Source organism: Prunus dulcis, chromosome 5 (genome assembly GCF_902201215.1).
Source record: "Prunus dulcis chromosome 5, ALMONDv2, whole genome shotgun sequence".
NCBI classification, from domain to species: domain Eukaryota; kingdom Viridiplantae; phylum Streptophyta; class Magnoliopsida; order Rosales; family Rosaceae; genus Prunus; species Prunus dulcis.
This window is the reverse complement of record NC_047654.1, coordinates 16429412-16564169: the sequence shown is the minus strand read 5'-3', so window position 1 is coordinate 16564169 and position 134758 is coordinate 16429412. Positions and strand designations below refer to the sequence as shown.

The 134758-nt window shown below is 38.1% G+C and overlaps 25 protein-coding genes, 1 non-coding gene and 2 pseudogenes across 36 annotated transcripts in view; 14 read left to right on the top strand and 14 right to left on the bottom strand.

The window, feature by feature from the left end:
* Positions 1-3267, bottom strand: part of LOC117628587 (phenylalanine--tRNA ligase beta subunit, cytoplasmic-like) — a 5652-nt gene extending 2385 nt beyond the window's left edge. Inside the window, exons 1-11 of the mRNA XM_034361072.1 lie at positions 3149-3267; positions 2990-3045; positions 2802-2899; positions 2375-2504; positions 2174-2289; positions 1519-1585; positions 1183-1224; positions 1006-1047; positions 668-744; positions 459-585; positions 201-368 (exon numbers count right to left, since the gene is read on the bottom strand). Coding sequence (XP_034216963.1) covers positions 201-368; positions 459-585; positions 668-744; positions 1006-1047; positions 1183-1224; positions 1519-1585; positions 2174-2289; positions 2375-2504; positions 2802-2899; positions 2990-3045; positions 3149-3206 — 981 coding nt within the window. The 5' untranslated portion in view covers positions 3207-3267. The remainder of the gene's footprint in view (positions 1-200; positions 369-458; positions 586-667; positions 745-1005; positions 1048-1182; positions 1225-1518; positions 1586-2173; positions 2290-2374; positions 2505-2801; positions 2900-2989; positions 3046-3148) is intronic.
* A 159-nt stretch (positions 3268-3426) lies between these two features.
* Positions 3427-4868, top strand: LOC117627252 (H/ACA ribonucleoprotein complex subunit 2-like protein). The gene is made up of 4 exons (XM_034359231.1): positions 3427-3641; positions 3754-3823; positions 4268-4373; positions 4517-4868. Exons 1-4 carry the CDS (start codon positions 3506-3508, stop codon positions 4676-4678), a joined length of 474 nt encoding a protein of 157 aa, XP_034215122.1. The 5' UTR covers positions 3427-3505; the 3' UTR covers positions 4679-4868.
* A 70-nt stretch (positions 4869-4938) lies between these two features.
* LOC117627248 (inorganic pyrophosphatase TTM1) lies at positions 4939-10847 on the bottom strand. The gene is made up of 12 exons (XM_034359226.1): positions 10599-10847; positions 9852-10225; positions 8878-8992; positions 8417-8612; positions 8177-8290; positions 7889-8062; positions 6779-6973; positions 6343-6465; positions 6163-6275; positions 5844-5967; positions 5483-5755; positions 4939-5381 (listed from the first exon to the last, which is right to left on the bottom strand). The coding sequence occupies exons 2-12, from the start codon at positions 10189-10191 to the stop codon at positions 5166-5168; spliced, it is 1983 nt and encodes a 660-aa protein (XP_034215117.1). The 5' UTR covers positions 10192-10225; positions 10599-10847; the 3' UTR covers positions 4939-5165.
* A 3700-nt stretch (positions 10848-14547) lies between these two features.
* LOC117627249 (agmatine deiminase) lies at positions 14548-18961 on the top strand. Its single transcript, XM_034359227.1, has 10 exons — positions 14548-14817; positions 15462-15575; positions 15672-15761; positions 15894-15978; positions 16200-16255; positions 16357-16435; positions 16894-17028; positions 17231-17463; positions 18043-18204; positions 18559-18961. Exons 1-10 carry the CDS (start codon positions 14731-14733, stop codon positions 18664-18666), a joined length of 1149 nt encoding a protein of 382 aa, XP_034215118.1. The 5' UTR covers positions 14548-14730; the 3' UTR covers positions 18667-18961.
* Positions 18962-19339: 378 nt separating this feature from the next.
* On the top strand, positions 19340-22593 carry LOC117627250 (serine/threonine-protein kinase 16). The gene is made up of 6 exons (XM_034359228.1): positions 19340-19894; positions 20529-20671; positions 20845-20988; positions 21303-21488; positions 21780-21904; positions 22051-22593. Exons 1-6 carry the CDS (start codon positions 19681-19683, stop codon positions 22274-22276), a joined length of 1038 nt encoding a protein of 345 aa, XP_034215119.1. The 5' UTR covers positions 19340-19680; the 3' UTR covers positions 22277-22593.
* Positions 22594-23018: 425 nt separating this feature from the next.
* Positions 23019-25704, bottom strand: LOC117627251 (LAG1 longevity assurance homolog 3-like). Its single transcript, XM_034359230.1, has 6 exons — positions 25342-25704; positions 24449-24678; positions 24129-24284; positions 23822-24007; positions 23400-23584; positions 23019-23270 (listed from the first exon to the last, which is right to left on the bottom strand). The coding sequence occupies exons 1-6, from the start codon at positions 25498-25500 to the stop codon at positions 23239-23241; spliced, it is 948 nt and encodes a 315-aa protein (XP_034215121.1). The 5' UTR covers positions 25501-25704; the 3' UTR covers positions 23019-23238.
* Positions 25705-29846: 4142 nt separating this feature from the next.
* Positions 29847-30719, top strand: LOC117627253. Its single transcript, XM_034359232.1, has one exon. The coding sequence runs from the start codon at positions 30128-30130 to the stop codon at positions 30491-30493; it is 366 nt and encodes a 121-aa protein (XP_034215123.1). The 5' UTR covers positions 29847-30127; the 3' UTR covers positions 30494-30719.
* Positions 30720-31511: 792 nt separating this feature from the next.
* On the top strand, positions 31512-36114 carry LOC117627246 (serine protease SPPA, chloroplastic). Its single transcript, XM_034359225.1, has 13 exons — positions 31512-32043; positions 32139-32322; positions 32390-32527; positions 32779-32949; positions 33024-33127; positions 33558-33625; positions 33737-33903; positions 34027-34096; positions 34572-34726; positions 34958-35063; positions 35161-35248; positions 35348-35491; positions 35713-36114. Exons 1-13 carry the CDS (start codon positions 31591-31593, stop codon positions 35944-35946), a joined length of 2082 nt encoding a protein of 693 aa, XP_034215116.1. The 5' UTR covers positions 31512-31590; the 3' UTR covers positions 35947-36114.
* A 919-nt stretch (positions 36115-37033) lies between these two features.
* LOC117629412 (pentatricopeptide repeat-containing protein At1g18485) lies at positions 37034-41177 on the top strand. Its single transcript, XM_034361996.1, has one exon. The coding sequence runs from the start codon at positions 38091-38093 to the stop codon at positions 41028-41030; it is 2940 nt and encodes a 979-aa protein (XP_034217887.1). The 5' UTR covers positions 37034-38090; the 3' UTR covers positions 41031-41177.
* Positions 41178-41534: 357 nt separating this feature from the next.
* LOC117627936 lies at positions 41535-44764 on the top strand. Of its 2 annotated transcripts, none has more exons than XM_034360256.1 (5): positions 41535-41750; positions 41905-41975; positions 44085-44176; positions 44311-44365; positions 44457-44747. In XM_034360256.1, the coding sequence occupies exons 1-5, from the start codon at positions 41643-41645 to the stop codon at positions 44590-44592; spliced, it is 462 nt and encodes a 153-aa protein (XP_034216147.1). In that variant the 5' UTR covers positions 41535-41642; the 3' UTR covers positions 44593-44747. The 2 variants fall into 2 exon arrangements, with proteins under 2 accessions (XP_034216147.1, XP_034216146.1); XM_034360255.1 differs by having other exon boundaries at positions 41537-41750; positions 44073-44176; positions 44457-44764.
* Positions 44753-45867, bottom strand: LOC117627935 (basic leucine zipper 43). The gene has a single exon (XM_034360254.1). It carries the CDS (start codon positions 45609-45611, stop codon positions 45081-45083), a length of 531 nt encoding a protein of 176 aa, XP_034216145.1. The 5' UTR covers positions 45612-45867; the 3' UTR covers positions 44753-45080.
* Positions 45868-47019: 1152 nt separating this feature from the next.
* On the bottom strand, positions 47020-48858 carry LOC117628836. The gene has a single exon (XM_034361370.1). It carries the CDS (start codon positions 48733-48735, stop codon positions 47260-47262), a length of 1476 nt encoding a protein of 491 aa, XP_034217261.1. The 5' UTR covers positions 48736-48858; the 3' UTR covers positions 47020-47259.
* Positions 48859-49464: 606 nt separating this feature from the next.
* Positions 49465-54599, bottom strand: LOC117627870 (WD repeat and HMG-box DNA-binding protein 1). Its single transcript, XM_034360139.1, has 12 exons — positions 54262-54599; positions 52681-53792; positions 52307-52483; positions 52046-52159; positions 51749-51853; positions 51324-51458; positions 51175-51230; positions 50969-51068; positions 50776-50892; positions 50506-50629; positions 50272-50402; positions 49465-50150 (listed from the first exon to the last, which is right to left on the bottom strand). Exons 1-12 carry the CDS (start codon positions 54542-54544, stop codon positions 49707-49709), a joined length of 2898 nt encoding a protein of 965 aa, XP_034216030.1. The 5' UTR covers positions 54545-54599; the 3' UTR covers positions 49465-49706.
* Positions 54600-59882: 5283 nt separating this feature from the next.
* On the bottom strand, positions 59883-65701 carry LOC117629281 (UDP-glycosyltransferase 89B2). Its single transcript, XM_034361822.1, has 2 exons — positions 63905-65701; positions 59883-60248 (listed from the first exon to the last, which is right to left on the bottom strand). The coding sequence occupies exons 1-2, from the start codon at positions 65364-65366 to the stop codon at positions 60151-60153; spliced, it is 1560 nt and encodes a 519-aa protein (XP_034217713.1). The 5' UTR covers positions 65367-65701; the 3' UTR covers positions 59883-60150.
* On the bottom strand, positions 61026-62546 carry LOC117629282 (annotated as a pseudogene).
* Positions 65702-66365: 664 nt separating the features above from the next.
* LOC117629279 lies at positions 66366-69839 on the top strand. Its single transcript, XM_034361821.1, has 3 exons — positions 66366-66802; positions 67202-68846; positions 69258-69839. The coding sequence occupies exons 1-3, from the start codon at positions 66473-66475 to the stop codon at positions 69494-69496; spliced, it is 2214 nt and encodes a 737-aa protein (XP_034217712.1). The 5' UTR covers positions 66366-66472; the 3' UTR covers positions 69497-69839.
* A 196-nt stretch (positions 69840-70035) lies between these two features.
* LOC117629280 lies at positions 70036-73204 on the bottom strand (annotated as a pseudogene).
* Positions 73205-79380: 6176 nt separating this feature from the next.
* LOC117628304 (transcription factor BIM1) lies at positions 79381-84791 on the top strand. 3 transcript variants are annotated; one of them, XM_034360720.1, is made up of 13 exons: positions 79381-79525; positions 79636-79683; positions 79913-80293; positions 80450-80527; positions 81408-81827; positions 82086-82155; positions 82260-82411; positions 82513-82621; positions 82895-82964; positions 83074-83169; positions 83385-83851; positions 84033-84162; positions 84260-84791. In XM_034360720.1, the coding sequence occupies exons 3-13, from the start codon at positions 80257-80259 to the stop codon at positions 84362-84364; spliced, it is 1734 nt and encodes a 577-aa protein (XP_034216611.1). In that variant the 5' UTR covers positions 79381-79525; positions 79636-79683; positions 79913-80256; the 3' UTR covers positions 84365-84791. The 3 variants fall into 3 exon arrangements, with proteins under 3 accessions (XP_034216611.1, XP_034216613.1, XP_034216612.1); XM_034360722.1 differs by having other exon boundaries at positions 79382-79525; positions 80439-80527; XM_034360721.1 differs by having other exon boundaries at positions 79383-79525; positions 83388-83851.
* A 1959-nt stretch (positions 84792-86750) lies between these two features.
* LOC117627395 (rhamnogalacturonan I rhamnosyltransferase 1-like) lies at positions 86751-91179 on the bottom strand. Its single transcript, XM_034359470.1, has 8 exons — positions 90195-91179; positions 89504-89571; positions 89284-89372; positions 88981-89146; positions 88558-88847; positions 88272-88476; positions 88018-88175; positions 86751-87594 (listed from the first exon to the last, which is right to left on the bottom strand). The coding sequence occupies exons 1-8, from the start codon at positions 90517-90519 to the stop codon at positions 87348-87350; spliced, it is 1548 nt and encodes a 515-aa protein (XP_034215361.1). The 5' UTR covers positions 90520-91179; the 3' UTR covers positions 86751-87347.
* Positions 91180-95864: 4685 nt separating this feature from the next.
* On the bottom strand, positions 95865-97745 carry LOC117629145. The gene has a single exon (XM_034361651.1). It carries the CDS (start codon positions 97743-97745, stop codon positions 95865-95867), a length of 1881 nt encoding a protein of 626 aa, XP_034217542.1.
* A 6866-nt stretch (positions 97746-104611) lies between these two features.
* On the top strand, positions 104612-106338 carry LOC117628784 (dof zinc finger protein DOF5.4). Its single transcript, XM_034361307.1, has one exon. It carries the CDS (start codon positions 105000-105002, stop codon positions 105978-105980), a length of 981 nt encoding a protein of 326 aa, XP_034217198.1. The 5' UTR covers positions 104612-104999; the 3' UTR covers positions 105981-106338.
* A 2583-nt stretch (positions 106339-108921) lies between these two features.
* LOC117626965 lies at positions 108922-113137 on the bottom strand. Of its 8 annotated transcripts, none has more exons than XM_034358811.1 (6): positions 113105-113137; positions 112868-112921; positions 111374-111952; positions 110071-110775; positions 109260-109618; positions 108922-109168 (listed from the first exon to the last, which is right to left on the bottom strand). In XM_034358811.1, the coding sequence occupies exons 3-6, from the start codon at positions 111389-111391 to the stop codon at positions 109057-109059; spliced, it is 1194 nt and encodes a 397-aa protein (XP_034214702.1). In that variant the 5' UTR covers positions 111392-111952; positions 112868-112921; positions 113105-113137; the 3' UTR covers positions 108922-109056. The 8 variants fall into 8 exon arrangements, with proteins under 8 accessions (XP_034214702.1, XP_034214703.1, XP_034214701.1 ...); XM_034358812.1 differs by lacking the exon at positions 113105-113137 and having other exon boundaries at positions 111374-111493; positions 111715-111952; positions 112868-113098; XM_034358810.1 differs by lacking the exon at positions 113105-113137 and having other exon boundaries at positions 111374-111493; positions 111850-111952; positions 112868-113098.
* A 606-nt stretch (positions 113138-113743) lies between these two features.
* LOC117626900 (protein MICROTUBULE BINDING PROTEIN 2C) lies at positions 113744-116742 on the top strand. The gene is made up of 5 exons (XM_034358697.1): positions 113744-114080; positions 114328-114411; positions 115036-115383; positions 115741-115959; positions 116313-116742. Exons 1-5 carry the CDS (start codon positions 113871-113873, stop codon positions 116460-116462), a joined length of 1011 nt encoding a protein of 336 aa, XP_034214588.1. The 5' UTR covers positions 113744-113870; the 3' UTR covers positions 116463-116742.
* Positions 116743-117106: 364 nt separating this feature from the next.
* On the bottom strand, positions 117107-118504 carry LOC117626991 (protein BREAKING OF ASYMMETRY IN THE STOMATAL LINEAGE). The gene is made up of 5 exons (XM_034358852.1): positions 118414-118504; positions 117882-118243; positions 117628-117757; positions 117333-117462; positions 117107-117221 (listed from the first exon to the last, which is right to left on the bottom strand). The coding sequence occupies exons 1-5, from the start codon at positions 118502-118504 to the stop codon at positions 117107-117109; spliced, it is 828 nt and encodes a 275-aa protein (XP_034214743.1).
* Positions 118505-120318: 1814 nt separating this feature from the next.
* On the top strand, positions 120319-130596 carry LOC117628566 (uncharacterized ATP-dependent helicase YprA). The gene is made up of 27 exons (XM_034361051.1): positions 120319-120607; positions 120684-121433; positions 121541-121634; positions 121746-121843; positions 122343-122519; positions 123241-123309; positions 123538-123660; positions 123758-123907; positions 124017-124148; positions 124239-124318; positions 124537-124631; positions 124732-124799; positions 125259-125360; positions 125450-125523; positions 126028-126135; positions 126276-126351; positions 126795-126931; positions 127051-127210; positions 127313-127492; positions 127669-127785; positions 127939-128094; positions 128180-128347; positions 129008-129120; positions 129353-129476; positions 129752-129847; positions 129924-129986; positions 130072-130596. The coding sequence occupies exons 1-27, from the start codon at positions 120449-120451 to the stop codon at positions 130093-130095; spliced, it is 3693 nt and encodes a 1230-aa protein (XP_034216942.1). The 5' UTR covers positions 120319-120448; the 3' UTR covers positions 130096-130596.
* A 153-nt stretch (positions 130597-130749) lies between these two features.
* On the bottom strand, positions 130750-130823 carry TRNAI-AAU. Its single transcript has one exon. It is a non-coding gene; the product is annotated as a tRNA-Ile (tRNA).
* A 378-nt stretch (positions 130824-131201) lies between these two features.
* On the top strand, positions 131202-133015 carry LOC117627623 (isoaspartyl peptidase/L-asparaginase 1). Its single transcript, XM_034359786.1, has 4 exons — positions 131202-131632; positions 131791-132021; positions 132123-132209; positions 132339-133015. Exons 1-4 carry the CDS (start codon positions 131471-131473, stop codon positions 132819-132821), a joined length of 963 nt encoding a protein of 320 aa, XP_034215677.1. The 5' UTR covers positions 131202-131470; the 3' UTR covers positions 132822-133015.
* A 188-nt stretch (positions 133016-133203) lies between these two features.
* On the top strand, positions 133204-134214 carry LOC117629144 (flavonol 4'-sulfotransferase-like). The gene has a single exon (XM_034361650.1). It carries the CDS (start codon positions 133204-133206, stop codon positions 134212-134214), a length of 1011 nt encoding a protein of 336 aa, XP_034217541.1.
* Positions 134215-134758: the final 544 nt, after the last annotated feature.

Below are 134758 nucleotides of genomic sequence, written 5' to 3'. Positions count from 1 at the left end.
ATAGTTCCTAGTTTAGATCAGAAATCTTTTTGTAAAACTTGTACAACATAATATCAACCAACTCACATGCAATCAATAACAATACTAACCTTACAGCCTATCACTAAGCAAAATAATAACCTTATTCCAGACATCAGTAAGCAATATTAAAGAATAAAGTAGGAATAGGTAATATGCAGTTAACCTTATTCTTGACATACCTCTTCTGCTTCCAAAGAGACTCCAATTGTACCATTAACGTATGATAGGGAAACATCCATGTTGTAGATTGATAAATCAGGATAGACATATGATTTTCCATCTGAATATATCACTTCAACAGGTTCAATCTCAAACTTTCTTTCACAATATGCTGAAAATGCTGTCACCTAAAAGAATACAAGTTGATACCATCATCAACTGATAAGTGAGAACCAAAAACCAGCAAATAAATGCATCATAAACTTCCAGCTTCTCACTATTGTGTTCAGAACAATCTTGGCCTTTGTCAAATCAGTAGCCGTACATTCTATGAAAACATTCTTTGTCTTCAAATTTATTGCTGAATGTGCACCATTAATAATGGGGGGTAAAGACAAAACAATTCTGCCAAAATAAACTTAATGTCACTCATCGAGACAAAGCCATAATATAGTAATAAATGAATGAAAACAAAAATTTATCATACCTGTTGTGATCATATAAAACAGGAAACACCGGCGAGTTCTCTATTATGTGCAAAAACTTCTTCAGCTTCAAATCTGACTGCCAGAATACAGTGATAAAATATGGATCAAGATACTTTACTTTCCTAATGTCATTCAAGAGTCATAATTACTAGGTCATACAAAACTAAGGAGATTCTGAACAAGGATGTGCATGAAATAGCTATTATTGCAATGATTTCTAAATTGCTGATTCTAGTTTGGTCTAGACTAACTATAACACTTCCCCAGAAAGGGGAAAAAGAAAGAAAAAAGAAGGAAAGAAGAACAAAGATCAAAAACCACCCAGTTAAGAACTCACTCTGTAAAATTCAATGAGCTCATCGGCTCTAAAGCTCTTCACCTAATATAGAAATCAAAACGACAAGATATTAGTGCTAACAATAGCCATTAACAAGTATCTTCAACCTATTAAAGAGAGATATATATAGTCATATAAACTACTAAACTGAGAATAGCATAAAAATCATAAAATTACCTGTTTCAGAGGCACAAAATTTATACTTGAAGATGGCAAAGCCTGAACATGGAAAGAAAATGTGAGTCAACAGTAGTATTGTCTTAGATATATGAAGTAGGATTTAGCAATCAACGAAAAACATGAAAAATTATTTCATCGACATGCATGTTGTATCCGGGGATCTTTGCCAAAGACAGAAATTTCCACTTTTCATTCCTAGAACTGAATGTTTCAGCAAAGGATCTATACTGTTACCATAAATTAGTACAAAATTCAATATCACATGACCCCTTAAACAAAAAAGGAATGCAAAATACAAAACCATAGCAAAGGGAACATGTTACAAAAGCCCACCTCATATGTGAAAGGGGCTTGTAATGTATCCAAGTCATGAGTCCCAATGGCAACTAGGGTTCTTCGCCTATAAAATGAATATCAGATGTAAGCACTTCAATTGAATAACCACAGAAAATCTTTGGGCTCAAAGACAAGCAGTAGCTCTTATCATAACTTCATGCATTCATTCTGATTTGTCTTGCTATTCTTACCCTTCTAGCACTTAAACAAACTATTCTGATTGTTTTTTTATATTCTTACCTTTATCTACTTTAAATAACCATATAGATTACTTCAAATTTATTATAATACTGTAAGATCACATAACTATCGTCATGTCAAATAATTTCGTGTGATGCAAGTGATTAATATGAATCATTATTGTCATTAAGAATTAGTCATGAGATCATTATTTTCTTTTAGAACCAATGAGATAACGTTGCAAGTTAATGGTTTTCATTTCATCACTAAAATTAAAAGCCACACATCATCAATGACAAAGATCAGGGAACATAGAAATTGTCATGCAGTGTTCCCGACAAGAAGTGTCATTTCAATTTTGGAAATCTCATGTATGTGGCCTGCCAGTGCAACAAAATACAGATGAGGTAGGGGCAACTGGGAGCATGCCAAGCTAAATCGGGAATCAGCGCTATGAGTCAGAAAACATTACCGGCACATATTTTGATGAAGCTTGTCTTGGAGATCAATAAAGCTGTTATAACTTGCTTCAGTGAAGGTTACGCCTCTTAAAACAGCACAGACAACATGAGGGCGAATTGAAGATGTCTGCAAGTGGAAAAGGGGTCTAAATGAACTAAACAGTATCACCAGAAAATAAAAAACATCAACCCTTTTCATATCATATAACTACCTCTGGTTTTACATGCATTTTAATCATTGACTCCTTACTAATGTTCGCCAACTTATATGTAGGAATCTCCTCTTCCCTACTGAAAACACGGAGGGCTTGAGCAAGCCCTTCAAGGCAAAGTAAATCATATCTGCATATAAATCAAATAACAAAGTTGTTCAACTCATTTTATGTTATGTGAAAATCATACAACAATTATTCTCATTCCTATAGTTACTCCTTGACACTCTGAACACAGCCTACCCACTTAAGCAGACAAGAGCAGTCTGAGATTTAAAATATTTGGCCTCAAGGGTTATGTTAACATTAAAATTAGAAACCAACCCATGAAATGAAGTAGGATAAAACATCAAGTTCCAAAACATGCAATTAAATTAAGACAATTCTCCGTGCTAGTCAATTATAAGAAAAGAAAAAAAAAAGGTACCTATTCGCGGGAACTTCGATCTTGTAAATAACTTCTTCATCTTCCTCAACTTCAGCGTCCAAATGCTTTTCTTTTCTAATAATTGCTTTCTCAGTTGTCTACAAACACACATTAACCATTAGAAGTTTTGGCATCAGAGAAATACAAAAATAAAATGAAACACGTGAAGAATGAAAAAAAATGCTTACGACGTCGTCCAGCTCGATGCCGAAGCTGAAGCATACTTCTTCAAACTCTTCCTGAGCTGTCAGATTCAATTCAAAAACACAAACGAAAGTGAATTCCTTATTGATGATATAAGTACATCGATGAGATGAAGAGTCAGAAATGAAACACTGAGAGCTCACTGTAAGTTCTTCCTAGTGCTGCATACAGACGATCCCGTCCCACGCTGACGGTAGGCATGGCGGACTTTGACTACTCTCTCCGATAGCGCACGCAGAGACTGCCACCACAAGAGAGAAGCAAAACCCTACGCTCTGTTTGGACATCGGATGGTTATTTGTTTTTATTTTTAATTGGGCCCAAGGTTGGGTTTAGCCCAAATAAAGTGTGCACTTATGAAGCCCATCTAAGGCCCACAATTCCTTAAACCCTGGTGATAAAATGAAAAAACCCTAATGTGCAGAAGGTAGGTTTGTGCGAGACTTTTGAGAGAGAGTGTAAAATCCTAGTATCCAGAAAGAAAGAAGAGGAAGAGAGAGATGGGAAGCGATAGCGAAGTAGAGAAGACGGCGCAAAAGGAGAGGGAGAGGAAGAAGATGCAGGCTCTTGCTCCCATAGCCAAACCCCTTGCCGGCAAGAAGCTCTGCAAGCGAACCCTCAAGCTTGTCCGCAGAGGTATATACGCCTACATACATATATACATATTATACGTGTATATATATGTTATACATGTATGCATATGTGTGCAATCTGATGTTTTTTTTTTTTTTTTGTTGGTATCTTGTAGCTGCTGAGAACAAATGCTTGAAGAGAGGAGTGAAGGAGGTAGTCAAAAGCATAAGGCGAGGCCAAAAGGGGTCAGTTCTTCATCTAATTTATTTTTCTTTTGTAATTTGTATTATGCAATTCATTTGCTCGTCAAAAATACTGTATTGAACTGAGAGGACTCAACTTTGGTTATAGTAGATACTTTGTTTTTCCTTGTATTTCTTCCCTTGTGTTATATTGAGTAATATTAGTTCTGTTTAATCATTGAGTCCCAGATTAGGTCAGTCTATCTGAAATTATGGGTAGAGTTAGAAGAAAACATCGATTTAGTGAGACATTACTTGATAATTGCATTGATGGTTGACTCATATTAGAGGGCTACGTTATGAGTGTTGTGGGGAGAGTTTTGAAGTAGATTCAAATAGTGAAAAAGGGCCTTCATTTGTCAGTCTCTGTTCTGTTAGCTCTACTTCCTTACATTTCTTGGATCAGATGTGGCTGGATTTATTTGTATCATTTGTGCTGGAGTGCAGGTTATGTGTTATTGCTGGGAACATTTCTCCTATTGATGTGATCACTCATGTTCCAATCTTGTGTGAAGAGGCTGAAATTCCATATCTTTATGTGCCCTCAAAAGAAGTAAGCAGCTTTTAATTCAATCTTTCTTTATAAAATTATTTCACATTATACGATATATTATTCAATGCGCGAGCTTTCGCACATGTTAGCTGCTTCATTGATCAAAGTATTCACTGATATTGGTTTGTCAATGTCTTCTTCAGGATCTTGCAAATGCAGGGGCCACCAAGAGGCCAACTTGCTGTCTTCTGGTGATGACCAAGCCTTCCAAGGGGGAATTAGGCCAAGAGGAACAAGATAAACTAAAGGCAGATTATGACCAGGTTGTAGGAGATGTTTCTGAACTTCAATCCTCCCTTTTCTGAAGGCTGGAAACATTTTACTTGCCGTTGTCCTGATTATCTTATTTGAGGTTATTTTCCTTTTTTTAATCCCTCTGACTGATGGGCCTTGTACTTTGTTTTAGAAAAAATTAAAATGTGCTTGTTAGTGTAACTAACTATTGAAGTGTATGGCTTGGATGAATTAACTCAATTTAGACCATGTGTGTTATGACCCGTGGATTAAAAGTGGGGCATACCAAATGAAACTAAGAATTGCCAGAACTTCCATTTGTAAGCGGAAATTATGTAAAATAAAACAGGTATAAAACTGGCTCATTTGGAACACTTCGACTTGTACTACTGTGCTATTGCAACTGTCATTTTCAACATGTATACGGTATACAAACTATTTACAATACGGCCAGACCACACTAAATCAACCCTAGAAATCTATTTGGAGCACAGGGGTTTATAATAAAAACAAGGGTGTAGAAGATTTTATGCTGACAGTCAGCTGCTTGGCATGAAATTATTTTGGGGAAGTCAGACTCCTGATGAAGAAGAAACCTAATCCACCAATTGCCAAAGTAAGAATAACTGGGACAATTGAGTCAATATCAGTCACTCTTCCACTACTATCTGCTCTTCCTTGGCGAAGCCTTTCCCCTGAATATTCTCGCAGAAGATTGCTCAAATTGTCTATTTGGTGCATGATCTGGCGTTGGCTCCGTGTGATTGCTAGCATCTGTTGAGTACTCCAAATAACCAAATAAGCATATCAGAAGGGAACAGAAAAGAATAAATCAATCTGTCACCACAAAAGTTTAGTTTTTCACAAAATCCCACCTCTTCCATCAGTGGAGACTCCTTGACCAATTGTGATGACGACGAAGAATGGGGCAGTAGAGATCCTGCCAATGAGCCATTACTTAAGCCAGTTACAAAATGAGAAGTGGGTCCAGATCCAGTGCAGGCTTCAGCCTGCAAAGCCAAATTCTGCTGGCTAGCTGAAACTTTTCTGACTGAGAACTTGGAGTTGAGTTCTTCAACACGAGAAGTAAACTCATCCATCCTCTCATTCAGTGTAGAAATTTGTTCTGAAAGTTGAGTTATAACCCCCTGAAATAATACAAGACAATTATTGGTAAGCAAACCAATGCAGGATGTGGAGTTTCTGCACAGCAAGACCGAGGAATAGTTAACTCACCTGGTTTGAAAGTGCTTGAGGTGATTCCAGGGCTCTTCCATCAAACCTTCTACTGTTAACAGCAAGTCTTGTTAGCTTGGACATTGTATTGTCCCTTTGATTTGAGAAAGAGTGTGATGCACCGCTGCAGTGAAAATATGATGTTAAAAGAACCAATCAGTACATACAAGCATGATCAGCTGGATGAGAGTCTATTGGTTATGACAAACTAAACAAAATGGTTGACGATATTTGGTCACTTTTTATGGTTTAAGATCATTTTCTCTTCTAATTGTGATACCCTTTCAAGTCCAAGAAAATAGCTGAAAATGAGTAGTACCGGTTGAGATACTTGGTTCTCCTGTCTGCTGAGGCTCGAGAAAGGGCTTCCTTTGGGCTTGAAACAAAATCATCATCTATGCTGAGCTTTGTCTTCAAATCATCTGGCAAGGCCTGTAGATTGATCGCATCAGGACCATGCAAAAACAGGACAACCCATGATCAATTGAGGAAACCATACCATGACATCATTTACAAGTTTCTCCAGCTGAATTTGTTCAATGTAAGTACGAGGAACATATGAACCGTCCAGATCGAGCTGCTCTGCGACATATTTAACATATAACCGATCCTTTCCTTGCACCTTCATACCAGTCCAGCAAGTCAGTGTTAAGGAATTCAGTATTGAATAGCATTTTCAAATGACATAAGTCAAAGGAAATGTTCACCTAAAACAACTACAGTTAATCTACATTAAACCCAAATGTACAAATGTTACGAAAATTACAATTTGAGATCTTTACCAAAAAATACAGCAAAAAGGAAAATACAATGACAAATACATCTGAGATTCATTAAGTGATAAAAATATAGTCACCACACTGTTAGAAAAAAGAAAAATGTATCACAAATTCCAAAACAATCTGAAAAGGCGAATGGATAAAATGGCATGATACCTGAACATATTGGCGATTAATTTGCTCCAACCAATCAGTTTTCACGCAAATCTTATCATCACAGAAGATATGGCTGCTTCTTTTCAAGATGGATGCAATTGTATACCCCAAGGCCATGAGACCTCCAAGAAGGCGCACACTAACTTCAAAAGTTATTCGAGGTGATATTATGAAGGGACTATCCGTAACCCATTCCTGAGAGAGAGAGAGAGAGAGAGAGAGAGAGAGAGAGAGAGAAACTAGTCAGAGATCCTTCTCTGGGACAAGCTAAGATATTTAGACATAATGATCTGCCACCAAGCACATAATAGCAGAACCCTGTACAAAATCATATGGAAATTTTCACCTGCACCCACATGTAATTTAAATACAACCATGTATGCTGGATATGACTTTCCAGACATGTAGAATGTGCTCGCCGTCAAACTTCCCAAGTCACAATCATCAACTCTTCGCCTTAAAATGTCCATTATCCAAATGATGAGCAAGCATATTTCTAAATGGAATTAGAAATTCATTTCACTAAGTAAAATAGCAAGGTGCATGTTTGAAATGGAAAGACGCATTTAAACTGTTACTTTGATGGACTAAGGAATAATGGGTAGACCTCAAGACATCTAGAGCTCCAAACTACCCAAAAATTTTAACTCCTTAAGTACATAAAATCTTAGGGCAAGAAATAAAAAGAACTAAAATCAGTTCCATAGAGAAGAAATAAATAAAGGAAGAAAGTAGCTTTGGGTGAAGAAATATATATGTTTCCAAGAAGAGGACTAGCATGCACTCCAGCTCTCTCTTTTTAGGTCTATACCAGTTAGCCATACAACAACAGTGGCTGAGAAAGAAGAAGAGTCAAACACAAAGGGCAGGAAATTGGATAGTGATGATAATGACTATAACAAGGACAACAGGATCACACTAATGAAGAAAATGAGGTGTGGATGTCTCTCATATCTAAGCAAATCCTGAAAATAAACCTTTGTAGATTCCTTTCTTTACTATTGGCCAATGATGAAAATACCTCTGACATACATACAGGCAAGGACACTGGTAAGAACAACTCAAACGCATATATAAGCTTGAAGAATATTTAGTTTACAGATTTCAAACCTCAAACATGAGATTGTATTTGCCATCCCTGTTCCTCATCCTTAGATACGATTGACATGCTTCAGGATCTTCTCCTGGTGGTAAAAGATATATGTCATAAGTTTCTTCTTTGGTTTCTTTGTGATCATCAGAAAGAACAGCTTTGATCTGATCCACTGTCACTGCCTTAATTGACTGCAATCAGAAACAACGGCCCAGTGAAACAGTCAGAAAAAAAACAATTATGGATTACCTGAAACACAAACTGGGGAAAAAGAAAGACCAAAGCAAGGAAATTTAGTAGCCAACCTTTAAAATATATGTCGGGTTTTGAAAACCAGTGAAGGGATTGAACTTGTTGGTGATTTTTATATGTGCTGTCTGGAGATCTGGCTCAATAAAGGCCTTGTACATAGGATACACCTGTCTCAAAATTCTGGATGAGAACCACCATAAATCTTTTTATGCCCAATAATTACATGTTACAAAGGCTGCTCTGTAAAAGTTCCAAAGGCAAAAAAAAATTCTAACACAGGATAAAGGGTTAACCGTTTCAGAAATTTGATGGATAATTTCTGCAGGATCTTGGCCGGCACGTTGAATGTCCCGTAACACCCGTTTGACAAGGTCAAAGTGAACTCCACCAGTTATAGACACACGGAGATCTAACAAAGGCCGCAATCTCTCACTTAAGGCATATATACCCTCAATGAGCACAATACGGGAGCTAGGGACCTCTACCGTCCTGTTAGAAGCACCGAAATGACCATGAGTATACAACAGAATTAGAACACTATAAAAGCTATTATGTTATTTAAAAGGTATACCAAAGAAGGCCAGACATGATGAGCCTCCTTTGGTAATTACATTAAATCATCCCATCAAGAATCACAGAAACCAGTCAACACCAGAATTTTGGGCCTTTTTTTTTTTCTCAATTCAAATGGAATTAGGATTGATGGCAAGTTAATGTGGCAAAGGATTTTCCACATGATGCAGAGATGCAGTACCTGTAACCTGTGCGAGAGCTAGACTTGAAATCATATACTGGAACTTCAACAGGATTGCCTGCTTTTAAACCATGTATGTTTTCAAGCATTGTGTCATAATCTGTCAGGCGTGGATCTGTTTCAAGACATTACAACAATTAGAGTTCAACCGTGAGTGCTCTGATGTATAATCACTTATTGCAATGATTGAACAATAGATCCAGAGACGCCAGTGGAGGAAGACAACAGAAGTACATTTTCAGGAAAACTATAAACAAGGAAGTGAACAATCTTGGAAAAGGTAATAAACATAATGACTAAAAAAGAAAAAAAAATCACTGAAAAGATGTGAAATTAATAACATGTGAACTTAACAGTGGATCCAATCCAAGTGGGAGTGGTTACCTATTAGCATACTCTAGCAAAAAGGGGCTGCATGCTTATACAACTCAAAACAAAGGGATGCTTTATGTACTCAGACCTCCTAAATTCATTTATATCTATGACAATGGACTCAAAAGAGTGAAGATATTCTAATTGGGATATGGGAAAGACAAAAGTTTCAAAATAGGCTTCAATTAAGTCACCTCCGGGAATAAATTCAATAGGGACATTTTTATATTTTTGAACACCCCCACACTATGCTTAGCACAGCATGCTGGTATTCCACATCTGGCACTCCATGCACCAGCTAAAATTGGAATTTCACTAGGACTCAGGAAAACCTATACATTTATCTTCAATTTCTCACAAGTCTCTTTATACCATGTTCTCCGCCAAACCTCTATACTTAGATGGGATTCCCTAAGAGTGAATGGTAACTCTTACCCTAAATTCTTAAGCATGTACTATGCTGTAATATGCCAATGGTATCACTCCAAGGTATTTGAGAAAAAAGTAACAATAATCACAGAACAAAGAAAGAAGCTTAAGGCTGAATGCAAAAGGCAAACACTCTAGCATCATTGTAGTTAGAGGAAAATGAGATCCTTTACCGTCGAAGTTGCCATCAATGATACGACTAGCATCATTGTAGTTGTCCATTGAAATAACAGCAATGCTGGGCATAAAGTTGAGTACTTTCTCCGTGAAAACAGTCTTACCAGCTCCAGAGGGACCTGCTACTCCAACCAGTATTATCCCATCATTCTTTTGAGCCAACAGCTGACATGCCCGGATAACTATAAAGAAACCTTTTTCAAATGACAGTATATCTTGAATTGGGACAATCTCATATCGATCACAGTCCTTTCTTTTAACAAGTTGGACCTGATCTCGCAAAAGACCAGAGCGCGGCCTCGGTGATTCAGCATCAGAAGTTGTATCTTGAGCCATTTAGAGATTAAAAATCTATATTATTCCCAATTAGCTGCATAAACAAATAGCAATGGCAACACTTCATTGTGCTTATATAAAGAAGAATCAAACAGGAAAGAAATTGCAGAACTTTGAACTCTGTAATTCTTTATAATGCTAAGAGGCAAATGTCCATTCTTTATACCAATAAGTTAATAATTCACGATTCATTGATATTTACAAATTAACATTGATTCAAGAACTCCTTCCCAACCGCCAAAAGTAAAGAAATATAAAAAGGAAGTGAAAATTTAAGGACCAACAAGTACCACTCCGACAATCGTATATGAAATCATTAGGAAACAGTGACCCAGAAATTTAAATCACATAAAAGTTTAAGAATGCATGAAAAATTTGTCAGATTGATTGGTTCAGAGTGACCACACCTTTTCAAGACAGAAATGAAAATCACAGCTGCACTTGTTTCTCTGAATTCTTGGAGTTTCTTGGAGGCAAATTGGCTGGTAGTGGATTCTGGGAAATTTTGTCGCTTTCAATGTAATTCTTGTTATCTTGTGTGTAAGGTCGAAGAAACGAGATGACACTTGGTTAAGTTTGAGAGACACGAGTGAGAAAATATCGGATGCAAAAATTTATGGCATAAAACTGGGTGTAGTTGTGTAGTATATATTTCTTTTCTTCTCTTCTGACAATGCCGAGAGGAATTTAGGGGTCGTTTGGTACACAGATTTGGCTTGGTCTTATTTGGATTAAATTAAGTATCATATTTTTTTCATTTAATTCTAGTCTTAAATGGGATTGCTAATACCAGGCCCACCAAAAACATCTTCTTAAGAGGGGACTACTAAACCCATATAGAAAGGGATGATTAACTAGTCTAATGTTCACCAATATATAAGATGCACATATTATATTGTAATATTAGTAACATATATTACTAATAATAATAATAATAATAATAATAATATTATTATTATTATTATTATTATTATTATTATTATTATTATTATTATTATTATTATTATTACATACACACATACTATAATATACATATATGCACATATACATGTATATATATAAACACATATATACATATATAATATATATATATAAATATATATATAGATATATACACGTATATTATTATTATAATATACCCATATACACATACACATATTAATATTATAATAATAGCATACATATATATATATATATATGTAATATATATTATATTATATATTATAATACATATATATACGTATATATACATATATGTGTATATATATTATACCCATGTATGTATTATAATATACATATACACACGTATATACGCATATACATAATATATTTATACTATATGTATATATATTATAATATACATATATACACGTATATACATGTATATAATATATGTGTATATGGGTGTATCTATATATTACAATATATACATGGGTATAATGCATACATCTAGTCCTAGTCCAAGCATTCATCAAATGCAGGATAAGTGTTATCCAACTTAGATCAAGTCAAGACAGTCCCTAAGCATAGTCCATGCCAAGACAGTCCTGTGTAACAAACGAGCCCAGTCTTGGATTCGTTGAAAGATATAACTTTGTACTGGCCTGAAGGGGCCACCGTTGATTTGGACTCAACTAATACAAGTTGTTTTCCTTTTTTCACAAATATGGAATTTTCCTTTCTTTTTCTTGGCTAAAAATTATGTGGCAGTTGGTATAATAACTTTAGGGCCCCGTTTGGTTCACGGAATGGATTTGAGGGGAAATCACTTCCCATGTCATTTCCTAAGGAATGGGAATAGAATATTCCTTTCTCATGTTTAGTAATGTCAGGAAAGTAACCGAGAGATTTCACTTTATTTCATTTCCCATGTTTGTTTTAAGTAGAAATGGAAAACAAAGTTTGTATAATTTTTCAATTATACCCATATTAAATCAAATAAAAAAAGAATGCATTTAATGATACATTGTAATTCTAAATTGTTCATGGGGACAAAATAATCATGAAAATTGTGCACTGGATGTTGACTCATTTTCCCAAACTTTCCCATGATGAGGGAAAATAAAACTCAAGTTGAAAGGAGGGCTTCACTTTCCCCCTACTTTACCATGTGCCAGACAACCATTTTTCATGCCTAGTTTTACCAAATATAGAAAAGCAATTGAATTATCATTCCCAAGCCTCATTTCTCATGAACCAAACGGGGATGCTGAAACCGTTTGATCAAAAGCTCTAGTTTCCTCTTTAAGGAAGGTAGCATCTTCGAGGGAAGAGTAAACTTCATTTGCTTTGTCACATCAGCATTTTCATGCTTCAAAGGAAGATGTAAATGGATGGGCAAAATACACCTACTCTTCCCAAAAAGGTAATATTGCATACTTCAAAATGAAGAGGTATATTGAACCCACTCGCTTTTATAATAAAATATCATCTCCACTCTCTCATCTACTTTTTATAAAATATAATTGTAAATGTAAAAGATAAAATATGCAAGTAAATAATAATGATTTGTACACTTGCATTGTCTAATCATTTGGAGTGATTAACTTTTTTCATGAGGCAAATGAGTAGGCAACATGCCACCTAAGTTGTTATAGTACAATTTTGCCTATTTCATTTGCATACTTCCCTGAAGAGGCTCTTAGTTAAGCCAATGATACACCTTAAAATCACCAATTAATCGATGAAACAATATAGAAGTTAGTGTGTTATCATCGACCATTTGATTAAAGTCACATAAGGCAAGTTCCTTTTAAATAAATTAAAAAAATTAAAGGTATAGACGATGTTATGGCCATTTTCCGTTCACATTGAAAAGGTTTCAATTTTTTTTTAATGACAATGGTGTAAATAAATTTTGTTCATAGTGAAATGGATTGAAACATGTCGTATGTCTTTTATTTGGTAAATAGCCCCATCTTATATGTCTCGAGAAACTGAAAAAAATGTCTTTTAACCTTGGGCTTCATTAAGTACGAGTCTGCTCCCGTCTCCCTCTCAAGCTTGTTGCTAGATAATGAGCTAGGAAGAGCCCAAAGTAGGGCTTGCCTTGTTAGTTTTTTCTTTTTATTTTTCGGCCTGCCTTGTAACCAAAAAAAAATTTGTCTTTAACAAGAAATTCACATGGATTTATTTAGCCTTTTTTAGCTAGAGCCTGGACCAGTGCAGATCAAACAGTGACTCACCTAGGGTACATAAGTTGCGTAGAAAACCCAATTTGGTCATGGACTCATGGCAGCCTTGGAGTTGGGGTATCACCGCTCTCATCATGCTTTGTTCTGTGCTATAAACAGAAACAGAATAGCAGACTGAGATACCATTTCAAGTTTTCCTTTTAATATTGTTTCTAATTTTATAGAATTAATTTTTTTTTTCTTGTTTGATACATAGCGTGAAGATTGTATTAACATTGATAATATAATTAATATTTTTTTCTTGTTTAATCTTTATACAAAAATTACGGTATCAATTATGCGAAAAGCCTTGACAAACGCAGCCAACATACTTTATAGGCTTATTATCACAAAACGTCCCTCAGGTTTATGAAACTATCAAATTGCATCCTTAACCTTTTTTTTTGTCACTCATGGTCCTCAAGGTTAGTATGTGCAATCACAAATGGTCCATGCCGTTAGGTTCCGTCAAAAACTCCGTTAGTTTGCTGACGTGGTATACATATATATCACAAAACATTCCTGAGGTTCCCACACCTATCACAAATAGTCCATACGATTTTTTTTATTTTTTAATTTAAAATTCATAAAAATTTGATTTTCTTTTTAAAATTATTTATAAATGAAAAATCCATTTATAAAAGGATTTTAATTTTTAATCTTGAGGACCATTTATGAACACTAAAACCTTAGTTTTTTCATTTTTAAATTTTATAAATTTTAAATTATTTTTAAAAAACTTCATTAGTTTGTTGATGTAACATATATATGGAGCCCACATCTACAATAATATAGTGTCACATGTATTTAAAATATAATATATTTTTTAAAATAATTTAAATTCATAAAATTTTAAAAACAAAACAAAAATTTTATGAATTTTAAATTGAAAAATGAAAAATTTTCGTAAGGACCATTTGTGATAGGTGCGTGAACTTCAAGGATGTTTTGTGATATATATATATATGTCACGTCAGCAAAGTAACGGAATTTTTGACTGAATCTAACAGCAGGGACTATTTGTGATTATGCATACTAACATTGAAGACCACAAATGACACAAAAAAATATTAAGAATGCAATCTGATAGTTTCATAAACCTTAGGGACATTTTGTGATAACAAGCCTACTTTATATATATATATACGGAGAGTTTTAGCTCCCTCTTGTTTCTGAGTACCAACTGTTGAGGCAGAGTTCAGAGGATCAAGCCTACTTTATATATATGGAGAGTTTTAGCTCCCTCTTGTTTCTGAGTACCAACTGTTGAGGCAGAGTTCAGAGGATCTCAATTCATCTTCGACCAAACAAAATCTACCAAAGCTAGTTCTAACCTTCAAGTCTTAGTTATTTCTTGTCGCTAGCTATGAATATGGAAGGCACGCCGGCTCTCCATGGATACTACATGCCTGCAGAGTGGGAACCCCATTCACAGTGTTGGATTGGATGGCCTGTAAGTAACCCTTCTCTTCGATTTATCTCACGTCACGTGCCTTACTGGGTTTCAACATTTTTCATGTTTATGGGGAAGAATTCTGTTGTTCAGGCTGACGGGTCTTTGAGAATCTTGTGTTTTCAAATACCTTTTCTTTTTGTTATTGCTAAGTTTCATGTGGAGCCCTGCCAATTCGATTGATATGTCCTCTTGTTATTGCTAAGTTGATGCATTTGTAAAATTATGAGTTACAAGTTATTTGGACCAGTCAGGTTTTTAGTACAGATTTTGCCTGCTTTGACATCATATTAGATAACTGATGCCTGAAAGCTATTAGAGCATATTGACATATGTTTCTGCATTTTCTATGTAATTCTCAATTCTGCATCTTTCTGCAATTTAAAGTATTATACGTGCATCTAGTGATCTATGCTGTATATCAGGCGTCCTTACAATTTAATGCTAGTTTCTCTTATATTGGTGTCACTCTCATTATTTATGTAGTAGATCGATTAGTTTTATTTCAATCTTTTCTAGTCATCTCTTATCATCAATCTTAACATTCTCATTTCCTTGATGCATTGATCTTACTTTTGTTTTAATCCCAACATTCAATCTTAGTTGAGTCTATTATGACAATAAATCTTCATTTTGAGTTATAGGAACGCCCAGATAACTGGAGAGACAATGCAGTGCCTGCTCAACAGGTGTTTGCCAAGGTCGCATCTGCAATCTCAAAGTTTGAGCATGTGACTGTCTGCGCAAGTGCTGCTCAGGTTGGTATAATTTGTAAGAGATGAAAGTCTTTAGTATCTCTATTAGTCTTTTATATTATTCTCATATGAGATTTAATTTTGAATGTTTGCACTCAGTGGGCAAATGCACGAAGTCAGCTACCAGAAAATATCAGGGTAATCGAGATGAGCTTGAATGATTCTTGGTTCCGTGATACAGGGCCAACAGTGAGCTTCTTCCTTTGACTCATCTTAGAAATTCTGATCAGATATTCATTAGTAGGATACTAAGATTTTTATGTTAACCTTTAAAGCTGTTTTCTTTTCTTCTTACAATGCTAATATTTGTCTTCTGTTTAGTTTGTCATAGGAATAAGTGCATCCTCTTCTTCTACCCCAGAGCCAAAGGTTGCTGGTATTGATTGGAACTTTAACAGCTGGGGAGGTAGGGTTTATATTTATTCAAAGCTGGTGCCTTTTATTAAATGGTACTGTTTTCTATGGATCCCATTGTATAATCCATCTTTCACGCAATGGAACACTAGAATCTTTTTGTGAACAATACAAAATATTGTTAGAAACTTTGATGCTTTAAGAGTATAGTTTCATGATTTAAATGTTTACTCATCGGTGCATTTTACATGGACCCATTCTTGGAATTGATAGGCATTGATGATGGTTGTTACCGAGACTGGAGTCATGACCTTCTTGTGGCACGGAAGGTTAGAGTAACTGAATAGATCGTAGTTTGATTATACATGATCTGTAGCTTTGCTTTTTTGAAACGCTGCTTAATGGTTTTCCTAACACTCATAATCTGCAGATCCTGGCAGTTGAGAAGCTTCCAAGGTTTCCACACTCAATGATTCTCGAAGGTGGAAGCATCCATGTAGATGGAGAAGGTAACAACATTTTAGACTTATCATTTAGCATTAGGAAAGTTCTTACCTCTTTCTTTGAAGCAAATATTAAGTTAGAAATGGCTTTCACCAGCAACAGAATTCCTTCTGGATGCCAAACCAGTTCATGCCTTAAAATTGTTTTAAATCATAAACGTATGTGATACTCTGGTCGTGGTAGTGATCCGTTCTTTCTTGAATTATGTGCCAAAACCCGTGCTTTTGATACTATAGACTTTACCTTGTATCTCTTTCTTTTTCATGTTTCTTTCCTTTACGAAAGAATTGGCGATGCCTGGTTATGATGTATTGGAAGTTGCACTACCATGTGCCCCATCTTGTGCAAGTTCAGAACCTTGCATTTTTTTTTCAGCACAAAAATTACCATTAAAAAACTCATTCCCTCTGCAAGTATAGTAGTTATCTTTATGATTTAACCAGAACTTACTTACTTCCTTCAGGGACTTGCCTCACCACCGAGGAGTGCCTCTTAAATAAAAACAGGAACCCAGATTTGACCAAGGAGCAAATAGAGGATCAACTTAAGGCATACCTTGGAGTGAGGAAAGTTATTTGGTTGCCTCGTGGATTATATGGTAAGATGTCTGCTTGGTTACTAACTCACTATCTTGATTCTTACATGATACTAGTTTAATTTTCTTTCACAATGAGATGCTCTGTGCTCTTTTTTTCCCTTGCAATGATTTACATTACGTGGTCTGGCTGCATGTGCATATAATCGATAAAGCTCAGGTCACTTATTTTAATTAAAACCTAAACTACAAAAATGCTTGACAGGAGACGATGACACTAATGGTCACATCGACAATATGTGCTGTTTTGGGAAGCCTGGTGTGGTTTTGTTGTCCTGGACTGATGATGAAAAGGATCCTCAGTATGAAAGAGCTGTGGAAGCCTTTTCTGTTCTCTCTAATACTACTGATGCCAATGGTAGGAAATTAGAAATAATTAAACTTCATGTACCTGGGCCACTGTACATGACAGATGAAGAGGCTAGTGGAATTTTTCAGGTAAACATTCTACTACAGACTACAGACTAGGGTTCAACTTTCATGAAGCATCAACTAACTCTCTCAAATGTCCTGGACTTTTTTTTTCTTTTACATGCCACTGCTGTCCGTATTTATCTAGATGGCATATCCCAAATTAAAAATGCAAAACAGTCACAGGCCTTTTCCTTAATGCCCTTGTTTGTCCAGTTGACCTCTTCCTTCCAATGCTTGATAAAGTGTTTCATTCTTTTTGTTTAATTAATAGTTTTTGCCTCTATTTTTATTCTGGCACTCTATGTTTTCATCTTAGAATCAGCACTTCCCAGAGAAACGCAGAAAGTTAAATGCATTCATCTTACCTTTTTCTGGCTTTATACATAATTGAGTGACCATATATTTCTCCTTGGACGTTGACAGTGGGGATTGATAAGAGTTTTAATTCCTTTCTCCTCATTTCAATATATCATGCTACAATTATTGAAACTCGGCTCTACATAGACTAGTGACCCCTTTTATTTTGTAATATTTCAAACTAATTGAATTTCAAAATGTTATGGTGCATTGTTTTATTCCTGGTGTTCAATGTTTCTTCTATAGGAGGACTGTGAAGCTAAACCGAGACTTCCAGGCACGAGACTTGCTGCTTCATATGTAAATTTCTACATTGCCAATGGAGCAATCATTGCACCCCAATTTGGGGACCTAAAATGGGATGATGAGGCTGTTCGTGTCCTATCTCAAGCCTTTCCAAACCATGAAGTGAGCTATTGCTTTTTCTCCAGCATCTCCATATATAATTACGTGCAGGTGGTGAATTTGAGAAGAATGGTTTGCTGTAGGTTAATATGTAATTGTATACCAAGTTCAGTGGTCCAAAAGTTTGAACTTCTTGGAGCTGCAGATTATAAAGCCTCATCCTTTGAAAGTAAATATAATAGGATACAGAGCGGTCTCTTTTGAAATGCAATGGGAAACAAACAAGACTAGTTTCATATAATGTGCAGATTAAAAAGGATTCATTTTCTTCTATCTTTATTGAATGTTCATTTCTGCTATGTGTTTCTATTGCTGAACAAGCCTGTTCTAATGTTGGTATGGCTTGGGTTGGCTCAGGTGGTAAGAATTGAAGGTGCAAGGGAGATTGTTCTAGCGGGTGGAAATATACATTGCATCACTCAGCAACAACCACACATTCCACAGAGTATCGTCAACCACGATTGATTTCGTACATGCATCATCAGTGCAGACAGAGCATTTGTGTGGGATTAAGCTAAAAGATGAATCACATAGCTTGATTTATCAGTTACATTTGTTTCAGGTCCATAAGCTGGTGGGAGACAAGCTTAAGCTTCTCCAATTTGTACTATTACAGAATATTGATTGACACAAATACAGACGATGGCTTGTAAGCCTCCAGAACCAGATTATAGTTCTGACTATGTGAAGTTGCATAAGTGTGCCAAATTATAGTTTGGCCAACTCAGGTTTCAGCGGCAGATCAGTTTTTCTTTTTTAACTGGATTTACCAATGATGACATCTTAGAAATGTTAGCAACATTTGTTTGGCTAGACAAGTTTTCTTGACCAAAAGAAAAAATGGCTGTGCAAATTTGAGAACATTTATGTAGTCCAAATTTTGACTAATTTGACCGTGCATCATGCGTCTAGGGAGCCCGCCCCCCACGCCTAAGTTTTAAATGCTGTGATACCAAACTCTGGACATACAACTTATGCAATTTCCCAAGAGAAACAGGATCTGGTAAAAAAAAAGGAAACAAATAAATACAATTGACTATTTTAACTAATGTAGAATGTTGTCAATGATGGACGAACCTATTTGTGACTCAAAATTTTAATTTAAATATTTTTTTTTTTAAGATGGCAACCCTAAATTGTACATTGTAAGCGCGATAAAAAGTAGCGAAGGTTGGTTTGGTTCTACATAACCGAAAAAAATGGAGGGGAAGTGAGAGTGACTCAGAAAAAAATACAGTACCATAAAACATCCATGTGTTTGGCCGAGATTTGAGAGATCCAACACCGAAATAACCTGAAAGAAAGAAAAAGACAGATGGATGCCCAAACATAAAATAAAGATTCAAGGCCACAATCACACTCAAATTCTCATTACCTCATTGACGGATTGACATGAACTCAGGTTTTCGAACCTGATTTCGTTTCTCTCCTTTCTTGTTTATTTATTTGAGACAAGAGGAACAGCTGAACAAGTACCAGATGGGTTGTACATTCTCTGGTTTGAACGCTCTCTACGATGCCGTTAACGGGGGAGGTGACGTGTGGATCAATGAGACTCGGTTCAAGATCGTGAGGCAGCTCGGGGAAGGTGGGTTCGCCTATGTGTTTTTGGTCAAGGAGGTGGTCTCCGACTCCTCTGCCTCTGGTGGTGGTGGTCTCGCTAAGAAATTCAAGGACCCCTCTCATGTATCAGGTGTGATTTATCTCTCCTTCACCTTGATTCAATTTCTGGGCTTTTTGTTCATTTTCGTTATGCTTATGGGATTTTGGGATCTGGGTCGTTTGTATATGAGTCCTGTAATGGTTGTATTTGGTTTAGTATGAATATGGAAGTGATCTGCTTTGAATTTTGTGATCTGGGTGCACTGATGCGAATTCGAAATGGTTAAAGTTTGAATCTTTGAGCCCAGGTGTGGTTTTTTGCTTTGGGAATTAGTGATCTGGGTCATTTGAGCATGAATTTGAAATTATTGGTTTTGGTTCTCTCAGCTGGGAAACAATAGTGATTTTGCCATTGAATTTCTAAATTGAGTTTAAATTTTGACTCATTTGTTCCAACTTCAATCTTCGAATGGTTCCAGGTGGTAGCATGCATTAATTGTTAGGTGATATGAATGTTTGATCTATGAATCTATTGCATTGTTTTGATATTTTGGTATCTAAGAATGCGGGGACCTTGGCCAAGTAGTTCAATGAATAATGTTTTTGAGATTTGGCCTTCATGCTCTTATCTGTTGTGCATTCTTGACGCTCCAGTGACGGGTTGGTCAGTTTGCAACTCAACTTTGGAAATGATTTCAGCTTGCTTTTACTCTATTATTTTGTAGATGATGGAACTTATGCTATGAAAAAAGTTCTCATTCAGAATAGCGAGCAGTTGGAGTTGGTGAAGGAGGAGATTCGAGTTTCATCACTGTTCAGTCATCCTAATCTGCTTCCACTTCTTGATCATGCCATTATTTCCGTTAAGGTTAAGATCTGGAATACTTAATTTGATACGGCTCATAGCTTACTTTAGGTGTTTTCTTCTCATACAATTTGACTTTTAAACATACTTAGATCAGATGGTAGCCTGTCAAATTTGTCATTGTTTTCACTTTTCTGTGCAATTGATTCGTTTATAATATTCTGTTTGATTGACAGCCTACACAAGAAGCATCTTGGAACCATGAAGCATACTTGTTATTTCCAGTTCATCTGGACGGAACATTACTGGACAATGCCAAGACTATGAAGACTAAAAAGGAGTTCTTTTCCACCTCAGATGTTCTTCAAATATTCCGGCAGGTGAATGGAGATTTCATCCCCTTCCAATTTAATTTGACATTTATCTTTTGAAAAGAAGGGTCACTTTTTCCATATTTGAAAAGCAGCCAAACAGGGACTACCGTTATAGTGCTTACTGTAGACAACCATACAGCATTTTAACTTCTTATTAAGCGATGTATGTAAGCTGAAGATAAGCCTTCAACAATGCTTCCAAGTTCTGGTGTAATTGATGTGCCATGTTCCAGTTGCTTTACCCACGATGATTTATTTTCTAGGCTTAGTAGCGCTAGAAGCATCAAAAGCATTTTAACTTAGAAAAATCAATGCCATAGATTTGTGCAGGACTCAAGCATATGCACAGTTTTGATCCCCCATATGCGCATAATGATATCAAACCTGGAAACGTTCTGATAACTCATAGAAAAGGACAACCACCTCTTGCTATATTGATGGATTTTGGCAGTGCTCGACCCGCAAGGAGGCAAATTTGCTCTCGTTCAGAGGCACTTCAGTTGCAGGTATATATATTTTTATATCAATCTCTATTCTCTACTTACACTTTTTGTATTTTCTGGAATAAATGCAAAGTTTTTCAGTATGCTTAATGCATGCCTACAAGCTGATGTCTCTTTGGTTCATTAAATTAGTTTAGTGTCTTAAATGAAGACACCTTTGTGTGTTAATTACACCTTTTGTAAAGGTGCTCAACCAATATATGGGGATTAGCACGAGGTTTGGGTCTTCTCTTGTCTGCTAACTTTTAGAAGAAAAAACTATTAAAGGGATGGTTTTTCTTGCTTGTTATGTAGGAATGGGCGTCTGAGCACTGTTCAGCACCATTTCGAGCTCCAGAATTGTGGGATTGCCCAAGCCATGCAGATATTGACGAAAGAACTGATATATGGTCCTTAGGATGCACTTTGTATGCAATACTGTGAGTACTGAACCTTCTTTCTCGCAGTTACTTTTATAGTTCTGAAGTTTGAGCATCATATTGATCGTATACCTTCTGTCTTCCAAATTTTGATAAAATCTGCTATACCTTAGTTCTTGCACTTAATGCCTTATTTTTATTTAAAGGTATGGAGTATCTCCATTTGAATATGCACTTGGAGAATCTGGAGGAAGCCTACAGTTGGCAATAGTCAATGTGCAGATAAAGTGGCCAGCTGGTCCTAAGCCTCCATATCCAGATGCTCTTCACCAGTTTATTACATGGATGCTTCAGCCGCAGGCTGCAGTCCGTCCTCGCATTGATGATATTATAATACATGTGGACAAGTTGATCTCCAAGTTCTCTCAGTGAGATAATATGGAAGGAAAGGAAGTATGAAATGAACTTTCTTTGCACATTTCAGCAAAGCTTCTAAAAGTCAGCCATCATGCCTTTTCTTTTCTACTTCAGAGTCAATAGGGCAATTGAATTGATAGCAGTTCCCTCTCCAGTGCTACACATTACATTACATTTTGCAGTAGGTTTGGCAATTTGTGCATTGGTTGAATGTTAATGTACTCATCTGTCTCAACTATTTAATTTTGAATTTGTAATTTGTGGAACTGTGCTTCTCCCCTGGAGTGAATTCTTTTGAATAGTTAAAATACAATAATTGCGATTCACTAAAAGAGCCTGTGAGCTTAGTATTATTAGTTTAACAAGCCATTACAAAGCAGTTCTTTTGGTCCATTGAAATTGAGTGTTTTTTTATTCCCTTCAATCTCGTTGTTGTATGAAGAGAACGGCCGAAGAAAAGACGACAACAACAACCAAGTCGCTGACGCCAAATTCTTCAAGAGAATGACAAACGATTGAAGTTTCCTATTCTTCTGATTGTCTGTTGTAACTTGTATGGGGTTATGTGGATCTTATATAAAGGGCAAAGGGGTATAAATGAGATTCAGGCAGGCTCCCTAAAACTACAATCCAGTCGAGCAATAAACTAGCGTGGTGTTTTATGCTTGCCAAAGTTGCGAGGACCATGAATAAAGTCCCTCTGCCTCACCCCACCTCTTCACTCAACTGTGTTACAGATATCAACAGCACACACACATTTGCCCAAACTCAATGCCTTTTTATAAACCACAATCGTTTAAACAATCACAACTACAAGGCTGCGTGTGAACGTGAAATTATGGACAAACAGCTTTACTTTCCGGATTAAAGGACATTACATAATGGATCTCATAAAAAGCCCTCAAAAGCTGGTAAGAACTGTTTCAGTATGATCTTATGAATACATCCTCACTTTTGGACATTGTCATTTTTCGCTGTCAATCGTTATGTTCGTCCTCACCTTCAGAATCTGCAGTGCACAATAGTGGGGGAGAAACATATGATGTCAGTTAACCCTAAACCCTCAAATCATTTTTTCAGGTCGTTCATTCAAATGTATATGTCCAACTTATAAAACCATCAATGAATAACTCGTTACCAGATCGAACATCATCATCAATTTTCCCTCTTGCACGAATTTGCTTCATGAGCATCCGAACCATCAACATCCACCAATAAATATGACAAATGAGCAAGCAAAGTAAAAGAGTATTAAACAAGTAATAATATATAGATCCATCCACCAAGTGCTTCTCCTTGTCCAAGGTCAAAAGAGACTCGTAGCTGCCAAAAATAAATGGAAGCAAAAACCCACTTTAGTATACTATATCTTGTAAAGCAATAGAAAGAAAAGTGCAAAATGATAAGAAACGGAATAAGACACTAGCCAAGTAGTTTATATACTAGTTAAGAATGTATAGCTATAAAAGAGGAAGGTGCTACTTATTTTCATTCATAGCTGCTTATTCCACTATATTCTATCTGCACAAAAAATAAATTATCTCAACACATTTAACTAACCTGGTACTCCAAATTATCCAAAATGGAAAATAAATAAGACGCAGTACTGTCCAAGAAAGAACAAAACTAACAAAAGCAAAGCCGGCCATCAGTTCATAGCCACAATATTTTGACAACTTGGCAATCTCTAAGAACACATCGCATCCTTCATGGAGGGCTAAAATAATCGAGCCAACACGAGAAAACCTGCGGGGGTGAGAAAACATATATTTAAGACACAAGAACAAAATAGAAGAAACCTTTGTTTATGAATCATGAGCATGAACTATGAACACCAAGAAGCAAGCTGAAACGCTTTAAAACTTACTTGAATATGTAAGACGACACAAGTAAAACCGTAGTTGCTATATGATGAGCCATTGACACCAAAAAGTCAGAGCGCCTTGTTTCCCAGAACACCAAAGCAAAGCTGGAGTAAATGTAGAATCCGGCGGAATACATGTACAGTGCCTTCAATTTTAATCTGCCAATGAGGGAAAATATCGATAATTATGTCAGTCCAGGAGATATGAAAAAAACAATTGTTTGCATAACAAAGTTACACATATGATTAGACATCAAATAAAACAAGTCTACTACTTGATTTTGACATTGAACAATGATTTCCAAAATGAGTGAGGAACGAACTTAGTTTTCTGGTCGGGCCAAACCTGATTGCCTGGCCCTACCCAGAAGTATTTGGTTTTAGAGAACCAAGGCTCGTTGTACGTAACAGAAAGGGCCAAAAGCTCCGCAGAGAAAAAATAAACACATTTAAATGCTGACTCTTTGAATTTATTAATTTTCTTCCGTTGATGGCGTGTCTCAACATTCAGCATTGCATGCTGCTTTCCCAACATAAGGCGTCTTGCTAATCCCTGCAAAAAAGATGACACAACTTAAATTGATTGAGACCACTGTTTTGCAGTCTACCAAAGGATAGGTCCTCACAAACCATTATAATATATAGATCAACATTACATCGAAGTAGAGCTTCAGATGGTGAAATTTGCATTCCTCATAGTTGATGCGACGATAAATTAATCGCCTTTTTTTACCAACAGAAGAAGTTTACATAGCTTAATATTCCCAATGACAACTAAGTTGGGCATGGTAATTGTTCTTGCACAAAATTGAAACATGGGATTATTGCATACATTTTGTCATTTTAACAGTAACATTGTCTGCCTTCAGAGGCACACCAGAGAGAGAGCCCACAATCGATTAGATGCAGGACAGGTAAAGTTTCTCTGTAACCAAATATATGACTCTCATGAATGAAACTACAAGAACATAAAAACCAACTAAAGCAGAGTGAAACAGACCCCAAATTTAACTCTTAGCTCTTAAGAATACAGCACAGAGTTTTCCATGGAGGTCAAATGATACCCAATTTCTATACAACCAATATCTACCGATTATATTAACGTCAAATGAAATAATAGGAAAACCCCACAAACAATTATAGAGTACACAACTAGTTCCACGCTATAATGAAACTGAATTATGTATAATAAATTGAAGAACTCCAAGAGTGGTACCTCAAAGACATAAATGTCCAGGAAGAGCCTGAGTGAAGGGAAGAGAAGAACAAACAAAGGAAGGACCAAAAAGTCTTTGGGCACTGGGTACGACTCTTCCTCCCAGTTGAGTCTGAGGTTGACCCAACCACTGATTCCAAACAGACCCAATTCCTCCATCTTGACGAACCAAACTCACTCCAAGGATTTGGAGAGGATGGAGGATCAGTAATGTCGGCTGAACAAGGTGCTGTTTGGTGGAAAAATTATGGAAAAACGGCGATTCACTTTTGAAAAGCGCAAAACTTAATCCCACGCTTCAACCGTTTTTTGTTTTTGATTATTTTTCCGTTATCGCAATCGGGTCATGCAGTTCTAGATAACCCTCGCACTGGGTTAGGTTGGATTTTGGGCTACCCGATTCGAAGCCCCGTTTGTTTATATTATTGCATCATTAGTATTTTTATTATATTTTTATTTTTCAATCTTTGAAAAGTTAGGACTCTTTTATTCAATTATCAAAATTAAATGTTCATTCTTATCCTATATTTTTTTTAGGGAGATTCATTATTATACTCAATATAGGAGTCCAAATTATAAAAATACCATATATGAAATGGACTTTAAAAACACACCAAAAGTCCATTTACAACATAACAAAGAGACTTTTAACTTCTTATAAATTACAAAACTGAGCTCAACTCCAAAATCTCATAAAAATACTCAAAACACTCAATAGGGTATCAAAATAATTTAATAATTAATATTAAATTCAATAAGGCCAGCTGTCAATTTTTGAATTTTTTTTGGGTTTGTTTATAAAAATTTAATGATTTAGGGTTTATCCATACAAAGAGAATGAAAAACCTAACATTTTATCAAACTATAAATAACAATATAAAATAATATTTAAAAAAACAAAACAAAAAGGAGGACTGGGGTCCTCATTAAATAAGTAGTAGAAGAAAATTAGATACTAAAGAATAAGAGACATGGAATGATCAATGGGTTCCCACCACAGTGATGATAGTGGATTTCCCCTATCCTATGGCACTCAAGTTAGAAATCTCCTGGAATTTCTTTCCTCCGATGTAACCAAAAAAAATTGAATAAAAGACAATCATTGGTGGAGCTAGCTTCCATTTCTTGGAGGACTATCTATATAGATTTCTTACTTATGGTCAACAATATAGATTTTTTTAGTACTTTTCTAATAATTATAGAAGTTTGATGTAAATTTTACAAGAAATGATAGAGGTTGGGTAATTCATGGCCACTTCGGGTTGAAGTGTGGCTCCGTGCTCCTTGTACATATGTATGTCATATGTATGTTTTTAGTTTTATATCATCATCACTCGTAAAAAAAAAGAGGTAGATAGCGGCTAATAGAGTTTAGCTCAGTGGAAAAATGCCTTGATTTGTAGATTGAAAGTTTTAAGTTCAAATCCCATGGCATATTGGCAGTGTGTGAAGAAATCTCCATCCTCCAATATCGCTAGTATAATATTTTTAGATAGCGATAAAGGCTATGGGCTTAGATTTTTGCGACTTGGGCCTGTTTCAGTAACAGTTCAAGTGGCCCAATAGTGTGTACCCATTTAGCAGGGCCCTGGGGCATGGCTCGTAATTGTTAAAGTAGAGTTGGCTACTACTGTTTTTCTTTTTTTCCTTTTTTTAATGTGGAAATGAAAATTACAAAGCAAAACTCCTAAGATAAGAAAATTCAAAGATGTTAAAATAAAAAAGAGAACAAATTGACAAAGGGAATCCAAGCTCCCAAATAACCTGCGATGAGAGCCCGTGGCCCAGATGGACAACCACGTTCGCAGTGTAGTTTGTCTCTCTAAACACATGCTAAAAGCGAATAGAACTGTTTTTCTTGTTGGATAATGTATATTTCAACTTTTATATATTCCATAGAATTATTTTAAAAGCAGCACACGTTTGGAAATGAAAATGATTTGTTTTGTTTTATTTGATCCATTTAGATTGAAATTTGATTTGACTGATTTATCTTTCCCTTACAATATTAATTAAAGTTAGGCATGCATTTCCTGTACCACATGGCAATGCTAGGTTAAATGGCAGCATGTATATGACACGAAAGAATAATCCTAGGATCTATTTCTCCTCTACAAACAAACCCTTCCTCTACCTATGCCTTCATGTTGTATGTCTTTATTTATTTGGAGCCGTTTGAGTTGGGTTATTGAAATAAAGCAATGCCCTACTTTTGCTTTTGTTTTGGTATTAATGTTCATCAATTTAAACAAAAAAGATCAGTTGTATTGCAGCATACCCATTTGTTAAAATGGCATGTGAATTAACACATTACAACAATATCAAACAAATTATGTAAGTGACTTGTAGCTCAAATAATTAAGAGCATGCATTCAAGGTCCTAAGTTCGATTTCTCATTTATCCATGAATTGACCTCAACTAGTCAATGCCACCTCTCTTTCACCACATTTGTGTTGTGTCCATGTGAATTACAAACATATTTTTCATGCCATGAAATGCCTTTATATATAGAAAATAAGCTTAACTCTTGATTTGCCCCTTAAATTTGTACTTAACTTTTGATTTACTCTCTATCCTTCTTTTTTTATTTATAGAAAAATAAGGATATGAACTCTCTTTTTTTTTCACCAATTTGCCCCCTAACATCTAAATTCGCAACATTTTATCTTTTTAAAAAAAAAAATATAAGGTCAAAGTTGTCATTTCATACGTTAAATATACATATATATATATCAATACTGAAAATAAAATTAAAAACTTTAAAAAATTGAAATATAATCTCTCTCCAAAAAAAAAAAAAAATCTTTAATTTTCTATAATTAAAAAAAAATAAATTAAAAGTTGAGTACAAGTTTAAAGGGAAAATCAAGAGTTAACCTAGAAAATACAAATGTGAAAGAACAAAGTAAGTAAACAAGCGAATCAGTCAGATGATCTGGTCCATGTTTGACAAAATTGTCCACAACCTCAACAGTAGTCACGTGGAAGACAAAGAGAGAAGCAAATCGGGATGCGATCACGTCAAAAAGGACAAGCAGCAAGAATAACACATGGGGCTCACCCTTGTCTCTTTCTCTCTCGTCCACCGGGAAACAACCAAAAATCATGCTCAAAAGCATTGGGGGCAAGGTGTGCCCAAACCACCTGGATTTTAACTCTCAAGTTCGTTTTGTTCTTGCCCTTGCCAATCATGGATGGTCCACCACACGAGTTGTCAAATTTTCTCTTCTTTTATTTTAGCCACAAAGTGAGTAAATTACAAATTCAGATCTTAAGTTAAGCCCTAAAAAATAAAAATTTGAAATGATAAATCGATGTACAGGGTAAAATGTCTGGTTAACTAGAGAAGCACGTTTAAATTTTGAAAAGCTGATTGTAACAAATGTCATTTCAAAAAAGTTATTACAGAAGTAACGTATGGAGGGAGGATATATGTCTGATTGATCACTATAATTTTCACCCCTCCAATCCGAACTTCACCTTGAAAAGCAGGAAGCAGGAAGCAGCAGAGCAATAAATGAGACAAGTAGATAGATAGATATTAGATAGACGGTTTTTCACTCATGCTTTTTTTCTGATCCAGCTGATATGAAATGCAATCTTTACGGCAACCAAGCAACATCAACATCAACATGCATAAATATTATTTAATATTATTATATGACTAGGTCTAGGTCTAGGAAGCAAAGCAAAGCAAGCAAGCTGGATTGCATATTATTTGTGATAAGGGAAGGCAGAGAGGGCAGTGTCCTTCCTTATCCTTCCTGTTGTTGTAACTTGTAGGGAAGGGAAGGGAAGGGAAGGGAAGGGATATAGAAGCAAATAATTGAGTTTGTAATAGGACCCGTGTTCTTCCTTCCCCAATAACACGACAGACATAAAATAACCTTGCTTTGAGGAGGAGACACACATGCACATCATCAAATTGGTGGACAGTACTGGACACAAGCAGCGACAGACACCTATATTTGACAACTTCCTATCTATCTCGTTCTCATTCTCAACTCCTATATACTATCTAGAAAAAGAAAACCCTAAACTCCAGTTGGGTTGGGTGGTTTGCATTTTACAGGTAAATATGTGAAAGCTAAATGAGGTAGGGAAGAGGTCCTATTGTGTCCCTATTCAAAGACAGACAGGGGTGGTCTTACTTATAATAATTCATTCATTCATTCCTTCTCTTTCTCTCTAGTTGTTTTTGTTTTTGTAGCCTACTCTCTTTCCTCCTCAAGTCTTGAAGTCCCGGTCTGTCTTTTGCATTTAAGGCATCTATACCTTCCTCTTTCTCTTAATAATGACATATGCAGAGAGAAATAAAGATGATTGATTGATTGATCTTATGAAACCCAATGACCCAGTGAACGAACAACCAACTAACCATGTCCTTTCAAATTCAAGAAACCTTTGGTATGTATGGAGGAGGCTTTTTGTTTTGCTTGATGGGTTTCACTTTCATTGACAGCTTCTAGCGGTCTCTCTGCTCAGCAGAAAAGGTCAGAGAATTAATGGGTATATTTAGATTTCCAGGGGGTGTGGTACTGAGAGTTATTGCAGCTTCCTTCTTACTTAGCCTATTAAAGACACAGATTGTGGGTTTTGTTTTGTGGTGTAGCTTTCAAATGTAATGTGAGAGATAGCTACATTTGTTTTCTTGTTTGTTTGAGCAGTAATTTAGCTTCTCTCTTTTCCTATTTAAGAATTATCCTATACTTGTGTTAATATCCCCTGCTTCTTTATTAATATTCTCACCATCTTCCCTTGTTCTTTTCAGTCTAGTAATATCATATGGAGTCTTCCAAAGTCTTTGGAGGTGCAGAAGAATGTCACAGCAGTGAATCAGGGTGGACGATGTACATTGGCTCCTGCACAGATGGTGAAAATGAAGATGGCACTGGCATGACCCATGAAAACAGTAAAGATGATGGAGAAAATGATGGTCATAAGGATGACCACAGTGATGATTCTATGGTTTCTGATGCTTCCTCTGGCCCAAGCCATCACCACCATGGAGGAGAGAGATCCAGAGGTCATGGCTTGGCTGTTGACAAAAAGGCCAAGAAGAAACCAAAGGAGAAGCAGCAACCTAGAGCTGGAAGGAGAAAGGAAGAGAAGAAAGACAAGGCTTTATTGACTCATGCCAAGAAACGCTAAGGCTTACTTGACTAGCTTCAGGCAGGTTGATCAGAAGAATGGCTTTGGAAACAGCAGATTAAATTATATAGATGTTTTGATGTTCTTCATCTTCTAAGTATTATTATTTTGTAGGTAGAGGTAGGTAGCATCGGGTTTAGCTGAATTGTATCTCTTTTAATGTAAAGGATAATATATATATATATATATATAATATATTCAAGAAATTAATATAATTGTTGAGTAACTAGCTAGAATGTGCTTGAGTTTTCGAGTTCGTCCTGCCTGATAACAAATATTCTTTTATTATAAAAAAAATCTAGTTTGAATCCATAAGTCTGCTTGTGCCCCAAATTAGTTGTATGATCCATATGTTCATTCAATTGGATGTGAAAAAATTGGGAAAGGCCAACTAGGTTGGTTGAGCCTTGTTGAGTTAGTAGGAATTGTAATCTTCGCTATTAATGCTTAGGTTCGAGTTCTGCTGTTGACAATCTCCATTGGTGGGTGAAAGGAAAACAAAAGGAAAGAATCTTTGTATGCACGAATGGTTTGCTGCTTCTTTACAAGAATCTAAAATAGTGAACAAAGAGTGTTCCATCACCAGGCCCAAAATCATAGGACTCTGGGCCTTCACACCCTTCTTGCCTAAATTTCAATATTTTTTTGGGCCTAAAGTTCATGGTTTTATTTATTTTCATAGGATGTATAACAAAGAAAAATACATTTGATGAAACGCTAGCGAGGTAGAGCTGCCACTGATTTCAAAGACAACTTGATTAAACTTAGCAACTCTGAAATATCAGGCAACCATTCTCTTTATTTGTTTTTTCAAGCTACAAAATTCTTTAAAAAATAATCAAATATTTTTGATACATAGTAGTTCTTACAATTTTCTCAATCAACGGATGTACAAAAATAACAGAAAGGGAAAATAAATAAATAAAAGCGCGCGAGAATAGGACACGTCGTCGACAAGGCAAAAACGGTGACGTGGATAAAATATAACCTTTGTCATCCACCTCTTCCTCTTCTCCTTGCCTTGTACTTACAATTTACAACGTTCCTTCGTCTGTTGTGTTCCCTGGGAGAGAGAGGCTTTACGAACAGAGCGAGGAATGTCGAAGCTCATTCTGCTTCACACTTCTCACCATCTCACCCCAATCCACCGCCGTGTCCTAAATGCCGCCGTTTTGACTCCTCTTTCCAAGCCTCTCCTCACTCCCTTCTCTCTCTCAGGTCTCCGCCTCCAATGCCTCCGCTCTTCATTCTCTCCTCCTCTTTCTCTGCGAAGCCTCTCGGCTCGCGCCTTCGACTCGTCGTCCTCGTCCTCGTCCTCGACCAAAGAAGAAGAATTGAAGCAAATCGATGGCGAGTCTGGGCCTCAGGGTAAGGTTAACAGTGAGAGTGTCAATACAGGCACACCAGACAAGGACTATCCCACTGGCGAGTTTCAGTTTCAAAAGATGAGCTCTTGGAAGAGCTTCGTCGTCAAGCTTCGCATGCTCATTGCCCTCCCTTGGGAGCGCGTCAAAAAAGGCAGCGTCTTGACCATGAAATTGCGAGGCCAGGTTTTCTTTTTCCCATTTCTACTTTGTGAGTGTGTTTGGCAATTTGGGATTGGAGCTTTTACTTTTTTGGTTTATTTATTTTATTATTGGTTCAGGTATCTGATCAGCTAAAGAGTCGATTCTCCAGTGGACTCTCGCTACCTCAAATTTGTGAGAACTTGGTGAAAGCAGCGTATGATCCTCGAATTTCTGGTGTCTATCTCCAAATTGAGAGCTTGAATTGTGGTTGGGGGAAAGTCGAAGAAATTCGAAGGCATATATTGGATTTCAAGAAATCAGGTAAATATTTTCAGAATTGTGATTATGTTATGTCTTATATCTGTACCTGATTTCTTCACTCTTGCAGGAAAATTCATTTTGGCCTATGTACCTGCTTGTGGAGAGAAAGAGTATTACCTTGCTTCTGCATGCCAAGAGATATATGCCCCTCCAAGTGCTTATTTTTCTTTATTTGGTCTCACCGTTCAGGCCTCATTCGTAAGAGGTCAGTTCCTTTCCCTGAAATCCGTAATTTATATTTGCAAAAATTCCCTTTTGACGAGTAACATACCAACACTGCTGCAACTGTGAATATAATAATGGTCTTGATGATTTGATCATACAGATTTTTGGTTTCGTAGATGCTTGTAAGTTAGAGATACTTGTTACCTTTTCCTGTTTAGCCTTGCCTGTGCTGTACTTATGGCGCAAGTCATTCATTAGCTCATGTTGCGTGGCTTTCGTATTTTCTTTCAGGTGTTCTTGAAAACGTTGGAATTGAGCCACAAGTGGAAAGGATTGGTAAATACAAAAGTGCCGGCGATCAACTTGCACGCAAAACCATGTCCGAAGAAAATTGTGAGATGCTGACTGCACTGCTTGATAATATATACGGGAATTGGCTGGATGTAATTTCTTCTACAAGAGGTGCTTTGAGATTTGAGATTTGACCAATCTTCAAGTCTTTAAAGAACTTATGAACTTCTGAAAATTTTCTACAGGAAAGAAAAGAGAAGACATCGAGAATTTTATTAATGAAGGAGTGTATCAAGTAGAAAAATTTAAAGAAGAGGGCTGGATCACAAACATACACTATGATGATGAGGTATGGAATTCTGGTTCCTATTTGCTTTGGGTTAGTGTTTGATGCATGTTAAGAAAGAAAATTTAGATGCTTGGAGAGTAAGAACGCTGTTTCAATGTGTTTCAGATCCAGATTTTAAACTTATATTTAAAGAAAGTTGAGAGAGTTTTCTTTTTCTAAATTTCAATTTCCATCCTCGTTCAAGTTTGTCTTAGTATTTTGAAGTTCTAGGGCATGGTAACTACCTAGTCTTATTTATTTATGATAAGAAAAGATACATACTGTATTGCTCTCACAGTGTAATATCTTGTGATGTGTTAATCCTAATTATTTTCTTGACCCCATTTTGATATGAAAGTCATCCATATGGGGAGCGATTTGTGTCTGTAAAACATTATTCATCATTTGATAGTTTGCTGGTAACTTTTTAAATAATATGTCTCCCTCGCAGGTTATTTCACTGTTGAAGGAAAGACTTGGTGTACAAAAAGAAAAAGTTCTTCCTATGGTTGATTACAGGTAGTCAACTTTCTTATAGGTGGCATTCATTTATTACGATGTGATGCCCACTCTATTCTCTGTATGCGTATATAACTATCCCATCCTCCCTCTTTTTCATTGTTACGACAGGAAATACTCTAAGGTTCGACAATCGACTGTTGGCTTATCAGGCAGCAAAGACAAGATAGCCATAATTAGAGCCTCAGGCAGCATTAGTCGTGTACGGGGCTCTTTTAGTCTTCCTGGTTCGGGTATTATTGGGGAACAGTTCATTGAGAAGATTCGTAGTGTGAGAGGTATTGTATGTCTGAAATAAGTTCATTTTCTTAATGTGAAACTTTCAGCACCGGTTATTTGCATATGTTTTTCTGTTTTAATTTTTGTACCTCTGTCATGTGATACTCTTTTACCCATTCCAGAATCAAAAAAGTATAAGGCTGCTATCATCCGAATTGACAGCCCTGGAGGTGATGCCCTTGCTTCTGATTTGTAAGTGCTAGTATATATTAGCTGAGTTTTGTGCGCAACAAATCCATTATCACAACTAGGAATATTGCCAACTAGTGTAGCATTTGTAGTAAGTGGGGTAACGTCCCGAGCATCTAAATGAGTAGGGAGGTTTTCGTACACCTGATTTAGATCTGGGCGCCAGAGCAGCAGTTAGGGATTCATTCTTCCGCTTATCTGAATATTTAGTATGCTTATAATGAATGAGCTTGATGTAGAAGATAGATCTCCTGTTAATATGATATCAGTAAACTGAAGCTTTTCCGTGTGACATGTTTGGGTACATGAGGTGTTGAAGTTATTGTTGTTTTAGCTGCATAAAACTCTAAGATGTTGGAATTTGTCCCCGTAAAAGTTGATATGTTGGCAAGTACTCTTGTACAGAAGAAAATATGTGCTTGTGCGTTTATGTGTGCACACAATTAACTAGTTACCCTGATGTATTTATGGTGTGCAGAATGTGGAGGGAAATCAGACTTTTGGCTGCATCAAAACCTGTCATTGCATCAATGTCTGATGTGGCAGCAAGTGGAGGATACTATATGGCAATGGCAGCAGACACCATTGTTGCAGAAAATCTAACATTAACTGGTTCCATTGGGGTTGTGACAGGTGAATTTGGTTGTTCACAATTATAAATTATATAAAGTATATTCATGTTGGTCAATAGCACGTAGACTGCCACAAATCTAAATGCCCAGCAAATATTTGTTATAATTGTGGGATCTTTTTTTTATCTATCTATTTGCAGTTCAAAAAGTTTATAAACTTTTTGTTTGTATGCAGAAAGAAATTTGGATTATGTTAGCTGTTGTAAGTTAGTATATGAATCTTTGTTTGTAGGGAAGTTTAACTTGGGAAAACTGTATGAGAAGATTGGCTTCAACAAGGAAATCATATCAAGGGGAAAGTATGCGGAGCTTCTTGCAGCTGAACAACGATCCTTCAGGTAAACAAATTTGTTGCACTCTTAGGTGTATGTAATAATCTCCTATATTCGTACAAATGGAAGAAGTTTCAGCTTTTCCTTTTCGTTCCTAATACAGACCAGAAGAAGCTGAACTCTTTGCTAAATCTGCACAGAACGCATATAAGCAATTTCGAGACAAGGCAGCTTTTTCCAGATCAATGACTGTATGCTGGTCAATTCAACCTTCGTTTTGGTTTCAGTCGCTTTCTTTTCACTCCTGTTACCTTGAAATCTAAAGATGCCCTATTTATTTGCGGTGCCAGGTAGATAAAATGGAGGAGGTTGCACAAGGGAGAGTTTGGGCTGGTAAGGATGCAGCTTCAGAGGGTTTAGTTGATGCTATTGGTGGACTTTCTCGGGCCGTCGCAATAGCAAAACTCAAGGCAAATATACCCCAAGACAGACAGGTATGGTTATAAGAAAATCCCTTCTTATTTCATGGGTTATGAATATAAATTAGTGTTTACTAATATATGCAGTGCAAGTTAACTCCATATTTATTAAAAACTACTTTATTTGAGTGTGTTATGACCTTCTCATACATATTATTTATGTGTATTGCAAAATGTAATATGTTCGTGTATACCCCGTTACTATGTCTCTGTAAGTTGTTCTCTAATGGTGCAAGGTTACACTCGTGGAGCTTGCAAGACCGTCCCCTACACTGCCAGAAATTTTAAGTGGCATAGGGAGCAGTTTGGTTGGAGTGGATAGAACAATGAAGGAATTGCTGCAGGACTTGACATTTGGTGGTGGAGGAGTTCAAGCCCGGATGGAGGGAATCATGTTTCAAAGGCTGGAGGGAGCTTCTCAGGCTAACCCCATCTTCTCTTTGCTGAAAGATTACCTCAGTTCCCTCTAACCATGTTGTTAGCTATCCCTTTATTTTTTGGGACGGCCAAGTTTGTATGCATACTCGAGTGTTGTAGCCATAGAAGATTCAAAAGAAAAAAGAAAAGAAAAGAAAAATGTAGTATATTGTATTTACTGATCATTATTATACATAAAAGTTATAACGCATTTATACATACAAGTTTACTCTGCATCAATATATTAATTAAAGAAATAAGAATGTTGTTGATTGGCTTCGCTAGAATGTGCTTGAGTTTTCGGGTTCGTCCTACCTTATAACTGTCATGAAAATGCTGTTCAATATTGAAGTTGAAGGCCCATATTAGATTGGTTCTGGGGTAATTGTATTATAGTCTTGTGTTCAGGTGTAAAATATAAAGGGACTGCCTGTATACCAAGAAAAGTATACACAACTGTTAGTGTTAGCTTTCTAGGTGAAGTTCTCAACACTCGTTGAACTGGTGTACAAAGGTGCAAGGATCGGTTATATGTTAAATATGTCCAAGAGCAGCTTGAGAAACTTGTAAACGATGAATTGCATATGGATCAACCAAACTTGAAAGCCATACTGCAAGCTAAGAGAGCAGATTAATTTAGAAGCTCCTAATGTTCCACTTCAATAGTTATCCAAGGAGCACATTTTAATATTTTCTTAAACAAAGTAACCCAGCAGTCAGAATCAGAGGCAGTAAAAAATAGGAAAAGAACCTCGAATACAAGGGCAAGTAAAGAAAGTAATCCAGCCTACAGAAGAGGGAGGATTGAAGTTGAGAAACATCTCCTCCAACCTGGTCATAATTTGCCTTTAGTTTGTCTCTTGTTCCTCTTGTCCTAATTCCCCCCCTTCCCCTTGGTAGGCTTGGTTGCCACCAGAACACAGCAAGTTGGCCCCCTCTTGGTGGCCCCTGCATTTGCATGATCCAGAAGACAACATTAACAAACTAAAGATTAGTGATCTGTTGTCACATCTGTGGATCAATGACGCAGCTGACATGAACGAAAGCTCGCCTATTAAATAATATACATTGTATAAGGTGATATAAGTTTAAAGAGAAAATTTAATTAAAAGCAGCTTAGTTCTTTTGGGGGCACATAAACAAGGCAAACATATGGAATTTCAGCCTCTTCACATAAGATTGGAACATGAGTGATCACGCCTAGGCTGGCCTGAAAAATAAAAAAGCCCATGACGGCTGGACCGAACCTAGATCCGTAGAGGAGATGTTTGCTCGCAAAAGGAAGCTCCTCGAAAGGGAAACAATTTTTGTGGAGGATTTGTCTCAAGTCCTTGCAGTTTCAAGAGTGCTACTGGCAGACAATTGCAAAGGAGCCGGAAAACTTGATATCTACCAAAGGAATGTTATCCTCAATGCCGCGAAGGATCGTCAACTGACAGGACAGGATAAGTACATAAATTTACTCATTTATGTACATTTTATACTTAGGTTTTGTATGAGAAACTAGATTTTAAAAGGGCTTATTATTTTACTTTCCTAATTTTCAGCTTTTCTGCAAGAATTTATAACGAAAAATCAACTTTTCGAAAGAATTTCTAATTACTCCTTACATCAGTCTTAACTAGGGCAGTACAGGATTCAAACTAATCCACCAAAATGGACCAATTTTATTCAATTTTATTGGTTTAGATAATATTGACGGATTGAATTGGATTGGTTTGATTAGCCGGAGTTTGAATTCCACCTATCCGTTCGCTTTGGGGAGGCCATCAGGTCATGGTTCGGAAGACTTTAATTGTATCACCAGGCCCTAGAACCCTCTATCTCTTCTGAGTGTCGGTTCTAAATTTTTTTACCTGAAAATCAAACCGTTTACTTCAGTTCGGGTCAAAAAACCCTTACTTTTTCGGTTTAATTTGAATTGATTCAATCGATTCATTCGGTTCATCGATTTTTATGCACACACCTACACCACACCACTAACAAAATCCTACAAATTAAATGGGAAAGAAGGGGGATGAAATCTTCATTCACCTTGCCGGAATATTTGAAGAACATCTGAGGTGGAAAATAACTCCTTTTTAGTCTTCATAGTCTTGTCATCGTCCAGTAACTGCCGAAACAGACCAACACCAGAGGCCAGTTCCAATCTTCAAATACACCAAAGAGCCTGAGTCTCTACAGGCATCTCACCTCAATGATGGCTTTTGTGGCACCACCACTCTCATGCCATCCCCTGCCCACACCGAACACCAAACATTCCTTTCACTCAATCTTCACTCCAAAACCAAAAGCCTCACTTTCTTTCTGTGCCACTCAAACCCACCAAAGAGAACCTCTCACTTCACCTCACAACTCACTTTCCCAACCCAATTTGCTCCAAGAGATCAACAATCTCTGCGACTCCGGAAACCTCTCTGAGGCTCTGACCCTTCTTCAAGCAGACTCTCGCAATGCCATATCCAGTTTACAACAAAAGAAAGACGCAATGGGTGCCCTGTTGCAGGCCTGTGGCCGCCACAAAGACGTTGAAACCGGACGCAAAGTCCACGACTTGGTCTCGGCTTCAACCCAGTTCAGCAATGACTTTGTTCTCAATACCCGCATCATTACTATGTATTCCGTGTGCGGTTCTCCTTCAGATTCTCGCTTGGTTTTTGATGGGTTGCAGAGGAAGAACTTGTTTCAGTGGAATGCACTTGTTAGTGGTTATGCAAGAAACGAGCTTTATGGCGATGCAATTGATGTGTTTATTGAGTTGATTAGCGTCACGGTATTTAAACCCGATAATTTTACGTTCCCTTGTCTTATTAAGGCATGTGGAGGGCTTTTGGACGTGGGTTTGGGGCAGGTAATCCATGGGATGGCTGTGAAGATGGGATTGATGTTTGATGTCTTTGTGGGTAATGCATTGATTGCAATGTATGGCAAATGCGGGTCAATTGAAGACGCGGTTAGGGTGTTTGATTTAATGCCTGAAAGGAATTTGGTTTCCTGGAATTCAATGATATGCGGGTACTCGGAGAATGGGTTTTCTCAACAGTGTTACAGTTTGTTGAGGAAGATTTTGGAGGGTGAGGAAAGTTTGGTACCGGATGTTGCAACATTGGTGACTATATTGCCGTTGTGTGCTGGGAAAGGAGAAGTAAATATGGGGCTGGTGATTCATGGTGTGGCAGTGAAATTGGGGCTGAACCAGGAATTGATGGTGACTAATGCCTTGATGGACATGTACTCCAAATGTGGGTACTTGGCTGAAGCTCAAGTCTTGTTTGATAAGAATGATAAGAAAAATGTGGTTTCTTGGAATTCCATCATAGGAGGCTACTCTAGAGAAGGAGATGTTTGGGGCACATTTGATCTTTTCCGAAAAATGCAGACGGAAGAGGAGAAAGTGAAGGTCAATGAGGTTACCGTACTGAATGTGTTACCAGCTTGTTTAGAGGAGTCAAAACTTTTGAGCTTGAAAAAACTTCATGGTTACTCATTCAGACATGGGTTTCTATACGATGAACTGGTCGCCAATGCTTTTGTTGCAGCTTACGCAAAATGTGGATCACTTACTTCGGCTGAGCAGGTCTTTCATGGCATAGAGATGAAGACAGTGAGCTCCTGGAACGCAGTTATTGGTGGCTATGCCCAAAATGGAGATCCAAAAAAGGCTTTAGATTTGTACCTTCAAATGAAATATTCAGGCTTGGATCCTGACTGGTTTAGCATTGGGAGCCTCCTTTTAGCTTGTGCCCACCTGAAACTTCTTCAACATGGCAGACAGATTCATGGATTTGTGCTACGTGATGGGTTAGAAACGGACTCATTCATTGGTATTTCATTACTATCGTTTTACATCCAGTGTGGTAAATTATCATCCGCAAGAGTATTATTTGATAGGATGGAAGCTAAAAGTAGAGTGTCTTGGAATGCAATGATCACGGGTTACACTCAAAGTGGACTTCCTGATGAAGCCCTCGATCTCTTTCGCCAAATGCTGTCTAATGAAACCCTACCTTGTGAAATTGCTACAATGAGCGTGTTTGAGGCATGCTCTCAACTGTCTTCTTTGCGATTGGGAAAAGAATTACATTGTTTTGCTTTGAAAGCTTGCCTCACAGAAGACCTGTTTGTTGGTTGTTCTCTCATAGATATGTATGCAAAAAGTGGCTGCATAGAAGAATCTCATAGGGTCTTTGATTGGTTAGTTAAAAAAGATGTGCCATCATGGAATGCTATAATTGCAGGATATGGAGTTCATGGACATGGAAGCAAGGCTTTAGAGCTATTTGGAGAAATGGTAAGTTCGGGGCAGAAGCCTGATGGCTTTACGTTTATTGGAGTTCTAACTGCATGTAGCCATGCTGGGTTGGTTAAGGAGGGGCTAAAATATTTCAACCAGATGCAGAGCTTGTATGGAATTGATCCAAAATTAGAGCATTACGCATGTGTGGTGGACATGCTTGGTCGGGCTGGCCAATTGGAGGAAGCTTTAAACCTCATACATGAGATGCCTGAGGAGCCGGATTCCAGAATGTGGAGCTCATTGCTTAGTTCCTGTAGGGTTCACAATAACTTGGATATGGGGCAGAAAATTTCCGATAAGTTAATAGAATTAGAGCCTGAAAAGGCAGAGAGTTATGTGCTACTGTCAAACTTATATGCTGCATCAGGGAAATGGGATGATGTGAGACGGGTGCGGCGAAGGATGAAGGAGATGGGCCTTCAGAAAGACGCCGGGCACAGTTGGATTGAAGTTGGAGGGCAAGTTTATAGCTTTGTTGCTGGCGACACTTCCCTGCCAGAGTCAGGAGAGATTAAGAAGATGTGGAGCAGATTAGAGGAAAAGATAAGTAAATTTGGATATAGACCCAACACAGGCTCTGTGCTTCATGAACTGGAAGAGGAGGAGGAGAAGATTGAAATATTGAGGAGGCACAGTGAGAAGCTTGCCATTTCATTTGGATTGTTGAAGATGAGTAAAGGTGCAACATTGAGAATCTGCAAAAACCTGCGCATTTGTGTAGATTGTCACAATGCTGCTAAGTTGATATCCAAGGTTGTTGAAAGAGAAATAGTTGTGAGAGACAATAAGCGCTTCCATCATTTCAAGCATGGCCTTTGTTCTTGTGGAGATTATTGGTAAATAAATAAAAAACCAAGCAAGTTTTCAGAGCTGCAGACAAATACTTTCATTCATTTGTACATCATGTAATGTAAGTGATAACCAAAATGATTTTTATTTGTAATAATAATCACATTATTCATTAGTGGAAGTCAAAGTTGAGGGGTCAAAACTCATTTCAACAATAATTGCTTGAAACATTATTTATTAGATCTGTAATTGCATTTCAATCTCTTAACTCCCATTGTTACAAAATTTATCAATTTTGACTTCCCCTTCAAAGCATATTTTGGAGAGGACAAAACCTAATGAATCCGAACCCTTTTTATTTTTGATATTTTTTTGAAAGATTTTTTTTACATTTGGCTTCACGCCACTAACAAAATCGTACAAATTTCTTGAAAGAAAGAGATACAATTATAAATTTCCAAATGTATAGGATTAGATTATTTGTTGTCGGTGGACCCTACCTGACCTCGGGTCCACAATAACCATCCCTCGCTGAAATAAAAACTAAAAAAAGACTGCACAGATGGAAGCAAGCAGCAAACTTTTGAAGCCTCGATTTTTCACTTGCTCTGGAGTCTGGAGAGTGGTTTACAGGTTGTTAGTTGTTTGCAGCAAAATTGTGGAATGGCGAGTGTGCCGTCTCCGTCGTCTCCTCCAGCCTCACCGTCTTCTGCTTCCAGCTCCGACAACTCCGCCACTGAACCCATCTCTCACTCTCCTCCAAATCCACAGGTTCTATCACTCTCTCTCTCTCTACATATATAGATGTGTACACACACGCACACATATATATTTATATATGTATGCGCATGTTGCATGGTCGGTGTAATATTGATTTCTTATGGGTTCTTTCATTTCATCAATTTTTTTTATAAATATGTGCAAGGTTGATGCTGGGGTTAACAATGGGGTTCTCAATGTCGACGAGAAAAAGCCTGATATTTCTGCATATTTTGAGTGAGTCTTCTTTCCTTTCTTTTCTTTTTGCGAGTAATTCCCCTACCTGTTATGTTCATTGTTTTGAGAAATGTATTTGCAATTACCATGCCATTAATTCGCATATTATGAGTATTTTCCCTTGTTCTTTATTCTCTCTATAGTATTTGGAATATAATTTTCCCAATAACTAAAACTTTAATGAGCAAGATGAGATTTTGCTTACCGATGTGTGTATTTTATTGCTTTGGCCTCCTCGTAAGTTTGGTTTTTGATAGACACGTAGCAATAAAATCGAAAGGAAAGCATTTCTTGACATACTTTTTTGGCGAAGTGTCTATGAGTTGGTTTTCCAGGAAAAACAAATAAAGAGGGAATTAATTAAAGCAGTTGGATTCATTAAATTTCATTCCTTTTCCAATTTTTGCAGAGTCCTGAATTTTGAAATTGAGCTAGAATAAACTTCCCAAAAATTGAATAGATAGTAAAGGACCAGCGTAAACTCTGCAGAGAGAATATAAACCATGTTTTAGTTACAGATAATTGTGACCTAAATATTTATGAGAGATGGAACTATCTTATGTGGATTCTTCTTCAGAAAACCATGTTTGCATCATTTTGACATACATTCTCTGATTGAATTTAGTTACTTGTACATGGACACAGTAATTCAAGTTGTTTCATTTTTTTTTTTTAAAAAAAATTCAGTTGTGTGAAACTCTTCTCAAAATGTCTCATCTTCTGCCCTTCAGTATGCTCACATGTTTTAGAGCTTTCCTGAATATGTTTATTTGATTTTCATGAGTTACTGCTTTCCATATTTGGCATTTGAATTTCCGGGCCTTACACTTACACTTCTAAGTCTTCCTCTCTCCTTTGTATCTGCACTCACACAAACAGAAATGGTAATCTTTATTTACCATATATACCAGAACAAAGTTTTCTAGATGGATGTAAGTCAGCCTAATTGCAACTTCAGTAATGTAGCAGTCCATGGTGGTGGACGTTTAGCCATCTGAAGTCTTAGTCAACATAATTAACCACTTCATGGAAAGAAAGTACTATGATATGATACTCCTCTTAAATAAGACTGAAGAGGTTCCTTGGTTTACATAATCACACCCCAGTAATAGTATCCTCTGACCTCCAAAGCAGACACATGCCGAATGGGTTCACCCTACTCAAGGCAACTGGTTTCATTCCGACTGACTGATATTGTCAGCAGCCTTGGTCTCTCAGCTTATGCAGTTTTGTTTTGCTGCAGTTGGAGAGGTCAGACACCTTGTCTTACTCCCCCAATGGTAATAAGTAGAGGATTGTATATAATTCATAACATCTTAAAACTATCAAAGGTAAAAAGTTTCTCTTTATTAGAAGTTTATTTGGAAAGTCTTTGACCTATGCCCTTCCTTCTAGAATCAGTTATGCTTTTGTTGTAAACTTTGTCTGGGTCTATGCCAGAGACCTCTCTGTGTAGTTAGCTGATGTAGATGACATCATTTACCTCTCTTCCTTTTTCTTGAGAAAATGCGGAGTATATGTGAATTACATCTAATAGCTCACATTCCCATTACATGGTGCTTTTGTTGTTGTGAATGCATGAAATTGGTCATGGTTGGTGATGAGTTTTCATTACGCAAATTAGGTCTGTCTGTGATGCAGGAGCGCCCAAAAGGCTTACTGATGCCTTGTTGATCTACTAGTTATGGTCTTAGTCATTTAAAATCATGTGACATGTGAGTATTAAGTAATCTTAAGGGCTAGGATTAACAGGTTATTTTGTAACCAGTGGCTAGCTGGGATGCTAGGGCTGTTTTAACAATATCTTATTGTGAGTCTTTGTAATAAGATTTTTGACAGAATATGTATCGTCAGATTACAGAATTTCTTTTGGATCACTCTTGCCCTAGACATTCAGTTATCATTAGTACTGGTTTGCTCCTATTGGTGCCTTCTTCGGATTCTGTTTTTCTCTTGCTGCGAGCTTAGTGGAAAGTTTTTCTGCTGCTCCAGGATTTTATCTTTCATGCTTATAATCCATCTCAACTTCTCTTGTATGTTATATTACAAATTTGAACCAGAGGGTGGGCGATAAACTATGTCCTTTGTTTGTGTTAGTGATCTTCACAGTGCCAACCACATTGAAAAGTTCAAGAACTATGAAGCTGACTACAGTCGTTGGTTGACTGCAAAATACTTCTCAAAGAAGAATCTGTATGGAGGTGTGCAGCATTTTTTATTTTTTTAAATCTATGATGCGGAATACATTTTAAAACACAGCTTTTTATTATTGAATTGAAATGATGATGAAGGCAAGTCAGAGTTGTTCAAAATTAAAATTGCTTCATTCTTGCAGGCAACATCTTTGATGAAGATATGACAATCCAGGATGAGATTATTAAGTCAAGCAGGTACAATTATTGAAGCATGTGTTTTTTTGCCTGAAATATCGTATGTTTTTATTTTTCAGAATCTAATCATGTTGAGTTCCTCATTGTCTAGGTGGCCTTGTACCCGATCATATGCAGACCCAGTGCAGGGTTTTGAAGAACAGAGCAACAGCTGTTCAACTACTACTATAGCCGAGACCCCATCTAACATCTCAAATGGGAAGCACCTAGCAAAGAAGAACAGTTGATGATAGTCTTTGTCGATTTTCTAGGACCTACATATATCATATTTTGTACACAAATAAACGTGTTGAATGATGATGGGTGCTAACATATTACTGAATTACATGAACCCAACGTTTTAGAAATCTCTAATTCAGCTATTAGGAGTTTCTTATGCCAATTGATGTCTTTGCATCAGATGCCTGCCTGCCGTATTAATTTTATTGAGCAACGTATAGTTGGGATGCAAATCGTTGGCAAATAACATAATGACATTCAACATCGCCGAAGCATAAAATGACTTAGCAGAACAACTAAAAAGCACAATATTACATGCATACGGCCTTACCACAACTCAACTGAGAGATTTGTATTGCACCAGTTAAACTCATGTATCTTTGACTGTATTTACCTATATAAAGAAAGGGAAAAGAAAAGGGAAAATTGTATGCATCAATACTAGTGAAACCCTGTGCGGAATGAAGTTCCTCCATGTTTCATAGCAGAGATGTAATCATGGGGTACTGGAATCTTCGGCTCTAAGTCGATTGCCATTGGTGGTGGTGGTGGTGACATCTCCCACATTCCTCAGAGGTGTTATGAGATCGGCAAGGAGGATTTGGAGGGAAGAAACTCTCTCTTTCAATTGAGCATTCTCCTGGAGGATCTGCTGGTTGCCCTCTAACAGTTGGATGAGCTTCTCCGAGAGCTGGCGATTCGTAGCATGGAGCTGATCCACCTGATACTGCAGCTCTTCAATCTGCTTCTTCTTGCGCATCCGTGACCTTCTTGCAGACTCTCTGTTGGATATCATTCTCTTGAGCCTCCTTTCATAGTTAATGCTTTGCTCCCCTGCTTCATCAAAGGCAGTTTCATTGCTAAGAGAGGAGGTGTTTGGTGAGAAATCATGGATGTGAGAGAGGGCGAAGAACCTAGTGGGGCAAAGTGATATGGAATCCAGATTGTGAACTGGGTTTGGATGGGATTGAGTTGGGGTAGAATGACTAGTTAAGTAGTGGGGTCCCTTTGATTCATTTGGCTCCATCAAGGTGAAGAACTTTCAGGTGACTAGGAGGGGAAGAGAGACAGAAATTTCACCAGGGGTTTTAGTGTTTCAGAGAACAAGTACCATACTGAATTTATAATAAGCTTGTAGCAACTATCTATACACACACGCGCGCGTTTCTTGACATTCAAGTTTTGAGAAATTTGACTGGAAGGAACTGCGGTTTTGTTTATGAGATATGGCTCTAGCTAACTAGGGAGATTAATTGATGCAAGGACGCAAGCACATTAGCTTCTTGTCATATATTGTAATGTTGTTTAACTTTTTTCTTTTCTTTTTGTCTTTACATGAATTCATATCAACATCTCAAGGCAAGACCTGAAGAGAGGGATGCTAATTTCAGGAGATGCGTGCAGAACTATGAAAGAATTTAGAGTGGATGATCACATTAATTTGCATATTTTACATTACTTCCTTGGAACGTCTCGCCAAGAATGTGCTTAACAGAGAAATTAGGATTTGCTATAAATGCAGGAAAAGGCTAGTTCATGAAGACAAGTGATCTCATGAAATGGACAGATTGATCTTTCAACTGAAAGGTTTACAAGGTTTGTTTGTGTTGTTGTATGGATGACTCATACAAAAGTGAAAATATGACTTAAACTCTTACTTAAGCTTTTTTTGGTTGCTTCTGGGATTAATTTAGGTGATAAATACAAATAAATTCTCTTGATTGAGAAGCTCACACATTTACTTTAATGAATTCCAAGTTATTAAATGTCTTTTCCATGACATTTAAGGATGCAAAGCTATGCCTCTATCTCTATGTACAAAAATAAGCAACCTAGTTTAAGGACAAAGGAATTTGTAAAATATTTCTTTCATGAGTTTTGATGCAGAAATGCGTGAAAGTTATTAATAGGACACAAACAAACGTTTCCGGCAGAAAAAAGAAAAAAAACAAGGTACAAATGATGGGCATCATCAGCTTACTTTTGCTAAATTGGTTACATAAACATAAATTTTATTTGATTTTGTGGTTGAACACTTAATCCAATATATTGACTATCATTAACAAATGCTCAGTCTGCACAAGCAAGCACCAATTGTTGTGCTTTAATGCTTCCTTTATTTTTCCCAAATTGTCCCCTGAGAAAACATACAAGGAATGTAGCGGATAAAATCCCTATAATTTAGTAGCAGACAGTCATTCAAATTTTAATTTTACTCAATAATTTGATTTCAATGGATGTTGTTCTTTCTAACTTGTTCTTCTTTTTTTCTCCTCTTATCTTTTTGAGTGAGATGCAGGCTGAGTTCAACGCAAATATGCTTTTGCTTTTTCTACTGATGGAATTACTTTTTCCGTTTCCTATCAAAGAAAAAACATGTCCAGATGGGTAGTTTAGGCCTCCAAAATCTCAAGGATGAAAGAGCACACAAAAAATGAAACATATTATTACATTATATGCTTGACCTGACCATCATAAGGGAGGAATTCCCATAAAAAATGTTAACAATGATCAGAAATAATTAACATGAAAATCCAGCCATAAAACATTCTTATACTCTCATCAAAACAAACAAAGCATCCTGAATCATCTTATCCTCCATCTTTTAACCAAATAAAAGAGGTAAACACTTCGCCACAGCGATATCTACATTTTCAAAAACCTAACGCTGACTTTCAAAAAAAAACCTCATCATAATCAAAGCCAAGAGGATGCGCTTGGGTCCTTATGCCCTCGACAGAATGAGTTTGGGTCCTTCTGCCCTCATACGCAGCATCATCGGTAGGTAATTCATGTCGACAAACAGGACATGTATTTCTGATGCGCAGCCATGGCACAATGCAATCACCATGGTACCTATGTGCACAAGGCAGCTGCTTTGCTTGTTCCCCAATATTCATGTCATCCTTACAAACAGCGCAAAGTGCATTACTGTTGTCCACATCCTCCTGAGTCAAAACCACTGAGGGAAGATTTTCAACAACAGCGTTGGCAGCCGGAGGCCTGCCCGTTGATGCATTCTCATTCTCAGAGAATTGCCCAAACAACAAATCATACTCTGCAGTGTAGATATAATCATCATGATCTCCCCCATTGAACGGTTCAGCATCTGGGTTTGTCTCCCAATTATTGGCATTCAACAGAACTTCCCATTCTAAACTCTCCAAAGGTTCAATTCTCTCCACACTCACTTCCTCTTCAGGAGCAAATATTGTCGAAACTGAAACTGAGACCGATCCTGATTCAGTATGATCGGGATCAATAAACATGCTGAAGACCTCTCGCTCCTCACCGCCACTGTCAACTTCTTCCCACTCGAAATCTTCGTTATTTTCCCTGTGGTCTTCCAAAAGAAGCGAATCCCAACAAAGTGGGATGCTTGTATCATCATCACAGTCATCCGGAAGATGATACGCACTATGCTCATCCACAGAATTCAAATCAATCCCAATAACCCCATTCTCATCCTCCTCATCTGAATCGGACCCAAACCCAACGAGCCGCACACAATTCTCAAAAGCTTCAGCCCTACTTAAATTAGACGTTGCCTCACCAGATTCAGACCCAGAAACCCTCCTTCCCACGAAGAAATCGTCCTCGTCAGGATCATCAATACCATCACCATCCAAACAATGCCTAGAATCTAAGCCTGACCCTAACCCTAAACTTAAATCGAGGTCCAAACCACCTATACCCACATCGCAATCGCAATCGCAATTCCCCTCAATAACCCCAAAATTGAAATCATCGTTAAGAGCTTCAGAAACCGAAACGGAACGAACGGTTACCTGAGACTGCTCGACGCGTTGCTGGAAGAGATCCATGACGAAATTGACCTGGTTCTCGCGGTCCTCCAGCAAACCGGGGTTGGAAATGGAACTGGGCTCCGAGATGTCGTTGTTCCGAATGACGTGGATGGTAGATTGGTATTGGGAGAAGAGGTCGTCGCAGTCTTCGTCTTCGTCTTCGTCTTCGTGGACGGTGAGGATGTGGGCGCGGAGGGAGCGATCGGAGGGCGGGAATTCGAGATCGGAGGAGTAGAGGTCGAAGTCGTGGTGGGCCCAGTTGGGGAGGGGGTCTAGGGTTAAGGTTTGGTGAGGTTCGTCGTCTGGGTCGTGGAGGTGAAGGAAGGCGACCTCTGCCATTGACATGTAATTTTCTTCGGGTTCGGTTCTGGTATGCTTGGTGAATCGACCAAAATTTGAGGGTTTTAAAGTTTGTAATGTAGCAACAGTGAAATTACGGCCGAACCCCTCTTTCTTTGCAAAATAGACGTGTGTGGTTTGGATTTTTACCTTTTTTTTGTGTCCCCTCCCGAACGAGAGGGAGAAGTGTTTGGCTGTATGTCACTCACTGAATTCGCATATAAGATATTAACATGAATTTATTGCTGAGTTACAATAATAACCTGCTAACTTTGAAGGGGAAGATGCAAGTTAATTTAGCGCAAGCGAAAACAACGACAAAAATAGAAAATAGATGGATAAAAATATATTGGCTCTTCACACTAAGAATTCCAATTTCTGGAACTAAACTTCACTCAATATCTCCAATTTCAACTCCATCATGAATTAATTACATAAGGACATATCCGAAACAGTCAAGTTTTCTTATAACCATGGCCACATATTTTTTTCTTTTGGTCAACCATGGCCACATTTAATCTGCTTCTTGAATCAACCTAGGTTGGTTCATGATCGTTTTAGGTGGCCCATTCTGAGCCCACAACAATTTTAGGCCCAATAATTCTTACATTAAATGAAACGGGTATGTGAGGTCACAATTTTAATTAGTCCCAAATATATAGCACTTTAAGAAAATGATCTCACTTCAAAAAAAAAAAAAAAAGATCTATTTTTACTATTAAAAATAATAAAATAAAATAAAAATGAAGAATAGAGGCTCTGATGTTTACATAATTACATAGCACACACTAATGATGTGACGCATCCTTAATACATGCGATGCGACTCTATATAGAAAAAAGGAAAGAAAAAATTGAGAAATTCTTGTCTGGGTCGTATTACTTGAATGTTAATCCCAGATGGTATTAGCAAATCTCATCTCTAAGCTATGCATTCAAACTCCTTGTAATTAATTAGTGAACTGAGAGGACCTTACCTTACTTGATCAATTTCTTCATGAATGGATTAGATGCTCGTCGAGTTACTTCTGCCTTCTTCACTTTCTCTTGATCATTTGATGGGGCAGGTGATTGTGGCTGAGACGTTTCCCCTACCTTCTTCATGTCTCCTGCATTGTTCAACTTTGCACCATTTTTCCCCTCTGTAGTTTTTACCTTCCCAAGATCAGCCACCATTGCGGCTTGTTTTTCTTCTGTTTTCTCTATCCCAACTTTAGCTTCTTGTATTTTGGCTTTCTTTGTAAATAAGGGAGCCGACAGTTTTGATGATGATAATGGAATGTCATTCCCTGGCAACTTACTCTGCTCGGTAGAGAAAATTGTCTTGCTGGGTGCAATGTCATTCGTGATCGAGGATGCATTGCAGTTTGAGTTAAGCAAAGTGGTTTCAAAGGCTCTTTTACTTTCATTGAGCAACCTTTCCTGTTAGAATTTATAAGAGATCATAAGAAACTGCAGGATGAAAATGGAAACAGATTGGTTTCCAATGTGGCTAACTCTAAGTGGAGATATGCACAGTCATAGTTCGATATTGAAACCTTACCTCCAATATGTTATTGAACCTTTCAGCCAAGTTAGGGAGCTTCAGAACAGTAACAAGCTTAATTGCACCCCTTACTGATTTTTCCAGGGATAGAAGCTTCACAAGTTCAGTGGCTCTCACAAGCTTATCTCCTGAAATAACCACCACAAGCAAGCATTTCAATACTCACAACATTTTCCATTTTGTTGAATCAAGATTATAAAATTGATGTTGCATTGACTGTAAAAGACTCACCATTGCAGCAGGATGCAATAAGCTTTAAGATACATCTATCTTGAGCTGCTTCTGTATTGAAAGCTTCATCGTCAAGTGAAGTGGTGTCCAAACCAGCACCAGCCACTTCTATTTGCTTTTGAACCTGTAAAGTTACATTCATGTGATCATCTCAGCCACCGACCAGCAGTAAGCAGAACAGGCATAGAGCAGGACATAGAACAAGCTAAAAATTTGAAAAGTTTGCATGACAGACAATAAACTCTAGGAGGTGAGGATGAAAGGACGCACCTGTACGAGGTGCATGTTGTTTAGCATAAACTCATTTTCAAGAGCATCTGCTCCTAGATCAGAGGATGCTAGAGGAAATGAAAAGTTTAGCGGAGTGAGGACTGGTTTGGGTATCACCTGAAAAAGTAGGATGGTCAAGAAATGATTTACAAAGGAAAATTTTGAGAGGAAGGAGGTGGTGAGCCATCCCTACCTGCGGGTATAAGTCTGGACTTTTGCAAACTATACAAAACAATTTGCTTGCATTCAACCCAACCACCCAATAATTTTCATCTGACTTCTCTTTACTAGCACTGCATAATAGATTTTTGTTATAAATCAAGTGACAGAATCCAATATCAGAAGATTTTTATTTAGAGAAGCATTCTATATATGTTCTTTATCAGAGGAATCTTGAACCTGAAGAGTGGGAGCCAACTGCCACCATATTGGCTTGTAAAAACTCTGAGCACACCCTATCAAATAAAATGATAGAGACTTTATATCCAATTTCAAGAGCAGTTTTTAACTCGTAGTAATAGAATTACTTTAAAATAGAGTGAAAGTACCTTGGAATCATAGGAGCTTAATTGCCCTTCTTCACTAAACCCAAACCATGTTAGATGTGAACCAGGAGTCAAAGGCAGACGTCCTCTAAGAGGCTGGCTCCCATTAGTTATGTTAAGCACTCTATATTCAAGCATCTGCATGTTCAGAAGAAAAAGTAATTCATTTCAGCACATAAAATAGTACGAGATAACAAGTTAAACCATCAGCCAGCACATATGTATCTTCCTACTGGAGTGAGTGGGTGACAGCTCTTTAACAAGAGGAAAATTGATCGATTTTATTAGAACTTATGTCAATAGTATCAACACGCACTTCTGGACTTATAGTGTTCGAATTTTATAAATCCACATTTCTTAAGTTTAAAAAGATGAATAGGACATATCAGCACCCGAATATAATATGGGCAATCACTTGAAAGTCAGACCTGCTCATCTGAGGGAAGACATTCAGAAGCATGAGTGACAATAGCAAGCTCATCCATGAAGCCTGATGCAGTCACCACAGGTCCATCAAGGGAGAGAACATGTCTCTGCAATGAAATGCTTTCAGAAAAACAGACATCTCCAGAAACTAACCTCAATACCATCAACCATTTAGAGTAACTTAAAATCAAAAGTGATTGATGAACGAATTTACATTTAAGAATGTATTCAGGAAGGCAAGAATCATATCCATTAAAATCCGATTGCTCCAAAACTAAAAATAACTGAAGTCAACATACCTGCAAACCACCATCAGTGAAAATGCGGAGGAAGTTAAGACTCGTAATTGCTGCTACCCAAGCTGTACCAAGTGCCACAACCTTCACTTCTTCCCCTTCCAATCGCATAGACCACTGGGTTTGCATCACACATCAAAGTCAGCATATACTAAAGTTCTCATATTCATCATGCATAGGAAGTTACGATATTTAGAGTGTGCATGTATAAATCACCACACCATATGGCATGAATGCATAAATTTTAAAAGGCAACAATCTAACCTCACTATTATTTGCCCAGCTCCTAAATGGCCGATACATGAGAGTACTCATGTTTTTTTCACCCTTGGAGGGATTTGCAAAAACACTTCCATTCTCATTTAGTGAAGCCATGGTAAAACCGAAATGGTCGTTCATTGATGGAACTCTTGGTCCTCGGCTTGTATCATGAAAATCAATCTGTATCCAAGACACACTAAAATGTCAGTATGATATAAAGGCACTCCTGGCTAACAAAAACAATTCTATCTGCACTCCTGGCTAACAAAAACAATTCTATCTTGAAGTCTGTGTGTGTGGAGGGTGGAGAGAGGAAGAGGAAGAGGAAGAGGATAAGGTAGAGGGAGAGGGTTTGGTCAACTTAAGGCATAGTTTACCTCAATATGGGAGAAACCGTCATGTTCAATTGTAGTTATAGCTCCAAGCATGTTATAGCACAAAAAGCGCCTTTTCCCAGGCTGCAAAGGAGTGGCGCCTGGCTGGAAGGCCACCTGCATTTTTGGTCTAACAGATGTCAATTTGCTGCTTACTCCCCCTTTCCCATTATCAGCACTTTCACTATGTTTACGGCGTGCTTTTTTATGGGACTCAACTTTTGGGAGCAAGCTCAAGTCATCAAAACCGTCCTCTTCTAAATCATTGTCGTATGCAGAGTGCTTGTGTAGTCTCTTCCTGCTAGGTGGTTCAGATTCCCCATGGCTATCTTCACCAAGATCACTTAAACTACCAGAAGTGCTAAGCTCCTCACCCTCCTCTTCGTCAAACAAAAGCAGACCATTGCTGTTATTTAATTTTTGATTGGGAACATCTTCAGTGGGAGACTTCATTGATGAAGGAGTCACCGATTCCCACACACCATACTTGCCCGTACAATCAATAACAGCCAGTGCGTTGCCAATTGGCTTCCACGCCAAGCAGCATATTCTCTCATCAAACTTATGCCTGTCAATGTCCTGTTTCTGATCGACATCCCAGATGAGAACCTGCATATCCAAACCAGAGGTGGCCATGTATTTTCCATTAGGCGACCAAGCCAAGAAACAAATAGGCTGTGTGTGGTCACCTCTCAATGAAAACAGCTTCTCAGCTGTGTCTCTATCGTACACCACCACATCGTTTCTCAACCCCGGCACAGCTAATTTGTTTCCATCAGGACTCCAGCTGAGTACGTTCATGATGGAACGGTCGAAACCAGAGTTAGGAGCTATCCCTTTAAGGGTATGCAATGTGGTTCCAGATTGAAGTTCCCAGTATATTACAGTCCCAGTTGAATCAATAGAAGCCAAGTATTCACTGTGGGGATCAAAAGCTAAGCCAGTCACAGATCCTTTGTGTCCTTTGAGAACTCTTGAAATTGAACCATCAACTGTGTTAATAAGCTTAATGCCCTCATCATCACCAGCAGCGGCCAACAAAGTCCCTGATTTGTTAAACGCAAGGGCGCGTATTGGCAGCGTGAATCTGGTAATATTAGTCTGAAACTCTCCACCTAGCAAAGTTGATTTACAAAATTAATCAAACCATAAGTTATTTTTTCCCCGAAATCAAACTGGAAGTTCAAACAAGCATAATTCAAAAGATTATTAGACATGGCAACAATTCGCAAGGCCCAATCAATAATTGAATTTGTAATGACATGCGTAACCAGGTAATGAATAGACATTCACATCCAGGAGTTTACACTGACAAATTCATAACCATAATATGCTTTTGCAATTATAAAACCTCTAATTCTCTAAACACATGCAAGCATTCAGTTTCTTTTTCAGAGATCCAAACACTAGTGAGTTTTAAAATTCAATAATTCCTTCCAATTCCTGCATTTCACACATCACATTGACAAAATCTAATATTACTCAATTTCAAACCCAGAGAATCAAACCGATGCAAGAAACCCCAATTTCTACAAAACCCCAAAAAAAAACGAAAATCATGAGAAATGGGGTGAAGATAGTGACCAGGAAACTTGTAGAGCTTGACGGAGTGGTCTTCGGACCCAGAGGCGAGGCAGGTGGAGTTGGGGCTGAGAGCTAGGGCAGTAACGCCGTCTCGGTGGTGCTGGAGGAGCTTCGGAGGACTGGAGGGGAGAAGAGAGTCGTGGATGGCGATTGTGGGGTCGGCGGAGGAGGCCGTCACGACGTGGTAGGCTTGCTGGTCCCACAATACCGAGCAGAACGACCGGCGGCCGTTGCTGCTCGTGGCCTTGTGGGCCTCTCGGAGCTTCAGCGATCGGACCTTCATGGCTCGGCGGCTCCAAGGAAACCTGGATTTGGTTTTTATGGCTTTCCGGGTTTGTTTGTTGTTTAAATTGTTTTGTTTTTTGTTTAGATTTTTTTCTTGTTTATATGGTAAACTAATTGAGAGAGAAAATCAGTGTGGGTTTTGGCGGGAAATGGGGGTTTGGATTTGGCGGGTAAGACTGAATATTTTGCTGGTGTTGTGGGCTTCTACTGGGCTTTGGAACTTTGTAGAGATTAATATGGGGCTCACTTTTCCTTTCTCAAATTATCAGGACAAGTGATTGGATCTTGCTAAGGGTGTTAGGCCCACCACCCAAATGCAAGTTTTTTCATCTTCAATTTTATACCCACAGTTTTTAAATTTGACCAAATTACACCATCCCTCAACTTCACCATTAGATTTTCTTTTAAATTGATGATGTGGCAAGTGTGGTACCCACTTTAATGCTAATGTGTGATAATAAAAAAAACATTAAAAAAAGGAATACTAACATTGTTATTATAAATATAAATAATAAAAAAGAAAATATAGATTTCTTTTCCGCATATGTGGAGTAGGCTAAGTTTGAACTCCGTCTCTATATATTAAAGTAGTTTAGAATACTGATACTGTCAAAAATGGGAGAAACAAAAAATAATTTTTTTCATTGGCCTTCCTTTTTATTCATTTTTCTTTCCTTCATACCCAAATCTGAAATTGCTTTCTATTAGTGGATTCAATGTCTGGTGGAACAGTATAAGCATCCTTTTTGGTTTGGTTGGGTTTCTTATTGGAGCTTTTCCAAATGAGTTAACAAGGTTCGTGAGACTCCCAAGACTGCAAAATATACACCGAAGGTTGGTTCCATGTGGCCATGTTTTGTAAAGGCAAAACAACTTTCCTTTTTTATTTGAACATTGAACCCCTATGGTTTGTTTGCCGAACTCGCAAACCAAAAGTTGTCTTCAATTGAAATTTGTTCTCCAAATTTACATATCCACATGCATTTAGAATCCCTAAATTCTTAAAGCTAAGATCTTTTGCCGTCCATCAGCGTACAAATTCTTCAAGCAAAGCCACGGAGAATAAAACTTACTAATAAAAAGTAATGGTGAGCTTTGATTCAGCTTATTTGATCGCATATATAATAGGATCCTAGTAAGCAACATGATGATTGAAATTTGCAAACTAAGTTTTCGAAGACAAAGATTGAATCACCGACTGCAAATTACATATTTCATATTTCAAAATTCATGTGAATGTAAAATATTTTTCACTTTCATCCATGCATACCGTGATATTTGAAGTTTGAACCCACTTTTTCAGTTCACGACTAAAATCAGTCAAATGTGGACATGCTCGGGCAGCCTTATGGTAAAAAATAATAATAAATCTAACAAATAACCTAATTAAGTATGCACAAAGCTTCCTATTCACACCTGAAAAATTACTGAGTCTGTAAGGAGGCCTACTATATATGAAGGTGTGCCCAGGCAACTTGGTCAAATGACGAGCTAAGCTAAGCATGTGCTTATCAAACTCACTTTTACCTGTTTCATTTATACACACACACATATATATATTGAAATTACCCCAGGAAAGACTGAGAATGAGTAAATATATGCATGTTTATATGGGGAGCAGAGTTTGCAACTAATTAATATTAATAATTTGAATATAAAGTCCAAAACCCTAAGGCTAACTTGTATGCGGCCAACCTTGGCCTGCCTTGGCCAGAAAAACATAACTCCTCGTTGCATGCATGGCGGCAGACAGGCGCTGAACACCGTATCTTCCATTCCACGCGATCACATTCACAACACTTTTCCCAAACAATTTCAACTATATATATATATATATATAATCAGAAAAACCATTTTCAATGCTTTTCCATTAACCAAAGCTTAATTTGAACACTGCTTTGTTTTCTGTTATTTGTTTTGACCCCTTTCCCCAGAGAACCCCCTAATCATATTTTAATTACGACACATATAGTGTTGACTAGCCGAACGTAGCTTAATTTGCTGCCTTGACCTAGATTTGGAGTACTCTATAAAGACCCCCGTTCCATTTCATATGGTTCCTCTCTTTCGCTAGCTGTTGAAGTTGAACAACATACACATATACATACCCAAAGAAGAAAAGGAACAGAAAGATATGGTGTTTTTAAGGCTCATTACCCTTGTACCTTTCTTCATTTTGCTACATGTAACACACGGAGGTACGTACATTTCAACTTACGTATTTGCGCATTTTCTTAAATTTCTTAAATGATGAAAGTATATATATATATATATACATGTATAGCTTTGATTCTTAGTTTGATGTTCTTGTAGCTTTGAGCAAAGTACTGGGTTCTGATGAAATTGGGCGACCAATACCAAGAAGAAGCCCCGTAAATGTTGAAAAGGTACTAGTACATATTACAGAGTACTCTGAAATATACATACATGTTCTAGAAATTTGATATATCTTATTCTCTAATAAAATCAGGAAATTTATGATGGATTTTCTGCCGCCATGGATGAAGTTGAATGTACAAGAATTATTGGGGGCAGGAAAATGAGCATGCCTAAAAGGATTTCGGGAATGATAAATGAGGAAGGGTTCAATAATATTGGTAGAGAACGTAGGTTCGTCAGGAGCACAAGTAGTCGTCGTCCTCGAATGAAGTTCAAAATCGAAGGTTTTATACCTCTCAATGCCGATTATCATGTCCCGAAACCTCATCCACCTAAGAATAACTGAGGAAGAGCAAGAGCACTAGTGGTAGCAGTGAAGGCGGCGGCTTTAGTTTTAGTTTTAGGACACAAAGTTTTGTTATACTCTTCATTTCCTCATTTAGCTAGGTTTTTCTTATATATATATAGGTAGCGTTTTGTGATTTTTGTAAACGCTTTTGTTTTTCTATATCTTCTTTAGGTTATCAACTTATCATTTGTGGTTATGTAAGCATTTTGAGGGAGCGACAAATTTGGAGTGTCGTACTTGTATGTATGGAAAAGATATTGGCGTTCTTCAATCTAAGGCCAAAATTTGTAGCAATCATTGGGTTTAGTCCACACTTTTTTTGCTGTAGATTTGGGTCCATTGACTTTTATTAATTTTTTCACGTGTCAATTTTACCCTTTGAGGTAAATAAGGAAAGAATAGTAATTGAAAATCCAAATTAATCTATCGATTCTTTCCTTCTAAATAGATTTCATATTTTAAATTTGAATCCTTCTATTGCCGCCATGACATAAAAGAAGTTAATATAAAACAATGAAATTAGGAGAATTATTGATGATATCTTCCCAACAAATATTTACCTAACTACTAGGTAAATATGATATAATATACCTAATTATTAGGTAAATATAAGATAATATACCTAATTACTAGGTAAATCTATATATATAAAGTAAAAGGTAGAGATGGTAAAAAAAACATTCAAAATACCAGAAAATGCAATTGATTAATGCAAACATTAAGAATTGAAATTATTAATTAAATGAGGATAATATGATAAATTCACACTTTTTCATATTATAAAAATTATAAAAGATAATTCAGATAATGGATCCTTTTTTTTATAGAACACAACTACCCATTATCTTTTTAATTCTAAAATAAATTTAAAATTAATAATAATAATAAAAATAATAAAAACCTCTCACAAACGTGGAAGCGCATGCGGAGACTAGTATAACATAATGTACCTAAAAACTAGGTAAATATAAGATAATGTACCTATATACTAGGTAAATATAAGATAATGTATATACTAGGTAAATATAAAATAATGTACCTAATTACTAGGTAAATATAACATAATGTACCTAACACAGAAATAGTATATTCTATTATACATGATAAACATGTAGATTTTAGATAAAATGTGTGGATTTGAGTGATACAACCAATAATCGTAAAATGCCACAACAAAAACATGGAAAAAAGTAGAAGATAATTAACTATCAAGAAACAAAGGAATCGAAAATGATGTGGGGGAAAACACAAAAATCACATGTGTTAATGGTTAATTGCATCTTAATTAAAGATATTAGGCAAGAATGAACTTTATAGGAACAAAAACATGAAGAAAAAAGTGAGCTAAACAAAATCAAACGTAAAAGGATGAGTATATTAGTGAGGAATTGTATTATCAAATAAGAAAACAAACAAACAAAATCAGAGTAACAAAAACTGTGGTAAAGAGTAAAAGAGTATTTATGTACCTTGTGTACAGGTTGCAATAGTGCAAGAATACAAAGCCACAACAAAAAGAAAGCCAACGTTCATATAGGATTAGGATCATGACTATAGGAGACGTGATTTGTTGCCTTATTTAATTATTTCAAAAATATAATAGCTAATTATTATGACACAAATAAATTTCTTACCTTATTTAATTTTTAGGGGCATGATGGGAATAACAAAATAATTTTAAAAAAATGAAAAAAACAAAGAGTTAAAAATAATAATAAAAAAAAGGAATGTAATCATACATGGCACAAAAGTTAAAGAACTTGTATCAATAACAACAAATACAAGGATTACATCAAACTTCTGTTTTCGATTTTAGAGTTATACCGAATTTTCTAAAACATATTTAGGGCCAGTTTGGCATTGCTGTACTGTAAAAATAATCACTTTCAAATTTGCTGTGAAAGAAATCAGCTGTGAAAGAAAGCAGTTTGACGTTTGGTAAACTTTTTTTTAGAAGTGCGGTTGGTAAAAAAAAACACGGGGTTATTTTTGGAATTTTGAAAGTTTCATTAAACCCAACGCCTCTTCAAAACTGATTCATGCATAATAAAAAAAGAAAAGCAACTCATCACCTACTTTTTCTAATTGCTTTCTCTCATAACAATTATTCAAAATAAGTGATTTTATTATCTTTTATCAAACAGGTTAGACTTTCAAAAATTTCAAAAAAAATCAGTTATTATCTTTTACCAAACAAGTTAGCCCAAAATTTCAAACAGGTTAAAAAATTACAATTTCTTTCTAAGGCCCAAAAGAAAAGAAAAGAGAAAGGCCCGCCCATTAAAAGGAAAACCCACCAAGGGAGAGTCTCTTGGACTCCTGTGATCGGAATTGTTAGTAGTAAATATTTAATTTTAAAGCTTATTATCACAAAACGTTCCTAAAGTTTACGAAACTATCATATTGCATCTTTAATGTTTTTTTGTGTCACTTATGGTCTTCAAGGTTAGTATGTGCAATCACAAATGGTCCATGCCGTTAGGTTCTGTCAAAAACTCTGTTAGTTTGCTGACTTGGCATACATATATATTACAAAACATCCATGAGGTTTACACACTTATCACAAATGGTCCATATTGACAAGACCCGACCCAATTTTCGCTTTGGAATTCGAGCCAAGCCCTGTGCGTGTCCAACACCTGGCAAATGTCGGGCACAATGACCTCTTTACCCTTCCTGCTAATAAATACGGTTCAAACTTTCTCTGGACTCCTGCCGGAAATTCGGCAGAGTCTCCCCTGTAATTTGACTAAACCCAAATTTTCCACCTGTCAAACAATCAAATAAAACCACACCAACTGCCAGAATAGGGTAACTAAATATTCACCAGTTCTGGTTATCTAATCCAACCAGATATCAGAGCAGTTACTAATTATTTACAAGACTTTAAGTATTTTACAACTAATCCTACACCTTGTAAGTAGCGTCGGAGCTAGGAGAAGGCCTGATGGTGGATTCCGGTGCACTCGACTGCCTGGGGGGCGCAAAACATTTCAAAGTGTGAGTGGACCAAAATAAAGTTCTAGAAAACAGTATATGAACATAATAACCCCCACTGTAAAAATAATAATCTTAAAACTGCATCTGTAAACTGTACTTGAGTTATGATAAGTCCAAAGCATTTAGGTAAACATATATATACAGTTATATATTTACTCAGATGTAAAAGCTGCTCGATATTAAGAAACTCAAGTAAAATCACTGAAATCAATATTTGCATAATTGCACTGAAATTCCTCTAAAGTTACCAACTGGGTGTACCCTTTTAATTCCGTCAATTCTGGTATCCGTCAATTCCTCTCCTGTCAATTCCTCTGTTAATCCGTCAATTCCCCTGGCAGGTCTCGGCGACACATAGTGTATCCGAGCCGCAAACTGGCAGGATTCAGGAGACCGTAGTCAGCCTGATCCGCAATCCTGGCAGGTATCAGGAGACCGTAGTCAGCATGATCCGCAATCCTGGCACTCACGGTCCGGGCGTCCCCAAAACTCATGAGGCAAATGTCAAGTGCACTGACTGAACTGTAAGTAAACTGGATGTCTGTAGACATCATCATATAAACCGAAGGCAACATAAACCGAAGGCAACCTGGATGTCCGTAGACATCGTCTTATTTGACGGCAACCTGTTTCTGTAACTGGGTACCCACAGTGGTTTAAGAAAATATAAACTGCTGAGAAAATATCATATATAAATATCATAATATTTTTGAAAGATCTGATGAATAACTGAATCTCAATATTTCTGAAAGATTTGATGAATAACTGAATCTTAATATTCCTGAAAGATCTGATGAATAACTGAATCTTTAATCAATATATAACTGTGCTGCCCTTTTTATATGGTAGAAAACTCAAACTTTGCTTTCTATAATTCATGGTGGGCTAAAATAATTATCTTGGATAAAATCTGATATCCTCTGTATTCTGATAAATCTGAACTAAGCTGCTATTTCTGAATCATAAATCTCAAAGTCTGCTGTCCATATAACTTTAGCAAAATCAGCTAAGCAATGTATAGAAGGCATATTTAAACTCATAGGAATAAATCACACTGAATAAAACTGATTCAGACAAATCATTTAAAAAGAAAGGTCCACTCACTGCTGGTCCGAGCTAGCTGGACCTCTTGAAGGTCCCTTCTGTGGTTCAGTTTGGCCTCTGATGCCTATTACTGTTGTTGTTGGTTCGCAGCAGTGTCGATAAAATTTCAGAGAATTGAGGGCGCTTTGATGGGCTATTGTTCCAGCACTTGGTCACCAAGGACTTCAGCATTTGTGGACAGTCCTTTGGGATCTCAGGTCTAAGGCCACAAGCGGCTATGCCAACAGCTGCTTGGACCGGTGAACATGTGGCATAGGCTGCCTCACCAATCACCATCTCCCAAATTACCATCCCAAAACTATACACATTACTCATCCATGTCTCACTAACACTCTCTGGATCACCAGCAATGATCTCGGGAGCTAGCCACCTGTATCCATCATTCTCATACTCCGTAGCCTCACCAACACTTTTGCAAGCAGCTACTATACCCATGTCACCTAAGCAAGCATTCCCATGTCGATCTAATAAGATACGCTGTGTATTGAGGTCTCTATATGCAACGCCATGGTCATTCATGAACTTGATCCCCTCTGCTACATCAACCGAAATCCTTAATATGTCCTTAATCTGAAGCTTCTTGCTTCTAAGCATCATGTCATATACTGATCCACCTTCCATCAACTTTGTCACAATGCACAGCCCATGATTTTCATCAATGCAAACGCCATAAAACTGCAGAATGTTCTTGTTCCCACATGTCATGAGCTCCAAAAGATCTCTTCGGAGCTCAAAGACATAAGAATTTCCCTTGTCACACCCTTTAAGCTTCTCAATTCCAACCTTTTTCCCCTTGTAAACTCCCTTATATGAAGTGGGTCCAAATCTGATCAACAAAGTCAAGATTATCAGAGGTCAACAGCCACTTCCCTATCTCATCCCCACCAGATTGTATTGTCTGCCATTCATCTACGAATACAACGAATGACGAAGTGGGTAGAGGGTTGGGAAGCTGAATCTTTTGGCTAGAAATATCAACTCCGTTCCTATAATTTTGCTCACCAATGTCCTCTTCAATATCTCCCACCTCTCTCCCCTTAGTATTCTCTTCTTGACAACCACATAGTCCAAATGGGAGCTTCACTGTGCTAGGTTTGGGTTTCTTTATGGCTAACTTCAAAGCAATTTCAATCCGATTTCTGAACAACTTCTCTTCATGAAGGAAGTATTGTCATCACAGACATAGCTAGAGTAGTTGGATTGCTCTCATTTTTGGATATGTCTTAGTTCTCAAACTGAGGAACAACCTTAAAGAAGGACGTTTTGTCAATCGAGCACTGGAGATTAAATAAAACTGTTGAAAACCGAGCTGCAGAAACTCACCAGCCATGGATGAACACAGAAATGTCATAGCCGGTTCGAGGTAGCTAAACTGATCTGATGATGCTCAGTTTTGGGTATGTTATAGTATTCGAGCAGACGAACAACTTTGATGAAGGAAGTTTTCTGATTTGAGCTTTCGAAATCGGACTTCTAGAGTAATGAATAGCATCCACGAGATTGGGTTTTCTAAAGAAGAAGATGATGATGATGAACGGGTATGGTGATTGGAAATGACGGAGAAAAGGAGCAGAAGCAGAGTAAAAAGAAAGTGCCTGGATACCACCTCCCTTCCCTTTTTCTTTTTTCTCTTTTATATAAATCTAACTTCGAAATATTTACGGTTATGCCACTGAGACTCTTTTGACCATAACTCCTTCGTTACAACTCCGATTCGGGTCTACTCCGTGTCTACGAACTCGTTTCGCCGTGCTCTACGCCATGGCGTAGGTGGAGTTGCCAAATTCTTTCTCGGTCAAAAAGTCAACTTTTCCCCCCTTAAAAGAGGTGAGGACAAAGTCGTCTTTCCGCTAGAATAAATTACTACTAATTTTAAGATATTTTGTTTTGGGTTATTACACATATGATTTTTTTTAATTTTTTTATTTAAAATTCATAAAATTAGTTTTCTTTTTAAAATTATTTATAAATGAAAACATCATTTATATAAGGATTTTAATCTTGAGGACCATTTATGAACCCTAAACCTTTAGTTTTTTTCATTTTAAAATTTTATGAATTTTAAATTATTTTTAAAAAACTTCATTAGTTTGTTGATGTGGCATATATATGAAGCCAACATCTATAATAATATAGTGTCACATGTATTTAAAATTTAATATATATTTTAAAATAATTATAATTCATAAAATTTTAAAAAGAAAACAAAAATGTTATGAATTTTAAATTTAAAAATTTCATAAGGATCATTTGTGATAGATCTGTGAACCTCAAGAATGTTTTGTGATATACATATATGCCACGTCAGCAAACTAACAGAGTTTTTGACGGAACCTAACGGTAGGGACCATTTGTGATCATGCATACTAACCTTGAAGACCACAAAAAAAAACATTAATGATGCAATATGATAATTTCATAAATCATAGAGACGTTTTGCAATAATAAGCATAATTTTAATTTTATTATATTCATGCCTATTTTCACTTTAATTTCCATTTCGCATCGATTGCAAATTTTTACTACCTGCCGGTATTTCCAATGCAGCCAGACGATTCACCAAACTATCCAACTCCTTCACCGAGCTCCCGCCTTCTTTGATGGCCTCGAGTGCCGCTCCACGCAACTCCACGGCTCGCTCCCTCTCGACCCGCTTCTCACTCACCGATTCCGCCACCACTCGGGCCAACTCGTCCAAGTCAGGCACGCTTCCCGCCCCTTCGCACACCCTAACCGCCACCTTCAGCTGGTCCACCAGCAACGTAGCGTTGCTGAATTGGTCAGCCCCCATGGGCCAAGCCAGCATCGGCACACCCGCCACCACGGCCTCAAGCACCGAGTTCCACCCGCAGTGAGTCAAGAACGACCCCACCGCTCGGTGCCTCAAGATAAAGACCTGCGGTGCCCACCCTCTTATCACCAGACCCCTCCCCGCCACTCGATCGTCGAACCCATGAGGGACAGCGCCGTAATCTCCCTCCGCGTGTCCCTTCGTGGGGCCCTTCACCGACCACACGAAGCGGACTCCGCTCTTCTCCAATCCCGACGCCAGCGCCTCCATCTGGCGATTGGTCAACACGGCTTGAGTCCCGAAGCACACGTACACCACCTTGTGATCCTCTACGCACGCGTCCAGCCACGACTTGATGCGATCTACGGAAACCGAGCTGGACCCGCCCCTCTGTGCGGGCCCGGATAGGTCATTATTATCCGGCGGGAGCAGCGGTCCAACGGCCCACACGCGATCGTGGCCCAGCTCATTCTTGAGATGCTCGAGATAAACTCGCTCCAACTCGGTGAACGAGTTGACGACGAGTCCCCAGCTGGCCCTGTTGGCGTCGAAGCCGTCCTTGATGAATTCCGAATCTGGGTCTCCCTCGACGTAGGAGCGGTAGACGGTGGAGAGCTGCCACCAGGGGTATTTCGGGGAATTCGGAATTTCGGGGAACGAGAAGACCTGGTTTTGGTCGTTGGGGTCGTCTCGTTTGAGGAGGCGGTGCCAGAGCGAGTCGATGACTGAGAGGGCCAAGGCGCCGGAGGGGGAGAAGACGAGCCTCTGAATGCCGAGCTGGGTAGCGAGGCGGTGGGCCCAGCCCAAGAACATGTCGGAGATGATGGCGACGGGGGGGTTGGGGTGGGAGCTGAACCAACGGAGGAGAGGGTGGTGGAGTTGGCCCAAGGCGCACATCATGGCGAGGAAGGAGTGGACGGGGAGGTCCTTGACGTTCTCGAAGCCGGCGGGGAGGGAGGGGTGGGAGGGGAGAGGGATGACGAGGGTTTGGATGGAATTATTAGGGTGGTTGTGGGCGGAGAGGAGAGGTTGTAGGAAAGGGAGGTTTTTGGGGGTGACGAGAATGGTGATGGTGAGGCCGCGTTTGGCGAGTTGGTGGGTGAGGTCGAGGAGAGGGATCATGTGACCCTGTGCTGGGTATGGGAACACCAAGACATGGGTTGCATGGTTTGGGGTGGTGGTGCTTGAACTGGTCATGGTGATCGAGAGTAGTTAGGACGTTTTTTCACAGATCTGCGGCAATGGTGTGTGTTTGAGTTGCGGTACATCAATGGTGGAAGGAAACTGGAAAGTAAGCCGTATGAGTGGGGTTAGGTCATCATTATTGCCGTGACTCGTGAGAACATTTTTGCTTTAGCATCACTTTTTCCTTTTGTTAAATATCTCATTACTTCAATTGTCATTAAGATGATCCGGAAAATTAAAATCATTGAACAATGCGACATGGTGGTGGTAATTGTTTTTTATATTTTGCGCGTAATGTAGGTATTGTATTTGGTATCCTGTCAATTTAACCACATACAAAAACACATTGATTTAAATACAAATTAATCGGAAAACTAACCATTTTAGTTAACAAATCTCAAATTAGAGTCTGCATTTTTTTTATTGTTTTTATGTTCAATGGGGTCTTGGCCTCAAGTAACAAGTTGCATATCAAACAAAAACAATGCACAAAAAATTCAAACAAAACAGAAATTTATCTTCTTCTTTTTTTCTTTTATCGAGAGATAAGAATAATAAAAAAAATAAAAACTACGAGGGCACACATGCTCAAATAAAAAAGAATAAAAAAAAAAAAAGAATAGTGTAATGGCAGACCATGCTCCCACACCACACACGAGAAGTGGAGAGGCTGCCCTTTTGGCCCACCAAAGAGATAGTTTGCCTCCATCATCATGTGTCTTTAATATGAGAAGTGCTACTCTCTAGACAATAATGGTGAAATAAAATAAACGTGAGACAAATACCTACCTACACCAAAATAAACAATAAATTTTCATGGGCTGATTAAAAAGAAAAAATTAATGAGACGTTGGTAACTTGGGCCATGAAATTTAAGAACTAAGCCAGCCCAACCCATTTGCTTGAATCCTGATTCTGTTTTGATTTCTCCACCGAAATAAAGGCCCTTTAAAAAGGAAAGAAATTTGGCGCATAAATTTTAACAAAGAAAAAAAAAAAAACTTCGATAATCCCGATTCTGTTGGGATTTATTTCCGTAACAAAATAAAAGCTTCCAGGTCTTGGCGCAGAAATAGCATAATAACACTAATAAGCTGCCAGTGGCGGGTGACGCAGACATGTCGTCTTCTTCTTCCCCAAACAAACGCCTGAAAACCCTTAAACCCGAAATCCAATCAAGAAAGGACCCAATCCAAGACGACCCCCAAGAAATTGTAAGTTCATCTTCTTCTCAGAGCTGCGCAATTTGCTACTCCAACGATGAGAAAGCGGTCAGAGGCGAAATCGATTGCTGTGATCACTACTTCTGCTTCTACTGCATTATGGAGTGGTCTAAGACGGAATCACGCTGCCCACTTTGTCGAAGCAGGTTCACCACCATTCGTAGACACCGGAAAGCCGGTGTCTTTGCCCGCCAGCGAACCTTCAAGGTTCCCCTTCGCGATCAGGTGACAATATTTGTTTGTTTTAACTTGTATTGCTGATTTGGGTTTTTTATTTTTCATTAACGGCTCTAATTCAACAAATTTATGATTAAATTTTACACGTTGTTAAAGCAGTGTCGTTCAAATTTATGTTTCCGTCACATTGGTTGTGTTCTAATTTAACAAAAAAAGCTGCTTGCTAAAGTTCATTGTCTTTCAAATCTATGTTTCCCTAACATTGGTTGTTTTGTAATTTAACAAAAAAAAGTTTGCTACTTGCTGAACTTCAAATTCTTTCAAATTTATATTTCCCTAACATTCATTGGTTGTTTTGTAATTTAACAAAAAAAGTTTGCTACTTGCTAAAGTTGAAGGTTTTCCAAATTTATATTTCCCTCACATTGGTTGTTTTGTAATTTGCAGGTTTACCATTCTCATGAACATGTTGTGTGTGATGTGTGCCACCTTGCGACAGATGAAAGTCTTCTGTTGCTTTGTGAGATGTGTGACTCAGCCGCTCATACATACTGTGTTGGACTTGGTCATACTTTACCAGACGATGATTGGTTCTGCCAAGACTGCATTTCTACGATTGAAAATCATGTCAGTTCTGATTCTGATGATGAAGAATTCATACCAACAGCTGTGCCATCTGACTTGCCCAGTGAACGAGGATCAAATAGTCATACCACAGTGGTTAATAGATATATGATGAGAATCCCTCAAACAGTCATACCTGTTGTCCCTGACGGGTGTACCAGTATTACAGTTGAAGTAACTACGCCAGCAAGAACACTACCAAGTGTTTCCAATAGACCAACTGACTCAGGTCCAAGTACACTACCAAATGTTTCCAGTAGACCAAATGATTCAGTTGCAAGTACGCTACCAAGTGTTGCCGATAGACCAACTGAATCAGTTGCAAATACACTACCAAGTGTAGCCAGTAGACCAACTGAATCGGTTGCCAGAACACGACCAACTGAATCAATTGCGAGAACATTGGATCGCCATCGCAATGTGCACACCCGTGTACAAGCACTTCGTGAAAATTGGAATTCCTTCCAAAGTGGTTTGTTGAGCTTCCCTTCTAATTCATCTACATCTGGCTGCAGTTGTAGTCAAAAGCATAATAATGATGTTGTATTCCATGAAAGATCAGGCAAAACACAAACCTCATCGTCTACAAGTTGCCAGCAACTGGAAAATCAAGAGAGGTGTGGTTCACATGATAATGATATTGACAAGGCGTGGAAAATGATGGATATTGCAAGGTCAGTACAGCATGCTCATGAAAAGTGCAGCAGCGCAGTTCAGTTCTCAAAACTTCCTGCTGGCAGAAGCAGTGATTCAATTAAACGAACTCATCATTCATGTTTTGGTATATCAGGTCACGCGCAATCCTCATCTTCCACTGGTTGTCAGAGACCAACAAATCAAGTTGGTTGTGGCTCAGATGATATTGACAAGGCATTGAAAAATGTTCATATAAAGACCAGCAGTGCTGTTCAGCTCCCAAAACTTCTTTCTAGGGAAGCGAGTGCCTCAAAAGAAGCAATGAATGTAAACTCAAGTGTTGATATTTTAAAAAGTCGACAACTTGGAGATTGGGATCGGAGAAGAACTGAAATGGAGGCCTACAAATGTAATTCTCGTGAGAAAGAAACAATAAGACATCAATCTTTAAAGTTGGAAAAGGAAAGGCAGTTCAGGGTTACAGCTCAGGAAGGAGTAGAGTCTAGCGAAGGCCTTTCAACTAGTAGTTCACCAGGATTATTTGAATCTCAGTTTTCTGGGAACTTAAATAGGTCAACATTGTTACAGAGACTTGCAAATCAGGCTTCAAAAAATGTCATCGATGAGCAAAGTGGGCCTGCTTGTTCTTCTTTTTATGCCAAACCAGAGCTCATTGCTTCGTCTTCCAGTAAACTAGATGTGCAGAAGAGAAATATTGGAGGGGCAGAGAATTGTGTGGAAAGCATGGTCAGAAAATATGATGATGCCAAAAGCGAAATCAAATCTCTTGTCAAGATCAACTTGAAGCTTTTAAGCAAAGACAAACGGTTAGGTATGATTTTCATGCTTTAATTTAATACTTGATCTATATACATGTACTTATTTTGGCCAATGCTATAATGTGCAAGTTATAAGGGTAGGTAGTACAAATTTAGCCCGTATCTATTCTCATAGCAGCTAAGCATTATTTTGATGAAGAGTGCACTATTACTTGATAAAGAAAAAGAACAAAAAAGTAATTTACCATTTTTACCATTTGCATGGTATGGAGAAAACAGGAAAGCGATGATACCTTGAAACTTGTTTGGAACTATTTATATTTCATTGCATTGTTATTTATACAGAAATATTTAGGCTACTTTGCAGTCTGTGTGTAATGTTTGTTTGTATGGATTTAGATGAAAGAAATTTGTAACATGAACAGAAGTTAATTACTTTTACTCCAAATTTGTTGCTTCTGCAGAAGTTGATGCATTCAAGGAAATTGCATGGCGTTCCACGCATACCATCTTGGCTGCATGTGGTTTAGAGCATCCAAAGTCTGGCATGCCTTCCTTTCCAAGCTTAGTATGCTGCCACACCGAGCAGTTTCGTCAGCAACATAAATCCAATTTGATGCCCAAGTCCTGCCGAGATTGCTTTTATGGTTTTGTGAAAGATGTAGTCAGTTCCATTATGGCAGGTTCTGCAAAATTAAGTTGAGGTTTATCATAATCTGTCCCGACCGCCGCATTCCAGCCACCGAAATAGTTTGCACCCTCCCTCCTAAAAATGTAATTTGTTTTGGTTCATCTATCCCGTAGGAGCAGGAATGTGGAGTTAATGAGTGACTGACTGAGCAGTATGTAACTGATTTATTCATTACTTCTTGTCATAAGCATGAATAAGATCCCTAGGGTTCCAATTGTGTATTGTGTCTAATTCCATTGATTCATTTATTCATTCATTCATAACCCTAGGGATCTTATTCATTCATTCATTCATAACCCCACCTTGATTCATTCATTCATTCTATGAAATACAAAGTCGATTCTATTTGTATGAACTCCTTTTATTGTATTTATTTTACAAAGCTAACATTTAAACATTGGGTGCTATATGCTTCATTTAAAATCAAGGTGGGGGAGGAGGGTGGTTGCGGTTGGCCCCCTTAAAATACTCAAATGGATGATTTATCTGCCCTTTTGAACATGTAAATCTCAGCTAGATAGATTTAATGGGAGCACACAGCAGAAGAAACAAATAAAAGAAATGACAATTGCAGAATTAGTTCACATATTCAATATATATAACACCCTATGGATTTTGCTTTTTCCTCATTTCTGTCTACTTTTTTTTACCCTAATTTTCTACAAGTGATTTCTTGATAAGTCTCTAAACGTTTAGAATAGGCCACAGGACTGCTTCCACAGCGATGACAATGATCTTCACTACTACCGAGCTCAGACTCCCCAAAAATATCTACAAAAACAAGAGCAGTTTGTCGTCTGTTCCATGCTTCTACATCGACCGCCGGTCAAATTATATCAAAACTTGCAAGATGATCCCAGCCTCTGTCTCTGCCCAATGGTTGCACGCCTTCGGTTGCCAAAGGCAGGGTACAGAAGCTCCCTGACCTTTTCAAGAAACAGAATCCATTGCTCCTCACTCATATCAGCAACCTTCACAAAGCTTATTGAGGTAGGTAACTGATCATTTGCACTTCTTCTGACACCCACATCAATATTTTTCAGAGACGTGGGCAATTTTGAAGCAGTTTTATACCAATTTTCCTCTGGCCTGACTGGCCTTATATCAGCAACCTTCACAATGCTTGTTCGGGTAGGATATGAAACCTGGTCAAAGAAGTCACTTGAGATCACTTGTGAAGGGTCTACAATCATTGCATTCTCACAATCTATATCGAAGAGAAACTCTTCGTTTCCTTCTTCAGCCTCAACGTTTGACATGTTTAAATCTTCTATAATCCTCCTGGCCTCAAGGCATACAGCCTCAAGTTCGCTTGGCTTCTCTTCTCGGCCTCCGAACTCCCTACTCATCATCTCACCAATCTCAGCAAGACACAGTCCAAAAGCCGTTGCTTCCTTGAGGAATATTGTGCACAGGACCAGAACTCTAAGGCATGCCTCCCGAATCATAGGCAGCTCCATCTTTAGCATCTCAGAATCACAAATTGGATCGAGATTCCTTATATACTCAAGCTCATCCTCAGAGAAAGGAATTGATGCCTGAGGCCAATGAATCCACTCAAAATATGGATCTTCCAAGTGCTCTGGCAAACAAAGGCCATGATCAATTGGAATGAGCTCCACCTGACCAAACTCCCCATCAAGCTTTTTAACCAGCAGGTTCCCTGCATGCCTGTCAGTGTTAAAGATCCTAATATCTAAAATTCCTATTCTATGAACAGCTGCTACTGGAAAACTTGAGGTTCCACAGTCACCAGCATCATAGTCATGAAGGATGAACTGCTGCAGTGATGCAATTTTGCTAACCCTTTTCTTCTTCTGAATCTTGTCCCCATTGACACCACAATTAACATTGAAGATTTGATGTGCAACCTTCACAAGAACAGTTGGAGGCACATTAGCAAAGTGATCATAATCCAGAAGGTAGGCAGCAACTTCTCGAAACCCTGTTTCCCCAACTCGCACTGAACTCTTCAGGCCAGGCTGCCCAAGAGCTTTGCCTACAAAGCCTTTAGGGTTGTTTGGTGCAAATGGCTCCTCATCTGTTGGCTTCACGATGGCAACACTCTCTCCACTGATGTTCCTGAAGTAGTAAGCACCACCTAGCCCACCATGAACAGGGATTGGATCAACCCCCTTCTTGATGGCCGCCACAATGTCCTTAACCAGTTCATCAATTCTGGCAAAGTTATTTGGACACCCTAAAATCTCAATAGGATCACTTTGATCCTTCTGGAGAAGATTCTTTCCTGTAGGTGAGAGACAAGGAGTCGATGAGCTTCTATGCATGGCATTTCTTGCAAGTAGCAGTGGGGAATGATTGCGGATGGCACTAAGATCATTGTTTAATATACGATCCCCAAATGTCAAAGAGCTCTGGTCGGTAGGTACACTGAGGGCAAGCTGCAACCTCCTTTTGACTGTGTGAGCATTGTCACCCCTTTCCAACTCCATTCCCAAGACACAACCAGTCTCAGTCTGCACAAAGACACGTCTCCTCCGGGCAAGGTTTCCTCTTGTGCTCTCATGGCAATCCCGATTGAGCAGCCCACTGATGAGTGTCACAACCATCTGGGTCTTAACAGGACTCTCCAACTTTGTTGTCATGAAATAAAGGAGGAATTGTTACTTCCAATCTGGCAATAGAGGTGATACCAAGGTGCAAATCCTTCCCACTCTCGCAGCAGGTGGCCAATGGCTGACCCAATTGAATGAGAGACACGAAAGGCTGCCAATCGATCATAAACTAAGCTAACGTTACGCTAGAAAACCATTTACAACATAAACACAGGCAACCTATGCAGTCAGTCAGGGACTACATCAGGAAATCTTTCTGATGGCCTGGCCCTACTTGATGATTCAGAATAATTAAAACCTGCCAAGAATAGGTGTAAATATGTCTCATTACATACAGCATACATAAGAAGAAGTAACACAAGATCATACAACTACTAGAATTCAAACAATATTAATCGTAACCCTATATTTTCAATTGATTAATTAATTAAAGCAGTCTGCCTAAGAAAATTAAGACAACAACAATAAGGACCAAGCAATCAAAATGATGATCAGTAAACAAAACTTACGCAATCCTTCATCATTCCTTTAATTTTACTTGGACCATCTAGTAGGGAGGGAAACAAGTTAAACACTCTCAAAATTGACTACTTTTAATAACCAGAGAAGTCACATCGATTTTGTCTTAACTACCCTGTTTGGTTGCCGAGAAAAAGTAGAAAAAGTTCCATTTCTGTTTGGCTTGCTTTGCTGCAGTTTCTCGCTAACCAAACGGGGCAAAATAGGCAAGAGAAACTTCCTCTGAAATGAAAACTTGCAAGAAACCAAAATGAAGTTGAAAATCAGAAACTAAAGATATCAGCCAACATACGAATATTGCGTTAAAGAAAGAAAAGGTTCATGTTCGTACGAGTTCAAGATTGAAAACTCACCGGCGTCTGAGTCGCCTCGTCAGAACTTAATCTTGGAGGCCAAGATCAGCGAGAGAGAGAGAGAGAGAGAGAAGAGTTGATGATGATCAGGCGTAGAGAAGATCCAATGGCTACATATGATGAAGCAATCAGGGGTCTTCCAGTTCCACAGAGAGAACTGTCATCCCCAAAAGCCCCAAAACCTCTCTCACTCTTTCCCTATTCTCTCCTTGGCTTTTTCTCTGCGTGGATCCTTATAATGAACGTAATGTGTTTGTTGTACGAAGAAGAAGCCTTCTCCTGTTTTGTGATTTTACAACAAACACCTGATATCATCTTGACCGCCTTTGACTCTCAAGTTCGTAAAGGACGACCGTAGGATCATGGGCGGATGTGTGATCACGACCATTGATTCAGTGGTACTGAACCTGTACTGTACGGAGAATCGCGCGTTCAAGACGTGGAAAAAGTTTTGGTGGGGACAATTAAGTGACACTGTCTTGTCCGCTGACATAAATAAATAATGACTTTACATTTGCCGCTTGTTTACCGGCCTGCAGCATCAGCAGGAGGCAAGACTCAAGACCGCATATTTCCTAAAAAACAAAAAGTAACCAGGCTTTCAGAAAAAATGACCGCCATGCTACCCGGGGTATGGGCTCAAAATGTGGGCTGTAACAAAAAGTGGGCCGTCCTTGAAATCCTTTTCTTAAAAAAAAAAAAAAATAGAACCGTCATTGAATTCATTAACCCATTTTGCGGAATATTCTTAAAGATCTTGAAGGGTGATTGTACGGAGGGGTTCTTAACAGCCGTCCAATTAATTGCATAGTTAGTATTGGACGGTTAAATTAAACCGCTCAACACGCTCTCTCAATGTAGCCCCCTCGTTATGAAAGCTCCCTTTTTTTTTTTGGTTTGTTCGGGGATGAGAAAATAATCTGAAGGGGCCAAACTCTTATCCTAATTTGGTGTGGGTTTTTTTTTTTCCTTCCCCTTTTTATCAATGTGGGCTTTATCATCCACTACCACATATTATCGCAACAAGAGCCTTCCGTTGCGATGGCCCAAAAGTACGCATTATAATCTAAAACTAAAAATGCTCGACCCAAATCCAAATACTGCTCATCTAACCTCAAAAGTGGGGCATTCAAACTTTATGTTATAGCTAGCATGGGATATCAAAATGGAGCAGGTGGTCCTAAGCCCATAAGCCATAACCATATAAATGTGCTAAAAACAACAAGTGCAACCCTAAAATCTACAACATCTGAAAAACCCTTTCGATTGGAAGCTTAAATCATGGGAATGGGCAAAGTTATTATGTTTAGAATCTAGGGCTGCCACGATCGATGGAGACACATGTCCAACCTCCCCTAGGGCCACGTCTGGCGTATAAGGACCAGGCAAAAGCGTACGCGAGACTGCACGTGAGTGCGCCACGTCATCGCTGGAACGGCCCCACATCTCACTTTCACATTTCAATGACCCATAAACGACAGGTCACTTGGGAAAGGCAGGCACATGCCCCCACACTCAAGTTTTGCCTTTCTCTTTTTCGGATGGGTAATTCGCGGGTCCCACTCCCAACCCCACGTGACACCGTCACGAGAAAGAGAGCGAGGAGGGAGAGAAGAAGAGACCCCCCACCGCTTAGCACGTGCTTCACGTACCAACACTATTTAGCCCAGCAAGGCTATGCCCCTATGACCTACTCCTAGGTAGCTTAGCCAACCTATAAAATCCCAAGCCATGCGTGATGCGGCCGTGCCCATGCCCATCACTTTCTTTCCAAAACTACCCCTACGTCACCTCGTCCATTTCGCAACACTCCAAAGGGTGGTTGAGGTATTTCATCAACTCAAACGACGTCAAAAAGGTCGCTAGCAGCAGCATTTGACAGCGTTAAAGGGAGAGAGGCGAAGGCGTGGCGAAGTGGTGATAGTTGGGGGGGTCCCCACCGCACGCGAGGAGGCGGCAGAGATGAGATGGATGAACGGCAGGGGATGGGCGCAAGTAAGGAGCTGCCTGCTCACGTGCGGGCTGCGTAGCCTTTCGTTCTCTCTGTCTGAGTGGGGAGGGTCCAGTCACGTCATTATAAAAACATACGTATGCCTGTCACATGGCTTTAGGCTAGTACACTGGTATTCGCCACCACCAACCAAAAACCACTTTTCCTCCGTCTCGTGCTCAAATATCTCCGTCTCGTGCTCAAATATCCCCCAGCCCTACCATTCACGCTTACCCACAGACTTGAACTTGAATGCAAGTAGACGGATACGTTTATTGGCCAACAAACTTAATTCACGTCTGTTTTTATCGTAAGCGGAGCTAAAGTAAGGATTTATTTTATTTTATGGGATTTATCAAGATATGAGATGTAATTTAACGTACTGTGTGCTGACGGCGTCGTCGAATAGTAGGAGGGTTACGAAACCACTTTCGACGAACCCAAAACCGTCTTCTCAAATTGATTTAATTATTTATTTTCGGGAATAAAGGGAAAATAAAATAGGGGGAGAACGGGATCGCGTAATAGTTGTAGTGGCGTGGGGGACCCACCAACAACGCAAGGGTGAGTTGGCCACGTGATTTGGGAGGCTGACGATGTGGTAGGCAGACATTTTCAATCACGTGATGCGGTGCGGATTCCCCGGGCGAACTGACACGCGTCCGTGCCCGTAAAAGTCGTGGAGAAAAACTAATTAGTTGCCTCCGAAGATTTAATTAAATTAATGGTTGAATTATGATTTATTAATCATATATGTCTGAGAGATGAGATGAGATGAGATGAGATGAGAGAATGGAAAATCCATTATCCTAAGCTGCAAATGCAGAAACACGCAAAAATGATTTGTTAACTAATCCCTAAACGGATTCCTTAAGAAGGGAATGTCCATGTTACGCCGAAACACCCTGTTGCTAAAAACAAAAGTCCCCACCATCCAATTCCCATCCTTTTTTAAAAATAAAATAAAAACTTTTCCAAAATTGTTTCTTTCTTTCCCTTTCTTATTTGTTCTCTGTAAATAAACTAAGCTTTAATTAGATAAATTATTATTAGAAATTTGTTGCTATTTGGATAGATTTAAATTTTGGTTTCTGGATAAATGCATGCATGAACTACTGTTTTGGCTCTTCCCCCATATTAAAAAATTCATTAAAAAAAAAAGAATGAGTGGAGCTGTACAAGGTACATGAACCCAGTGTGCTGTCCTGTTTGTATTGGAATCTTTAATCACTTTTACTATAAGCTGTTTATAATCACTTTATTATCAAGTTGTTTAATGTAGGTAGGGTTAGAAAGAAGTGGTGACAATAAGTTATTCATATTCTTTCAAGTTATAGGATAGGTAGTTTTTAAATAAGCAAGTAATTTTATATTAATTATTACTGCCATTTGATCTAAACATTATTTATATTGTTTCCAGAGGCAGAAACAAGAAACGGGGCCGTGTTGGTGTTGTTGATGTAAATAACTTAATAAAGTGAGTGAGTGAGGGCTGTGGGTTTTGCCATGTTTCTTTTTATGCACGTGAGGTGGGGGGTCAACTCAGGTGGCCCATGGGCATTGCCGTTTGTGACGACAAAGCATGAAAATGACCTAGCTCAATTAGCTAACGCACAAATCACTTTTCAGGGGTCACATCTTCTTGAGCGATTGAGCCACTCACTACTCACTACTCACTACCCTCCCAGTCCTAGCTAAAGGGCTCTCTACCTTTTTTCCTTAAAAGTTTGCCCTAGCTTCTCAAACTGTTTAATTACCAACTTAATCAATTTTATGCTCAATTATTTTATCTTCTTGCGAAACCTAAATGCTCTAATCCAGTTTACTAGCTAATTAATCTTTATCCTGCACGTGATGTAAGGTAGACAGCATTAGATGCATTTACGACTCTGGACTAGTAGTAGTTGCATGTGGGGTTCATTTTTTTCCATTCCAAATTTTATACTCTCTATTCATATAGGACGATCACGTGTGCAAAGTACAATTTCCTGCAAACAAATCTACCAATTACTTATAGCAATCTTAGAAATTACTACACCTTTTACCAATTACTAATTATTAAGACATGATGGTGTGAGCCGCAGCTTCTTAGGAAACAGGAGACGTGGTACACTTAATAATTTAATTAGTTATGATCATGTGACTTAAAATCGGAATTAATCCAGAGAAAACAAGTATTTGCAAGCATCTTATTGGGTGGGCGTCACATGACAATTTATATCATAAATTTATCTAATTCTAGCTTGACACAGCACATTTGCCTTATTATTCAACAACATGCTCCCTAAAAATGCATCAAAATTCAATATATTTTGACAAACTACAAGTTTTTAAAAAATTGCTAAATTGAATTAATTAAAGACGGGTTCGAGGTATCCAACAAAATTATTTGTTGTAGATATTTTAGAGGAATAGAAGTAGCGGTGCCATATGTTGAAACTTGAAACTAGGGTTAGGGTGGCTGATGCTGAAAGAGAAACACAAAACAACCTACACCGTACGACTTAATTCATTTTAATTTAAATGTTTGTACGACTTGTGAATTGAGAGCCATGTTCTCCCAATTTTAATACTACTTGTATTGTGAGAAATGGAAAGGAAGGGAAGTGGATTGTCACGCCAAGCTGTTGGATCGCAATGTGAATGCTCAATTGCCATGCATGATTGTCGGAGATGAATACAAATCATATAAAGAATTATAATTCTTTATTAATTAACATTAAGATTCTCTATAAACAGTGTGGACCAATAATTGTTATTGTTTTGAAAACAAGGAGAAAAATAACGAATTGATCTTAGTTAAACTATTCTTGTTACGATTCATTTACATATGGATGATCCAAATCAATTTATAACTGATTTTTTATTTTATTTTTTCAAATTAGCCTTTTAGTACAGGTACTGCCTAAGTTTAAGAGCTTTTAAATATTTCACGGTTTGAAGTCACTTATTTCACGAGAAATACTCGTGTTAAACGGAAATAACAATATTTTTCTATTTTCGATCAATCATTGACATGTTATAGGTGATAAGTTTTTTATATGACAATTTATAATAAACTGGATAGCAATAATGTTATCTCTTTTCCACACTTATACACAGCCCTTGCGTAATGAAAGGATACATGGGGAAATGCAAAGCCACGCCCCACATAGACAGAAGTTCCGCGTTCAGCGGTACAGACAGAAAAAAACGAAACCCAAATGAATGAGTGAACTGAAGGAGTGGGGCGGCACGTGACATTTGCTCCGTTACCACCAACATCCTTTCACAAGGTGACAAGTCAGTCGCAGCCCGAGGAGAGAGAGGAGAGAGAGCTTTTCTCATCTCGTGAGCTAAAGTCAAGTGCAGTAATAATAATATTTATTAACATTAGTTGATGGGGATCTGTGCCTCTAATCATCACTAAGTGCATATTTAGTTGTTGTTAAGTCACGGATAACGGGGTCAACATTCATTCTACTGTTCTCACGTCAACGCTTAGTTTACCCGATCACGTGACTTTTTTATTTCCCTCTTATTGTGCAGTGAAACAGTGTAAACTTGGCTTCCCTTTCTCTTATTTTCTGTGTACTTTCTGAGCTGAGCTCTAACTCCCAAAACGCAGAGAGGGTTGCACGTGCATTGCTTAAGCGTACCCAAAAGTGGGGCCCCAAAAGGACTGCTTCCTTCCACAGTCACATACTATTTATACACTGGAAACTCATTAATTAAAAGATAATTAACTATCTATCTCAATAATGGCAAATTAAGATAATTATCTGTTTCAAGGATAGTAAACTGTTCAAATGGAGTATCAGAAGGAGCACCAAACGAGTCCTTAAAGTTTACGCACGCTAACATAAATGTTGAAATCCTTAGAGAATCTTCCTTCGAAAGGAAAAAGCTCTACATAAATATCATCTTCGACAATATAAAGAAAAAGGTGGTGTATGAAATTAGTATTAGCATGGGTAATGCACTAGATTATACCCATAAATAAACACTTGTTACTACTTCTATTGTAAATAAGAAAAAAACAAGTCATCTGTTAAAACATTATTCAAGCCTGTCCTTATATTATTTTTTGGAAATAAAAATAAAATAAAAATGAAGTGATTATCTTCGTATGTGGACAAACGGACAGAAACACAGACCAAGTAAAGAAGAGTATTACTCGGGATTGCCAAATCAAAAAAAGAATAAATAAAAATCGGGATTGCCGAAAACATTAAAAAATTGAATTCAAGCAAAAGTAAATAATTGAGTTCCGTGAACCCTGAAAAGCAGCTTTACCCAGTTAAGAGTAAGCGACCACGCTACACTTACCCTCCGCTACAAACCTTAACGCCGTTAACCCCGCCGCAACGTCGTTAACCCAACGGCGGGTTTGTCTAACGGAAAACAACCAAAGCAAATATTTAAATAAATAAATAAAAACAATACAGAAAGCAAAGCAAGCAGGCAAATGAAAACTGTATAAAAGATCCTGAGCCAAAGAACTCACACAACTCACAAACTCGCATAGAGAGAGAGAGAGAGAGAGAGAGAGAGAGAGAGAGAGGGTCCGGCTATCAGGACGAGGAATTGATAAAGGAGACGCCGATCAGAATTTTTCAAAAAGGTCAAATTTTTGCTCGAAATTTCGAACCTGTTTTTTTTTTTTTTAAATCTTTAATTACCCGAATTACGTTTTGGTATTTTCAAGCTCTGAATTCGAAGCACTTTCTGCAGTGTATATACAGGACTTGGGAGCTCAATCTTCTCGTGAATTGCTTGCAGGTTTGAAATTTTTTAACTTCCTCCCTTGGGATCTTATTCGCTTGCTGAGATTTTTTTTTTGTTACTTCCAATTGTGTGTAATTAATTAGTTTTGAATCTGCTTGACAAATATGTTAAATTTTAATTTATGGTAAGCTTTAAAAAATAAAAAAATCCTTTCCGGTTATAATTCAATGGTAGATTCGTTGAATTCTGTGAATTTACGTCCCGTTTGATGAACTTGTATCAGTTATGAGGAACAACTGACAGTTTCGTGGCGAAAAAAATTGCGGCCAAAGCAACTGGTATCGAAAAGCATTCGGAGAATTGGAATCAAAGCTTGGATTTTTATCTTGGCCGCTTCTGAAAGCAAAAGCAAAAGCAAATGTGCCTCCGATCTTCTGGCGGAGGCGTTAGGCTCTCGGCGGATCTGTGCAGCACCAGAAAGAATCTTAGCTCCAACCTCAACAATTTGAAAATTCACATAAAATAAAAGTGAAGGCTCTGCCAGCGCTTACTGAATTTCCCCTGAATTTCTGTTAAAATTACCAAGAGAATTTTCCGCGCAAATAATTATTTAACCCGCCTGTACGGATGGAGCTTCCTCAACCGCGTCCGTTTGGAACCGAAGGTATTCATTTTTCGGAAACGGATTCCTTTTTTCTTTTTCTTTTTTTTCGGTGGTTTTATTTATTTCGGATTCATTTTTTGGAAACGAATTTTAGGAAATGGGAACCAATAGAATTGCGTATTATTTCTTAACCTTGATTTCAAAGTTTTTCTACAGGAAGGAAACCAACGCATGACTTTCTGTCACTCTACAGTCATCCAACTGCCCAACAAGATCCAAGGCCACCTTCTCAAGGTATCCTTGTATTTTTCCTTCGATTTCAGAATATTTTTGTTTAAAATCCCAAAAACAATTTGCTTTTCTCTTTCCTTTTTTTATTTTTCGTTAATGTATATATGTGAGAGGAAAATATATATATTTTTTGTTTGTTGAATTAAACAAATAAGGGTCGCTATTATGCATGCACGTGACTACATTTGAATAATGGATCTGGTTATCCATCTGGGCCATGAATTGTAGGCCAGCCTTGAATTGGCTGCCAATGCGAAAAAGGGAAGGGTTAGCCTTTACCAATCAACACCATTAGATTGGCACGAGATGGAGATGTAGGTTGGGCCTTGATGGGACCCACTTACCCCACCCATGGAAGTTAGACATGATTTGACATTTCACATATCACGCCTATTCAGATGAAGCGTGGGATGTGAAGTGATGGCTAAATCTTTTCTGTTTTTTTTTTTTTTTTTTTTTTTTTTGTTTGTCATATTCGTTAAAATTTGTGGTTAAGTTTTTAAACATGTTGTTTTCCAAATCTTGGATCTGAGAAATGATGCTGAAAAAAAATTAGATTTGAAGGATTTTTTTCATTTTCTATAAAATAAAAATTTTAAGATCAGCTTTTTATAATTATTATGACAGTTTATTTATTGGTTTGTTGATCCATTGCCATGCCACATGATTATTAATTTTTTCTCTCATGGCTTCATAATTTGTCAAATATTGAATGCTTATGCAGTAGAAGCTGTTGGAGAAGGAAATGTTGCAAATTTGAAACTACAAAAATATTAGCCTAGCTAATTGGTGAAAATTTGACCTAAAGATATCATAGTAGAGCTAGATATATGCTGTGTTTATCTGGTTCAGAGACCTAATTTTGGTTTAATTATGTGATCAGGAGGCTACCTTGAAACTCATGATTTTCTACAACCACTGGAACGAATGGGAAAGAAATGCATAGCTAAGGAAGAAACATCGGTTGAGATATCAACTGCTGAAAAGCCAGTATCTCATGCAGCAGCAGCAGCAGCAGCGCAGCCAACTTCTTCTGTGGAGCACATTCTCCCTGGTGGGATTGGGACTTACACTATAAGCCACATTTCTTATTTTAATCAAAGGGTTCCAAAACCAGAGGGATCGCCGGTATTTACAGTCACTCAACCTCAAGCAAGTAGCACCGACAGAAATGTTGAGGAACACTCAAACTGCAGTTCTTACACTGGAAGTGGATTCACTTTGTGGGAAGAATCTGCATTAAAGAATAAGGGAAAGACAGGGAAGGAGAATTTGGGAGAAAGACCAGTGGGTATTGTGAGAGGTAATAATTAAACCTCATTTGTATTTTTGCAGTTGACCACAAAAAATAAAATATTTGTATTTTTGCATGTGCCATGTGGTATATATAGATGTAGTGTATATTTTCACTCTGATCGCTCATGCTTCACCATCAAACACATATATTCCATGTATAATAGGGTTATTTGAATAAGCCTCTACTTTTGAATGAAATGATAAGAAAGAACAAATGGTGAAAATTTGAAATGAAACTGATAGTTATCGGCTACTGGGATTACAGGGCAATGGACGTCTTCAGAGCGGCCTGCGCAGTCATCTTCCAACAACCATCGCAACTGCTTCAGTGCTCAGTTAGTAACTAACCATCTCGAACTCTTTATGTTTTTAATTTCCTCACGTTACTGATTTCAATATTATAGATACAGTTTTTGATATACAATTGAAATTTCATCAGGTCATCTGGTCAGAAGAACATAAGCTTCATGGAGATGATGAAGTCTGCCGCCAAGGGTAGTACCCAGGAAGACGAACTTGACGATGAAGAAGAGTTCGTTCTCAAAAAGGAGACCTCTACTGCTACCACCACTGCCACCACCCCCTATAAGGGTATGTCTCCTTCTTAGCACTAAGATTCACTTAAAATTCTTCAGCTTTTATTTTCCTTCATTTTTTCAACTTCACTGAAGAGTTTGGGTGTTTCTTTAAAGGAGATTTGAGGGTAAAAGTTGACGTTAAGAGCTCTGATCAGAAAGCTAACACACCACGGTCCAAGCACTCTGCCACCGAGCAGCGGCGGAGGAGCAAAATAAATGATAGGCAAGTGTTCCTCCCTTGCAATTATAGTTTTAATAGTTTGCACATGCTAAATCTGCTGCAACACATTTCCTATTTGATATAATATAGTGAATCATATGTTTTGGAAATGAGTACTACAAGAACCAAAGATGAATCCCAAATTTGAGAAAGTTTCATGTGTATGAAGTAATATATTGTTTCTTATATGATATAAAAAAGTTGATAGCATTATCAGATGGCTTTGCTCCTTGGTGGTTTTGTGAACATTAGATTGACCCTTGAATTTATTTGCAGATTCCAGATGTTGAGAGATCTCATTCCTCATAGTGATCAAAAAAGAGATAAGGCGTCATTTTTATTGGAGGTACATACAAATTTTAATTGTTGTAATTTGTTCCCTTTTTCATCTTTCATCTCAATTGTTGAATAATTGGGGTTTTTAAAAAAAAAATTCAAATCTTTTTGCTTCCCAGGTTATCGAATACATACAGTTTTTACAGGAAAAAGTAAACAAGTATGAGGGATCTTACCAAGGATGGAACCCTGATCCAGCGAAGTTGATGCCTTGGGTAAATCCTTTTTATTCCCTTTACTGATTATGTTCCCCTTCAATTTGAAAACCGTAATGTCACTCGTGGGGCTTTACACTTGTGGCGTAGAAGTCAGGTCTTTAGCCTTTGTGGCATGTATTCTGTTCATATTTACTAAAAGATTTATACACACAAATTTGTGTCGGTATATATTGGAGTTGCCTAATTGTAGAGTATCGTCTTTTTACTTGAAGCAGAGAAACAATCCCAAGCATAGGGAAAGTTACTGCGATCAATCTCGAGGCATGAATGGTGGGTCTGGTCCTGCATTAGTATTTGCCGCAAAGTTTGATGAGAAAACTACTTCTGTTTCACCGTCAATTCCTGGAAGCAGTGCTCAGAACCCTGTAGAATCTGACACAAGTACTGAAACTACCTTCAAAGCAATGGATCACCACCCTGGAATAACAAGCAAGCCAATGCCCTTTCCTTTGTCAATGCAGCCCAACTTCTTCACTCCTGTCAGGAGTGGTGGTGCTGCAGTACCTCAACTTCCACCTAGATTGCCATCTGATGCAGAGAACACATCTCAGCATCAATCTATGTTATGCCAGACAGTATCGTGTGCTACTGATGGTGCTGCCGCTAGGGATAAGCTAAAAGAACAGGAGCTGACAATTGAAGGCGGTCGAATTAACATCTCAAGTGCGTACTCTCAAGGGTGAGTTTCCTTTTGGTTCAAGTCACATATTTAATGGGTCTTTGGTTAAGGTTCTGTGATCTAATTCATCAGACCTGGCTGCAAATGTACTAACCATAAACTTTGAGAAGATTAAGATAGTACTCTGTCTTGTAGATTTATGAATGAGTCAATAACATAATCGAATGTCGGGATTGGACAGGTTGTTGAATACTCTGACACAAGCCCTGCAGAATTCTGGTGTGGATTTGTCACAGGCCAGCATCTCAGTGCAAATCGAGCTTGGGAAGCGAGCAAATAGTCGATCGCCTATACCGAAATCTGTTGTTAAGGTATCATGTTGATGCAGGTTTTGTTACGCCATTGTCATTCCCCTGTTTCATTTTGAAGAAACATATATAATTAAACATTTCGCCCATTCTACTGCAGGACAACGAGATCCTCTCTAGCAATCAAGGAAAAAGACACTCTAGAGTTGCAAGTGGTGAAGACTCTGAACATGCCCCGAAGAAGCTCAAGACAGGCAGAAACTAATATGACAAGCCAATTATATTAATTACTGCTATCATGATTTGTTAATGATTTATAATTAATTCATTTTTTTGGGAACCCCTTTGATGCATGGGGGTTTATTCATGTCTTCTGCTGGTTTATAATCTACCCAGTCGAGACTCAGATTGATTGTAATTTGTACATGTAGTGTCTTTACAGTAGAGTTTGTTGGGATCCATAGATTGATTTCCCAACCAAATATTTGTTGTCCTTTTTTTTGTTTGTTAATTATCATTATTATTGAGGCTTCCATTCCAATGTTGAGAAGCTGCTTTTTCAGTTGAGGCTTCTTTCCTCATCTTGTAATTCTTGCAGTGTTATTTCTTGTGCCCCATTTTCTTTGGCAACATGACTTTTGTTCGATGTAATTTTATTATTTTTTCTTAATGAAGTACTGGTTGCCTTCTTACAGCAGAACTTCAATTAATGTTGAGTTGTTATCTTATGAATCTCCTCCTGGTACCAAATGGATCAGGTCAACCCAAGCCTGATATGACTCTCTTCTTCATTTGGGTCAGCCCAAGCTCGAAATGCCAGAATAACCAATGGCTCGAGTCTTATGATTGGGAAATTGGGCCAAATCTACAATCTGATCATATTGATCCAATCTTTCTATTTTGAATTTAAACAAAAGGACCTTAAACTTTTTTTTGTTTTTGTTTTGAAAACATTTTCTAAACTCACACATAATATACGGATATTAGGACTCGAATTAAAGATATTTCCTGAATGAAACAATTGTTCCGAACCACTTTTATAAAAGGATCTTAAATTCACAAATAAGAAACTAACTTAACTTATACTTTTTTGTGTGTGATTAACCCCATGTGCATTATTTGTGGAAAACATGTACAGATTTTACCATATAATAATATTAATGCTTTAAAGACTACATCAAACTCTCAAACCGATAAGACGAAGTCGTTAGAGTTAATAAGTAAAGAAATCGTTGGATCAGGTGTTAAAACATTGGATCGGGTGAATTGCTGAAGACTTTTTCTCAGTTCAATTACCTAAGTAAGAGCATCGTAATCTTAAAACGATTTTTAAAATTGAAAAATAAAACTTGAATTTATGGATTATAAGTTTGAAAGCGAAGCTATGTTCAGCAACAGTTTTTATCACAAAATCTCTGCTATCCAAGTGTCATTGTTGTAAATAAATGCTCTTTATTGTTGACTTGAAACTCAAGCAAAGATGTTATGCATTTCGTTCCCACGAGCAAACAATTATAAAATTACGAAGCTGCATTAATTGAACATATTTTTCTGCTGATTGCGACGTAGTTCAAAAGCAACTTGAACTGCCTTAATTATTTGAATATTAATGGCTTTCAAGACTTGTGAGAGCTCTTTCTTCGGGGTGGATGTGGCTTTTTCTTGGATCATCCAAAAAAATAATATTGATTTTGGGTCAACAATTGGACAAATATTAAAAACACTCTCACCATCTCCATCATGAACTAAGTGAGTGTGTGTATATGTTCTCGATACAAGACAAAACGCTAGTGTCAAAAACAAGGAAGATAAAAGGCACTTTTGTGTTTAACAAGGTAGAGATGATGATGAGACATTTTTTAGAAATTAGAACAATAAAAAATATAGCAGCAGCTTTTGTTTTGTTTCATAGGAAAAGCACCACCAGAATAACATTTTCTTTTTGGGGGCCATTTAATTTCAGTCCAACTTGTTACAAAAACCAAACTTTATCGTCAATAATTGTGATATACAATCCACATTATTGTTATGGCAAGTGGCAGCCAGTAAAAAGAAAGAAAGAAGAACCCCTGAATTAGCGGTGCACAGAAATGAATGTTAACCAAATGTTTCCCGGGGAAGAAAGACGAAGAATACATCAGTATGCCATTGCCATTGCCAGCTAATGAAGAAGGTCAAGGACCACATGCAATCATTCTATTCACTTTCCATTCACACCAACCAAATCTCCTTGTATATAAAATTCCAAGTATAATTCTTTTCTTCTTCATTTTTGCTCAAATTTCCAAATCTAATTGAAATCGTTCTACCAACCATTTAGTGGCAAATATGGGAATTATTAACACTATATATATGATTAAGTGTATTGATATACAAACCCCAAAGGACAGCTACCCTAGTACCACCAAGCAGATCCCCCCAAATTCAGATATATATGTCAAAATTCCAATGGCCCTAGAGAACATGTTTGACTGGTTTGTTTACTTGGCTTGTCATTATCATATGAGATTTACAAACCACCTTCTCAAATAAAGGAAACTGCTCCTCTCTCTGCAAACATATTTACATGTACTACCAACCAATCCAGAAATAACCCAACTGATGATCTATTGGGGAAACTTTAAGGCCAGAAAAACCCTAAACACTCCAAGTAAACGAAACACTCTTAGACATATAAATTAATGGAGTATTGTGTAAAAATACATAATCATTGGCTCCCTCTCTGTCATTCTCTCAGAATTAGACCACATTACAAACGGGAATGAGGCAATCATCTGTGCAAACAGAAAAACCTTTTAGGATGTAGTAGTAGTAGTATATGCTTGAGAATCACAATACCATAGGCTGATCTAAAAAGAAACAAAAAATACAAAAAAATTAAGGAATAGGGGTTGACCTTTGATGATTTTGCAGTTCCAGTAAACCAAACCTATATGTTTCCCCCACATACAATGCAGTTTTAATTCGTTCCCGCCCTGAATGGCAAGGCAGCTTTCTATACATGATTTGGATGGATTATTTGGCTTATATAAAAGATAAAACATGTCCTCCAGCTGGTATCATAGATCCTCTCAGGGCTTTATTGAAGATTACTTACTTCCCCCCCCCCACAATAATCTTCATCGCCTCTTCAGAACAAAATCTCATTATGGCTATCCCTCTGTAGACAACTTTCTTATACATCTGTGGGAAAATAGCCAACACTGTAGAACATGGATGAGTGTCACAATTTTCTAACATTATATATATCACGTACTACTCAGTTGTTCATCTAACGGTTGCAAACACTCTTCTGGGTTGGCATAGAAATAGTCCTCCTCTTTTGGTCGGTCTTGGATCATCAACCTATTAGTTGGGTTCCCCATTCGACCTGCATGAGCTTCCTTTACTGCAGATGAAAATTCATCCCAATTCAATGATCCACTTGTGTACTGGTCTATCAAATCAACAAGAAGCTTTCTGTCCAGTAGAATTGTCTTCTTGAACCCAAGAAATCTGAAGAAACATGAGCACCCAATGTCCCACTTTAGATGAAAATTTTCACCAGTAATAACAAAGAAAAGCAGACAAATACTATAACATTAAACTGGGGAAAATAATGAAGCAAATCCCAGAACAGATCATGTAGAAAAACATCTCTGCCTAAATATCAGGGATTACGAACAAATGAACCTGTGATAAACTAAAGCTCCAAAACTGGCAAGACTTTCACAGTAAAAAATGTCGGACTGGTACAAAGCAGTGTACACAAATCATCGTCTCCTCAAAGAAACAAGATTTGGGATGCCAAATGACTGGCTGGGGTTTGACTTCCAAAAACAATCATTTGAAGCCAAGCAAAACCACTAGGTGCATTACAAAATTACCATAAAGTTTTGATATAAACAAATGAGAATTACTGTCAGCAGCAGAAACTACCTGCGATGGCCTTCAACCACTTTAGCCATGTTTCCGTCATATGTGGGAACAAAAATATCGCTCTCCAATGAGACAAGATAATCCAGTGCTGCCATTTGGGATGAGTGGTTTTGAAAGAACCTAAGGTCTGATGGTTCCAACAGTGTCTCCTTTCTGACCTGTTTGAACAAATCCAACAGCAACTTGTAAAAACAGAACACAAAAAGTAACTATATACAAAATACAGAAGGTGGCTTCAGCTTTCATCTACTCACCAATTTGGGATAAGCCTTTGCAAGACTTGCCATTCTCCTCTCTGCACCATATATTTCACCAGCTGCAATATAAATCTGAATATCGCGATCAATGTCAAGTGCGCTCAGTGTAAGAGCGGTTTCTTCAGGTGTCAGAGGACACAAACCATCTTTCCTTTTCAGGTCAGAATTGATTATTTTCTCTTTCCACCAGGGATAAGCATATCTGTCAAACAAGTGAAAGTATAAGACAGTGAAATTAATTCTTTTATTGCATGGAATCCATTGATTGTCAAGTATAACTTACCTCATTCTTGTCAATTCTTCCACCTCCTCAGTGTTACAACCTTGAGTACAACCAGAAAATGCCAACATGTCCATTTCATATCTAAGATGAAGCACTAGGAAAGGACCATTTTGCCTTAGAAGCCTGATAACCCTTTTACCCAACTCCTCTATCTGAGAAGTAAACCTCAGAGCACTAAAATTTACTCGGCATCGAAGTCTCTGAATATCCAAAGGTTGTCCATTATTGGCAAGTCGGGCATCAGTTCTATTTAGATGTACCACTTTGTATTTTTGTATAAGAGGAAGAATCTGTACGAAACATAAGAGTAGCATATATTATTTGGGAGAAAGAATAAGGAATATGATGAGGTTTAAGAATGTTTACAAGTTGCAACACAGAAAACTTATTGTCAAGTTATAAAGAACAACGAAAAGGACTGACCTGATTATGATAATAAGACATGTCAGACCAACTAATTGGTGGCATGGTATAAATCATTCCCAGTTCCACTCTCCTCTTAACCCTCGGAGGCAACTCTTTCAATATGCGAACTTCATCTCTCAAGGATGTTATGAAATGATCCACATCAAATATGTCTTGGAACTCGCTGAAATATCAAGAAACATATAACCATTATTTGGTAAGAAGTGGTGTAATACTGAGTCGAAGAAAAAACAACCATCCCTTTATAATTTAAAAAACACTCAATGACTTGAAAATGGAGGGAGAGATATAGTGGCACACCTGGGATCAGCCCAAAAGGAGGTTTTATCAAGCTCAGGGACAATGAGAGTGACGTTCAAATATCTTGCAATAGCAACCATGTCACATATCTGTAGACATCACGACCAAGAAAGAAAAATTGAAACTGGTAAGCAGCTGCATGCACTAAGAAGTAAAGTAATTTGATCACCAAGGATGAACTCCTGTTAATATGCACAGCAAACAATTGCTAGCCACTCACCGCTGCTCTCATTTGATTGAGTCCCCCATTGCATGAAACCATCAGGTAGCCATTGTTTTTATAAACCCCTAATGGCAACAAAACAAATTCAGATTAGAGGCCAATTAAACAATCATTCAAATGACAAAGCTAAAGCAAAACAAAAGGCCAACCAATAGAAAGTCAGGACAGAGATGAAAAGGTACAGACTATTGTAATTACTACTTCATAGGAATTGAATTTTCTACAGTCTGGCATGTAAGAGAGTAAACTTCATGATTTGAACATATCTTACAAACGGCAAACAAAATGGGAAAATTTACTATCGTAATTTAAGCAATATCACCATGTATGGTGACAACTTGGGATAGCATCGGTTCGCCTGTATTAAACAGTAACTTGAAACCAGCTACTTTCTGAATTACAAGTTTCTACCTCCATGCGCATTTCTTGGAGCCAGAGCAACAGCGAAGCTTTGGACACTAAGTACAAGTTTGCACCACACCCACACACACTCTCAAGTGATGGGTTGGTTTCAGAAAATCTGAAAAAACAGGCGGAGCATAGTTCCAGTTGAACCTACCCATAAAATTAACATCCAAAAGCAACATAACTGCCCTTGGAGTAATTAGTAAAATAATTACAAGAACCCACATCGAAATAACTGAAAAATACCCCCAATTTCCTGGCAAATTAGAAAATAAAAACTCACTCTTGGGCGGAAGAACTCTGGCCGGGACGGAAGGCAACTTGTCTTGCAAAACAGAAGAGGCGGCAGCAGACTCCTGAGAGAAACAAGCAGGCCAGCCTTTCAAAACCCTAGGCCCCCACATATCCCCCAAAGCCGTTAATTGTACAATACACGTCCACAACAAAACCGACGTCGTTGCCCGTATCATCCACAATTTCATTTTCGACCTTGACGGCGACGACGTCGTCGTGACGAGCATCGAGTTCTTGAACTTGTCTCCTCCTCCTCCTCCTAACACCTTGAATCCCATCACTCCCTTTCTCTCCTTCTTCTCTATCTTGCACATCAATCTGTGTATCTCTCTTCCTTCTACAACATCAAGCAGTCAACGAAACGGGGCGTATTCCTCAATGTCGGATCCAAAAAAATGGCATTCCTTTTTAAGCTCTTGCTATATATAGAAACCAGCAAAGATCCGAAACCGATTTCCAAAACTGAGCCAATACTCACCACATTCCCCACCCGTCCTCAAAGATTTCCTCCAAAACTCTCGCTTTCGAAGATTCCCTCAAACAATTGCATCAATAACCCTAATTTCCTACAACAATGCTCAAAAGAAGAAAAGAAACAAAAAAGTGAAAGCTCTGATATTTGCTACAACACCACCTTTCCAGAGCCCGGGCAATTGAACCCGAAATGCGAGTTGGAATCCCCACCCAGATCCACCGTATTCTCCGGCGAGAAGAGTCGCCGGAGCGTTGGCCGGCGATTAGAAGAAGATCGCTAATAAGAAATGAGAGAGAGAGGTAGGAGAGGGAGCAGTTGTGGAGAAGGCGGTGTTGTCATCATATGTAATGTCGTGCGATGCAGAGAAAAACAAAAAACGCGTGATGGGGCGTGCGTGACGTGCACCGACGGTTTGCGTGGGCTCAGAGTGGACTCGGAGGAGGAGGAGGAGAGGGCTTGGGCTTCGTGTGTGTGTGTGTGTGTTACTTTAAAGTGCACAAAGCCTCCAATAAATGATAGCCAGCTATATGGCCGATGCGGCCGGCCCCCCTCCAATTATGTTTTGAACACGTGTCTCCCATCAGGCCCTCGATCTTTGACACGTCGAGAACGAGATCATGGGTTTTAGCGAAGTCCGTATCAGATTGTGGTTTCCTTGTCCCCGTTTCGATCGCAGCCCGTTTGTTCTAGTGTCGACACACCGACAATATATCGCGATAAGTTTGGCTTTCTCGTTCCGCCGGTCCCTCCACCTGGAGTTGATGATAAAGGCTTTAGCTATTTAAGTCTATGATTAAGTATGATTAAGGGGCTCTAATCACGATGTTCTTTGGTTCTTAATCGCTGACAATGGTTTGAGATTCCAAAGCTTCTCGTTTGAGAGTGGGACGGTATTTTGGCGACAAGAACAGCGACTACTTTGCTCCTTTTGGACTGATGGCACCCGTAGCCTAGCGAGCGGTAAAAGCTCCGTCTGAGTGTCGGTTGTGCCGTGTAAACGGAGCCACGGCAGGACGTCGCTTTTGGAAGAGCCGTCCGATGGTGCGTATATCCTGAGATGCGCATGTCGGTACACGTGTCGCGATTAGGACGCCTTCCGGATTGTGGGCTCCATGGTCTCTCTGAATGGGACCGACTGTAAGTATATTGTCAGTGTACAGCGGAGAGGGATGTAAAAGTTGCACGCGCCCGTCGCGGGGTTTAGCGGTGTTGTGTAACACGTGTCTCGGTGTTGGTGGAGCGTGTTGGTTGGAGATGAGTTGGGAGATGCATATCCCCTTGTGATGATATGTAGCAGTGGATCCAATTTCTCCATACTCAGCCAGACAATCGCTCAACTCATTCAAAGTGAATTCAGTCATTTCATCCTAGAAAGCAAAATACTATTTTTATTTTTATTTTTTCCCAAAAAAGATAGTGGTGTTTTTTCCTTTACCTAATCTTGATCCAATTATCCAAATCAAATTGTTATGAAATTAACAAATTATTTTTTTAAGCAATAAGATATAGCATTGTGGTTGAATTTTATTCATTTGTGAAGGTTATAACTCACTTTGGTTTAAATATTTTATACTTATATTTGCAGATCATTCAGCATTCACTACAAGGTTGGTACATAATTAATCTACTGTTTAATGCCCACTTGGTCAATGTGGGTGGGGAGGATCTTAATTGTAACATTAAATTAAATGAATTGCATATCTACACAAATGGGTCAATATGAAAATGGACATTTAATCATATCATTTCAGAAAAGTTTTTATTTTATTTATTATTAGTAAATGTTGGAATGGTTGAAAGGATCTTGTTTATTTTTTATTTTATTTTATATAAACGGATGTTAAAGAAAAAGAAATTAAACCCAATCAAAAGTTAAGACCTCGAGTGCATAAATAAATGATGTGATTCACACTGAAATAATTAACCCCTATAAAATTACATTCGAATAAAACAGGCATCTAGCTAGACCAAGTGTAGTGGATGAATGATGGAGAAGTTGCATAAGTGTGGTGGTTATATTTCCTTGTCTATATGGGTATTAGAAAGCTACCTCTCGTAAAAGCCATTACATTAAGATATTGGGTAAGTTACCACTTAGATTTTCAAGCTAGCTATTGGGTATTCCTTCTACTGTCTTCCACCATTTTGGAAATAAATAAATTTATTAATGTCTGGAAATTTCAGTGGTTGACTTGATCCACCATTTATAAATCATGGATGGTGGCATGGTGCGCACATTTCCCAGAGATATATAACAGCAGCAGCAAGCAGCAGAGTTTTGTGCATGCCATCACGCCAAGTATTATGCTCACAAGGAGCAAGTCAACTGCCAAAAATCATCTAAATATTCCAACCTAAAGTTCTGGGTTTAAATTCCCCTCCTTCCCCTCCTCCTTCTCCTTCTCCTTCATCTAGCTTTGACTTTTGACATATTCTTCACAATGTAACGTCATATCATACAACCAAATAATGTTAGTTAGAAATCCATTAAATAGGAAATGTCAATTTTCCCATTCATATGAGCGAGCGATAATTCGTAACAAATAATGAGTGCGCTTATAAGGCCGTGTTACAGTTGAATGATCGCGTGTTACATTGGTTTTCAGTTTCTTCCTAGTTTTATTCCCATTGTCATGCCTCATCCTTGATAATAAGGTTTCTCTACAATTATGAACATGCACATGGGGATGCATCCCATATACATATACTGAAGTTTACTTTCATGCCAAACGTACTTTATTATTTATTTGAAACATTGACAAAGATACATCGCATTATTTTCTTTCTTCAATGAAGAAGGATACTTTAAATTATTAGTTGAGGAGATAAATTGTGAGGTCATGAAGTTGCCATACCGGGAAGGAAATATACTGTCTTAATTATGAACATCTTCATTGACGTTAGAGGCATTTGCATTTATTCAGAAGAATGGCAGCGCATTGATTCATTAGCTACCATTATAGTTCCCTTAACAATTATTTCAGCTAATTAATCAGTGTATGTGAGGTGATGAGGCATCTGTTTGTTGAGTAGAGTAGGTCTTAGGTAAAGGAGTTGGTGAGGTATTTATGTCGTACTTCCATTTTATTTTCATGCCTTGTTCAACACAAATCAGGCAACTTATTTGCTAATCCTTTCACTACTTAAACAAAAATATCACAAGATTATAAAGTGTAAGGTACTCTATGTATGTATGGAGCTAGAATCGTAAAGTTGGGGAGCCGAAGTATACAAGTATATATAAAGTACATAAGCATTTACTCATTACATGTTTAGAGTCATGTCTAATTTGTTTTAGAGGGAATTTTAAATTAAATTATAAGTTGTTTTATTACAAATTCTATATGTTATGTATAATATAATAGATGAGAGATCAAAATCTAGGGGGTCAGGGCCACTCTAGGTCTAGGAGTGGCTCGCCACTGTGTATATATATAATTATCAAGCAATTGGAATATTGACTAATTAAACAGCAAATCCAGGACGCATCCCCTAATCAGTTTAAATTATCTGCTGCTACCATTAAAAACAAAGTAAACTACATCTTCATCCATAAGTGTTGATTAACAAGTGAACATGATATGTGTTATGTTGGGGGTGGTGGAAATTGTAAGATAATAGATTTGAGTCAAATAAACAAAAAATCAGGCGGCAGTTAATAGTAACTGAGTATACAAACAAAGTAATTAGAGGAAGAGGCAAGCTAATTAACCTAGACAAGAGAAGAGACTTCTTCTTCATCTTCTTCTTCCCATTTTGAGGCTGTTTTGGGTTCGAGGCCGCATTCGCGAGCCGCCTTCTTAATTTTGGACATCTCGGCCGGGTTGGTATCGGTATGCATGATGACATGAGTTCCTGGCCAGCGGTGATTGCGCTTGATCATTTGGACATTGGTTGTGTCATTGCCTGTCACCACATAAATCTTATCAAATCTCATTAACTCTTCCAGAGACTCCACGAACCTCATGTGCACCATTCTAAGCATATCTCTCTTGGATGCTTTTTTTGATGGCGTTGTTGGTTTGAGTTTGGGTTGTGGATGAGGAGGATCGCCCCCTCCGCCTCCGCCAGCAAGAGTTGCAAAAGTTTTCCGTTGTAAATTATAAATGCCTCCTCCTCCGACCTGGTTTCGTGTTCCGCGGCATGCTTTCAGAACTGAGACGATGATTTGCCGCACCATCAATTTCAATTTTAATTTGTTATTTGTTGAAGAAATTACAGACTACGTAGAAGACACAGATTAATGACGAGAAAAGGAGAGCCTTTTTCATCTCTTTATAAAACAAGTAAGGAGTAACTTGTGCCGCAAGGATTGTGTTACCTAGGTTAACACGATACAGAACAAAACAGGACACTAATTTACTTGTGGATTTTTATGATATTTGCATTTATTGCATCCCAGCCAACACCCTTTATTTTTGGCACTTGATTTAAGTTAAGATGTGGAATTCAATTTCAACTATGTTTCTTAACAAGACAACATCCTACTCAATTCCAGTTCCTATTCCTAAAGGGAGACCAACCCAGAGCATGACGATCACTTCGGGTGTCTTTTTTTTGGATTCGACTGTGATTAGATTAGATTACCCTCCTTGATTGAGACAGCGGACTTATCGGGCTTCATTAAGCTCATACTTGTTTTAAAAATTAACAAAAATTATTTTATTTTTCAACTTTAAAGAAAGAAAGAAAGAAAGAATGAAGAAAAAAAAAAAAAGTATACATCCACAGATGCAGCAGTAGCAGCAGCAGGGCAGAGTTCAGACCAATGTAATGTAAGAAGAGGATGATTACCATCACTAACATTCATTCCACAAGGCCATAACTTAAGGGCTGGCAGAGACTAGTAAAGATGAGTAAAGTCAGAACACTTGTCAGCAACAGCAACCCTGTTTTTATCATTTGTTTGTCATCTGTTTCACAAACCCAACATTACTTGTTCTTTTATTTTTCTTCTCCTTTATGTTCATTTTCAATCCTTATTGTGTTTTGTGAGAGAATTAACAAAGCTACCTCCTTCGTTGGCACTTGATAGAGGAAACAAAAACAACAAACCTAGTAAGTAAAACCACAACTCCAATTAATCATTAGTTTTTGATACACACACAGTAGCTAGGTAGCTAGAAAAGGTTAGGAAACAATCCGTTTAATTAGTTTTAACAGTATATATGATATCAGTCGTCATCAGTCCACCACAACCAGACTCTGATACCCTTGCCCAGAGATAACTGCTTCCATGACATGCTCCAACCCAATATTCCCATCATTTTCCAACAATGACTTGATCAAATTGTCATTGACGAAGCTAAGCATCGATATCCCTTCTTGTTTTTGACATTCTCCTTCACTACGCACTTCCTTATACAAGTCTTCTAGGTTCAGATTCCAAAACACAAGCTGTGGCACCACATCCCCGTACCCTTCCTTCTTAAACTTGCTTCGTACTGCCTCATACTCACTCTCCCAGCAGCTATTATCATCGAAACCCCGCTCCAAGAAACTGCAGCTGGTTAACACAAACACCTTCTTTACCATATGCTCTGGCTTCAATTTCTCATTCACAGCCGCTTCCAGAATCAAATCAAACACCTTTGAAAATGTAGTGTGATAGCCCCATCCCATGTTCCTCAAAAACTCCCGGTTGGACTTGAGATCCCCGCCTTGTATTGATATCAACTGAGGCGACTCGCTGAATGTGATCACCTTCCCTTTCCATGGCTCTTCACTCAGTTCAGACATCATTAGTGTCAAAGCCGTGGACACATCCCTGGGACGCCCAGTCATGGCTGGCGAGACGTCACATACAGCAATGCACTTGTTCAGTACATTCATGCCTTTGTTCATCCTCATGTCCTCCACCATTGCCTTCCATTGAATCTCAGCACTTTCCCCAACATCAGGATGATTGGCATAGCGCATGATTTCATGAGGAAACAGAGCATCGACTCTAATCTTGGATTCGCCGCCCGCTTTTACGTCCTCCAAATACTTCTTTATTGCACAGGGCTCTCGCTTGAAATCCGGATTATAACCCCACTTGTTGGCACCTGCATGATAGTCTGCTACATCCAAGGCCTTCCTCAATGGCACCAAAACCTCCTTCCTCAGCCTGTCGCGGACTCTGTATGCGTAATGCGCCTCCTCAATGCCTTGGTATTCAGGGTACAATTCTCGCGGGAAAACCTTTTTGGCAATGCTTTCACACAGCAGGGTGGCGCAGTCCATGGAGGAGCCGATTTTAGGACAATAGTCGGCCGCCAAGCTTAATTCCAAGCAGTCCTGATCACGATCATAATTGGCATCCTTCTCCTTGTTTAAGTTTTGAATATCAGACTTGAAGCATTCTGCGAAAACATCCGAAATCCGATCGTGTAAGAATCGATAATCCGGGTCGTTTTGGTACCTCTCAATAGCCGTGTTGGCCATGGCCATGGCCTTGTCTCTCCTCACGGCTCTGGCTTTTTCCTCTTGCAACTTTGACCTCTCCAGTGCCTTCATGACCCGTACCTCTCTGGGAGTAAGCCTACGGCAGCTAAGCACTTTACTGTTGCTGCCTTTTCTTCTGACCCGAAATCCGTCAATTGATTCATATTGGTTCCTCCTTCTCACGTCCTGGCCATGCAGAAGGCGGTACAGAATCTCGGTAAGGTCGTCAAATGACCCGAACGAAGAGGCAATAGAAGCGACGTTGCAGGCTAGGGTCTTGGGGTGGTGCCGGTGGAGCCAAAACGCCGCCTTGTAGAAGCTGTCTCTATCGTCTTTTCCACCATAACCACGCCTGTCCAGTAGGTTACAGATGAGCTTAACGGTAGTTAGGGGGTTCTTGAACCAGGCCAAGTGAAGCATTTGGTTCAGGCGTTCATGGGAGGCAAGGGTGCCACTGTCTTCTTCTGGTACCACGTGAATGAAAAGATCGAGGCAGTAGTTACCGTAAGGGGAGGGAGTAAAAAAGGGTCGCGGTAGAAAGGGTACTTGGGATTGAGGAGGCGGAGGGGGCGGCGGGGGGCTGTGTGGTTTGAACCGTGGAGGGCCAACAAGAATTGATGTTGAAGTTGTAGGAGCCATTCTTGTGAGGCCATGGTTTCGGCATGCGTTTAGGACAGAGATGATTCTAACCTGCACTGCTTTCATGACATCAAATTGTATAAATCGTACGGAATTTTCAACGAATTTGTTGGAGAAATATTAATAAAGAGTGGTGGTTGACAGATTGTGGGCCTTTTTATTGATTCTAGTTCTTAGGATCGAAGCGTGCCTGACTTGCGCATCAAGGTGTATGAGAAAAAAGGCAATTAATTTCCTTTTGGGTAATTACTTTATTTTTATTTGGAATACAAGTTGTGTTGTTTTCAAATTGAATTCCCCGTGCATGAAGAAAAGATATGGATCACAAATCTCAGTTCAAAATGGAAACAGAATACTATCCCATCAAATATACAACTAGAAACTTGTAATTTCAAAGGAATACCGCTTGCTTGAAGGTTTTTTTAACATAAAACTTGTGGATTTGGAGATAGGGGCCCCAATATTTTTTTCTTAATATACCGGGGCTCAATTTTCTTGGATTTTACTTATTTATTTTCTTTGGTTAAATATATAGTATCCGTTGATTTATACGATCTCTGCATTCCAGTCATGAGGCAGGCATTGAGAGGGGATCGAATTTGATATAAACAATATTAGTGGGATTATGTTTTGATTTAGAGATACAACTAGAGATGGATTTGGAGATAATACTAAATAAAATTATTTAAAATCACATTCTCGTCATCCATGTGTCGAATCTAAATGCCATGTAAGCCCTATGTTCACGAAGCCCTCCTAAAAGAGGTTTTGAAGATAAAATAAAACTTGTGGATTTGGAGAATTGATTGGTCACAACTCAATAAGAAGAAACAACTAGATAGAAATAAACGAATCTGGGCCCAACCATTAGATTTCAAAATCTGGGCCTTCCACTAGCCACGTATCTGTGTTTGTTGATATGATATGCATGTGATTAGATCCACTTGCTTACAAATTGCTTTGAAGTCCAGATAGCTAGGCAGCCAGCCCAACAAATATTAAGGTATGATTTTTATTTTTATTTTTTCAAACAAACGATAATTTAAATTAATCTAATCTAAGGTCAGTTGGGTAACGACAATTCATTCTTATGTAATGGGTCTGATCATACCACATGCATATCGTATAATTTACATACTTTTGTTCGATATTTTCTGTAAGAGATGTCACATTCTAATATTTTTGTGTTCTTGGTTGGTATAATCTACAAAGAATCAAACAATAATTACAAGTCGCATAATTGAGCGTGATGAATCATTAAGACTCTAAAAATAATGATGCATGGAAAGTTGCCAGAGCACAACATTTTGAGAGGTTAATTTGTTGGGACGTGTTTGTATGTGTAATTGGGCATGAACATGAATATTAAGCATGGCTAAGCTTAGATTTAGTTGGGGATTACATGAGAATGACATGAAAAGAAAGTGTGTTGGAAAGTGACTGTTGGGACGTATTTGTATGTGTTAAATTATATAATATTAATATCTTCGAGATGTGACGTTGGGATCTTATTATTATTATTGTTCGTCGAAATTGGCTTTGTGTACAAGAGAGAAAAAAAACAAAGAGACAATCACTTGCATTTGTTGCTGTCATGTGGACATATGGGGGCCAAAATGTTGACCGCTGGATTTGTCTCTGACCTTGCATTTGAGTCGTATTCGCATCCCCCTCAAGATTTAATTTTCTAATAACACCAATATATATATATATATATATCAATCAATCGAAATGAGGTAAATTGGTTAGAATTTTTATTTTTATTTCTGAAAAAAATAAAAAGAAGAAGAAAAGGAAAGAACTGATGTTATGTTTACTAATCAAGAATTGAATTTCACTTATGGAAAATTCATGCGTTTACTTTACGTCAATGAATTGAAAAGTAAGTAGGGCATACACGAAATTAGGAATTGAATTCCTGATTTTGGAGGAATTCAATTCTTGAGGGAAGTGATATTCTAATTCTTAGAGAACTAACTCATTAGGAATTCATGTTTTTTTACCCATTATATCTTCACACAATTTTCAAAATTCCAAATTTGTCATATACTTTAACCAAACAACGAGAATATTTAAGTAATTAGCACCACTTCGACCCCAATTTCATATGGTTTAGTAAACAACTTCAATAGGAATCCGGAATCTAACTCCCCTCAATCCATATGGTTAAGTAAATAACTTCAATATAAATCCGAAATATAATTCTCCTCAATTCAATTCTTTCTAATCTAATTACGGACCAGGTCTAAAATATCGATGATATCGGAAATATCGGTAGTCCAAAAACATGGAAATTTAGAAGGAAATATCAGAATATTATCGATATCGATAAAAATTGAATAAAAACTACGGAAATTGTAAGAAAACTTGGAAATTTTTATTGAAACTTTGGAGAATGTTTATTTAGTCAATTATCTATTAGTTTATCACAAAAAATTAGAAGAAAATGCATTACATGATGGATTTAACTGATTTAAGTTGATTATACAGCAAGCAGGTAAACACTGTGAGTGTAAAAAATATATAGTAATTAATGAAAAAAGATTAAATACACCATAATCATTTATATATAATGATTTACTACAATATTGTACACTTTATACATTGCATGATAAGATACATGAGTGACTTAGTACTACATAGAGTTTCTATAAGGTTCAAATTTTTCACTATCTTCATCATCTCTATGTGTAGAGTAAGTGTATTGTGAAGAGTAGTCATCAAATGATAAATTCTCAAAATAGTTTTTCGTGTAATTGTTAACATGTCACCCATATAAATATAAATATTTTAGCATGTTATCACAAAAACATAAGTGATATGGTGATTAAGGTGTTGGAGGAGTAAAATGGGAGGGGTTCTATCCCCTTTGTGCTTTTTTTCTCCCCTTTTTCCCTTTTTATTTTTTTATTTTTATTTTCCTTTACATCGATATTTTCAATATTTTAGTGATATTACACTAATATTTTGACAAAATATTACTAAAATGTGAGCGAAATTATTTACATTGATATTTTTCGATATTATTGTCGATATTGTCAATATTTATACGATATGTACATGGATATGTTCCGAAATATCTGTGATTCAAAAAAACTTCGATATTATCGATATTTCATACTATGATTACGGATCAGTTAACATGCCAAGAGGAGCCAATTTATAAAAAGGAAAATGGTGAATACGTTATGATAAAACAAGAGACGGTGGACCCAAATTGTTATTGAATCCAAAAGTGCAGGATGAGACCTGTCAAAGCGGCTCTCTCTCAGACGCAAAATAATAATACAAAGCAAAAGGCTGGCTTGGGTTTGGGGCGGACCCCAATGATAGTGAACAATCTATGTATGTATGTATCTATCTACAATCTAATTCCTCACCAGAACCACACGCCACAAGGAAAACATTCTGGATCAAAAGCAAAATGATGAAGCAAGCAGATTAGATATATGAATATTCACTTGTAAATATAATAATATTATTCATACATTGTTTACACCATAATCCAGACTTAAACATCATTAGCTAGCTCGTCTCTGAATAACAATTACTTCCTCTTCCACCAACAATCTTCAAGTAAGGAACATGCTCCAATATGATTTTTTCTGCATTATTATTATTCTTATTTTGTCTCCTTACTTATTTTCTAATTCATTGGAGGGATGCAATTGGGTTGAGATACAGGGGCCGCCAGACATCAGTGATGCATATCTGACATTGGAAATGGCAGTTTTAAGGAATGGTAGGAGAGTTTTAATTAGTAGTTTAATTGTAAAACCCTACAAGAGCCAGGCATGCTATGAACACTTTTGGTGGGTTAGATTTAAATCGATTATTTCAATTAAAATATACAAGAGTCTTGGTCGTTATTTGATGTGTTGAGATTGGACTTATTAAATTGAACAACAGTGCAACATATTGTGTCTTATAAGTCTTACGTACAGGGATGAGATTTATAAGGATTGAATTGGATTCAACTCCAATCCAATTCAAGCCGGACCACCAAACGAGTAACAAATTATGTATAGATGAGTGGCCTTGGGATGTTGGGGGATGTTCTCATGTCATGTACACACCCTTTGGAGTCTGGATGAGATACATTTCCTTAAACAGGAAAAACAAGAGGAGGGAAGCAGTGAAGCTGGGGAAGGGTTCGTATAAATAAAGGTTGAGAAAGAAAGAGTGTGATGGGTTATTGGGTTTGGAAATGGGCTGGACTGGGCTGGGCTGGGCCCCAATCAGCGCATATGATAGGTTGGGGGAAAATGGTGTGGGGCAGAAATTGAGAGATGATGTCTCCCCTCCAACCGACTGGGCCTGTAAGGAGCTGAGTCCAAAGTTGGTGGCATTGTCAATTTAGCACAGAGAGAGAGAGAGAGAGAGAGAGAGTGGAGGAGGACATTGACAAGTACCATTGAAATAAAAATGGTACAAAATCAGAAGAAAGAAGAGGCAGTGAAACACCATATCTTTTCCAATCTTAGGGATTGTGAAAGGTGCCCAAATGTAGAAGGAGGAGGACCCCAATTTAACCTAATTTGCTTCCACTTCCACTCCCGAACGATGATGTGGCTACGCTACGCTACTACTTATGTAGATATCGTACATACGTAGCTACTAGCCTAAGCCCCTAAGCCAGCCAGGCATGCATGTAGCTTCTTCCAAAATTGATTTCTAGAGAGAAGAGAGAGAGATGTGGACAAATACCAGAAGACCTAATTTGGAGGGCCACCACCGTCCCATGTGCATGTGAAGCTGTTTGTTTCCATCATATTTACCTAGCTAGCTATTCACTCTCCATCCACTCAAACCAATCACAATCAATGATCGATGCCATTGTTTTCACTTCATTTTCTCTCATCCCATCCCATCCCATCCAATCCAATCCAGTCCCATGTATTCTATTATTATTATTATTATTATTATTGTAGTTGCAGTGAACCCAACAGGACCCTCCAATTGTACTCGATAGATTTCTTATTTTTCTTTCCTCCAATGGGCGCATGCACACTGATTACACATTGCTCAACCTATATATTTGTGTATATACTTCTGTCACAACACCATTTATATAATTTTGTTGGATTGCACTGATCCGCATTTTTGGATCAGTGTATTTCATCGGATGGTGGAGTAGTTTTTTCTTTTCTTTATAGTCTAACTTAAAATATAATAACTTAATCGTAGAATAAATCTAATGCACCTCATTTTGAAATTCTAAGTTCGTCTTTGGTTCAAGCTCCACCACCTACAACACTTAAACCACGCATGCATAACCAAATAAGCAATAGTGTTGAGCGCACACTCGGAGTCATAACATATTATTGGGTGCTCTGTAGTCGTGGTGACACTGACCCGTTTAAATTAAAAAAAAACAGTTTTATAGAGGCCCGAAGCTCAGCAGATTGACGATTTTGCACTATATATATATATATATGATGATAAACAATGAAATGTCTAGTGCAGTAGAGGAGGGAAAAATCTACTTGGTGCGATGCGATGCGATGCGGTGACAATTTTGACAATTGCTTGCTTGTGTTGAGCGACTAAGACATTGGGCTCCACTGCTTGAATTCCGCTCCAAAAACAGTCAAATGGCAGTTGATTTCAACCGTACATGGGGCCATGATATGAAACATTGTTTCTTCCTCCCCTTGCAACATCAACAAATAACCATTTCAGCATTGGAAGAGAGAGAGAGAGAGAGAGAGAGAGAGAGAGCGCGCATTTTGCAGGTGTAAGAGGAGGGCTCGCTAGTTTATTAATTAGCTATACTCGGTGCAATAATTTTTTGGTCCACGTATGACTTGGGTTTCGATTAATTCAAACTTGAGAGTTGAGGTTGGTTCATGTCTTTGTCAAATAAATTGTTAAGTTTTTTGATAAATGGGAAACTAATTCTTTCTTTTTAATTACTTTTGTACCGGAAAATTGGGAAAATCTAGTGATTTTTTAGTTACATTCATGTGTATTTATGAAAGTTGAAACTGGCGTGTCTAAGTCTAATCTTAGCAATAATAATATGGGAAATATTTTCAAATGTCACTATTACTATAACAAATAATCACATTATAGTGATATCGAAATGATAAATTGTCGATATTACACTTGACCTGTCCAAATGATGTCCGTCAATCTCTACCCAAGTAGCTCTGGTCCATGACACAAAGGACCCGCAACCAATCAATCAGTATATCGAAAACAAATAATTTCATTTAGTGTTTGATATGATAGAAATAAAACATCAACATTTTGTCATTCCTTTGACATATCCACATGTATGAATTGTAACAACATCAAAAGTTTGTTGAGGTTCGCAATCTTAATCTTAAGCTATAATTAGCCTCCTAGCCATTTTGATCTATTATAAGACACAACCCCTTTTATTGCCCTACAAATTAAACAACTTGATCCATGATCAAATGAATCTTGCATGCAATCATCAACAAAGCCTAAAATATAATATAGTATGGAAGGGTACACCGTACACACATTAGACAACCCAACACTCAAGTCTTTGTACACAGACAACATCACGTCAGATACATCACACAGTAACCTCCACGTACTTTCGACAACTCACCAGTAACAATAAGCAACGTGGCGCGCTTTCCACCACTTATGTCTCAGCCGATGAAATAAGGATGGCCGACAAAGCGACCATCTCACTTCCCGGACCCTCCCCCATCTCACCCGTCCACGCGTCCTCCGCCAACGGCTCGATCTTATTCCTCTCCCACGTTCGTCCGTCTCGGGTCCTCCCTCCCTGGTCCAACCAAAGCATGAACGAAACCTCTTCAAGCTCAAGTTCAAATTCAGCAGCAGCACTTGGGATATTATTCAGGAGGGTATTGCCGTCTTTTCCTGCACTATAAAACATTGGTCAGTGTCATACTGTCATTTGCGTGTGTCGTAGGGCGAATTTGGTAATTTTTGATAAAATAAAAAGAGTTTGGAAGATGTGTGCGGGGGATATTTGTCGGTGTTTGCAGCTTACAACTTATTCTTCCTTTCCAATTCTCCGACTTCTCTTCCCCCTCTCCAACACACACACACACACACACACACACACACACACACTCTCTCTCTCCTCCCCCCTCCCCCTCTCATCGCACACAGAACAACTGCTGAAAAACAGACAGAGAGTCTGCGCAGGAAAAGTGAATTTTCCCGGAAAATTCAGCAATTCATCAAATTCATAAGAAAACTTGAGTGGGTATATAATCCAATTCTACATTATATTTAGTACTTGAAATGCAAGACATTCATTCAGTGGGAGGAGCGAGGTTCTTCGCAGGCTCAGGAGGAGGAGGAGGGGATAGGCGGCTGAGGCCCCACCACCACCCGAACCAGCAGGCCTTGAAGTGCCCAAGGTGCGACTCTCTTAACACCAAGTTCTGCTACTACAACAACTACAACCTCTCTCAGCCCCGCCACTTCTGTAAGTCCTGCCGCCGCTACTGGACCAAAGGCGGCGTCCTCCGCAACGTCCCCGTTGGTGGCGGCTGCCGCAAAACCAAACGCTCCAAGCCCAAATCCTCGTCCTCCTCATCGCCGCCGCCACCGCCGCCGCAGCTGAACAGTGCTACTGATCAGCACAAAACCAGCTCTCATTCGAGCAGCGAGAGCTCTAGCCTCACCAACACCACCACCGCAGCCGCGGCCGCCGCGACGGCCACGGAGGCGGTTTCAGCGCCGTCTTCGACTGGCTCGGCTTCCAACCTGTTGAGTAATATTCATCGCCAGGAGTCGAAATTCTTCGGTTCTCAAAGCGGTGGCTTCGAGCCTGGTGCTGAGGCAGCGTTGCTTGAGCAGAGTACGGAGATGAATGGAATGTTCTCGGAGATTGGAAGCTTCACGAGCTTGATCACGTCGTCCAACGACGTGCCGTTTGGTTTCGGTAACATCGGCGGCACCGACGCTTCGGTTTCGCCGTTTAGGGTGAATCAGCAAGCGCAAGGGGATCATCAGAATCAATGGGCTGAGCAGAACCAGAGCGAGGAATTGAAGATGCAGGAATTGAGTCGGGGATTGATGGATCAGACGGGTCAGGTGGATTTATCAGTGTACCATGGCAGATCCAACGGCGGAGGAGGAGGAGTATTTGGATCGTTGGATTGGCAAGCGTGTTCAGGGGATCAAGGTTTGTTTGATCTTCCTAACACCGTTGATCAAGCATATTGGAGTCAGAGTCAATGGACTGATCAAGACCACCCTACGCTCTACCTCCCGTAAAAATCTCTCACTCTAATTAACCATCCATTCCCTTTGAAAAAAAAATGGAGAATCTCAAAAGAAATTGGAATTTGAGAGGAGTTTTTATAAAATTATGAATATATATGACTGCTCTGCTCTTGTATGTATGTAAATTTCATATAATTTTTTCTTTTGGGGGGTTTAATTAATGTGATGTTTTGGAAGGTGTTTTTTTTGCTGGGTTTGCTCTTTGCCTCTTGAGGGTCATTTGCAACTAACCTTCATGCTAGTTTTCATTTTTAATCTTTTTATTTATTTATTTTTCTTTTTTGGGGTTCCTTTGGTATCTGGCCTTGAATGAATCAAATATATAGAGAGAAATGTTATAGTGTCTTCACTGTTTGGCTTATGAATGATTACTTCTTCTGTTTTGTTAAATCATGTGTGGTTAGTTAATTGCTAACGAATCACGCTTAATTGATTCATATTCGCATTCAAATAAGCACGCTTAAGGGTGTGCCACGTCATTGTTGTATGATTAACAGTGAAGTGATTAAGCTGAGATATTTTCTTTTTATCTTTTTTTGTGTTGTGGGGGTGGGTGGGTAATGGGTTGATTGAGTTGAGTGTGTACGGAGGAGGAGGAGGGTGGGCGGCAGTGCGCGGGTACTGCTTGCTGGGGAGGGTCGGTTAGGAATTGGGTGGTGGGGGCGCAGGTGGATCCGGAAGCAGTCCCATGCGCGATTATGAGTCCACGTGGCGGAGTTGAGGAGTGGGGGCATGGATGATAATGGCAGCGGCCACGTGGGGCTTGCATGATGGGCCAGGCGCTGAGGAAGGTCGGTTTGTCCTGGCTGTGCTCTTCCTCTTCCTCCAGCAAAACTATGATTTCATACTCCCGTTTCATTATCTCTTTTCTCTGTTAATGTACTTACATATAAAGATTTTTTTTTTTTTTTTTGGGTCTGAAATACATACAACGTATTAGACAAGGAAAGAGACGGAACAATGAAACGAAAATATGAAAGCATTTCTTCCTTTTTATTTTGATCTGTTTGGACCTGTGTGTGCTCTCATGGGTTTTACTTGCAATTTCCGTTTTTCCGCATAAAAAAGAGAAGTATTTCTTCTCCCTCCTCTCTACTGTGGTCTTATTATTCATAGAGTCAGTGACAAGTGCTGGATGGAGTTTGTAGTGGGGTTGGGGTTAGATTGACATACGAACATGTGCATGTTGGTGTGTGAAGAAGATGGTGGTGGGGTGGGGGGATGATCAGTTTATGATGACGACGTGGATACTATGTGCTGGTGGGACCGGTATTTTGGTTGGTTGGTTGGGTGGGTTGGTGGGGACTGGTTTTAAAAAAAAGGGGTATACTATTACTAGTAGAGAGTGAGTGGAGTGGGGTCCAGATGGCAAGTGCAGAAGTGGCCTATGACTCGGTGGTCCGTGTGCCTCAAGCAAGTTACAAATGAAAACGAATGATTGAATTGAAATCCCACTCTCACTCTCACTCTCACTCTCACAACAACACAACCAGCGCAGCAGAGTAACTTTTTAATGTTTTTGGTTACGCTAACTAAGCATGTTGTCAATCATATTAAGCTAACAAAGCTTAGGTCGCTCTCCTGTTTGTCATAATAAGAGCAAGTTTTTTGGGGTCGAATTGAAGCTGAAAAGTGCACCTTTGGACAGCCTAACCTGACTACTTCTTCAAACTTCAAGGGGCTGATAAAGATGGAAAACCAATTAACAAAGCTTCTCGGATAAAGTATCTACTAGTTATAGCTTTCATGGTGAAGCTATTCATTTAGGTAGTCTACGTACAATTTGGTTTTGGATAGTATCTGATTGGATGACTAGGTCTCACTGAATCTAAATCTCATCTTTTTGCCATCAATTTTTGTTGGTGTTTCTACGTCTTCTTAATGGTCAGACATTGAAATCTCGTTGACTTTTTCATCGCATCACATTGGCGATTATTTGAAAACCTTTCTTCTTTCATAAATTTTTATCTAGTGATTTTTGAATGTTTAAGCCTAATTGTTTAACACATGCGTGGTTAGGCCATTTGATCAAGATAGTAAACACGAACCCCTAACACCCAAGTTCGAATCCCTCATAGATGATGAGGTGAGATGGGATGAGCGACATTGCTTGCGATGCATGTGCAAACTGCCCTGGTCCAAGCAAGCTTGGCTGATGGGCAAGGCAAACCATCATAACCTTAGGCTAGATGATCAAGATGTGACTTGTTGAAGACGGAACATGCTCCCTTTTTCTTGCCTATGGGTTTTGCCATAAAGAATTGCCATTAAAGACTTCAATGGGCTATGGACCATGCTGCGCTGCCTGCCCTCCGTGGATTTTGACTTCACGTTTGAAGTTGGAACCCTCTCACAGTTGGGCAGATGGCTATCATGGTTGTGGGCCTTTGTTTTGTGACCGATCGATCTTCTTGACTTCCCTACTTCGAGTGCACCATTATGTATGTTTGCCCTATTCAGGACTTTCTAGTATCAACCAAACATTTTTAGCCTTTGACAATGGAGCTTGGCTATTTTAGGATTTGAGGGTACAGAAAGTTGGGGCAAAATGTCTGGTATTGGAATTGGTTAAATGATTCTCAAAAGAGGCCATTAAGGATTAAACCTAGCTAGTTGCCCTAGCTAGCAGAATTGGTACTCCAAATTAAAGGGGTTTTGGCCCACTGCATCAAGTACGCGTTTAATCATATTCAATTATCAATTCTAAAGTTTTGTTCAATGTTGATCTCTCTCTCTCTCTCTCTCTCTCTCTCTCTCTCTCTCTCTCTCTCTCTCTCTCAGAGTAACTCAGTTAGGTTGCCAGAAGGATGCTCAGACGACAACCATAATTTCTCTTCAAATCATGTAAGCGAATGCCAATGGGACCATCTGAACTAAACTCATCACATGTCCAGCAAGGCCTCTACTTACCAAATACAAAATATTAAATGGATTAAATTTAAGTAAATTTATTACTATTATGATGTTATTGTATAAATCAGAACATGTGCATGTGTATAATCTGTAAGGCATGGCATAAAGCTTAACTAATTTACAAGCCAAAAAGATTGAAGTAGATATATGACATTCAGAATTTACAGCAGAGAAAACGCATCACCCAATGGCGGTGGTGTCTCTGTAATTGTCTCGGGTCAGCTTTCCCCATTCTTGCCGGGCTGCCATTCCATTCCGAGGATAATCTGCTCATCATGTAGAAGTTAAAAACTATGATCCACATGTTACAACTCAGAAAATAAGAGCAAGCAGTAGTAGTAGGGTTAGTGAGCTTACATGGGAAAAGCAAAAGACTGGGAGCTAGTTGTGCTGCTATTTGACCGAAGAGATATGCTACCGCAACTTGGTATTCCTCCTGAGAGTGCTAAAAGGCCTGAACAAGGTTCAGATGCTGACATCCCGTCTTCGGACGAATCAGGCCTGAACATGTTTCCTATGTCCGGAGGATGGCACCCTGCACTTTGTGTAACTTCCTCTCTCCCATCATCTATGGTGATTATACCATTGAGTTTGCCAAGACTGCTTGCATCGTCCAGATCACTTCGTACAGAGGCCTTGCTTGTGCGGCTGTTGTCATCAATTGCCTGACTTTTGGATAATACCATTGAGTTTGCCAGCACTGCGTTATTTGGACCCTACAGAATGTGAAATATAAATAAAAACCAAACCAAAGAATTCAACTTTGCAAGTATGCCTAAGATATTTTCCAATCTGCATTGGGAGTTTGCAAATATAGAGAATGATGAAAATGTGATAGTGAAGCAAACACCATCCAAAGCTTTCATTGATTACCAAACGCGTGAGATTAAATCCAACTGGTTGGTAGGTTTTGCCATCTCATATTGGCTCTTAACGCTAATATTATGTTAATTATCCTCGGTGGCATTACCTCATCCAATTATTTAAGACAGGATGGAAAAAGCATTGTCCTGCAAAAATTCCATCCCTATTTCATGAGCATCAGCTTACCAGGGCCAGTGGGGAGGCTCGGGAATTATAAAAATTAGTTTTTAAAAAAAAGATGCAATAAATAAGATTTCAATGTTAAAGGGGATTTATTCTAGCAAAGAAATAATTAGTGACTTACCTGTCTAACTATAAGCAGTGTTTCGGATACGGTCTTCTTGGTTGAATGATCATCTCTGTCTCCAAAATATTTTTCATCTTCAATCTTCAAGTTCTTGGAACCACACTGCTCGCTTACGTCCTTGTCACAGTCATGCTCAGTTGAAATGGAAGAATCCGAGTCCACAGTTTCTCCAATTGATTCACTGCTGCTGTCCATATCAGAGTCAAGTATGCAAGAGATACGACTATGGTCCAGCTCACAGTTTTCTACCAAATATTTTTCCTGAGATGGCACTTCCTTGTCAATGCAAATGTCCTTAAAACACTGGTAATTACTGCTCTCTTGAAGGAAAGCAACCAGCTCTGGCAATTCATTGTCCATGCCAACCTTTCTTTCCCTACTCTCCTCCTTGTCACTGCAAGTACAAGTATAATGTGGGATATGTTGGCCATTTCCATCCACAGAATCCTTCCAATCCATGTAACCACTTGCTCTCGAGGCGTTCCTGACAGCATGCATATCCCGGCTATCATCTGGATGTTGATTTGGAACCACCTCACTGTCTTCACTTTTCAAATTGGAAATGAATACATTATTATCTTTCAAACCGGTATTCTTTTCTACTTTCAACCCTTTTATGGCTTCAGAACATTTGAACTTGAAGGACTTGTAAACAGGCTTGAAGACCGCAGTTGAATGGTCATCCATGGATTCGCTATTTGCCTGGTAATCGATACAAAAGAAAAGCTAAAACTTGTTTCGCTACTAGTAATGGAAAACAATGAGACTGGTCTAGTTTAATGCAATTAACGGCTTCATCTGTAACATAAAAAAATTGAGCAATATATAATTGAGTGTTCACTTTTGCTTGCACACAGAGCCCTCTTGGGTGCTGGTTATAAAAAGGTTGGGTATTAATCAGTCCTTTGATGAGTGTTACAACATGATGCTTCCCATGTCAACAACAGACATCCTGCTCAGTAATGCCAATAAATGATTAACCTCAAAACTGTTCTGCCTTGGTGGAGAATGAGTGTCAAGTGAATGATTCTTTTTTTTTTTCCACCTCAGATTAAGTTCCATATTACAAAAAGGGTAGACACAGGGTGCAAGAATACAACACGTAATTTGGAGCAACATGCATTAGTTTAATTCAATGGCAAAGAAATGAAAGAAGGTTCAGACACAAAACTTCAGGGTATACTTGGGTTGGAAGGAAATCAAAATTTTATACTCGTGCATATAGATTGAAACTACCTAGACTGAAAAACTGTTACTTATAAATGGTCAAGCATCTAGTATTGCAGCTATTGCTACTCACCTGGCAGGTGCACGTCATTATGGAGGGTCTGCTTGTTCAGCTGAAACAGAATACCCCACCATTTCAACAGATTCTCTACTGGTTTCCAAACAATCCTGATGTTTCCGATCCGAAGGTGACCTGCATTTACAGAAGCATACTTTAGAGCCAGGGTTTTGTTTCAGCAAATTAAAGATCAGGAAAACAAACTTTGAGAAATTAAGAAGCTCTTTCTTTAATTCAACTTATGTTGTGTAAATCCCATTGAATATTAGTCAAGAAACTTGAACTCTACAAAATTCTGGTAACCGATGAGGAAAGTGGTGGAATTGGGAAAACGGTAACAAAAAGCATAAACTCACCATAGCAACTATTAAAGGGCTCCTGACACAGAGCAAGAGAGAAAAACCAATTCTTTTTGGTGCGTAATACTAGAGAAATTTATGGCTTATATGAACAAGCAAAAATTATTAAGATAGAAGTTAGAAACGAAATACCTTTTATTCAAACGAAAAATAAGAGAAAAGCAGAACTTCTGGCTTACAAGGTTAGCATATCTTTCAGTCTTCCTGTCTTTGACAAGCAAAAATGGGATCAGCCCTGCAAAGCGTGAATGCTCATAACAGATGGAATAAAGAAACTGAGGTAAACGGCTCAACTGCAGATTGGATTGAAAACTCTTGGTTTGACCACAAACTCCTTTCCATCAAATACATTTGAGAGATGAAAGGCATAATTTGGAAAGTTTTTACCAGGAACAAATGCAGAAAACTTTTAAATTTGAAAACTTCTATAATAGCAACCCCAATCAAAGATTCCCACATAAGCACTACCTGGCACATGGGAATTTGTGAATTTTGGTTACTATTAGGTTAGGTGAACATCCCATAACCATGATTCAAATTTCTTCTGTCAACCTTTTCTGGTTATGTTGCCTTCCTTTTTGGTTAAGACATTCATTTAATTACCAAAAAAAAAAAACCCATGATTCAATTTTCTACTTTCAATTTTTTATGGTCAAGATGTGGAAGTAAAGGAAACATGAGCAGGAGAGAATAAAGAATGACAGCCGAGAATATCATTTTGTACCATGATTTCTCTATCTCCAAGGTTTATAATCCAAGCTTTGAGCCACTACTTACTTTGAGACATATATTTGATTATAAATTAGGAAGAGGTTTACATTTCCAGGTGTTTTCCTCAATCATTCTTTGTAGCTGTGAAAGCTATTTCTCCTACCTAGCAACTTTTGATCACACCTGTTAATATATTATACATCTTTCCGGTGATTATTAAAGAATTATATTTGGAAAAGATCCTACTAACTAAAGTTAAGGATTTGATTTTAGATACATTAAGATCCAAATCTTTTAAATCCAACAGAAGTGAAAAACCAGAAGATCACTCAAACAAATTATCCATGTTTGGATGCCCACTTTAGTTTTCAATAAAAGGAAAAAACAGTGATAGAAATTCCAGTTGACAGATATAAGGTTATAAGTAGATGAGAACTACCTCTCTGTCAGTCCAGGAGAACATGAAGCAAGTTCTTGATTGTCCCCTGCTGTCCTGCATATAGTACAGACATGAAGATCATGAAATGCAAGTATTCAGATTGTTGAGTGTCAATGTCATATATAAAGCATTTAGAGGAAGCTAACAGACAGAGTTCCCAAAAGAACATGATAATAAAAGGACAGTTCAAAGCATTAAAAAACCATGAAACAGATACTGATGCTTTAGTAACTGAACTGTCATCACTTTGCCAACACAAATCTTCTTGGTTATGTCTCATTGGCATCTTCTTTTTCTTTTCTTTTTGGAACAGTCCATCTGTCCTTAGGTTTAATTATCTTTTACTCCATAGAAGTGCAATTTACTATCTGCCACTTCTCCTCCTTTTGCTTGGGGTTACTAGGCAACCAAGCAGTTGCTTATGGGTTATCTAAAAAATTAAAAGCAGATGCCACTTAAAAAGACTGCATTGAATTTCCCATTTAATAGCAATCTTCTGCAGATGACTTTGCCAGAAAAACTAACAGTAAAAAATTATTGAAACAGAAAACATTCCCAATGTGCAAATATTTTTTATGGCAAGATTAACTTCATTTACAAACAGGTAGGAGGAGGAGAGATGGTAGCCAAGAAGGCTGATTACTTGACGTAGATATAGACGAAGCTTAGACATAAACAATACAATTGTATTTAATTTTTATTTTTAGAATTCGTCAAAAAACAAAGAAAAGAATGACTGAAAAATAAAAACAAACGAATCCTTTTTATATATTTTTTCTCATACATGGGGCATTTTGAGATTTTGAATCCCCAATTAAATGATAAGGGCATTTTGGTAAAATCAATATTCGTTGAAAAATCGATTGTCTGAAAAAGAAGTGATTTTGAAAACGTAGTCCGCGACTGTGTCACTCTCTCTCTCTCTTCCCCTGTCCGGCTCTCTCTGGGACTAAACTTTTCAAATTTGATTTTCGAAAAAGAAGATAAATTGGAGAAGAAGAGGATGTACGAGGCACAGAATTTCCTGGAATCGCAAGATAATTCAAGTAATTTTGGCCAGGACCTAAAATTGTGGCTTTCAGGGGATGCCAACTCGTCCCCAACTCAGTCCTCACTCGCTCATGCTTCCACCACCACCACCCACAACAGCAATGTCGATCGCGTCCTCTTCAAAGACCTCGTCGAGATCGTCCCTCTCGTTCAGTCCCTCATCGTAAGCCTTCTCTCTCTCTCTCTTGAAGTGTAAATTGTCAGCGCTCTGGCCTTTTCTTTTGATTGTGTCTTGTTCCCGAGCAAATGGGGAAAATAAGCGTTAATGGCTGACTTGGGATGAATTGAGTAAATTTAAAAATTGTTAATTTATGTGTTTCCGATTGGGATTGGAGAAAATGAAATTGGTATTTTCAATTAAGGATCTTTTTCCTTCTTTTACTCACAAAATTCATAGCAAACTATTTTAGGATCGGAAAGCAAGCAGTTCGTTTACGCGGCGTGGTTCGGTGACCTACACCAAGACACCTTCTAGAGAATCCTTATCCAAAAAAGTAAGAATTTTATATGCTCTTGCTAGCTTGCTAATTAATCAACTGTTATTTATGAATACTTATGGCGTTGTTTTTTAAGTGATGAAGCTAATGTTTGTTTGTTTTTTTTGGTCGAAAGATGAAGCTAATGTTAATATACATTTTTTTAGACATTAAATGCAGTAAATACAATTGTAGTATAAAGTGTAATGATAGCACGTAGCATGATAGTATACCAAAATTGGGGTGTAGAACTACTATTTGTTGTCCTTAGAAGAATTTGATGTCTGTGGATGCTCCAGTGGTTTTATCTTTTCCGAGGACTCAAATAATTTTCTTTCCTTATTGTTTTGAATTTCCCTTTTATTAGTCAACCAGTAATGCAATAGATGATTGAACTTGTTTAAAATCTAAGAGGTTTCTTGGATTAAGGGGATTATTGATGACGAATTTTCATTATCAATCACCATTGGAAACTGGAATTGTTGCTACTACATCAAAACCTTGGGATTTTACTTTGGTTCTTAAGCTCTCACTTTGTATACCTAACAATGTCGTTTGATTTTGTTGCTTTTCGTTACTCCGATTTTGCTGTGAAGGGCCCCTTCTGTATACCTAATATTCCTCTCCTCTTATCTGCTGAAGGTAACTGAACAAAAAGGGAGGAATCCAGCTCAATCCATTCCCATAAGAAAGAAGAGGGATCATGGAGACAAGGACCCCAGCACGAATTCTAGCAATAACCCTGATTCTGACATATTTTCTAATTTTTCCTCAAGAACTTCGGCGGAGCAAGAAGAGTTGGATGCATTAAGGGTACAAGTGGATGATCTACAAAGAAAAGTATCAGAGAAGGAGGAACTTTTAAAGTCATCGGAGATATCAAAGGACCAAATGAAAGCTATTCAAGCAAAACTTGATGAAATGAAGCACCAAGTTTCAGAAAAGGATGCGTTAATCAAGGCTGCTAAGCTACAACTCTCTGATGCAAAGGTAAGCGTGCATCACTCGTTGCCTTGGAGACGTTTAGAGATTTCTTATGATATTTTATTTCCTTGTGAGGCCTAATGACAGTAGTCAATCTAGATTTTGGAGTTGCTTCATTGGGTTCTAGAGGGTACAAAGGCAAGATTGTCTGAAACGTTCCCTGTGTTAATGTAGAATACAAACAAAATCTGTGTTAAAGTAGCAACTTGCCTAAAATGGAGCAGAGTCCTGTTTATAAACTTTATTTTGCTTACTCTCTCTCTCTCTCTCTCTCTCTCTCTCTCTCTCTCTCTCTCTCTCTCAAACGCACACACAACGCCTTCTGTGAATCATAGTGTTATCGACATATGTCCTTTTTCACAGATTAAGCTTGCAGATAAGCAAGCTGCTTTGGAAAAGTTACAGTGGGAAGCAATGACATCTAACAGGAAAGTGGAGAAGCTTCAGGAGGAGCTAGACTCCTTGCAAGGACAGATTTCATCATTTATGTTCCTATTTCAAGGCTTGATGAAAGCGGATGCCATTGTATACGGTGAAGATTATGATATTTCACCGTGCACTGTGGATCATCTTCCTCATATCGTAAGTATACTCCATCCCTTGGATATGGTTGTTTATTTCCTTTATTTTTTTGGTTGGTTGTGTCACGTATTTTATATTAACTAATTGCTCGAGACACCTCTGTTCATATTCTTGTATCATTGCTATTAATTTTTCAAATATCTGTTTACTTGGTTATTGTGTGTGGGTGGCAAAGCGTCTGTGTGTGTGTGTGTTCAAGCAAGCTGGAAAGACAATGAAGAACAATTTGTTGAGCCCAAGGTTGTACTATTGCGTGGGATATAATGTGTCGAGAAGAGTTTGTTTATGTATGTATATCCACTTGTTCGCTACTTTATTCCTTGTAGTTGAAAGATCCATGCTTTAATGAACAGGATGATTTGGATGAGACGCATATGTGGAAAATGGAAGAAGCTAGAAAAGCTTACATCACTGCTGTTGCCGCTGCAAAAGAAAGGCAAGATGAAGAATCTATTGCTGCTGCAGCCAGTGCAAGATTACATCTTCAATCATTGGTTCTCTAAACCAAAAGTGGAGAATTAACATACCCTTACTGAAGAATTCTCATGCTAGCTCCACTAGGTTTGACTAGTTTTGCAGTGTGGTAGTATCCATGAATTGTTGTTGATTGTTGTATATTTTATATTTCATTCCGCGTTTTTTGATGGGCTATGTGAAATGCGATTCGTTTTCTTTTTCTTTTAGGATAAATAGACTATGGAAATGGTTGTTGATAATAGTATCTAATTTCTCCCATGATCAAACATTTATTGTTATCTTCAATATGCCCTTTGCTTCTCATCAGTCTTTGCTCTCCCTCTCAGCCTCCTTCCTTACAGGAATTGAGTTATAAACATTGTTTATCTAATATCTTAGATCTGAAATTTCATGGCAGAATGTTGCTTTTCTGAAAACGCAAGGATATCATACTTTCACATTGAAAAGTTATGCATCAGCAAATGACCACCAAACGAAAAGCGATATTGCTTAATCCGCAATGAAAACGATTAATCCCAGTCAATCGGAAGCTAAGTATGTTTGAAAGTAACAAGCATGAATGTACAAACCACTATGACCTTTTTATTGCTTCAACTAGAAGGCACAATAATTTGGTTATGCTTAATCCAATATCGTGGGGGAAAAATGAGAAAGCAATGCATTGCAACTTTCAGAATCTACAGCACTGAAACTGAAAGCCTATACAGCGAGCCTTGTGCTTTCTTAATTCCAGAGCTTCTGACTTAGGCATTTGCACGGGACTGCCCGTCCACTCCAAACCCAACCTGCATTGCATTGTTTTTACCAACTTCTTAAGAAATAATACACCCAGGAAGTAATATCATTATTATGAATTAATCATAACATGAATGAATTAATTAATTGTTCTAACGTACACTGGAAAAGCAAAAGAGCCTGTGCTGCCGTCGGATTGATTAGAATCACTTGATTCAACGGACACCATCCTACGATCCTCAGCAATGCTTCCAGGAGGTGGTTCTGTACCCAAGTAATTCTCCTCTTCTTCTTCCTCATCCTTAGCAAAAGAATTACATTTCAAAAAAAGAATATGGGGTACAAGTTATTATGAATGTATACTTTTTGGCACACCATTTTTTAAGACGTGTTGTGAGCTAGCTAACATGCATATTGTTCTAAAAGAAGATATCTTAACCTTAGAAATATAAAGACCCTCTACCTTTTGGTCAAAGATGATACATTTTCCATCATTTGTTGTAGGGTAAATATCATATGCTTTTCCAGTCAACCTCTCCTGATTGCTACACCTTTCAGCTCTTTTTGTATCCTCGCCATAATTAAGCTGTTTTGATCAAACAAAAGCAAACCACTAATCAAGTTAACCTTCTTTTCCTTTTTTTCTTGGGGGGCTTCGTCTTAATTTTATAACTTAACATGTTCAAGAAATATACAACACTGTCACTAACCTTGCGATTCACAGGCCTTGGTGAGTTTCTTGACGTGCAGTCTATACTACTGGCGGCTTCCGGTTTTCCATTTTTCACGACGTCGAATGCTCCATCTTCTTTAAAGCAGAATACTATAAATTCTTCATCTGAAAAATGTGGCCTGCATCTTGAGTTATTGGAACTCCTACTTTCAACTGGGCAAGTGCCTTTAACCTGTTTCGAACTGTGGCTTAATCGTCGTTCTCGGCTGCATTTTTTGTGCCTTGACATCTTTTTCGTATTTGTCTCATTGCATCTGCTGTCATCCTGCATATCGAAAACCATGTTTCTTATTGGCAGTTGGGGGGTTGCAGGACAACATCTATCAGCTGCTTCATCATCTATTTATACAGACAAAAAGAAAAACAAGCATTACCCAATTTGAAATAAACTATCATAGGATCAAATAATTAATAACAGTTATAATTTACAGGGCCTGATATTTCTGTAATAGTATAAACTACTAGCTAGTTCATCATGAATAAGTTGCTATACGGATTAATTTGCTTACCTAAAGAAAACCTGCAAGCCAAGAAACATGAAGCCCAGTCCTTCACACGCCATCTCACTAGCCTTGTCATTGTCCATGGCGTGCTGCACATTTTGAGTTTGCTACTTAATTTTAACAGTTCAGAGAGAGAGAGAGAGAGAGAGAGAGAGAGAGGAGAGAGAGAAAGAGAGGCACTTGGATGACAAGAAGAGGCAAATGACCATTTGAATTTGAAAAAAGGAGCAGCATGACCAAGGGAAGGGAGTTACAGTGCTAAACCCATAATGAGTAATTAGTCAGTTACGTTTCCAAACATGGTAAACCAAAACAAATCAATAATGCCAGGGGCACCAATTTTGTTACTAACTTTTATTTACCAAGCTATGTGGCAAGTGATATGGCATTACATGTCAATTGCCACGTAATATTTTTTAATTACATCATTTTGTATTTTTATCATCGGTCCAAGAGTCCCCCGCAAAACAATCCTCCACCACCACAGCCACCATCATCACTGATTTCCTCATCCATCTATTGGACAATCTTTTTCTTTTTCTCCCAGATGTTAGACGGAAAAGATTTCTGTGCAGGTCGGCAACTGAAATTTTCTGAAGATCTGCTATTGCATTTGAGAAATCAAAGGAAACCATATATATTTGCAACCCTATGATGGGATGAGGTATGTTTACTTCTCAAACATACTTTGGCTATTGCGAGTATAATGCCAGTACGTATATAGCGATCGAGAACCAAATCCATTGGCAGTGATGCTTTTAATCATGAAGTAATCCTATGATGGCTGATGAACATGCTACGACAGCGAGCCAATCTGTTAATTTTTGATTAGTTAATGATCTCATCTCAAAATATTGTGACAAGACTTAGACAGCCATGTTCCTATATGAAACTAGTCCAATAGGTACATATCATGAACAGGATACAGTTTCGAATCAGACCAGTGAAGCTACCACAGGAAGAATTTCCAAGGAACCAGCAGTTGGAAATATATTTTGTAAGTTGGTTGAGCACTTAAACTACAGAGAATGCTACGACTATCTCATGCGTAATGGCATATGACTCTACTATCAACTAATGATAAGTATTGGAAAAACACTTGTTGATATAATCATCCAAGAGTGCACCTCCTCCATGACAAGAAAATATTAGATGTGCCTCAGATTTCTGAAGTTCCATAAACAACAAAAATGCACTCAACCCACAGCTTATCTCTAAACTTTTCCACCGTAACAAGATCTACCTAGTGAAATTTTCCAACTTAATCTCAGAACGGAAATCCTTACAGCTGGTAACTGAAGATACCACATATTCACTACTTGTATTAGGTCTCATTGTTAAAATAAATAGAGTTTTTCTATTTAAACCACATACTTCTTTTTGTTCACCTCAATTTAATTCAAAATTTCTAAGAAAACCCCACTAACTTTCCAAATTACCCCTAAATACATACGTAGCAAAAAAAATAAAAATAAAAACTCATAAACCTCACACACTACACTCCGCTATCTTACCCATCACTACTCTAAGTTCACCTCAACCTCACATTACTTCGAAACACTGTCGTTAAACTCAATTGACGACCCACAAGCAACTATTTACATATCGTATTTAGAGTTTGTGAAGAGAATATGAGAATGTAGTAGGTTTACTAGGTTGAAAGAGAAGAGTAATCGGGCTAGTGTAGAGGAGTTTGTGTTTTTCTAAAACTTAATATGAAGAGTGGTGAGGTGTGTGTATAAATGTATTAGGATTAAATATTAAGTTGTATGACTTTTTTTGTTGTTTTACACAATAATAAAACTTAAAAGCTTAATAATTTAAGTATTGGGATTTAAAAAAAAAAAGAAAAAAGTATGGGGGTTTAAATAGAAAAACTCATATTACCAATCCCAAATTTGAACCCAACAGATTTCAAAGCATTAATGAAATATAACTGCAGTGAGAGACTGAGAATCAGTGAATAATTCCCCGCCAAACCAAACCCTCCCCTTCATTTGGATTGGAAATTGTAGAAAGAGAGAAGTTGAGAAGGAAGAAGATGGCAGAAAACGAGAGACAAATCCAGGTCCGTACACTAGTCGGAGAATCAAGCACTGTTTCAGTCTCCGTCAACGACACCATTGAAAACTTCAAGAGCCTTCTCAAGCGTTCCTTCCCTCCCGCCACTCGCTCTCTCAATTTTCACCTTTTTTTCAAGGCAACTATTTTCTTCTCTCATATTATTAGTTTGGTTTGGTTTGGTTTGCTTAATTTTATGCTGTTTGGTGTCTCAGGGTGGTAAGTTGGGTTTGCAGAGTAAGATAGGTAGCCTCAACATTAAGCCTGACGAATTTCTAGTGCTTGTCCCGTTTTCTAAGAAGGAGCCGAATAATAATCAGACCCAGAAATCTGATCAATCTAAAGCTTCATTGAATGGCTCTGATAAAAGCTCCACCATATCAAACTTTGCCGATTCCGCGTGGTCTGATATGATGCAAGACTTATCGTCTTTACGGGACAATTCAAGTTATCAAACCCCAATGGAGCCTATTATTGGAAGTTTCAATCTTGGAGATAGAACGGAAGCAATGAATGAAACTGCTACTTGTTGCTCTTCTGGAGCAAAGCGCAAAAAGGGTCTTGATTCTGATGACATTATGTTGGATATATTGCGGTGTAGTAGAAGAAGCAAGAATGTCCTTGATGAACATAACTTTACAAGGTTCGTTGAGGTTTTGGCGTCAGTGAGTTGTTTGTCCGATCCCTATAATGGGGACTGCATGTTGGGGAGAAGAGTTCATTTAAGGCGCCAGGGCCTTGGCACGGGACTGCCTAAAAGCAATAGTAGTTCATGCTTGTGTCCACCGTGGTTGAAGATAATCATGAAGGCATTTGCATTCTTAAACACTTTTTCTGCATTTATTCAATCACGGCAGGAGAGAACAACCTCAATTCTTTTGGAGCAAGCACTGGGCCAGCTTCCGAAATTTGGAGTTGAACTTGGTTTGAAGGACATAAAGAATCTTTCAGTTATTTCTCCAAAGGTAATTTATATCAGCGTTTGAACACACTGAGGGATGTAAGTATGGTTACAAGAAACTTTTGTCCGTGTGAAGTATAATCTTTGGCATTCGGGTTTTTGGTGATGCAGGTAGTACGTTTTGTAAATAAGAATGCAGAGGAGACAAGTTCTGGTAATGCGATTGTTATCATCAATTGTTCAACAGAGGATAATCGTAAACATGGTATTGTGGAAGATATGCATATTCTTTTTTCCCATTTCCAGAGTTAATCTAAAATGCATGAGCTTTTAACTGGACAATTTGTTTACATTGACATCATGCTCGGGTTGTTAGGTTGCAAACAGATGGATGTACCAATGATTGTCAGTGTATTGAAGATACGAGAAAGTTCTTTCAGAAGTAATTTGTGGAAGGCTATAGAGTGGTTATTGGTGTGTCTAATGCTCTCTCTCTCTCTCTCTCTCTCTCTCTCTCTCTCTCTCTCTCTCCAATGAGCATTTATTGTTGTAGTTACATCTCTTTCAGGCTAACAGAAACGTCCTGAGATATTGATAATTTATTTATTTTTTCTTTAAATGCTATTCCACTTTACAAGCAAACAAAATGCGCATCTTGATTATGAATAAAATCTCTCTGCCTTAATCTTGCATTTCGTCACTTATTTAAATGCCAGGTTTTACAAAATTTTATCATACTAGTAGGAATATAATCTGTTGATTCCTAGATGATCCAATATAATCATGGGAGTCGTTCGACAATGTGGAACCATTTTATTGTCATTGCTCGCTGGGTAGTTTTGTTTGTCAGACTGCTACTAGGAATATAATTTTATTGAAACACAATTTGATAATCAAGCAGTCAAGCATCAAATTTTTCTCTTCTACACATATAGTCATTATGGACTTCTAGTTGATCTGGATTTGCATGCAGTTTAAAACTGGAAATGAGATTTCCAGGGATTTTTCCTTGGAAGACTTGCTTATATCTGTGAAGGAATGTGATACTGCTGCAAGAGGAAATGAAGCAAAACAATCAAGGATAACCCCTGCAGCTTCAAATAATTTTGACCGAAAACACTCTGCCGCTTCAAGAACTCATCGATGCCATGTAGGTCTTCATCCTCAACTTTATTCAGTTCATTTTTGTGTTTTCGCTTATTTCTCATAATTTGCAAGTTCATGCTTCATACTCTACGAAAGGATAAAAGACAACGGAGGTGATATCAATTCAATAGCATCTAATTAACCTGTTAAAAGTTGACAAGTTTTAGTGATGTAATCAATCTCAATGCCGTGCAATGTATGATGTCTCCTTGTCTCAACTTCCATAAGTAACTCTTTTGTATTACTGTCCCTATGTTTTCATGGTTTCTGGGTGATATTGAATTGTGGATACTTCATACTTGTTCCCTTTTACTTTTTCTGTTTATTACTCAGTGAATTTACTGGCACATGACTGGTATTGCCTTCATCCAGTAAGGGGAGAGGAGATTCTATTTTGCCCAGTATCCATTGGCATTAATACTTGTAGAATAGAAGTTGCTTCATATGCAGAAAAAGAGCTGTAATTATTATATGATGTTTTTTTAACCGCCTACTAAAGGGATAGTGAATGTAAAATGTTTTGATTCATAAATAACCTTAATATTTCAAGTAACACCTCATATAGGATTTCTACCAGGAGAACAGAGTGATATCAGATCCTTGATTAATTAACGTTAATTTTTTTGTTATGCCTCGTTGGAACTATCACTATCTTGTAATCCTTAAAATGCTGTTTTGGATGCTCTAAGAAATGACACTTTTGTTGAACCATTTTGTCTCATTAGGGTACAGATTCATTGCTACCAGTGGAGATGGTTGAGCATCTTAGAAAAGGCATTGGAGCGAAAGGGCAGGTTTTCCCTACACTTTTTCCATAACCTTATGTTTGATGTGGGGAAATGAAAAAGTGAAATACACAACCGTAGCTTCTTTGGACCTAGTTGCATAATATCTATATAATAAACCAAAACTGTATAGTTTTTCAAATTAAAATATATGTGGGTCTGGCATGCTGTCATGTTTCTAGCAGTAAGTACATGGCAAGTTCTGCTAACCACAGCACCATGAAACTGTGGATGCAGGTAGTGCATGTTGAAGACATTGGTGCTCGGAGACCTGTTTATGTAGAAGTTCCACATGAACTATCTGAAAATATGAGATCTGCACTTCACAGTATTGGAATCACGCAACTATATAGCCATCAGGTATGAATGTTTTTGAGGCTATGGGGCACCATCTTCCTGAAGCACCAATTGTTGAATGTGTTTTAGCCTTTTCTTTTCTTTTTCATGATATTTATAGGCAGAGTCAATACAAGCCTCACTTTCTGGGAAGAATGTTGTTGTGGCAACAATGACATCCAGTGGGAAATCTCTTTGCTATAATTTGCCCGTCTTAGAAGTTCTGTCGCAGAGTTCTTCATCATGTGCTCTATACTTATTTCCAACGAAGGTTTGTTGCATATGTGTTTGCATATTTATGAATGTGAAAATCATTATCCTTGGAATTGCTTTCGATAACAAATAAGTTTTACATAATTCCCAATTGTTTATGCACACAGGCTTTAGCTCAAGATCAACTAAGAGCTTTGTTGGCTATGACCAAAGGATTTGATGGTAGCTTAAACATTGGTGTATATGATGGTGATACTACTCAGGAGGAGAGGACATGGCTGCGCCATAATTCTAGACTGGTATTTGGTTAAATGATGATTGTTGACAGTTTTCTTAGTTTGAATCCTCTTCTAAGTTTATGATGGACTTCTTTATCTGCTTAAATGCAGCTAATCACGAATCCAGATATGTTGCATGTATCAATCCTACCACACCATAGACGATTTGCTCGGATTTTGGAAAATATTAGGTATTGTCTCTTGGACTGTCATGAATAGTTTCTGAAACTAGGTGACTCATCAATAGTTGTGTTAGTGTGTGTTTGCATGCCATTTTTTATATTTGAATTCTTTTGGTGTCTTATCTTATGATATAAATTTGAACTGGTTGTTTGAGCAATATGTCGTTATTATTAGTATGTTTATTACATTAATAATACAGAGATTTATTTCATATGTAATTCTTTAGGTTTGTAGTCATTGATGAGGCACATATTTATAAGGGAGCATTTGGTTGTCATACTGCTTTTATCTTAAGGAGACTTCGACGGCTCTGCTCACATGGTAAGATCTTTCCCTTAGAGTTTGCAAAGGATAAGATTGTTCACTATTTGATTCTTCCATTCAAATTGAAAATTCAATACCTGTTTGTTTCTATTTGCAGTGTATGGAAGTGATCCTTCTTTTGTGTTTTCAACTGCAACTTCGGCAAATCCTCACGACCATTGTATGGTAAGATTTGTTAATTATAATTACAGATTAATCCTCTGTTGTGTTTTACAAATTTTGGCTTTCATGGTTCTTATTTTAAGACTTTCATCTGGTACTTTTCCCCATCCATCTTTATTTTTTTAACAACAAAAATATTTTCGGTGCTATGATTTTTGTGGAATGTAATTAGATTAGCCTGATTTAGTGAGTGAAAGAAAAGAGCAAGGAGGAGGTGGTCTACTGAGTGACTTTGCCCCTATTTAGAACTTTAAGGAAGCTCAACTGGCTCCAGTTTTGGGGTGTTGGGAAGACATTTAAATAACCTGGTTGACTTCTGTGATGCACACCCGCATTTGTGTCACTTGGTGGCATTGCATTGTTACGTTGCTGATACAAGTTATCAATTTGTTAATTATCTTGGTTTCTTTTTCTGATGCTAATTATATATAAATTAAAAGGATGACTATTCTGATTCTTCAGGAACTTGCAAGTTTACCAACATTAGAGCTGATTCAGAATGATGGAAGTCCTGCTGCTAGAAAGCTCTTCATCCTTTGGAATCCTTTTGTGGATCAAGAAACTGTTGGTGTTCTGTAACTGTTATGGTGCCCAATTACTTTGTGATAAAATCATCTGTTAGTTTTCTAAATCTTGATGTTTCATCATTACAGGTGGTGAAGAATCCCAATAATATTATGGTAAATGGTAAATCTTCTGATGAAAGTGCCAACTTCAAAAGTTCAAGGTAACAGCTTGTCACATGTATATAGCAGTGGAGAATGAGAATATTGTTTTAATAATTATGATTTTGGTTTAGAGGTCATATTAAATCCGGGATAACAATAGCTTGACAAGTTTTTCTGATGTGGTTTTCTCATGTCTGGAGACCACAGTTTGAATTTCTCTTTTTCTTTACCCGTCTTCTTTTCCCAGGAAATTGCTTGAACATGTAAGATGGCCCCTGAGCAGTTGGTGGATTTACCACCAAGCTGTCTTCACAAGGACAGTTTGACTAGCTTGGTTTCTACCAATAACTACATGGCTCTTATAGCTCCTGTTAGAAATACATGTAGTGTACTCCATACTGAACTAGTGTTAAGTTTCGTTTGACCATACCATGCTATACACACCTACTGCCATATAGTTCTGGTACTTGACTTCTGTTTCATTATTTTCCAGGAAAATTATTTGCAGTTTTCTTTTTGTTGTTTTGTAACCTCAATAACTGAGGCTGAAATTATCTTTGCAGCCCGATTTTGGATGTTTCATGCCTGTTTGCTGAAATGGTACAGCATGGACTACGCTGCCTTGCTTTCTGCAAAACACGCAAGCTTTGTGAACTTGTGTTGTGCTATACGTAAGTATCATCAATTTTGTGGAGTTCAGTACTCCAATTCTACATGACATGATTTATGGCATTTTTCGCCTCAGGCTTTTTTTATTTATCTGGTGTTATGGAGAGTTAAATGATGAAATGAATAAATATTATTGTGCTAGGCGTGAAATTCTTCAGCAGACAGCTCCCCATCTGGTAGACTCTATATGTGCTTATCGTGCTGGTTACATTGCTCAGGTTAGTGAGCTATTTGCCCTGCATTTATTTCTGTCATTTGAAATGCTGTCTTTGTGGAAGAGAACCTTGGAGTGGTTACTTCTTTTTGGTTGAAATTTAGATTGTTGAACCATTAGGTTTTTTGTGCTCTGAATATTCACAATCATAGACTGCAATCAATAGGGGGAGTCAGCTATTATCTAGATTATTCTTCTGTTTACTTAAAAGTTCGAAATTATTATGCCTCATTGAAGCTGATAGACATTATTGTTTCTCTCTCTCTCTCACCCCATTTATAATAAAGATACAAAGTAAAAGAGAGTATGTGATGTATTTATGTCATAGTACTTTCTTCTGTTTCGTAGTCTGTGCAACTTTGTTACTGACAATCAATGTTATGTCCTGTTAATGTCTTGTTTAGTTTGAACAGCCTTCTGACAGCATTTGCTTGACTGGTGGAGCAGAATAGGAGAAGAATAGAGAGTGATTTTTTTGATGGAAAGCTTTGTGGTATTGCTGCAACAAATGCCCTTGAATTGGGTATTGATGTTGGACATATTGATGTAACTCTTCATTTAGGTTTTCCTGGTAGTATTTCTAGGTAGGCTTCCAGTTAATCCTGTTCCCACCAGTGCTTTAACTTATTGCCCAAATTGTTTTAATTGAGTATATTTGTTGTTTTATATTATTTTTTTCCTCCTCTTCTATGCATGTCTGAAGCTTGTGGCAACAAGCTGGCAGAGCCGGGAGGAGAGATAGACCTTCTCTTGCTGTGTATGTTGCTTTTGAAGGGCCTCTTGATCAATATTTCATGAAATATCCAAAGAAACTTTTTGGAAGCCCAATTGAGTGCTGTCATGTTGACGCTAAGAACCAACAGGTTTTAAATTTTCTTATATTCCTTTCATTTATCCGTGTCTAATTTGTGTCTAGCGAATTGGCAATATTGATTTTATGCTTCTTGATACCTTATTCCTTGTAGGTTCTTGCACAGCAGTTGGTTTGTGCTGCTCACGAACATCCACTGAGTTTGTCTTATGACGAGAAGTTTTTCGGTTCTGGTTTAGACAGTGCCATAGTGTCTCTTAAAAATAGAGGATATTTGAGTTATGATTCATTATGTAATTCTTCTGCTAAGGTTTGGAACTATATTGGGCACGAGGTATATTATTTCTTCGCATTGTCTGAGTTCAATTCTACTGTTCTTTGGTTTATAATTTTTTCTCTTGCAGCATGCCGTTGTTTGCTCTGTACAGGATTCTGTATATTTTGAACAACCACGACCTTTTGGTTTCTAACATAATCTTTTTCTGTGAAATATATTTTTTGTTGTTGTAGAAAATGCCTTCACATTCAGTTAGTATACGATCAATAGAAACTGAAAGATACAAAGTTATAGACCAGCAAAAGAAAGAAATCCTTGAAGAGATTGAGGAAAGCAGTGCTTTTTTTCAGGTAAAATTCTAATGCACATCTATAATACATTTTCTACCTTACCTTGTTGGAAACCTATAAAATACTTTGTACACTATTGTTTGGAGTTTTTTTCCCCATTCATCTCTTTATGAATTTACTTTAGATCATTTTATCCTCATACGTTTAATCCAGGTATATGAAGGTGCTGTTTATATGAACCAAGGAAAGACGTATCTGGTCACAAGCTTAGATTTATCACGTAAGATTGCTTCGTGCTACGTGGCTGATTTGAAGTATTACACAAAAAGCCGTGATTGCACAGATATTCATGTCATGGGCAGTAAATATGTATGTCAGATTCTTAAACTTTTGCTTGCAATGCCTTTTCCTCAATGCATTTCTGTAACTTGCATGAGTTAATTTTCTGTTGTAGGCTTATCGGCCTCAGCTCTCCAACATCCAGTTCTCAAGAACAACAGCCCGAGCAGATCCTTGCAAAGTAACAACTACATGGTTAGGGTACCATTGTGTATCTAGAGGAAGCAATGAGATAATGGAAACAGTTGACCATGTACTTCCTAAATATTCTTATGAGTCACAGGTAAATCAGAGTACATATTAACATCGTCACAGACACGGAACCCAATATGGAACGACATGAGGACACGGCACATTTCCAAAAACTAGGACATTGATACAGTAATATACTAGGACATTAATACAGTAATGACATGGAAATTATAATAATATATTATTATAATTAACAAATCAGCTCATCAACCCATTCAAACTGCTGTACCCATTCAAATACCCAACTCAACCTTGCAATTTCAGTAATCTGAACCTGAACTCAACCCATTCAAATACCCAAGTAACCCTACACACCGTGCACTACAATTTTTAATCTATAAAGTACAAGCCCATTTCAAATTTCGAGGTCACAAAGGTAGCTAGAAGAGTAGAAGAGAAAAGAAAGAAAGTAATGGACTGAGCCCCCCTCCTCTCCCAGCCCCTTCCAAATGTGTCCTGACTGCGCCCTTCCCATGTCTCCGCTGTGTCAAATGTGTCTCCTCAATGGATACGTATTGTGCTGTATCCATTGCATCTCGTGTCTGTTCGCAGGTCGGACATTGCATGCCCCAGAATATTGGGGTGTCCGTGCAACCTAGATTGTCATTGGTTGGTTCTATGATTAACCTTGAATTCTTGTTTGTCTTCTCTTTTTGTCTATATAATCTGTTTCATCTTTTCATCAAAGCAGGCAGTTTGGGTTTCGGTTCCACAATCAGTAAAAGAAGCTGTAATTATGAAAGACCTTGATTTCCGAGCAGGGCTGCATGCTGCATCACATGTTGTTCTAAACGTTGTGCCTTTGTGAGTCCCTTATACTTGTGATTTTCATATAACAGTCTCCCTCAGCTTTGCATTTTTCAGTAAATTTGTGCAGTTGCATTTTTCAAAGCCGGTGTAATGCATTGCATGCATGGTTTACATTTTGATTTACTCGCTCCCTCTCTAGTCGGATTCTCTTAAGAATTTGAAGCATGTTTGTTATGATTCCAATGGTTGTGTGCGACTGACTGCATTATGATGTTTCTGCATGCAGACGAATAATATGCAACTTATCAGACTTGGCTCCAGAGTGTATAAACCCTGAATACACCCGCTATTACCCGGAAAGGATTCTATTATATGACCGGCATCCCGGAGGAAGTGGTGTCTCTGTACAGGTGAAAACTGAAGTATCATTACATTTGCTGAAGAAAGCTTGGTTTTATTTATTTTCACCTTTTACAAAAAGGTCATCTTCTTAATGCTGTGATCTTTGATTACTCTATGTTCTACCATATGAGGAAACCTATAGGATGCTAGGCGGCCCTTTAATATATCTGATAATAGTTTCACTTCGATGCCCTGGTTTGGTTTCCGAAGAGGATTCTGACCTCAGGACAGCAATATCCAAGGTGACTCTCTGTTGAAATAAATATATTGGGACATGTAACAGGTTCAGCCGATTTTCATGGAGCTCTTAATTGCTGCTTTGGAACTTCTTACATCTTGCCGCTGCTCAGAACATGGAGGCTGCCCTAATTGTGTTCAAGTCTGTCTCTCGTTCTTTATATTTGCTTTATCTCTCTCTCTCAACATGAAGTAACTGGAAACATTTTGCATTACAGAGTTTTGCTTGTAAGGAGTATAATGAGGGTTTGCACAAGGAGTCAGCAATTATGATCATTAAGGTTGAGATCTAAAGTGACGGACCCAAATCTATTTATGTTAGTTTGTTTTCCATCACTCAGTTGACTGGTTTTCTTATCCATTCAGGGTGTTCTTGATGCGGAATTATGATATGCACGAATCTTCTTAATCTTCATAATCTTGAGTGAAGCAAAGCAGAAGCAGCGGTATTTGATACTGACCAGATTAACTTCTTTTCCCCTATTTCTCGGTATATATATATATGTAAGTGTGTGTGTAAACAAGCCTTCGTAATTTTTACGAAGGAATCAGAGAGTGGTACAAGTATGAGTACGAGAAAGTTCCAGAAATATAAACGTTGTGGTGATGAACAGATGAAGTGATTAGTAGGAAGTAGTAGGCTATTTTTGCTTTTGAAAACCACAAGTGAAGCATAGGCAGGCAGAGGAAGAAACAAAAAGAATAATACGAAGGATGCCTCGATATTTTTGGTAGCTCATGCAAATCATGGCATTCTCTGTGTGTAAATATGAACTCAGGGATGACCAGTCTTAAACCAATTGTGTTCCTTTTACAATTCTGACTGAGTTCAGAGGCTATTGAGAGCTTACTTTGCTTTCAGCCGGTTTGTCCAGAGGTTTTTTTTCGTAATTTTCGTCCTTTTTTCTTTTGTTTTTTCCGTTCTCTCCTCTTCGGGCTTCTCTTGTTTTGTTTTGTCCCATTTTGGCTTTTATTCAATGACATTCAACGACCCAAATACGGCCCAAATACAAACACGGAAAAAAATTTAAAATAAAAAAATAATGGCCCATGCAGGTCTCGAACCTGCGACCTTCGCGTTATTAGCACGACGCTCTAACCAGCTGAGCTAATAGGCCAGTTGGTTTTATTTAACAGTTGTTGATTTTTTATAGTAACTAGTTTCTAAGGATACAGTCCGTACGATTCTCATGGAAAGGAATAAAGGATTGAAGGAAAATGACAGGTTTGAAGCCTTTACTCCACTGTTGAATTAGGATATATTGATAAATTAGGATCATAGCAAATGGAATTTTTTTTTATCGTATATCATCAACAATATAAATTAATCTAATTTACAGAGATAGATTCATACTTGAAGGAAACAGATTTGACGCATTGTTAGAAAATAAAGGGATCTCATCGGACCCACATGGCTATGGCTTTGGTTTTGGTTTTTTAATTTTTTGTTGGGTTTTGGTTTTATCAATGTACATTAATTTGTATTTTTCCAAATGGATCCATTTGGATGAATCTCATTGGCATTAGCATCTCTAATAAAATGAATTGAAGTCCGGAACTTGGACCCACTATTTGACTATTATATGTCTCAACTTAATCATGCAAGTTATTTCCAATTTACCATAATGCCCCCGCAGTCCCCGTCCTCCTTTATGCGTGTGCACTTCTGAACTGCCCCCAACTTCATAGGCACGCACGAGACCCACCTGAGTATCTGTAACCGGGAACAGCACCAACCAAGGCAAGAAGGAAGAGAGATAGAGAGATGGGGTGGGCAATAGCACTCCACGGCGGTGCAGGCGACATCCCGCTCTCCCTGCCGCCGGAGCGCCGCCTGCCTCGCGAGGCCGGCCTCCGCCACTGCCTCCACATCGGCGTTGAAGCTCTCAAAGCCAAGACCTCCGCTTTGGACGTCGTTGAGCTTGTGGTAATCAAATTATCAACTGTTCTCAATTTCAATTTCTGGATTAAGAAAACCCTCTTCTCTATTTTTACCGGATCATTTAACTCAATATAATCTTTTGGCAATGAAATATTATGAATGAGGAATGAGTGAGTCTGATCATTTTATTAGTAAATGCATAGGTTCGTGAGTTAGAGAACATTCCACACTTTAATGCTGGTAAAGGGTCTGTCTTGACCACCCAAGGCACAGTTGAAATGGAAGCTTGCATCATGGATGGAACCAAGAGATGTGGAGCTGTTTCTGGGCTCACCACTGTTGTCAATCCCATATCTTTAGCAAGACTGGTCATGGAGAAAACTCCTCACATTTATCTTGCATTTGACGGAGCAGAGGCCTTTGCAAGGGAACAAGTCAGTGCCTCACAACCAATTTTACCATAGGCTTAAAATGGTTTTTCCTGTAGTGGGTTTCTTGATCTTCAATTTTCTTGTATGACTTCCTAATTTTGCAGGGTGTTGAGACTGTAGATTCAAGTCATTTCATTACCCCAGAGAATGTTGAGAGGCTCAAGCAGGCAAAAGAAGCCAACAGAGTGCAGGTACACTCTTGTCTAAATCTTGGCTTGTGAGTTAGGAAGTTGAATTCCCTCACACTCACACATTAGAATTGCATAACCAGTGGCTACAATTGTTTGTGCTGACTGATCACTTTTGCCCCAAATGTACAGATTGATTATACACAACCCCTTCACAAAGATGAGAAGAAAGAAACACCAGAAGCTGATGGGGATAGTAAACTTGGGACGGTTGGATGCGTGGCTGTCGATAGTCTCGGGAATTTAGCTTCTGCAACTTCTACTGGCGGATTAGTCAACAAGATGGTTGGTCGGATTGGGGACACACCCATCATTGGTGCAGGGACATATGCCAACAGTCTCTGTGCAGTTTCTGCCACGGGCAAAGGTGAAGCGATAATCCGTGGTACGGTTGCAAGGGATGTAGCAGCTGTTATGGAGTTCAAATGTGTTTCTCTCAAAGAAGCTGCAGCTTATGTTGTGGAGGAGGGCACTCCAAAAGGCAATGTAGGTTTGGTTGCTGTATCTGCCACAGGGGAAGTGACAATGCCTTTCAATACCACAGGCATGTTTCGAGCTTGCGCTACTGAGTATGGGTATTCAGAGATTGGAATATGGCCTTCTGTGCAAAATTGAGCTGTTTCTTTCAGTGAGCTTTCCATTGTTTGAATCCAGGACAATTCCCATACTTGACATATGGGAAATGTTTAGCATTTATTGATTTTGTGCTTTAATGTCTAATCTAGTATTCAATTTTTAGTGGTTGCATTGCTTGAACCCCTATCTAAATATCTTTGTGGTATTAATATTTTCAACAAAGTTGACTGAAATTGCAACATTTTCTACTGCTATTCTGCATATGAAGACTGGATGGTCATGACTTGGTCAAATGCATGAATTAAGGGAACACCAAACCATTGCATCCGCAGATTAAAGAGGAAAAATTCATTGCATGCGAAGTGATGCACCCTATAAAAATCTTGTGAATTTATAAGCATGATTTTCATTATATCAGATTATGGCTTCTCTCTCCCTTTCCGATTATCAAGAACAGGAGGAAAAAAAAGATGTCCTCCAAAACTGCGAAGAAATTATCTCAACCCTCCCTAAAGACAGAGGCTGGGGAACCGAGCATTACTACCAATATGAAGGCTTTTGGTACCCCCCCATTTTTCTTGAAGGTGTCATTTGGGCACAAGCAAATTTCAGGGCTAGAGACGATGACATTTTCTTGGCCACTTTTCCCAAGTGTGGCACAACATGGGTGAAGGCTCTCATGTTTGCCATCCAAAATAGAGAAAACTACGATTTTTTGTCACATCCATTGCTCACAAAAAGCCCTCAGGATTGTGTGCCCTACATAGAGTTACTTGCTCACCAAGATAACCCAATTGACTACCTTGACGCTATCGCCTCACCTAGATTCCTTGCGACTCACATTCCACACAGGTCGTTGCCAAAGTCCATTTTGAATTCTGGTACTAAAATTGTATCCGTTGCCAGGAACCCAAAAGATGTTCTTATTTCTTATTGGGTATTTTCCCAAAAAATAAGATCAAGTATAAACAAGCTAGCTCCTCTTCCCATGGAAGAGGGGTTTGAGTTGTTCTGCAAAGGGGTTGCACTTTCTGGCCCATTTTGGGATAATGTACTGGGTTATTGGGAAGCAAGCTTGGAAAACCCAGAGAAGGTTCTGTTTTTGAAGTTCGAGGATATCAAGATTGACACAGAATGCTCTGTAAAGAGGCTGGCAGAGTTCATGGGCCTTCCTTTTTCATCAAAGGAAGAGCAAGAAGGTGCTGTGCGAGAAATAATAAAGTTGTGCAGTTTTGACAACTTGAGTAATTTGGAGGTGAACAAAAGTGGGACATTTGGTGTGGGGTCCAAAACTGATGGAAAATTCTGCAACGATGTCTTCTTCAGACGAGGGCAGACTGGAGACTCAAAGAACCACCTAACACCTGAGATGCTCGACCGTCTTGACAAAATTACAGAGCAAAAATTGGGCGCTTCTGGTCTGAAATTTTAGAAACAACTTGATCAACCGTTGAATTAAACAAATCATGGGTTTACAAAATTTTGTTCCGTTAGTTTGATCCCACGGTTGCATGAATTTGCATTGTACGTAGTTTTGGCTAGCCAGCTACCTAGCTATTTGATCCTTTCATTTCACGTGTGATATGAAGCTTGCAAGTTACAGCTTTCATTCTCTCTCTAATTTCCAAACGTTATCACATGACAGTTTGTAAGTGTAACGTGATAACGTCTGGAAATTAATGACTGAAACAAATGTAGCCAGCAAACCGTTTACAATCAATATTACATTAATAAAAGGCTGATTTTATGTATCCAACTTTTAATGTTTACTTTGAAAAAATTAGATTGGTTATTAGCTTTGAATTAAGACAAAGAAAAACAGTCCGACTAGATATTATGAGCACAAACAAACGTAGAATATTCAAAACAAATAAAAACCAGCCGTTGTAGGAAATAAAACTGCTTGGCATTTTGAAACAGCAATAAAAATTCTAACAGTTTCTACGTACCCTCCCATTTGCTTCGAAGAGCTGCTG

Coding starts and splice junctions, on each gene's coding strand:
- LOC117627246 (XM_034359225.1), top strand. CDS start 31,591: ATGTCGAAGCTCATTCTGCTTCACACTTCTCACCATCTCACCCCAATC. Junction 34,727..34,957: donor TTCCATTGGGGTTGTGACAG/GTGAATTTGGTT, acceptor CTTTGTTTGTAG/GGAAGTTTAACTTGGGAAAA. Junction 35,064..35,160: donor GCTGAACAACGATCCTTCAG/GTAAACAAATTT, acceptor TTCCTAATACAG/ACCAGAAGAAGCTGAACTCT.
- LOC117627870 (XM_034360139.1), bottom strand. CDS start 54,544: ATGAAGGTCCGATCGCTGAAGCTCCGAGAGGCCCACAAGGCCACGAGC. Junction 51,231..51,323: donor TAAGCTCCTATGATTCCAAG/GTACTTTCACTC, acceptor TTTATTTGATAG/GGTGTGCTCAGAGTTTTTAC. Junction 50,151..50,271: donor GGTTCAATAACATATTGGAG/GTAAGGTTTCAA, acceptor AAATTCTAACAG/GAAAGGTTGCTCAATGAAAG.
- LOC117627249 (XM_034359227.1), top strand. CDS start 14,731: ATGAATATGGAAGGCACGCCGGCTCTCCATGGATACTACATGCCTGCA. Junction 15,762..15,893: donor TCCGTGATACAGGGCCAACA/GTGAGCTTCTTC, acceptor TCTTCTGTTTAG/TTTGTCATAGGAATAAGTGC. Junction 15,979..16,199: donor GAACTTTAACAGCTGGGGAG/GTAGGGTTTATA, acceptor TGGAATTGATAG/GCATTGATGATGGTTGTTAC.
- LOC117627395 (XM_034359470.1), bottom strand. CDS start 90,519: ATGTGCAAGATAGAGAAGAAGGAGAGAAAGGGAGTGATGGGATTCAAG. Junction 89,373..89,503: donor TCAATCAAATGAGAGCAGCG/GTGAGTGGCTAG, acceptor TGATGTCTACAG/ATATGTGACATGGTTGCTAT. Junction 88,848..88,980: donor TGTCTTATTATCATAATCAG/GTCAGTCCTTTT, acceptor TGTTTCGTACAG/ATTCTTCCTCTTATACAAAA.
- LOC117629279 (XM_034361821.1), top strand. CDS start 66,473: ATGTCGTCTTCTTCTTCCCCAAACAAACGCCTGAAAACCCTTAAACCC. Junction 66,803..67,201: donor AGGTTCCCCTTCGCGATCAG/GTGACAATATTT, acceptor TGTAATTTGCAG/GTTTACCATTCTCATGAACA. Junction 68,847..69,257: donor AAGCAAAGACAAACGGTTAG/GTATGATTTTCA, acceptor TTGCTTCTGCAG/AAGTTGATGCATTCAAGGAA.
- LOC117626900 (XM_034358697.1), top strand. CDS start 113,871: ATGTACGAGGCACAGAATTTCCTGGAATCGCAAGATAATTCAAGTAAT. Junction 115,384..115,740: donor TACAACTCTCTGATGCAAAG/GTAAGCGTGCAT, acceptor CCTTTTTCACAG/ATTAAGCTTGCAGATAAGCA. Junction 115,960..116,312: donor TGGATCATCTTCCTCATATC/GTAAGTATACTC, acceptor TTTAATGAACAG/GATGATTTGGATGAGACGCA.
- LOC117626965 (XM_034358811.1), bottom strand. Junction 109,619..110,070: donor CACTGCTTATAGTTAGACAG/GTAAGTCACTAA, acceptor CACATTCTGTAG/GGTCCAAATAACGCAGTGCT. Junction 109,169..109,259: donor CAGTCTTTTGCTTTTCCCAT/GTAAGCTCACTA, acceptor CATGATGAGCAG/ATTATCCTCGGAATGGAATG.
- LOC117627252 (XM_034359231.1), top strand. CDS start 3,506: ATGGGAAGCGATAGCGAAGTAGAGAAGACGGCGCAAAAGGAGAGGGAG. Junction 3,824..4,267: donor ATAAGGCGAGGCCAAAAGGG/GTCAGTTCTTCA, acceptor GCTGGAGTGCAG/GTTATGTGTTATTGCTGGGA. Junction 4,374..4,516: donor TTTATGTGCCCTCAAAAGAA/GTAAGCAGCTTT, acceptor TGTCTTCTTCAG/GATCTTGCAAATGCAGGGGC.
- LOC117627251 (XM_034359230.1), bottom strand. CDS start 25,500: ATGGAGGAATTGGGTCTGTTTGGAATCAGTGGTTGGGTCAACCTCAGA. Junction 24,679..25,341: donor TGGACATTTATGTCTTTGAG/GTACCACTCTTG, acceptor TCTTTTTTGCAG/GGATTAGCAAGACGCCTTAT. Junction 23,585..23,821: donor TGGATAATTTGGAGTACCAG/GTTAGTTAAATG, acceptor TATTTTTGGCAG/CTACGAGTCTCTTTTGACCT.
- LOC117628566 (XM_034361051.1), top strand. CDS start 120,449: ATGGCAGAAAACGAGAGACAAATCCAGGTCCGTACACTAGTCGGAGAA. Junction 122,520..123,240: donor CAAGAACTCATCGATGCCAT/GTAGGTCTTCAT, acceptor TTGTCTCATTAG/GGTACAGATTCATTGCTACC. Junction 126,932..127,050: donor TTTCCTGGTAGTATTTCTAG/GTAGGCTTCCAG, acceptor GCATGTCTGAAG/CTTGTGGCAACAAGCTGGCA.
- LOC117628304 (XM_034360720.1), top strand. CDS start 80,257: ATGGAGCTTCCTCAACCGCGTCCGTTTGGAACCGAAG. Junction 80,294..80,449: donor GCGTCCGTTTGGAACCGAAG/GTATTCATTTTT, acceptor GTTTTTCTACAG/GAAGGAAACCAACGCATGAC. Junction 82,622..82,894: donor AGGAGCAAAATAAATGATAG/GCAAGTGTTCCT, acceptor ATTTATTTGCAG/ATTCCAGATGTTGAGAGATC.
- LOC117627250 (XM_034359228.1), top strand. CDS start 19,681: ATGGGTTGTACATTCTCTGGTTTGAACGCTCTCTACGATGCCGTTAAC. Junction 20,672..20,844: donor ATGCCATTATTTCCGTTAAG/GTTAAGATCTGG, acceptor TTTGATTGACAG/CCTACACAAGAAGCATCTTG. Junction 20,989..21,302: donor TTCTTCAAATATTCCGGCAG/GTGAATGGAGAT, acceptor TCAATGCCATAG/ATTTGTGCAGGACTCAAGCA.
- LOC117628784 (XM_034361307.1), top strand. CDS start 105,000: ATGCAAGACATTCATTCAGTGGGAGGAGCGAGGTTCTTCGCAGGCTCA.
- LOC117627936 (XM_034360255.1), top strand. CDS start 41,643: ATGGCGAGTGTGCCGTCTCCGTCGTCTCCTCCAGCCTCACCGTCTTCT. Junction 41,751..41,904: donor ACTCTCCTCCAAATCCACAG/GTTCTATCACTC, acceptor AATATGTGCAAG/GTTGATGCTGGGGTTAACAA. Junction 44,177..44,310: donor AAAGAAGAATCTGTATGGAG/GTGTGCAGCATT, acceptor TCATTCTTGCAG/GCAACATCTTTGATGAAGAT.
- LOC117628836 (XM_034361370.1), bottom strand. CDS start 48,735: ATGTCAATGGCAGAGGTCGCCTTCCTTCACCTCCACGACCCAGACGAC.
- LOC117629281 (XM_034361822.1), bottom strand. CDS start 65,366: ATGACCAGTTCAAGCACCACCACCCCAAACCATGCAACCCATGTCTTG. Junction 60,249..63,904: donor TGCATTGGAAATACCGGCAG/GTAGTAAAAATT, acceptor TGCGCCCCCCAG/GCAGTCGAGTGCACCGGAAT.
- LOC117629145 (XM_034361651.1), bottom strand. CDS start 97,745: ATGGCTCCTACAACTTCAACATCAATTCTTGTTGGCCCTCCACGGTTC.
- LOC117626991 (XM_034358852.1), bottom strand. CDS start 118,504: ATGTGCAGCACGCCATGGACAATGACAAGGCTAGTGAGATGGCGTGTG. Junction 117,758..117,881: donor CAAGGCCTGTGAATCGCAAG/GTTAGTGACAGT, acceptor TGATCAAAACAG/CTTAATTATGGCGAGGATAC. Junction 117,463..117,627: donor CTTTGACCAAAAGGTAGAGG/GTCTTTATATTT, acceptor AGGATGAGGAAG/AAGAAGAGGAGAATTACTTG.
- LOC117627935 (XM_034360254.1), bottom strand. CDS start 45,611: ATGGAGCCAAATGAATCAAAGGGACCCCACTACTTAACTAGTCATTCT.
- LOC117629144 (XM_034361650.1), top strand. CDS start 133,204: ATGGCTTCTCTCTCCCTTTCCGATTATCAAGAACAGGAGGAAAAAAAA.
- LOC117627623 (XM_034359786.1), top strand. CDS start 131,471: ATGGGGTGGGCAATAGCACTCCACGGCGGTGCAGGCGACATCCCGCTC. Junction 132,022..132,122: donor AGGCCTTTGCAAGGGAACAA/GTCAGTGCCTCA, acceptor CTAATTTTGCAG/GGTGTTGAGACTGTAGATTC. Junction 132,210..132,338: donor AAGAAGCCAACAGAGTGCAG/GTACACTCTTGT, acceptor CCAAATGTACAG/ATTGATTATACACAACCCCT.
- LOC117627248 (XM_034359226.1), bottom strand. CDS start 10,191: ATGGCTCAAGATACAACTTCTGATGCTGAATCACCGAGGCCGCGCTCT. Junction 5,968..6,162: donor AGAACCAAGTATCTCAACCG/GTACTACTCATT, acceptor TTTTCACTGCAG/CGGTGCATCACACTCTTTCT. Junction 5,382..5,482: donor AGTCTCCACTGATGGAAGAG/GTGGGATTTTGT, acceptor AGTACTCAACAG/ATGCTAGCAATCACACGGAG.
- LOC117629412 (XM_034361996.1), top strand. CDS start 38,091: ATGATGGCTTTTGTGGCACCACCACTCTCATGCCATCCCCTGCCCACA.
- LOC117627253 (XM_034359232.1), top strand. CDS start 30,128: ATGGAGTCTTCCAAAGTCTTTGGAGGTGCAGAAGAATGTCACAGCAGT.